Source organism: Adiantum capillus-veneris, chromosome 4, assembly GCF_014529385.1.
Source record: "Adiantum capillus-veneris isolate H3 chromosome 4, ASM1452938v2, whole genome shotgun sequence".
NCBI classification, from domain to species: Eukaryota; Viridiplantae; Streptophyta; class Polypodiopsida; order Polypodiales; family Pteridaceae; genus Adiantum; species Adiantum capillus-veneris.
The window spans coordinates 68,819,501-68,963,679 of record NC_140934.1 but is presented as its reverse complement, the minus strand read 5'-3'; the positions used below and the strand labels follow the sequence as shown (position 1 = coordinate 68,963,679).

Here is a 144,179-nt window from a genome sequence, read left to right as displayed (position 1 = left end):
TTGTGCTAGTCAGTGGAAAGTCCACTTTAGCTTTACCTTTATCTGCAAGATTTGTCTTTGTTTCTTGGGACATTTGCAACTCTAAATCTAGCATTAATGGTATCTGTAATTGTTGCTTGCTATCTCTTGGAAAAGAGATTATTAGCATTGTATCTTCTTTGTAGGCCTTGTGCTGGTCTAACCATTGATGTCCAAGGATGATGTCTACAAGCATGTCCTTTGAATGTTTTACTTGAAAATTTACCTGCTCTTCATTCTTTTGGATGCTAAGAATAGCAACCATTTCTTCTTGACTCGCAACCATACCTAGCATTGCTTTACTGTTCAGTCTACTTGGAGTGATTTGGAGGATCCTTTGGATGTTAGCTGGAACCATATTGCACTTTGCTTCTTTATCCAATAGAGCATTGCATCTGACACTCGCTCCATTTGTAATGTTGAGAACTATAGATATGTTCTCTTGAAGATTTTTGTCTTGCTTTTGCTATGGTCTCCTCTTGATCTAATTGTGTCTCTATGGAAGGTGACTTGAGACTCTGTTTTCCATTATCACTTCTATCTGTTGGCAATGATTGAGTGACCTTTGGAATTCCTATTGCTTTCTGGTTGTCTACAACCTCGTTCTTCTTTACTTCTGGCTTTGATGGCTTTTTCTACTCAATAGCTTTCGTGGTTGCTATTTGCTATGTTTATCTGCACTTCTTGATGCTTGATCTGCTTTAAGCTCTTCTGAATTTCTATTGGATGGAGATGATTCATCTTCAATAAGCTATGCTTTGGTATCAGTCTCCATTTTAATTGTGCTTGAGGACTTTTTGCTGTCGTGCACTGGTGACCAGTCTTGGTCTTCATTCCTTGTTGTCTGTGATGACTGCACCTTGTTTGAACTCCGTATCTCTAAAACCTTTTGGGCCATTGGTATTCCCACTATGATGTTATCTGGAACATCTTTTTCTGTGATCACATGGAATTGAGAAATGATGATCTGTGACCTATTTGAATAGCGGTGGAAATGATTCCCCAACATTCTGCTCGTTTGTTTCCAGAGATGCTAATGAATTTAGGAGCACCTTCCAGCTGTGGCTGGCCACATTCTTTCCAAGTGTGAAAAGACATGAGATACTTATCTAGCTGAAAGTCCAGCTTTACTTTGCTTGAGAGATTTTCTTCATGTTCACTAGTGATGTTGTACTTAATCTTGTCAAGATTTTTGTGTGAATTACCTAACTTTGTTGTGGTTGTGTCCTTGGGTTGAACTTTTTATGTAACTTTCTTGCTTTGATCTTCTGAGTAACCTTTGATCTTAGAAGATCCGCTGTACTTTTCCATAGAATCTGTCTCTTCAGAGGAGATTTGGTGGTGACTTTTGTGTAGCCTTCTGAACTTTAACTTCGGTTGATTTTGACCTATCTGTCACCTACTTTGGCAGCTTGAGGCTTTGCATCATCGTGAAATAATCTTTGACTTCAGGTTTAATATCTGCAGGGGTTTGTACAAGGTCGTGAACCTGCCGGTATTCATTGCCATATGTATCCATGTATGCATTTGTGAGCTTAATCACATGCAACTGCTTGAGCACTATTGGGTTGCTTGGATTTTTTGTGGAGATCAGTTGAAATAACAACCATATGATCTTTCAATCGTTTCTTCTTTGAAGGGGTCTAGTGGCTAGAGGCTTTAGGGCTTCTAACTGGTGTTGCATTTCCTGGTACAATAGCTGAGCTTATTGGATTTGCAGCTCCCCCCTTTCTAGGGTGATCACTAAAGCTTTCCATTATGAGAGTTCAAAACTGTTTGACTATGGTTTGGTCTGACCTTTTCGGACTGTGGAGGTACACTCTGGGTAGCACTATTGATATTTGGCATCTGTAAACCTTCTGCATATTTTCATATGTACCTTCGTCAAATATAACATATGATTCCCCAAGTCAAGTTGTAGATGGCATTATCTTCGCCCTGATATTGTCTATCCCATGGGTCTCCTATGACATGAGATTTTTTGGTTTCAGGACCCACGACATCATAGATTTTAGACTCTCGTCTATATCTACGGTTGTTTTAATCAAATTAGATGCTCGTCTGGTCACACTATTGAAGCTTGATTTTCGATGGAGAAGAGTGTGGCTCTAAACAGATTTAGGGAGGATGGGCTATGATAAATTCTTTCTTTTGAAATGAACCATCCTTCCTTATCTATTACTGGGCACAATTCTATGAGCTGATATGTGGGCCTTTCAAACACTGGTCGATCCTTTTTGTACAATTTCCCTTTTCGAACATAGTGTGCATATGAATTATGTGTATCATACAATGCTAACGTCATTCGCTTTGATGTGTCTCTTAGACTCGTGAATGATTGCACACTTGTGGCACTGGATGCAGAATCATTTGCAAACCTAATGCTCTTTTCAATCATCGTGATATCTGGACACTTTGACCAAATTCACGTAGAAATTTGTTGTTCAAAGGATCAATTTCAAGCTTTTCAGGTGCCTATGCATCTTTATGTTGATTTTGAACTTGCAATGCTTTTACTAGTGCTTATAATGGCAATGCATGAACTTCTGATTGCATCAAAAGTGACGAGTTAGATGCACTTACATCGAGATTTGTATTTCCAGCTTGCTCCATGCTTTGCTTTATAATCGCCGTGTCCCTTTTGTAAAAGTTTCTTGGACAATCCTCCAGAAAATGTCCACTTTTTCTGCCACAATCTGAGCAATACACCCTGACTGGTGGTATTTCAACTAGCTCATCAATCTCAAGCTCTTGCTGAGAAGTTTCAGCATCTGTGCTTGCCATGTTGTCAGCATTTTTCCTTCAAAACACTGCACATCAAGCTATAAACTGCTCCGACTTGAGCTTTGTACTGTCTTTGACTTGGTTCTCTGATTAGACTTGCGTCTATTGGTGGCTGATCTGTTGGATATTCCAATTCTAGCTCTCAATTATAGATCTGACCACTATAATCCATGTACAATGACCCTAAATATGTGCTTGTAATAGTCTAATCTGTAATCACATTTGAGTGGTGCCCATGGTCATCCAATTCTAGACCCAATTTGCAATGCATTTGCTTGCACTTGCCCGTTTCTGGTCGGTACGATCAATTCTAGCTCCTTGACTGAATTGCAACAACACTTTCAAAAATTGGCTAGAACAATGATATATTTGGTCAGTCCCAGTTCCCAAGGATTTTTCCTGGTTCTAGGTGAAATTTTGGGCTTTGGTGAGACTTTGACTCAAATTTTGTCATTTTTTGTCCAAAATCTATTAATCTCAGTCCCCAATTAGCAATTTTGACGCGTGAACAATGCTCTAATGGCCAAAATTTACTCAAATTTCAGTTTCGGATTGAGTCTTCGTGTGAACGTACCCTGGCCGCAGTCGGCTCTCGATGCAAATACGATTTCTCGGTTTCGCTCGGTTTTGTTTTCTGCTCTTTTTGACAATTTTGAAATTTTTACAGCTCACGACTCTCTTTGTTCTCTTTTTCTCGGTTTTTTCAGGTTGTTCTCCTGCTGCTCTGGTTTGCATCTTCTTTGTTTCTTGCTTGTGAGTTTCTCGACGGCTTTTACTGCTCGTCTAGTCTTTTTTTGCTTGAAATGGGAATTTATGGCGAGGTTGTTTTGCTTCTTTGCCTCTTTTGGAACCCCCGTTCTTTTTTAATAATTTCTTTCTGAAATTTTTAAATTTTCTACATTTTTTAATATTTCTCTAAATTTTTTGATATTTAAAAGATTTTTTTGTAATTTTAATGGTTTTTTTAAAGGTTTTATGAAATTTCTAATTTTTTATTTATTTATCTACGCAATATTGGTTTTTTAATGAATTTTTTGTGAAGTTTTTGATTTTTGAAGCTTTTTAAAAAATTTTAATGAATTTTGGTTGACGTATCTATATTTTTGTGGTTTTTAAAAAATATTTTTTAATTGTTTTTTTCTATTTTCTAGTTTTTTCTAAATTTTGGTGATTTTTAAAATATTTTTTTCCTAATGTTTGTGATTTTTTTTCAAATTTATGTGTGATTTTCTAATTTCTATTTTTGGGTATTTTTATGAGTTTTTTTTCGTTTTCTTTTTTGATCTTTTAATGTTTTAATATTGTTTTTTGGGGGGGTTTATTAAATAAAACCAAATAAAATTAAAAATTAAAAAATTAAACCTAGTTCATTAAACTAACTAAATACTCACCTTTGCTTACTTGGATAGAGTTGGCGTATTGCTATTTGTGATGAAGTCGCACAACAAAGGGTGGTCACTAGTCACTGGTGGTTGGGGCGACAAGCACGCACACAGGCTGTTAGTGGTAGAGAGGGAGAGAGAGGCAGTGAGAGAGAGAGTCTAGCTGGCAGTGACGCGACAGGAGGCAGCGAGAAGGCCTAGCCTGGCATGCAGGAGGTAAGGCACAAAGAGAGAGAGAGAGAGAGAGAGAGAGAGAGAGAGAGAGAGAGAGAGAGAGAGAGAGAGAGAGAGAGAGAGAGAGAGAGAGAGAGAGAGAGAGGCGCTGCACCCACTAGATGTGGTGAATGTATGGGTGGGCAACAAGAGGTGATGGCGGCAAGCAGGCAGTGGTTCGTATGGCGCACAAAGTGAGACGAGAGAGAAGAGAGTGTGGCCGTGGGCGCGGGAGCAGAGAGAGAGAGAGAGAGAGAGAGAGAGAGAGAGAGAGAGAGAGAGAGAGAGAGAGAGAGAGAGAGAGAGAGAGAGAGAGAGAGAGAGAGAGAGAGAGAGTGTACTGCAGCGCTGATTTCGGGGCGAAGGAGTAGGGGGGGATAACGACAAAGGAGAAGGTGGAATGGCATGTGCGCAGTGAGAGAGAGAGAGACAAAGATGTTATGGGCGAGGTCCCACAAACCAGCGAGAGCGAGAGAGAGAGAGAGAGAGAGAGAGAGAGAGAGAGAGAGAGAGAGAGAGAGAGAGAGAGAGAGAGAGAGAGAGAGAGAGAGAGAGAGTATAATGAGCGCTGAGAGAATAGGGAAGAAAGAGAGTGGGGAGGAGAGAGACTATAATGAGCGTTGAGAGAATAGGGAAGAGAGAGAGTATAATGAGCTTTGAGAGAATAGGGAAGAGAGATAGTGGATAGGAGAGAGAGTATAATGAGCGCACCCAAGATGAGCTGGGGAGGTTTTATTATTATTATTATTTTTTAAAACCCCAAGTGATTTAAGCGTAGGTTCTCACTGAAACTTACGTTCGCACTCAATTTTCGCTTAGAGTCCGAAATCTCACCGTCGAGCCTGGAAGTGATCGTTCCAACCTTGCTCAAGCATACATCGACTCGTCGAACTTTGCCGACGTGTGTCGGAATCATTTCTTTTTCTAATTTCAAGTCTTGAAATGTCCAAAAACTCTAAAATTGGCAGAAAATAGCTTAAAAATGTTAAAAAACATCCAGAAATCCAAAAAAAGTCAAAAAATTCTATAAATCTCAGAAAATCATTGGCAATCACAATCAAACACTTTCAACACGCACATAATCACCAAAAATTTATTTTTTGCCAAAAATACTAATTGTGACAAAATCAACAACCCTGTCCCTGAAAATAGCAAAACGCTCAAAACTTGACCAATGAGGGCACAAAAGCGCTGAAAATGATCGTAAATACGCACACAAAACAGCTCATCAAGATCGCAAGATATCAATTTTTAACAAAATTAAGCGGAAATTAATGAAAAAATTAGTAAAAAATTACGAAAAAATATCCAAAAAATACTCATAAAATTTCTAAAAATTATCCACACATAAACTGTTAGTGAATCCAAATCAAATCACAATAATCACATCGATTCAATTGCCAATTAAGTTCACCAATAAAAATGAAAACTAGGTAATTAAATCGACAATTTTAGGTTGAAAATTGACACAAACGGAGTGCATAAATCCATGTTTTGAACACGAAAACACAACAATTAACCATTAAGTACTTCAAATTTGCAATCAAAAATTAAATTAATCATACGCATTAAGCACCTTTTAGGCACACACACACACACACACAAATAATTGACAGTTTTTACCAATTTTTAGGTGCACACAGACAAGGGTTAATCTTGTCGAAATTGCAAAATGAACTCACAAATGTCTTATTGGGCATGACCACTTCAAAAATCAATCATCACAATTGCAAAATCTTTATGCACACATTGATTTTTTAGTGCACACACAAGGGAAAAATAGTGCACACGTACTAAAAATTAAGCATACACACACTCAATTAGAATGCACATGGACACAACTTTAATGACTTGCAATTGACCATTCAAGCATGCAATTAGGCAAATTAACAATGCACATTAGCCATGAAACCATCAATTTGCACATTTAATTCCAAGAAAAATTTGGCATTATAATGGCATGCAAACTTGCAAAATCAAAATTTCCAATTCACAAATTGACAACCGCTAAGCATACTGCACAAATGTCGAGTCCGTAAGCACCTTCCAATTGCCAATTACACAATGTGTAGGCCGATTTTGTCGATGCTCCAAAGCCCTAATCTTGGATTCCAACAGTAGACGAGGGCACTGCCTCCAATTAAGAATTGAAATTGCTGATCAACAACTTGTTGCTCCTGACTGTGGCAATTTGATTTGCCTCTCTCATACACAAATATAAACTTAACCCTCACTTTCCTCCCCACCTGCTCTATTAATAGATGTCTACTAACGTAAAAACCTCAGAACATACACAAGCGATGATGGTGCAAAAGGAGCCATTGTCAACAAGAAGTCATTTCAATGCCCTCAGAAGAGGCAGATCTTTCCTTCTTGGCCTACTAGGGGGTGACAAGGAAACAAGTGGCTGTAAGAAGGGAGGGCCACGTGTGATGGACTAACAGGGCTCTCTACAATGTATGGTTGATACTCCACTGCTCATCAAAGGGCATGTCTACTTAATCTATGAGGTGGATGCAATGCTTTTCTCCCTTGTATGTTTGGCAAGTGTGTTGTGTGTGTGGGTATGCATGCCTGGGTCTATGTGTTGTTTATACAAGCGTATTTTTGTGTGTTTGTATGCTTGCTTGTGTGTGTTTAACTTAGCTGGTATAGAATCTCAGTGGTGCCAAGGTTCACATCCACTAACTCTTCTCCTTTGACTAGCTTAGAGAACTTCCTTTTCCCGAAAAAGGTTTCTCTTCATCAAGTATCTCATCCCACTCTGGTATCTTTGCTACAAAGATACTCGAGAGATCTTCTTTTTTCTCTGCTATGACAGGCTATGGTTTAGCTGTTGTCACCCACTTTCGGTTAGACTAACCTGGACTCAGCCCAATTCTTAGGTCTTGAGTTCAACTCCCCACGTTTGCGGATAGGTCTTTAAGTCTCTTGGGATAGTTTCCTACGACGTTAGAATTCTCTTTTTCGTCTCTTCTTCTAGCTTCTTCTTATCTTTGGACAGCTTTGAATCGGCACTACTGTCATCTTTGGTTATGCCATCTTTGATGACCTCCCTTGGTGCCGCCACATGATCCTTGGCACCTTGTGTTCTCTTATCCTTTTCTAATAATTAGGTGACTTCAATTTTAAACAAGGTCATCTACAGTAGATGAGGCCAATGCCTCCAATTAAGAAGGGAAGGTCTGCCTCTTTTGAGGGCATTGAAATGACTTCTCCTTGACATTGGCTCCTTTTGCACCAGCATCCCTTGTGTATGTTCCGAGGTTTTTATGTTAGTCAACATCTGTTAATAGAGCAGGTGGGGAGGAAAGTGAAACCAGGCTAGGAATTCTGAAGGATATTATGTAGGTTGTAAAACTACATGATATGAATTACATAGAATCACAACGGCGGTAATTTACAACTCAAATCGAAGTAGAAGTTTTTCCCGCTTTGGTACCTTTGAGTACTGACCCAATGATCGCCAAAACCTCCTCACATGTAGCAATACTAGGTCTGTCTTTTCAGCTATAAAAGATGTAACATTTAATGGCCTAATAACTTCTGTGTAGCGGAAATCAGCATGAACATAGTGGGCATTTCATTAGAATAGCTTCCTAATGAGAATTACAAGAGTGCTTGGGTGGAGAGAGCAACAAAAATCATAACACCTAGTTAGATAGCATCGACAATACTTTCAAAAGAGAGAGAAATTAAGCTATTGACAACAGTTGAGGACCGGATTTTCATGGAGCCGGTCCCCCCTCCAAAAGGCTTTGTATTATAGTTTCTCCCATCAAGAGAGACATTGTACAATACAATTCTTTGTGTTCCTTCAAGACTAGCTAGTGCAATGAAGATGGAAGCTTCATACACTAAGCAAAACACTTAATCAAACACAACTTGAATTATCCCCGTTCTCAGACCCAAGACCTCACACACCTTCGAAGATGGTGAGAGCTAGCAGGGTATGAGAGTAGATTGAGAGGAAGAAGGAGTATCTTACGAGAAAGATGTACATCTCCTCACATAATCACTCATATTAGCATAGCTTAGCTTAGTAATTAGCTTGGTAGAGGAGATGAGCATGCATTGAAGCTTGGCTCTTGGTTGGATTTGCATCCACATGCCAAGAGAGTGTTGATGTAGGCTTCTATCTCACAAGCTTGGAGTAGGTGATGAGCTCTCCATTAAAGCTTGGAAGGAGATAGAGTATTCTTCCTTCACACATGGTCAAGTGTGTGTGTGTGTGTGTCAATGCCAAGCAAAAATCAGCCCTCTCTCTCTCTTGGGCGAGCCCTAGCTGCTAATTAAGTCTGGCTTTTGCCTCATTGGACCTCCCAGGTCAAGCCAATAGGAATTAAGCAGCATAAGTGATAGCCTTCTGACATGTGTCCCCCTTTCCCCTTTTGTGAGAGCTTTAGGTAATTAAATAATTAAACAAAACTCTCATTGGACCCCTTTGTCTCCTGGCCAATAGGAATCAGGCAAGCCATGAGGCTTCTGAATGCTCATTGGACCCTTTGGGAGACTGCCCAATAGTCTTCTAGGAGACTTAATTCTCATTGGTTTCTTTTATTAAATGTTTTTAAATTAATTAAACTACATTTACTCTAGCTTAATTCTCATTGGTCCACTTTAAGGGTCTTCCAATAGGAATTGGGCACACCTTGAGGGCATCTGGCCTAGGGAGCTGACATGTGTCCCTCATTCCCTTTGTGTAAAGGGAGCCTGTGTGTGTGTGTGTGTGGCTTTCTCTCTCATCCCCTACCTTTGGGGCTCGCCCCCTCCCATGTAGGGATGTGCAAAGACTTTTAGGGCACACACAAAGCATCCAATTTTCCCTAGGGTTGACCTTTGGACACAACCTTTGAATTTTGGAACCTTAGCATTTTGGAAGTCTTAATGGGCTGAACCTTAGGGTCTTTTTGGCCCATTGTTTCACATGGCTCTTTTGCAGATGGTCCCCCCTTTGGATCCCTATTTTCCCTCCTTTGGATCCATACTGTGGCCGGTCTGCTAGCTTAACCAATATTCTAGCTTTTTCTCCCTTGGCACTTCCCCACATTAAATGATCAATTTAATATGAGAAAATCATTTAGGAGAATTAGATATTGATTATTATGACATTACCTCTCTCTTGAAATCATAGTCGTCCTCGACTATGGTGTAGAGAAGATAAAGCATATGCATGAGTCCTTTTCTTAGCGGGTAGAGGATCCCTATGTTACCCTACGACATCATTCCATAATGGATGACTAGTCCATTTGGCGTTTGAGAGCCTGAGGCTGCCGCAAGCATGTCTGCACATTAGTCCTATCAGTCTTCCATAGTAGAGTGACAAGCTCTACTTGGTGTTTGGGAGACGTCGTCTCCGCAAACTTGATCTAAGCATGCATACTACTTCATTTTTGTGCACAAATAAAGAAAAAGAGAGTCTTATAAGACAAAAATTTTGTTCATTTTTAACCTTTTGTACATTTGCTTACTCTTGGGAAGGATTGTAAGCATTGACAAGGTTTAGGTTATCCTTTAATTGTATGCCTTGCATCCATCTAGCATCTTCAAAAGGATAATTCTTAAACTTAATAAGATATCGTCGGATAGTCTTACCGCCTCTTAATACCTTGTCTTCATGTCGGAGAATGGACTCGGGCTGCAGCACCTCCTCGTGGTCCTCGATCTCCGGTGGGTCTTCAATAGTTGGTTCTTGAGGTGGCTCTCCTTTGTAAGGCTTTAATAGGCTCACATGAAAAGCATTGTGTATGAGCCAATGATTGGGCAACTTAAGTTGATAGGCCATCTCATTGATTGGCCTAAGAATCTGGAAGGGACCATAATACCTTTTTGCTAGTTTAGCATAGTACTTTTGGTGGCCCGTAGGATTCTTGCCCGTCGTGTGCCTTAATCGAGCCTTGGGAAACTTTAACAAGACCCAATCGTTTTCTTTAAAGGCTTGGGCTCTTCTGTGCTTGTCAGCAGCAGCCTTTTGCCTTTGCTGTGAGATAGAGATAGCATCCTTAATCTTTTGGAAAGATTCTTGTAGGTCTCGGCTATACTCATCTGCAGCGAAGATCTTCCCATGTACCTTAAGTAACAAGGGACTTTTTGATCTTCCCTCAATTACCTCGAAAGGTGCTTTTCCTGTGGAAGTATGTACAGTGTTATTGTAAGCATACTCTACTAAGGGTAAGTACTTCTCCCATTGGGATCTTTGATCTACTTCCGTTACATAGGCTTTTAGTAGATCAAGAATGGTTAGGTTAGCTATTTCACTTTGGCCATCAGTTTGTGGATGATAGGCCGAAGAGAAGTTTAGCCTTGTTCCTAAATTCTCAAAGAGACCCTTCCAGAAATTACTGGTCATTCTAGGATCTCTATCAGACACTATGGACATTGGCAAGCCATGGTACTTGAAAATTTGTGAAATGAAGAGGGTTGCCATTTGATGGGCTTTGATAGTCTTTTTGACAGGTATAAAATGAGCTTGTTTACTGAACCTGTCTACTATCGTCCATATTCCCGTATTCCCATGGATAGACTTAGGCAATCCAAAGATAAAATCCATGGATATGCTCTCCCAAGGTGAATTAGGGATTGGCAAGGGTTGAAGCAATCCAAGTTGCTTCCCTCTATCAAATTTTGTCTTTTGACATACCACACATTTGGAAACATACTCGTGTATGTTCACTTTCATGGTAGGCCAATAGAAATATGTTTCAATTCCCTTTAGGGTAGACTGAATCCCTCTATGCCCCGCATATGGGGGAGCATGAGATTCATACATTACTTTCTCACGTAGTGAGTTAGTAACGCATAGTCTATTGCCATAGAGAAGATAACCATCTTGTAAAGTAAATGGTTCTTCTTTCTTCCCTAATGCAAGGGCTGAAATCACATCTCTAAAATCGGGATCAATAGCATACTCATCTATCATTGAAGATAGATCATTGTGAGTTGCTATGGAAACCGCATTCACTCTCGGTCGTCTTGAGAGTGCATCGGCTACTTGATTATGCTTGCCAGCAATGTGAGAATATGAAAATGAAATTGCGAAAGGAAATTTGCCCACCTCATTTGTTTGTCGGAAAGCTTGGTCTGCGTCATGAAGTACTTAAGACTTTGGTGATCCGTTCGCAGAATGAAAGGAGTCCCCAATAAATAGTGCTTCCATGAGTCTAAGGCATGTAGAACTGCAAGGAGTTATTTTTCGTATATGCCTAGAGCTTGCTCAACAGGGTCGAGCCTTCGACTCTCATAGCCTATGGCGTGCCCTTCTTGGAGCAGAACAGCCCCAAGGCAATCACCACAAGCATCACATTGGACCTCAAATGGTTTTGAGAGATCCGGTAGTGTAAGCACAGGTTGAGAGATAAGCTTTTCTTTAAGCTTTTCGAAAGCACTGTTCTCCTTAGTAGACCACGTATACCTAACATTTTTCTTTGTTAGGTCATGTAATGGTCCCGCAATTCGTGAGAACTTTTCTATGAAGCGTCTATAGTATGCACACATACCTATAAAGCTTCTTAGTTCATGAAGATTCCTTGGTTTAGGCCATCCTTTTATTACCTCTAACTTGGATGGATTCATTTGGATTCCATCTTGAGAGATAATGTGACCTAAATATTGAATCTCTTGCAAGAAAAATTCACTTTTCTTTCGATTAACATAAAGTTTATTCTCTCTTAAAACTTGAAATATTACCTGGAGGTGTTGCTTGTGTTCCTCCAATGAATTAGAGTAGATGATAATATCATCAAAGAACACTCCAGTGAAGGTTCGATGAGGCCTGAACAGCTTCTCCATCAAGCGGTTGAATGTGGCTGGTGCATTGGTCAAGCCAAAAGGCATGACAATGTATTCGTAAAGACCAAATGTAGTACGAAATGCGGTCTTTACAATGTCTTGATCAACTATCCTTATTTGATGATAGCCACTTTTTAGGTCAATCCTACTGAAGTAGGTCGATCCTTGTAGCTTATCAAATAGGTCTTCTACCCGTGGAACGGGAAACCTATTCTTGATAGTGATCCTATTTAGTGCTCTATAGTCGACACACATACGATATGTGCCGTCTTTCTTTTGTACTAATAGCACAGGTGAGCAAAATGGAGATGAGCTAGGCCTAACCATGCCCTTCTCAACTAACTCATGCACTTGCTGCATAATCTCCTCTTGTTGAGCTTGAGAAACTCTATAAGGAGGTTTGTTAGGCGGTGAACTTCCTGGAAGAAGTTCAATTGCATGGTCGTCATTACCTCGTTTAGGAGGTAGCTCACAAGGGATGTCGTCAATAAAAACATCTTGAAACCCCTTGAGAAAATTGGATAACTCTAATTCCTTTTGGTTGCTTTTATTTTCTTTTGCTAAAGCATTAGGTTCATTTTGAGAATCTTTAACAAAAATCATGTACACGGAAATAGAGCTCTTTATTGACTTGTTGAAAGCTGGTGTATGTACAAGGGGATGGTGTTACCCATCTCCTTAGCATCTATATACATGTCCTTTTCCCTGAACTTAAAGGAGATTCTCCTTTCAGGAAATTTAACATCGGCAGCCAGGCGGTCAAACCATGGTGCCCCTAGGATTACATCCTCATGCTTGAGAGGAGAGATAAAGAAGTCCTCTTTGTCCACATAGCCTTGGACATGAAGCCTCAATTTCCCGATTAAGGGAGTGACTGAAGCTTCTTGCCCCTTGAAGGCACTGTCTGCGGGTAGGATATCTCCCATCTCGTAGGATTGTATGCCTAGCTTGGTGGCTAACTCCATAGATATGAAATTGTGAGTAGAACCAGGGTCAAAGAGAATAAAAGCATCATGTTCTCTTACCTTTCCCCAAGCATGGCATAGAGGAGATCCTTTGTGGTGAGTTTGGTGAATCTCCTCCTCTTGGATTTCAACCAAAGAAGCTCTAGGAGGATCTTGGCGGTTGTTCTTTTGGGGACAAGCGCGGTACGCATGCCCTTGTTCGCCGCACTTGAAACACCGGTTATCCTTACGATAACGCTCAAGCTCTTCAGGAGAGAGTTTATTCTTTCCTTTGTAAACTCCCTTCTCTTTAGCTTTGTTGGAATTGCCCTTAGGAGACTTTTGGACATTGTCCTTCCCCTTAGGCTCATTGGAACCCTTGTTTTCCGGGGGCTTATTATTTCTTTTACCCCCCGTTTGGAAATTGATTCGCGAGGCCACCATAGTATGGTGTATTACCGCCGATATGGTACGTGGCCTTTGGGAGTTGACATACTCCGCCATTTCTTCGGTTAAGCCCGCACAAAATTGTTGCTTTTGCTCTCCAAAATCCAACTTTTTGAAGACAGTGGCTTTGAGTTGTAGGTCCCAAAACTTGTCTACATATTTGTGGATGGATTCATTGGGAGAGAGCTTTAAGCTTCGCCATTCGGTGAGTACTTTGTCTTTGGCATCGGTGGCCAAAAACTGCTTCATAATGGAAGCTCTTAAAGCCTTCCATGTTCGTGGAGCTTCACCGTTGGCTCGTAGGCTAGACCACCATTGTCTGGCGGACTTTTGAAAGTGCATAGCTACATGGCGTAGCTTAGAGGACTCCGTGAAGCCCTCATCTCCAAACGCCGCATCGAATTGCTGGATAAAGGCCAAAACTTTGTCTGTAGCACCGAAGGTGCCATCATAGGTAAGGAAAGAGATGCTCTTCCCTCCCTCTTTGAATTTCTTCAGCTTGGACGACCTCTTCCATGCGGCATAGGATTTCCTATGGCCTCTTCTTTTTGATGGTTCAAAAGTTGCACCATCACTTTCTTCAGAAGGTGAAGAATTTGAAGAAGGTGGAGAAGAGGGTGACCTCTTTCTCGCCTTTTTCTTGTCTTGATCTTTGTCGTCTTCACCATAGCTTTCATAAGAGGAAGAGGATGAAGAAGATGGAGAAGAGGGTGTCCTCTTTCTCGCCTTTTTCTTCTCTTGCTTTTTATCATCCCTCTTTGTATTATGGCGTGGAGAAGAGTGTGATGGTCTTCTCCGCTTTGGTGGTGATGGAGAGCGTTTAGCCCGCCGTCTTCGTGGAGCCATCTCCGCCGAGGTGGCGGGAGACTCGCTTCTTTCTCGTTCCTTTGGTGGAGGCTCTTGAGTTCTCCTTTGGGAAGGAGATGCATCATCAAGAAGTAAATTCTTGAGCCCTTCATATGGATTCTCTTCTTCTTCCCAAATCGGAGAGAGACCTCTTTTGGTAGTCTCACAAGGAGGCTTCCTAGGTGTTCTCTCGTCATGGTGATGAGCTTGGAGAATCCCGTGAGCATGGAGCTGCCGTTGCACTTCACTTTGGAGAGATGGATTGCCCATGGCTTGTTGAAGCCTAGAAACAAGATAGTTAACAAGCGTTGAAGCATCATTAGTAGCTTGCTCATGAGCAAAATCAAAGTTATCAACATTAATTTCACTCTCTTTACTATTGTCAGCCACTCTAACAACTTTTAGGTGTAAACTTTTTAGGTGTACTTTGGCACTTCAAGCCCTAGTTGCTACTCCTCTTTACCCCTTTAGAAAAAGCACTCAAGCTACTGTACCCGCGGCTCAAATACCATTAATTGCAAGGAATAGAAGAGAGGGTCTTTCGACACCAAGACAACACCGGCTCCTGTCAAGCTTCTAATAGCTCAATAGTGGTTAAGCCGTAGGCAAGCCCCGTAGGACTCCACTATTAAGACCATAGCTCTCGACGGTGATGCCCCGTTAACTGCACAAAGGCAGGCGCACTGCAAGGCTGAAAAATCCCTATTCTACTTACTCACAGGCAATTAATAATACCAACCATTTGTAGCTAGCTTGAGGACCTCCCTTCTTGAGCAAGAAAAGAGAAACCTTGAGCTCTGATACCAATGTAACATTTAATGGCCTAATAACTTCTGTGTAGCAGAAATCAGCATGAACATAGTGGGCATTTCATTAGAATAGCTTCCTAATGAGAATTACAAGAGTGCTTGGGTGGAGAGAGCAACAAAAAGCATAACACCTAGTTAGATAGCATCGACAATACTTTCAAAAGAGAGAGAAATTAAGCTATTGACAACAGTTGAGGACCGGATTTGCATGGAGCCGGTCCCCCCTCCAAAAGGCTTTGTATTATAGTTTCTCCCATCAAGAGAGACATTGTACAATACAATTCTTTGTGTTCCTTCAAGACTAGCTAGTGCAATGAAGATGGAAGCTTCATACACTAAGCAAAACACTTAATCAAACACAACTTGAATTATCCCCGTTCTCAAACCCAAGACCTCACACACCTTCGAAGATGGTGAGAGCTAGCAGGGTATGAGAGTAGATTGAGAGGAAGAAGGAGTATCTTACGAGAAAGATGTACATCTCCTCACATAATCACTCATATTAGCATAGCTTAGCTTAGTAATTAGCTTGGTAGAGGAGATGAGCATGCATTGAAGCTTGGCTCTTGGTTGGATTTGCATCCACATGCCAAGAGAGTGTTGATGTAGGCTTCTATCTCACAAGCTTGGAGTAGGTGATGAGCTCTCCATTAAAGCTTGGAAGGAGATAGAGTATTCTTCCTTCACACATGGTCAAGTGTGTGTGTGTGTGTGTCAATGCCAAGCAAAAATCAGCCCTCTCTCTCTCTTGGGCGAGCCCTAGCTGCTAATTAAGTCTGGCTTTTGCCTCATTGGACCTCCCAGGTCAAGCCAATAGGAATTAAGCAGCATAAGTGATAGCCTTCTGACATGTGTCCCCCTTTCCCCTTTTGTGAGAGCTTTAGGTAATTAAATAATTAAACAAAACTCTCATTGGACCCCTTTGTCTCCTGGCCAATAGGAATCAGGCAAGCCATGAGGCTTCTGAATGCTCATTGGACCCTTTGGGAGACTGCCCAATAGTCTTCTAGGAGACTTAATTCTCATTGGTTTCTTTTATTAAATGTTTTTAAATTAATTAAACTACATTTACTCTAGCTTAATTCTCATTGGTCCACTTCAAGGGTCTTCCAATAGGAATTGGGCACACCTTGAGGGCATCTGGCCTAGGGAGCTGACATGTGTCCCTCATTCCCTTTGTGTAAAGGGAGCCTGTGTGTGTGTGTGTGTGGATTTCTCTCTCATCCCCTACCTTTGGGGCTCGCCCCCTCCCATGTAGGGATGTGCAAAGACTTTTAGGGCACACACAAATCATCCAATTTTCCCTAGGGTTGACCTTTGGACACAACCTTTGAATTTTGGAACCTTAGCATTTTGGAAGTCTTAATGGGCTGAACCTTAGGGTCTTTTTGGCCCATTGTTTCACATGGCTCTTTTGCAGATGGTCCCCCCTTTGGATCCCTATTTTCCCTCCTTTGGATCCCTACTGTGGCTGGTCTGCTAGCTTAACCAATATTCTAGCTTTTTCTCCCTTGGCACTTCCCCACATTAAATGATCAGTTTAATATGAGAAAATCATTTAGGAGAATTAGATATTGATTATTATGACAAAAGACCACCCCCACCCTTACAACCATCCATGATAGTGAAATTCATGGTATAAGCCATTTGAAAGGAGCAAATAACAAACAAAGGACAATAGCTTAAGCCATGAGGTGTAGGCTCAAGGTTGAATCTTTGGCATTGTTTGTATTTGACCCAAAACTGATTTATGTAGCCATAATTAGGTTGAATGTAGCTCTCTATAGAGCCTAGTCAAAGTCTGAGAGCATGTTATGACTATTATGAGCTATTGATTTTGATGGACCATTCTAATTAACACTAGAATGGTAACAGGACACTTTTATGTCCTTGGACAATTTTGTGTCCTGTTAAGTGACCATTTTGCTTGAATTATTTGAAGAGTATGAAAATGAATTTCTAAGTGCTATATATCCACAAAGTTGCCTTATGAGCTGAAAAAAACTTAGCATTTTTTTTGGAGTATCGATCTCACCATTAACCTTACTCTTGCACAACATTTTTGAACCTAAACTGTGTGAAAAAACGGGTCCTGTTTTTGGCTTTTTTTCAATTTTTGGAAACTATACCACTCTAAACTTCATGTTTGTGAGGTTTAAATGGCTAGAGGTTAGTCCTTCATAGTTCTCAACATGTTTTGATGCTTGTAGGGAGAGCTAAGTGTTAAAATTGAAAGTTATGACCAATTTACAAGAATTGCATAATCCTGTTTTTTTGCCAAAATTAGAACTTTTATGATTTTTGTGGTGGCTTTCTTGATATCCAAATTCAATTTTGATTGTGTAAGTGTAATGTATAACATAAAGCTAATCTTCCTTGAGTTTTGGGGGACCTAATATGCTATATAGCATAGTATATGATGATGGTTGAGTTTTTTGATTGCTGAAGAATACGATACATTTTAGAGTAGCAAGTATAACTTTCTCAATATTGCTAGTTTCTTAGGCCAATTGTGTGTATTTTGTAGGTAGTAACCATATCTAATCATAAACTACAAACTTGGCTAGATATTGAGTAGTTTCTATGGGTTTCTAGAGCTCATAATGCTAAACCCAGTTTTTTCATGTTTGCTGTATTTAGCACTTTATGATTGCCCCCAAGGTTCCAATTGTAAGAGATCCATTATCCTTTTGACATGCTGCATGGCTCCTTTTGAATCCAAAGGCCCAAAGGGAACTAAGAAAACATGTATATAGTATCTGTATTGAGTGTGACTATAGAAACTTTGATGATAGGTCCGCAGAATGGCAAAAATGCAACTTTTTTCTACCTATTTTTTTGGCCCAAAACAAAATTAGTGAGGTAAAATCAACCATATGTTTTGGTCACCAACTTATTGAAGTTAACGGGGCATTTTATCTCAGGTCCTACAAAAATCCCCACTCTTATTTATATGCAATCAACCGTAAGAAATTGTTGTTTTGGGAAAAATTCACTGGTCCATCAACTTTGGAGGCTTGTAGTGACCAAGGGATGAGAAAAATTACAAGTTTCTCATTTTTTCCATATGTAGTAGTTATTGAACTATAAGCTCATGAAAGGATTTTTCAAAATGAGTGGATCTACTATGTTTTCCCGAAACCCTGAAAGGACACTTTTGTGTCCTGTTAGGTTACCATTCTAGTGTTAAGAGGCAATAACGGTCCCTACTTGCAATGCACAATATCAATGATTTATCTGCTATGAAAGAATTCAACACTATTTGAAAACATAAGCAACAAGCTATTGAGCTCTTAATTGTATAAACTGCAGAAAAGCTTCGAAGCAAGCAACGTTGCGAAGCTAAGCTAGTCATCTCTTTGAGTAAAGTGCACTACTTGCAGCACGCTATGAGAATGCATGCCATATCAGGATCTGTGTGTAATATACCACTCTACACATTTTTTTAAATCAAAAAGATCCATTTGCACATAACGTGAGGGAGTATAGTAGGCCAAGAAGGGAAGATGTGCCTCTTTTGAGGGCATTGAAATGACTTCTCCTTGACAATGGCTTCATTTGCACCAGCATCCCTTGTGTATGTTTTGACGTTTTTACGTTAGTAGACATCTGTTAATAGAGCACGTGGGAAGTAAAGTGAGGGTTATGTTGATATTTGTGTATGAGAGGCAGATTAAATTTCCACAACACGGAGCAACAAGTTTTTGACCAGCAATTCAATCCTTAATTGGAGGCAGTGCCCTTGTCTATTGTAGACGACCTTGTTTAAAATTGAAGTCGCCTAATCATTAGAAAAGGATAAGAGAACACAAGGTGCCAAGGATCATGTGCCGACACCAAGGGAGGTCATCAAAGATGGCATAACTCAAGATGACAGTAGTGCCAATTCAAAGCTATCCAAAGTTAAGAAGAAGCTAGAAGAAGAGACGAAGAAGAAAATTTTAACGTCGTAGGAAACTATCCCAAGAGTCTTAAAGATCTATCTGCAAACGAGGGGAGTTGAACTCAAGACCTAAGAATTGGGCTGAGTCCAAGTTAGTCTATCTACAAGTGGGTGACAGCAGCTAAACCACAGCCTATCATAGCAGACGAAAAAGAAGATCTCTCGAGTATCTTAGTAGCAAAGATACCAGAGTGGGATGAGATACTTGATGAGGAGAAAACCTTATTCAGGAAAAGAAGGTTCTCTAAGCTCGTCAAAGGAGAAGAGTTAGTGGATTTGAACCTTGGCACCACTGAGATTCTATACCAACTAGTCAAAGGCGCATATGTACTCTCTCTCTCTCTCTATTCTCTCTCTCTCTCTCTCTCTCTCTATCTATATATATATATATATATATATATATATATATATATATATATATCAATATATTTATACTTCTTAATATATAAAAATTATATATTTATATTAAAAAATTAAGAAATTTAAAATTTAAATAAATAAATAAATAAATATATATATATAAATAAATATAAATATAGATGCTTTTCTTTAAATTTGCAACTCAAATACGTCGAAGCACTCTGTATTATGTGGTTTTTCTATTCCAAATTAAAAACCATGTAGAGGAGACGGAGCTGTTCTCTTGCAATGCCAGCCAGATCTTTTGCGATTATTCTTCTTCTGCAGGTGCAGAGAGTAGCGATGAAGAGGATGTGGAGCGCACCCCTATCCCGCGCATTGCAAAATATCACTCTTCTCCCCAACTATGGCCCCGGAGCTACAGGCAAAGCATCTCTCTCTCTCTCTCTCTCTCAGACACACACACACACACACACACACACACACACACACACACACACACACACACACACACACACACAAGACACACTGGGAGACATCACACACACACACACCCCAATACACAAGACATGTACGAGAGAGAGAGAGAGAGAGAGAGAGAGAGAGAGAGAGAGAGAGAGAGAGAGAGAGAGAGAGAGAGAGAGAGAGAGAGAGAGAGAGAGAGAGAGATAGAGAGAGAGAGAGAGAGAGAGAGAGAGAGAGAGAGAGAGAGAGAGAGAGAGAGAGAGAGAGAGAGAGACAGAGAGATGATGCTAGACATCCTAGGCATATACGGTTCGCGTCATTGGTTGCAGGACAACGTCCGAAGTATGGATGGGTCATGGCAGGTCTCGCAGACTTCACGCGAGCAACTGCTCTGCTATCAACCATATACTGTAGAGAGCCCTGTTAGTCCATCACACGTGGCCCTCCCTTCTTACAGCCACTTGTTTCCACTGCTCATGAAAGGGCATGTCTACTTAATCTATGAGGTGGATGGAATGCTTTGCTCCCTTGTACGTTTGGCCAAGTGTGTTGTGTGTGTGGGTATGCATGCCTGGGTCTATGTGTTGTTTATACAAGCGTGTTTGTGTGTGTTTGCACGCTCGCTTATGTGTGTTTAACCTAGCTTGTATAGAATCTCAGTGGTGTCAAGGTTCAAATCCACTAACTCTTCTCCTTTAACTAGCTTAGACAACTTCCTTTTCCTGAAAAAGGTTTTCTCTACATCAAGTATCTCATCCCACTCTCATATCTTTGCTACTAAGATACTCGAGATATCTTCTTTTTCCTCTGCTATGACATGCTGTGGTTTAGTTGTTGCTGTCACGCACTTGTGGTTAGACTAACTTGGACTCAGCCCAATTCTTAGGTCTTGAGTTCAACTCCCCTCATTTGCGGATAGATCATTAAGACTCTTGGGATAGTTTTCTACGCCGTAAAAATTTTCTTCTTCATCTCTTCTTCTAGATTCTTCTTAACTTTGGATAGCTTTGAATCGGCACTACTGTCATCTTCGGTTATGCCATCTTTCATGAACTCCCTTGGTGCCAGCACATGGTCCTTGGCACCTTGTGTTCTCTTATCCTTTTCTAATAATTAGGCGACTTCAATTTTAAACAAGGTCGTCTACAGTAGGACGAGGGCACAACCTCCAATTAAGAATTGAAATTGCTGGTCCACAACTTGTTGCTCTTGACTGTGGCAATTTAATCTGCCTCTCTTATACACAAATATCAACATAACCCTCAGTTTCCTCCCCACCTGCTTTATTAACAGATGTCTACTAACGTGAAAACCTCCGAACATACACAAGGGATGCTGGTGCAAAAGGAGCCATTGTCAAGGAGAAGTCATTTCAATGCCCTCAAAAGAGGCAGACCTTCCCTTCTTGGCCTACTAGGGGGTGACAAGGAAACAAGTGGCTGTAATAAGGGAGGGCCAAGTGTGATGGACTAACAGGGCTCTCTACAGTATATGGTTGATACTCCACTGCTCATCAAAGGGCATGTCTACTTAATCTATGAGGTGGATGCAATGCTTTGCTCCCTTGTATGTTTGTCCAAGTGTGTAGTGTGTGTGGGTATGCATGCCTAGGTCTATGTGTTGTTTATACAAGCGTATTTGTGTGTGTTTGTATGCTTGCTTGTGTGTGTTTAACCTAGTTGGTATAGAATCTCGGTGGTGCCAAGGTTTAAATCTACTAAATCTTGTCCTTTGACTAGCTTAGAGAACTTACTTTTCCCGAAAAAGGTTTTCTCTTCATCAAGTATCTCATCCCACTCTGGTATCTTTGCTACTAAGATACTCGAGAGATCTTCTTTTTCCTCTGCTATGATAGGCTGTGGTTTAGCTGTTGTCACCCACTGTCGGATATACTAACCTGGACTCAGCCCAATTCTTAGGTCTTGAGTTCAACTCCCCTCGGTTGCGGATAGAAATTTAAGTCTCTTGGGATAGTTTCCTACGACGTTAGCATTCTCTTTTTCGTTTCTTCTTCTAGCTTCTTCTTAACTTTGGACAACTTTGAATTGGCACTACTGTCATCTTCGATTATGCCATCTTTGATGACCTCCCTTGGTGCCGGCACATGATCCTTGGCACCTTGTGTTCTCTTATCCTTTTCTAATAATTAGGTGACTTTAATTTTAAACAAGGTTGTCTACAGTAGACGAGGGCACTACCTCCAATTAAAAATTGAAATTTCTAGTCAACAATTTGTTGCTCCTGACTGTGGCAATTTAATATGCCTCTCTCATACACAAATATCAACATAACCCTCACTTTCCTCCCCACCTGCTCTATTAACAGATGTGTACTAACGTAAAAACCTCGGATCATACACAAGGGATGCTGGTGCGAGAGGAGCCATTGTCAAGGATAAGTCATTTCAATGCCCTCAAAAGAGGCAGATATTCCCTTCTTGGCCTACTATATTCCCTCATGCTATGTGAAAATGGCTCTTTTCGATTTAAAATAAAGTGTAGTGTGGTATATTACACATACATCCTGATATGGCATGCATTCTCATAGCGTGCTGCAAGTAGTGCACTTTACTCAAAGAGATGACTAGCTTAGCTTAGCAACGTTGCTTGCTTCAAAGCTTTTCTGCAGTTTATACAATTAAGAGCTCAATAGCTTACTGCTTATGTTTTCAAACAGTGTGGAATTCTTTCATAGCACACAAATCATTGATATTTTGCATTGCGAGTAGGGACCGCTATTGCCTCTTAATTAGAATTGTCCATCAAAGTCAATTGCTCATAATAGTCGTAACATGCTCTCAGACTTTGACTAGGCTCTCTTGAGAGCTACATTCAACCTAATTGTGGCTAGATAAATCGTTTTGGGTCAAATACAAACAATGCCAAAGATTCAAACTTGAGCCTACACCTCGTGGCTTAAGCTACTGTCCTTTGTTTGTTATTTGCTCCTTTCAAATGGCTTATACCATGAATTTCACTATCGTGTTGCTACATGTGAGGAGGTTTTGGCAATCATTGGGTCAGTACTCAAAAGTACTTCAATTTGAGTTGTAAATTACCGTTGTGATTCTGTCTGTTTCATATCAGATAGTTTTACAACCTACATAATATCCTTTGGAATTCCTAGGCTGGTTTCACTTTCCTCCCCACCTGCTCTATTAACATATGTCGACTAACGTAAAACCTCGGAACATACCGAAGGGATGCTGGTGGAAAAGGAGCCATTGTCTAGGAGAAGTAATTTCAATGCCCTCAAAAGACGTAGACCTTCGCTTCCTGGCCTACTAGGGGGTGACAAGGACCCAAGTGGCTGTAAGAACGGAGGGCCATGTGTGATGGACTAACAGGGCTCTCTACAGTATATGGTTGATACTCCAGTGCTCATCAAAGGGCATGTCTACTTAATCTATGAGGTGGATGCAATGCTTTGATCCCTTGTATGTTTGGCCAAGTGTGTTGTGTGTGTGGGTATGCATGCCTGGGTCTATGTGTTGTTTATACAAGCGTATTTATGTGTGTTTGTATGCTCGCTTGTGTTTGTTTAACCTAGCTGGTATAGAATCTCGGTGGTGCCAAGGTTCAAATCCACTAACTCTTCTCCTTTGACTAGCTTACAGAACTTCCTTTTCCTGAAAAAGGTTTTCTCTTCATCAAGTATCTCATCCCACTCTGGTATCTTTGCTACTAAGATACTCGAGAGATCTTCTTTTTCCTCTGCTATGACAAGCTGTGGTTTAGCTGTTGTCACCCACTTTCGGTTAGACTAACTTGTACTCAACCCAATTCTTAGGTCTTGAGTTCAACTCCCGTTGTTTGCGGATAGATCTTTAAGTCTCTTGGGATAGTTTCCTACGATGTTAAAATTGTCTTCTTCCTCTCTTCTTCTAGCTTCTTCTTAACTCTGGACAACTTTGAATCGGCACTACTGTCATCTTTGGTTATGCCATCTTTGATGACCACCCTTGGTGCCGGAACATGATCCTTGGCACCTTGTGTTCTCTTATCCTTTTCTAATAATTAGGTGACTTCCATTTTGAACAAGGTTGTCTACTGTAGACGAGGGCACTGCCTCCAATTAAGAATTGAAATTGTTGGTTAACAACTTGTTGCTACTGACTGTGGAAATTTAATTTTCCTTTTTCATACACAAATATCAACATAACCCTGACTTTGCTCCCCACCTGCTCTATTAACAGATGTCTACTAACGTAAAACCTCGGAACATACCGAAGGGATGCTGGTGGAAAAGGAGCCATTGTCTAGGAGAAGTAATTTCAATGCCCTCAAAAGAGGCAGACCTTCGCTTCCTGGCCTACTAGGGGGTGACAAGGACACAAGTGGCTGTAAGAAGGGAGGGCCATGTGTGATGGACTAACAAGGCTCTCTACAGTATATGGTTGATACTCCACTGCTCATCAAAGGGCATGTCTACTTAATCTATGAGGTGGATGCAATGCTTTGCTTCCTTGTATGTTTGGCCAAGTGTGTTGTGTGTGTGGGTATGCATGCCTGGGTCTATGTGTTGTTTATACAAGCGTATTTATGTGTGTTTGTATGCTCGCTTGTGTTTGTTTAACCTAGCTGGTATAGAATCTCGGTGGTGCCAAGGTTCAAATCCACTAACTCTTCTCCTTTGACTAGCTTACAGAACTTCCTTTTCCTCAAAAAGGTTTTCTCTTCATCAAGTATCTCATCCCACTCTGGTATCTTTGCTACTAAGATACTCGAGAGATCTTCTTTTTCCTCTGCTATGACAAGCTGTGCTTTAGCTGTTGTCACCCACTTTCGGTTAGACTAACTTGGACTCAACCCAATTCTTAGGTCTTGAGTTCAACTCTCGTTGTTTGCGGATAGATCTTTAAGTCTCTTGGGATAGTTTCCTACGATGTTAAAATTCTCTTCTTCCTCTCTTCTTCTAGCTTCTTCTTAACTCTGGACAACTTTGAATCGGCACTACTGTCATCTTTGGTTATGCCATCTTTGATGACCACCCTTGGTGCCGGAACATGATCCTTGGCACCTTGTGTTCTCTTATCCTTTTCTAATAATTAGGTGACTTCCATTTTGAACAAGGTTGTCTACAGTAGATGAGGGCACTGCCTCCAATTAAGAATTGAAATTGTTGGTTAACAACATGTTGCTACTGACTGTGGAAATTTAATTTTCCTTTTTCATACACAAATATCAACATAACCCTGACTTTGCTCCCCACCTGCTTTATTAACAGATGTCTACTAACGTAAAACCTCGGAACATACAGAAGGGATGCTGGTGGAAAAGGAGCCATTGTCTAGGAGAAGTAATTTCAATGCCCTCAAAAGAGGCAGACCTTCGCTTCTTGGCCTACTAGGGGGTGACAAGGACACAAGTGGCTGTAAGAAGGGAGGGCCATGTGTGACGGACTAACAGGGCTCTCTACAATATATGGTTGATACTCCACTGCTCATCAAAGGGCATGTCTACTTAATCTATGAGGTGGATGCAATGCTTTGCTTCCTTGTATGTTTGGACAAGTGTGTTGTGTGTGTGGGTATGCATGCCTAGGTTTATGTGTTGTTTATACAAGCGTATTTGTGTGTGTTTGTATGCTTGCTTGTGTGTGTTTAACCTAGTTGGTATAGAATCTCGGTGGTGCCAAGGTTCAAATCTACTAACTCTTCTCCTTTGACTAGCTTAGAGAACTTCCTTTTCCCGAAAAAGGTTTTCTCTTCATCAAGTATCTCATCCCACTCTGGTATCTTTGCTACTAAGATACTCGAGGGATCTTCTTTTTCCTCTTCTATGACAGGCTGTGGTTTAGCTGTTGTCACCCACTGTCGGATAGACTAACCTGGACTCAGCCCAATTCTTAGGTCTTGAGTTCAACTCCCCTCGGTTGCGGATAGAAATTTAAGTCTCTGGGGATAGTTTCCTACGACGTTAGAATTCTCTTTTTCGTCTCTTCTTCTAGCTTCTTCTTAACTTTGGACAGCTTTGAATTGGCACTACTGTCATCTTCGATTATGCCATCTTTGATGACCTCCCTTGGTGTTGGCACATGATCCTTGGCACCTTGTGTTCTCTTATCCTTTTCTAATAATTAGGTGACTTCAATTTTAAACAAGGTTGTCTACAGTAGACGAGGGCACTGCCTCCAATTAAAAATTGAAATTTCTAGTCAACAACTTGTTGCTCCTGACTGTGCCAATTTAATATGCCTCTCTCATACACAAATATCAACATAACCCTCACTTTCCTCCCCACCTGCTTTATTAACAGATGTGTACTAACGTAAAAACCTTAGATCATACACAAGGGATGCTGGTGCGAAAGGAGCCATTGTCAAGGATAAGTCATTTCAATGCCCTCAAAAGAGGCAGATCTTCCCTTCTTGGCCTACTATATTCCCTCATGCTACGTGAAAATGGCTCTTTTCGATTTAAAATAATGTGTAGTGTGGTATATTACACATACATCCTGATATGGCATGCATTCTCATAGCGTGCTGCAAGTAGTGCACTTTACTCAAAGAGATGACTAGCTTAGCTTAGCAACGTTGCTTGATTCAAAAATTTTCTGCAGTTTATACAATTAAGAGCTCAATAGCTTACTGCTTATGTTTTCAAACAGTGTGGAATTCTTTCATAGCACACAAATCATTGATATTGTGCATTGCGAGTAGGGACCGCTATTGCATCTTAATTAGAATTGTCCATCAAAGTCAATTGCTCATAATAGTCGTAACATGCTCTCAGACTTTGACTAGGCTCTCTCGAGAGCTACATTCAACCTAATTGTGGCTAGATAAATTGTTTTGGGTCAAATACAAACAATGCCAAAGATTCAAACTTGAGCCGACACCTCGTGGCTTAAGCTACTGTCCTTTGTTTGTTATTTGCTCCTTTCAAATGGCTTATACCATGAATTTCACTATCGTGGAATTGGACTGAGTCCAAGTTAGTCTAACTGAAAGTGGGTGACAACAACTAAACCATAGCCTGTCATAGCAGAGGAAAAAGAAGATCTCTCGAGTATTTTAGTAGCAAAGATATCAAAGTGGGATGAGATACTTGATGAAGAGAAAACCTTTTTCAGGAAAAGGAAGTTCTCTAAGCTAGTCAAAGGAGAAGAGTTAGTGGATTTGAACCTTGGCACCACCGAGATTCTATACCAGCTAGTCAAAGACGCATATGTACTCTCTCTCTCTCTCTCTCTATATATATATATATATATTTATTTATTTATGTATAAAAAAATATATATTTATGTAAAATAAATAAATAATAAAAGAATAAAATAAACATATATATATATAAGTTTTATAAATATATATATTTATAGATGCTTTCCTTTAAATTTGAAACTCAAATACTTTGAGGAATTCTGTATTACAGGGTTTTTCTATTCCAAATTAAAAACCACGTAGAGGAGATGGAGCTGCTCTCTTGCAATGCCAGCCAGCTCTTTTGTGATTGTTCTTATTCTGCAGGTTCAGAGAGTAGCGATGAAGAGGATGTGGAGCGCACCCCTATCCCGCGCATTGCAAAATATCACTCTTCTCCCCAACTATGGCCCCGGGGCTACATGCAAAGTATCTCTCTCTCTCTCTCTCTCTCTCTCTCTCTTTCACTCATATATGTCTTGTGTATTGGGGTGTGTGTGTGTGTGTGTGTGTGTGTGTGTGTGTTGTCTCCCACTGTTTCTTGTGTGTGTTTGTGTGTGTGTGTGTGTGTGTGTGTGTGTGTGTGTGTGTGTGTGTGTGTGAGAGAGAGAGAGAGAGAGAGAGAGAGAGAGAGAGAGAGAGTGAGTGAGTGAGAGAGAGAGATGATACTCGCCATCCTAGGAATAGACGGTTCGTGTCATTGGTTGCAGGACAACGTCCCAAGTATGGATGGGTCGTGGCAGGTCTCCCAGACTTCACACGAGCGGCTGCTCTGTTATCAAACACATACTGTAGAGAGCCCTGTTAGTCCATCACACGTGGCCCTGCCTTCGTACAACCACTTGTTTCCTTGTCCCCCCCAGGTGATACTCCACTACTCATCACAGGGCATGTCTACTTAATCTATGAGGTGGATGCAATGCTTTGCTTCCTTGTATGTTTGGCCAAGTGTGTTATGTGTGTGGGTATGCATGCCTGGGTCTATGTGTTGTTTATACAAGCGTATTTGTGTGTGTTTGCATGTTCACTTGTGTGTGTTCAACCTAGCTGGTATAGAATCTCGGTGGTGCGAAGGTTCACATTCACTAACTCTTCTCCTTTGACTAGCTTAGAGAACTTCCTTTTCATGAAAAATGTTTACTCTTCATCAAGTATCTCATCCCACTCTGGTATCTTTGCTACTAAGATACTCGAGAGATTTTCTTTTTCCTCTGCTATGACAGGCTGTGGTTTAGCTGCTGTCACCCACTTTCGGTTACACTAACTTGGACTCAGCCCAACTCTTAGGTCTTGAGTTCAACTCCCCGCGTTTGCGGATGGATCTTTAAGTCTCTTGGGATAGTTTCCTACGACGTTAAAATTCTCTTCTTCGTCTCTTTTTCTAGCTTCTTCTTAACTTTGGACAGCTTTGAATCGGGACTACTGTCATCTTTGATGACCTCCCTTGGTGCCGGCACATGATCCTTGGCACCTTGTGTTCTCTTATCCTTTTCTAATAATTAGGCGACTTCAATTTTAAAAAAGGTCGTCTACAGTAGACGAGGGCACTGCCTCCAGCAATTCTAATTAAGAATTGAAATTGCCGGTGAACAACTTGTTGCTCCTGACTGTGGAAATTTAATCTGCCTCTCTCATACACAAATATCAACATAATCCTCACTTTCCCCCCCACCTTCTCTATTAACAGATGTCGACTAACGTAAAAACCTCGGGACATACACAAGGGATGCTGGTGCAAAAGGATCCATTATCAAGCAGTGCACCCCTCTCCCGCGCATTACAAAATATCACTCTTCTCCCCAACTATGGCCCCGGAGCTACAGGGAAAGCATCTCTCTCTTTCTCTCTCTCTCTCTCTCTCTCTCTCTCTCTCTCTCTCTCTCTCTCTCTCTCTCTCTCTCTCTCTCTCTCTCTCTCTCTCTCACACACACACACACACACACACACACACACACACACACACAAGACACACTGGGAGACAACACATACACACACACACACACACACACACACACCCCAATACACAAGACATGTACGAGAGAGAGAGAGAGAGAGAGAGAGAGAGAGAGAGAGAGAGAGAGAGAGAGAGAGAGAGAGAGAGAGAGAGAGAGAGAGAGAGAGAGATGATGCTCGACATCCTAGGCATAGACGGTTCGTGTCACTCATTGCAGGACAACGTCCCAAGTATGGATGGGTCGTGGCAGGTCTCAAGACTTCACGCGAGCGACTGCTCTACTATCAACCATATACTGTAGAGAGACGTGTTAGTCCATCACACGTGGCCCTCCCTTCTTACAGCCACTTGTTTCTTTGTCCCCCCCCGTGGGATACTCCACTGCTCATCAAAGGGCATTTATACTTAATCTATGAGGTGGATGCAATGCTTTGCTCCCTTGTATGTTTGGGCAAGTGTGTTGCGTGTGTGGGTATGCATGCGTGGGTCTATGTGTTCAAGCATATTTGTGTGTGTTTGCATGCTCGCTTGTGTGTGTTTAACCTAGCTGGTATAGAATCTCGGCGGTGTGAAGGTTCAAATCCACTAGCTCTTCTCCTTTGACTAGCTTAGAGAACTTCCTTTTTTTGAAAAAGGTTTACTCTTCATCAAGTATGTCATCCCACTCTGATATCTTTGCTACTAAGATACTCGAGAGATCTTCTTTTTCCTCTGCTATGATAGGCTGTGGTTTAGTTGTTGTCACCCACTGTCGGATAGACTAACCTGGACTCAGCCCAATTCTTAGGTCTTCAGTTCAAATCCCCTCGTTTACGGATAGATCTTTAAATCTCTTGGGATAGTTTCCTACGACGTTAGAATTCTCTTTTTCGTCTCTTCTTCTAGCTTCTTCTTAACTTTGGACAGCTTTGAATTGGCACTACTGTCATCTTCGATTATGCCATCTTTGATGATCTCCCTTGGTGCCAACACATGATCCTTGGTACCTTCTGTTCTCTTGTCCTTTTCTAATAATAAGGCGACTTCAATTTTAAACAAGGTCGTCTACAGTACACGAGGACACTGCCTCCAATTAAGAATTGAAATTGTTGGTCAACAACTTGTTTCTCCTTACTGTGGCAATTTAATCTGCCTCTCTCATACACAAATATCAACATAACGCTCACTAACCTCCCCACCTACTATATTTAAAGATGTCTACTAAGGTAAAAAACCTCGGAACATACACAAGGGATGTTGGTGCAAAAGGAGCCATTGTCAAGGAGAAGTCATTTCAATGCCCTCAAAAGAGGCAAATATTCCCTTCTTGACCTACTATATTCCCTCATGTTACAAATGGCTCTTTTTGATTTAAGAAAATGTGTAGTGTGATATATTACACAGAGATCCTGATATGGCATGCATTCTCATAGCATGCTGCAAGTAGTGCACTTTAATCAAAGAGATGACTAGCTTAGCTTAGCAACGTTGCTTGCTTCGAAGCTTATCTGCAGTTTATACAATTAAGAGCTCAATAGCTTGTTGCTTATGTTTTCAAACAGTGTGGAATCCTTTCATAGCTGATAAATCATTGATATTGTGCATTGCGAGTAGGGATAACAGTCAGAACATGCTCTCAGACTTTGACTAGGCTCTCTCGAGAGCTACATTCAACCTAATTGTGGCCAGATAAATCGGTTTTGGGTCAAATACAAACAATGCCAAAGATTCAAACTTGAGCCTACACCTCGTGGCTTAAGCTACTGTCCTTTGTTTGTTATTTGCTCCTTTCAAATGGCTTATACCATGAATTTCACTATCGTGGAATTCAAGACCTAAGAATTGGGATGAGTCTAAGTTAGTCTAACCAAAAGTGGGTGACAGCAGCTACTGTCATAGCACAGGAAAAAGAAGATCTCTCGAGTATCTTAGTAGCAAAGATACCAGAGTGGGATGAGATACTTGATGAAGAGAAAACCTTTTTCAGGAAAAGGAAGTTCTCTAAGCTAGTCAAAGGAGAAGAGTTAGTGGATTTGAACCTTGGCACCACCGAGATTCTATACGAGCTAGTCAAAGGCGCATATGTACTCTCTCTCTCTCTCTCTCTCTCTCTCTCTCTCTCTCTATATATATATATATATATATATATATATATATATATATAAATTATATATTTATATAAAAAATAAAAATGAATAAATAAATATATAATTTTTATAAATAAATAAATATAAATATAAATATAAATATATATATATATATGCTTTTATTTAAATTTGCAACTCAAATACGTCGAGGCACTCTGTATTACGTGGTTTTTCTATTCCAAATTAAAAACCACGTAGAGGAGATGGAGCTGCTCTCTTGCGATGCCCGCCAGCTCTTTTGTGATTCTTCTTCTTCTGCAGGTGCAGAGAGTAGCGATGAAGAGGATGTGGAGAGCACCCCAACTATGGCCCCAGAGCTACAGGCAAAGCTTCTCTCTCTCTCTCTCTCTCTCTCTCTCTCTCTCTCACACACACACACACACACACACACACACAAAACACGCTGGGAGACATCACACACACACACACCCCAATACACAAGACATGTACAAGAGAGAGAGAGAGAGAGAGAGAGAGAGAGAGAGAGAGAGAGAGAGAGAGAGAGAGAGAGAGAGAGAGAGAGAGAGAGAGATGCTCGATATCCTAGGCATAGACGGTTCGCATCACTGGTTGCAGGAAACCGTCCCAAGTATGAATGGGTTGTGGCATGTCTCCCAGACTTCAGGCAAGCGACTGCTCTGCTATCAATCATATATTGTAGAGAGCTCTGTTAGCCATCACACATGGCCCTCCCTTCTTACAGCCACTTGTTTCCTTGTCCCCCCCGGGTGATACTCCACTACTCATCAAAGGGCATGTCAATTTAATCTATGAGCTGGATGCAATGCTTTGCTGCCTTGTATGTTTGGCCAAGTGTGTTGTGTGTGTGGGTATGCATGCCCGGGTCTATGAGCTGGATGGAATGCTTTGCTGCCTTGTATGTTTGGCCAAGTGTGTTGTGTGTGTGGCTATGCATGCCCGGGTCTATGTTGTTTATACAAGCGTATTTGTGTGTGGTTGCATGGTCGCTTGTGTGTGTTTAACCTAGCTGGAATAGAATCTCGATGGTGCCAAGGTTCAAATCCACTACCTCTTCTCCTTTGACTAGCTTAGAGAACTTCCTTTTCCTAAAAAACATTTTCTCTTCATCAAGTATCTCATCCCACTCTGGTATCTTTACCACTAAGATACTCGAGAGCTCTTCTTTTTCCTCTGCTTTGGCAGGCTGTGGTTTAGCTGCTATCACCCACTTTCGGTTAGACTAACTTAGACTCAGCCCAATTCTTAGGTCTTGAGTTCAACTCCCCTCATTTGTGGATAGATCTTTAAGTCTCTTGGGATAGTTTCCTACGACGTTAAAATTCTCTTCTTCGTCTCTTCTTCTAGCTTCTCCTTAACTTTGGAGAGCTTTGAATTGGCAGTACTGTCATCTTTGGTTATGCCATCCTTGATGACCTCCCTTGGTGCCGACACATGATCCTTGGCACCTTGTGTTCTATTATCCTTTTATAATAATTAGGCGACTTCAATTTTAAACAAGGTCGTCTACATTAGACGAGGGCACTACCTCCCGATTAAGAATTGAAATTGTTGGTCAACAACTTGTTGCGCCTGACTGTGGCAATTTAATCTGCCTCTCTCATACACAAATATCAACATAACCCTCACTTTCCTCCCCACCTGCTCTATTAACAGATGTCTACTAACGCAAAAGGAGCATTTGTCAAGGAGAAGTCATTTCAAGCGTATTTGCGTGTGTTTGCATGCCGGCTTCTGTGTGTTTAACCTAGCTGGTATCGTGTCTTGGTGCTGCCAAGGTTTAAATCCTATGGCCCCGGAGCTACACGCAAAGCATCTCTCTGTCTCTCTCTCTCTCTCTCTCTCTCTCTCACACACACACACACACACACACACACACACACACACACACACACACACACACACACACACACACACACACACACACACACACATACACACACACACCCCAATACACAAGACATGTACGAGAGAGAGAGAGAGAGAGAGAGAGAGAGAGAGAGAGAGAGAGAGAGAGAGAGAGAGAGAGAGAGAGAGAGAGAGAGATGATGATGCTTGACATCCTAGGCATAGACGGTTCGCGTCACTGGTTGTTGCAGGACAACGTCCCAAGTATGGATGGGTCGTGGCAAGTTTCCCAGACTTCACATGAGCGACTGCTCTGCTATCAACCATATACTGTAGAGATACCTATTAGTCTATCGCACGTGGCCCTTCCTTCTTACAGCCACTTGTTTCCTTGTCCCCCGCGGGTGATACTCAATTGCTCATCAAAGGGCATTTCTACTTAATCTATGAGGTGGATGCAATGCTTTGCTCCCTTCTATGTTTGGCCAAGTGTGTTGTGTGTGCCCCGGAGCTACAGGAAAAGCATCTCTCTCTCTCTCTCTCTCTCTCTCTCTCTCTCTCTCTCTCTCTCTCTCACACACACACACACACACACACACACACACACACACACACACACACACACACACACACACACACACACACACACACACACACACACACACACACACACACAAGACACACTGGGAGATAGCACACACACACACACACACACCCCAATACACAAGACATGTAAGAGAGAGAGAGAGAGAGAGAGAGAGAGAGAGATGAGTGATACTCCACTGCTCATCAAAGGGCATGTCTACTTAATCTATGAGGTGGATGCAATGCTTTTCTCCCTTGTGTGTTTGGCCAAGTGTGTTGTGTGTGTGGGTATGCATGCCTGGGTCTATGTGTTGTTTATACAAGCGTAGTTGTGTGAGTTTGCATGCTCGCTTGTGTGTGTTTAACCTAGCTGGTATAGAATCTTGGTGGTGCCAAGGCTCAAATCGAATAACTCTTCTCCTTTGTCTAGCTTAGAGAACTTCCTTTCCTTAAAAAGGTTTTCTCTTCATCAAGTATCTCATCCCACTCTGCTATCTTTGCTACTAAGATACTCGAGAGATCTTCTTTTTCCTCTGCTATGACAGGCTGTGGTTTAGCTGCTGACACCCACTTTTAGTTAGACTAACTTGGACTCAACCCAATTCTTAGGTCTTGAGTTCAACTCCTCTCCTTTGCGGCGGATAGATCTTTAAGTCTCTTGAAATAGTTTCCTACAACGTTAAAATTCTCTTCTTCGTCTCTTCTTCTAGCTTCTTCTTAACCTTGGAAAGCTTTGAGTCGGCACTACTGTCATCTTTAGTTATGCCATCTTTGATGACCTCCCTTGGTGCCGGCACATGATCCTTGGAACCTTGTGTTCTCTTATCCTTTTCTAATAATTAGGCACTACCTCCAATTAAGAATTGAAATTGCTGGTGAACAACTTGTTGCTCCTAACTGTGGCAATTTAATATGCCTCTCTCATAAAAAAATATCAACATAACCCTCATTTTCCTCCCCACCTGCTTTATTAACAGTTGTCTACTAACATAAAAACCTCGGAACATACACAAGGGATGCTGGTGCAAATGGAGCCATTGTCAAGGAGAAGTCATTTCAATGCCCTCAAAAGAGGTACATCTTCCCTTCTTGGCCTATTATATTCCCTCATGTTATGTGCAAATGGCTCTTTTCGATTTAAGAAAATGTGTAGTTTGTTATATTACACACAGATCCTGATATGGCATGCATTCTCATAGTGTGTTGAAAGTAGTGCACTTTACTCAAAGAGATGACTAGCTTAGCTTAGCAACGTTGCTTGCTTCAAAGATTTTTTGCAATTTATACAATTAAGAGCTCAATAGCTTGTTTCTTATGTTTTCAAACAGTGTTGAATTCTTTCATAGCAGATAAATCATTGATATTGTGCATTGCGAGTAGGGACCACTATTGCCTCTTAACTAGAATTGTCCATCAAAGTCAATAGCTCATAATAGTCATAACATGCTCTCAGACTTTGACTTGGCTCTCTGGAGAGCTACATTCAACCTAATTGTGGCTAGATAAATCGATTTCGGGTCAAATACAAACAATGCCAAAGATTCAACCTTGAGCCTACACCTCGTGGCTTAAGCTACTATCCTTTGTTTGTTATTTGCTCCTTTCAAATGGCTTGTACCATGAATTTCACTATCGTGGATGGTTGTAAGGGTGGGGGTGGGTTTTTGTAGGTGAAAAGAGAGAATTAGTATTGCTACATGTGAGGAGGTTTTGGCGATCATTGGGTCAGTACTCAAAAGTACCAAAGTGGAAAAACTTCTACTTTGATTTGAGTTGTAAATTACCATTGTGATTCTGTGTGTTTCATATCAGGTAGTTTTACAACCTATATAATATCCTTTGGAATTCCTAGGCTGGTTTTACATGGGGGCAAAATATTTGAACTGTGACTATGTCAAATATTATGAGTTTGCGACTATCTTTGACGCAAACTTTCAACCACGGCTAGCCCTTATAGAGGGTACAATCATTCACTTTAAGGTGCCATCTCTTTGATTTCTTTTGGTGCTTATTATGTACTCTATCCAATACACTATGTACAACATTTTAATAGACACGCACATACATAGATGGGTACACATACACATATATAAAAGATTGTTATATTGGTCATAAGTTTGTATGCCATATCTTTGACTATGTTTTGACACTGCTTGGGGTCCCATTTCATTTAATAGCTTATTTTAGGAATTAAGAAATTGTGCTTTTGTCTCTTGTCTGTATTGATGCCAGACTTTAAAGAATCAATTCATTGCCCTCTCATTTCCTTATTTGAATAAATAAAATTATATCAAGAAAAAACAAATCCTCTTACTGTTCCAAACATACAAACACAAATTTCAAGGAAATAAGTTGCAGTCGAAAGTTAATAAAATATGATTAAAAAAAACACACAGTGATACAAAGTTCTTGAGAACAAGACCCTAATACATACCAGAATTTCAAGCCTACAACAATACGCACTACATCATATTCAGTTATTTTTCATGGTCACAATTTATTGTTTTTCTATACCAAATTTTATGTGGTTCATTACTGCTTGTTTTTTGGGAAAATCATAAAAAATATTACATACTTATAATTCACAACTGCGAGCATTCTCTAATCCAATCACCTTGATTGGTTAAAGTTTAGTGTTTCTCCAAACTACAACTTACATTCTTTGTTATTGTACATGCTGTCAAGCATAGATTACATCTATATGATTTCTCGCGCCTCAAGTTTAATAACATTTTAACCACCAATTCCAATTTTAAATTGGAGGCAGTGCCCTCGTCTACTATAGACGACCTTGTTTTATTGACTCGGCAGTTGGTAGCTTTTGATGGCGTAGTTTTTTTAAAAGCTTTTTATCGTAGCCACGTGGGTTAATGAGAGCACACGATTGAGATTTTGGCTCCTACACTAACGAAGTAACCACGTAGAGGAGATGGAGCTGCTCTCTTGCGATGCCAGCCAGCTCTTTTGCGATTCTTCTTCTTCTGTAGGTGCATAGAGTAGGGATGAAGAGGATGTGGAGTGCACCCTTGTCCTGCGCATTGCAAAATATCACTCTTCTCCCCAACTATGGCCCCAGAGCTACAGGCAAAGCATCTCTCTCTCTCTCTCTCTCTCTCTCTCTCTCTCTCTCTCTCTCTCTCTCTCTCTCTCTCTCTCTCTCTCTCTCTCTCACACACACACACACACACACACACACACACACACACACACACACCCCAATACACAAGACATGTACGAGCACACACACACACACACACACACACACACACACACACACACACACACACACACACACACACACACACACACACACACACACACAAAAAGACACGCTGGGAGACAGCACACACACACACACCCCAATACACAAGACATGTACGAGAGAGAGAGAGAGAGAGAGAGAGAGAGAGAGAGAGAGAGAGAGAGAGAGAGAGAGAGAGAGAGAGAGAGAGAGAGAGAGATGCTTAGCCACGCCACCAACTTGTGACAATGTAGTACACTTGTAGCTGTAGTACAATTGTGGCTCTTGAGAGGTTGCCAGGACATATTTGATACGGGTTTTATGTTGCAATCGATGTGTTCAGGTCTTATATCTCTTACCCGAAGGGAGGGGACACCACTTGTTTGAAACAATGGCGACCATCACATTCCTCTCTTCGGTTTATTAGTACTAAACTGCATCCTTTTTTGCTGTGTCCTTTTCTGTTGGACCTTATACACAGTTCTCAGGCAGGTTTTCTTCAAGATCAGAGTATTCTAGACAATTTTTTTTGCTTTCATCAGGCAGTCAAGTGGGCTCGCTCGTCACATATGTTGTTGGCTATCCTCCTTGAATTTGAGAAGGCCTATGACAGAGTTGATTGGAGTTTTCTTGAGGGATCCCTACTTCGGATAGGTTTTCCAGATGCTTGGATCAAAGGAGTCTCAAGTCTATATAGATCAGCTTATAGTGCAGTGACCATTGGAGGATTTGCTGGCTCTCTCATGCAGGGTTGCCTACTGGCAAGTTACTTGTATTTATTTGTGGCAGAGAGAATGTCGGATTTCAGCAGAGCACAACAGCCAGGTATTAAATGTTTGCTCATGTCCCTTAAGGATGAGCTAGATTTGGTAGATCAAGAGTATTCTGATGACACTCTACTGTTTTTACACTATGCCCCGGATGTTTTGGATGCTATTTGTCACTCTTTGGATGTATATTGTTTAGCCAGCGGTGCACACATCTACTGGCACAAGTCTTTTGGCATTCTTGCTGACCTGGGGTATAGTGGATGGTTTACCTGGTTGAGACGTGGTCAGTCTTGTAGATAGCCAAGGTTTTAGGTAGGTCTAGATGTGATTATGGAACAACAGTTTGCACTTGTTATGTAGTTGATGCGTAGGAAGCTTTGCAGCTGGTCCTCGCAGCATCTTTCTTTGGCTAGTCCATCATTGGTGGCCAATCAGGTGTTGTTGCCTTTTGCTTGGTATATTGCATCATGTTGGATGCTCCATAAGAGTGTTATGGCACAGTTGAGGCGCTTGATTTGGAACTTCATTTTTGGGGTATCAGACGGTACTTTAGACACTTGGGCTCGATGGCTCACAGTCATTCTCCCTTGTGCAGAGGGTGGTTTGGGTTTCATTGATCCGGAGTTACAAAGGCGTGCACTCCTTGCCAAGCTCATTGTTAGGTCTTTTTTCCTAGGCAATGAACCTTGAAGATGTCACTTCAGTCCAGCTTAGCTACAATCACTCCTACCCATGGCGTTAGAGACATGCACACATGGGCTGCATGGATATGGTTTTACAGATGCGCTTTTACATTGAGAGCATCTCTCCTTTCGTGCGCTCATTGTTATAAATCCAGAGCTCCTTTAGAGAGTGCTTGGTGTAACAAGCTGCTGACGTGTCAAAGCCTAAAGAATGGAGCCAACTTACAAATGTGGACGAGGAGCCTAAACCCTAAGAAGAACAAGTAACAGAAGAAGTGTCACAAAGTGATGACGTGGTTGCCCGAGAGCAAAAAACCCTAACTCTAATTTCTGCCAGAAACCCTAATTGTTGAAACCCTAATTCTAGAAACCCTAACTCTGAAAACCCTAACCCTAAAACCTGAAAACCCTAATTTTTGAAACCCTAACCCTAAAATTACAAACCCTAATTCTGGAAATCCTAACCCTAAAGCTGCAACAACGTGGCTGATTTCCAAAAATTGCGCTGGCATGATGACGTGGTAGGCTGTACGGATTTCCGTGATTTACGTTGGTAGCTTTTGGCAACGTTGGTAGCTTTCCGTGATTTACGTTGGTAGCTTTTGGCATCGCTTTTTGGACTAGAAGCTTTTGAGTTTGAAAGCTTTTGATGTAAACTGCTTTTTGGACCAGAAGCTTTTGAGTTTGAAAGCTTTTCATGTAAACTGCTTTTTAGGCCAAGGGCCTTTAAATATGAGGCTAGGGCTCATTCTCTGGCATGCTTCCTGGAGAAGGTGCAGAGTCTGGAGTACCAGCTTGTACTTTGAGGATGCAATATAAAGAAATACCGAAAGGGGCACCAAGGTTTGGGGCCAATACTCTCTGGGGTGGAATTCCGCCACTCCGTGTCGCGTGTCGTCTCTCTCTCTTACAGTTCAGTTGTTATTGAAGTGCTAAAAGTCTGTTCAGTCTGTTCTTTTCTATTGGCACGTGGTGCCTGCCTTGTGACAGTGGTATCAGAGTATCAGGCGTGTGCTTTTCTAAAAGCATACCAGTCCTACAAAAGAGCAGACAGGCTTTTGGAATTTTATTTGAGGTATCTTCGCCCTCCAACCTGGACTTATTAGCCATTCCCACCCTTACTTCATCGCGCATCGGGCGTGCTCCCATCTTCACTGCATTGTCTTCCAAGGCACAAGCCAATTAAGATTACTTGCAAGAGAAGGATCCAGATTTGTTTCAAGTCACAGTTTTTCTCAGAAGCAATGCCATGCAGATGTTGATGTCTACAGCTACCAAGCAGCATACTCCAAGTACTTGGCAAGCTTTCAAGAAAATTTTTTCCCGAAATTATATGGTTTCTGACATCTTCCTTCTGAGTGCAACTTCTGGCAGAGTGGGGTATCCTGAAATGCTTGCCATGGAAACCCTAGTAGATTATACTTGAAGTTTCTCGACATCTCCTAGTAGATGTCTCTTCACAAGCAGGAGATCCAGTGTGATTGCTATCTTGGGACTACCATCGCCGCCAAAGAAACACTGTTTGTCCAAGAGTTGATGGACCATGTTGTGCTTGGCTACGACCTTATGGAAGAAACCTAACCCTAATTTTTGCTGCACGTTTCAAGATGGAAAGTCAATCAAATTTTTGAGCTCGACTGATGTCGAGATTGCTTTTTAAGTTTGAGTTCTGTTTGATCTTGTTTGGTGATCCTGTTTGGAATCTGTTTGAAATAGATGGTATCTGTTTTGAACCTGTTTTTGTGCCGATTTGAAATGTTTGACTCTGGTTTCAATACTGGTTTCATTGATTGGTGATTTTTACTCCCGGGTGGAGAAGTGAGAAATATTGTTTTGGTATTGTTTGAACCTCGGAATGACGCAGGCCGATGCCTGGGGAGCGTTTCGTTGTATGCTAGAAAACCTCCGAACGACGCAGGCCGATGCTTGGGGAGCGTTTGGTTGTATGCTTGAACCTCCAAGCGACGCAGACTGCGGTCTAGGGAGCATTTGGTTGTGCATTCCTCTGAGCTCATGGCCCGGAAATTTTTAGGTTATTTGAGGGGGGAGTGATGAGGTAGTCGTTGAGTAGCTTCATACCGCAGACCGTTTGTCTCGGGGGAGTGCTCAGCAGCACTGTTTGTTGTGTCTTGTAACATGCATATGTAAGCATTTGTGTTGCATTGTGATGTGCCAATTACTGAATATTCCTAATTGGATGAGATTGCCTGGGATTGTAATTTTAGTGCATCAAGACACCCGTGGAAGATCAGTACGGTCTGGGTGTGATGGCTAATTTTACTACGCCGGAATATCAAGAGTTCCGATCTGGACGAACGGAGAAGCTAACTCCTTGATCAAAATAGCCGAAAGGAGAAGCTAACTCCTTGATCAAAAGAGCATAAAGGAGAAGCTAACTCCTTGATGAAAACAGCTGAAAGGAGAAGCTAACTCCTTAATAAAAAGAGAAAACCGATTGTCCCTTGGAAATTTTTGAGCTAACATGAGTTGTTTTGCAGATATGCTGTAATCGAGGACGATTACTCTCTTTCAAGAAGGGGAGATGTAACAAATTGCTGACGTGTCAAAGCCTAAAGAATGGAGCCAACTTACAGATGTGGCCGAGGAGCCTAAACCCTAAGAAGAACAAGTAACAGAAGAAGTGTCACAAAGTGATGACGTGGTTGTCCGAGAGCAAAAAACCCTAACCCTTATTTTTGCCAGAAACCCTAACTGTTGAAACCCTAATTCTAAAAACCCTAACCCTAAAACCTACAAACCCTAATTTTTGAAACCCTAACCCTAAAACAGCAACAGCGTGGCTGATTTTTGAAAATTGCACTGGCATGATGACGTGGCAGGCTGTACGGATTTCCGGGATTTACGCTGACAGCTTTTGGCATTGCTTTTTGGACGAGAAGCTTTTGAGTTTGAAAGCTTTTCATGTAAACTGCTTTTTAGGCCAAGGGCCTTTAAATCTGAGGCTAGGGCTTATTCTCTGGCATGCTTCCTAGAGAAGGTGAAGAGTCTGGAGTACCGACTTGTAATTTGAGGATGCAATATAAAGAAATACTGAAAGGGGCGCCGAGGTTTGGGGCCAATACTCTGGGGTGGATTCCGCCAATCCGTGTCGCGTGTCATCTCTCTCTCTCTTACAGTTCAGTTGTTATTGAAGTGCTAAAAGTCTGTTCAGTCTGTTATTTTCTATTGGCACGTGGTGCTTGCTTTGTGACACTTGGTCAGATGTACAACCCGATCTAGAGAGCAGATTGCACGACAGCCTCTTGTATGGATTTGGTGACCATCCCTCTCCACGTAGATTCTGAAGAGAGACCTCCACAGCTCAGGCAACGATTGCACATTGATTGGGCTATTTGGGATGTAGGTCCAGCGAGCTTGATGAGCACTTGGTGTCATGATATATTGTTGCCAGCAAATATCTTTGCAGAAAGGTATCATATTCATAGAGGGATTCGCCCCAAGATTATTGAGATATTCTGCCATTCCAGACTTGTGGGACCAGTTCATAAGAGGAGATACTTCTCTTCCACAGCATTAGGGCTGGTGGGGTTACTTCGATGAGTCTAGCACAACCCTTCTTGTTAATTATCAGGTCCTTTCGTTCATTATTGCTAGAGAGTAATGCTCCTCTGCACACACACACACATACATTTTTACTTCGATGAGAAAGGACCTGTTCTTTCTAGCCTTACTTGACAACCGATCAGAGTCATGGGTTCTTGTGGGAGAAAGCGATTCGTGGATCCTCATCTCACCGCAAAGGATGGTGCCTCTTGGAGTCTTTGGATTTGGGAGGGTCGTCCTTTATCTCAACTCTATCGGGATCCTGGCAAGTGGCAGTGCCATTGGATGTATGTGGACATGCTCTATTTCTAAATGGACTATTTTCTTATTTTTTTGATTAATTTCTATTTTATGAAATTAGGATATTTAAATGTGTACACTTGAACTGTTAAAGTTAGGAACTGTAGATCTACTCGAACTGATAAAAGCCATCAGGAACGGACAAGGCTGATGTGTCATATGATGGGTGACATTAAGCATTGTGAAGGAGTTGTTGTTCCGCAAGTTTGGTGGGAGAGACTAGGGAATGGGTATTCCCGATGCGTCACATGATGGTGTTGGGAGCATCGGATAGGGAATATTCCATTGGTCTAGGATGAAATCCGAACTAGATAAAAGAATACGCGTAAAAACTCAAACACAAGAATAAAGTGGGTTACTGGAAGATTTTTCTTGAAAAAAGCAGGGTATTTTTAAGTGCTTTCTAGGAAAGCAGATGCTGTCCTGTGAGGAAATCTATGTCTGCATTGTATCTATGCATGAGGTTGTATCCAGGGACACCTGGAAAGTGTTGTGTAGCATCAATTTTTTGCTCACTGAGTTTTTGAACAGGTTCACCCTATTTAATAAGTGGTTGACTGCCCACTTAATAAGTGGGCAGTCCATTATTAAAATAAAGCAGGACAACACATTAGGGCCAAAAATGACTCAAAAAGGGTTGTGTAAGGAATTGGTTAAATTACTAATTAGCAGAGCCGTTTGTGGTCAAAAAGGCTCCAAATTTGTCCGTTTTGGTCATTTAAATTATATCTACGCAATCTAAAGCGTATCTAGGTACATATCTCTAAATATTCAAAAAGATATTGTTTTCTTCACACTCCTTTGTGGCTCACCTCGAAATTTTTTTTCATTTACTTCACTTGGCGGCAAATAGTTGTTTCCACTTTTGAATCTCTCTTTTTTCTCTCACCTTTCGCGAGCTTTATCTCTTCTTCTCTGATGCACCTTGTTCTGCTGCTACATTATTTCCATTATACTTTCTGCTCCTTCATTACTTACAATGACTAATACATCTTCCATTAGTGATAACCGCAAGTTTCACTTGAACATTAAGCTAAGCCAGGAATATGCTACTACGCGGTGTCGTGCTGTGACACGTACATAGTGGGAACGCATGCTACAAGATTTATCTTGTAACTTTTTAGATACATAGTTATATTTCCTATAATGTACATATACATATTTAAGTATAATAATATGCTTTCTATCTCATCCTATTATTTATCTCAAGGGTAACCTATTCTTACTTTACCATCAGAAAATACTATGGGAAAAGCGTCAATAGCTCCGCCTCTTTAACTTGGGGCAAAAAACATTGATTCTTTATTTCTACTATCTCATTATCATCTCACACCCTAGCTAGAGCCTATATCTAGGGTAAACTCCAATATATATATATATTCTATGTATTTTTCTTATATTTCTTTTTAAATAGCTACTAGGAGGGAATCAAATCCTAGTGGGACACTAGGTGGCATGATTTCAAAGATACACTTATTTTAATGCATTATTGCAAGCATGATTACAAAACTTTGTCAAGGAGCAATTTCATGCTTTCATATGGCATGAGGTGTCCTTTGGAATCAAATGAAAGTCTAAGCTAAGGGAACCACAGGAAGACTTTTGCTGCCAGAAATGGACCCTATTCTGATGATTTTTTTACACAAAGTTCCAATCTGAATTGAAAAACAATTTTAAAATGAAAATCGTAGCTAATGAGCTGAATTTTCTACCCATATTTTTACTTTTTTATTTGAAGCCACAGTTGAGGAGATATGATCAAAATATTGGACCCCAGTCTGCCCACATCATGCAGGGACAACTCATTTTCAACTTTTCTAGTTTCTGTTCACACTGGCTCTTCTCTTCTTGTGTAAACCCTTGGGGGTTCCCTTCACCTATAAAAGGGGACCTCTTCTTCCTTGAAAAAAAAATCTCAAGCATTCAAGCCATTGATGAGAGGAATTCATGAGGGAGTGAGTAGTAATGCCAAATTGTACTTAGCCATTAACATAAGCCTAAGCCTACACTTTCTCCTAGAAGAAGACTAGCCATTCTTGCAACAAGCTAACCTTGGAAGATCAACTCTAATCAAAGAAGGTCTTGCACTTGGTGTATCAATCAAAGTGGAATTATCCACTCTTCTTCTCTCTCCATCAATAATGGTGCCGAAGGGTTGTCAAGTAAGATGTGTTCTACATTGATGTTTTCTTGATTTCTTGTTGTTTTCTTTTTCATCTCTAATCCAACACATATATATATCTAATATCATCTCCTTAACCAAACCTATCTCTCTCACTCTCAATAATTCATCCTCTCTACAAATTCTAGGTTCTCTTTGCTACAGGTACATCTCTCCCCGCAGTATCTTTATTGCCTACGGGCAAGAATAGGGCTTGGGAGGGAAACTTCTCATCTCTTCACTTCTCTCATATCTACATTTCTCACATACTATCCTAGATGAATAACCCACATGATGATACTTTCTATCGCTTTCACTCTGTATGATCTATTAGAATTAACGTATGGATTAGCCGTAAAATACACTTTCAACAACGTATAGTGTTTCTCTTTGGCCCAGAAAGGCTCAATGAACTACTTCTATCACCGGATCCCATCATACTACCTCTCATAGACTATAACTTTTCTTTTGACGTAAGCGTAGTTATCTTGCTATGAACCAAGAGGATTTGTACACACAATTAATCCCAATCACTAGACAAAATATATATATTATGGTAAGCACAAAACTACAATTCCAAAGAACAATTCGTAGCCTGTTTGGTCAGCCAAGATTGAATTCCATTAACTCATCTATTAACCCTTTCATACTACCCATGATACGATATGACCATAGCCTTGATGTTTTTATCTTTGTGTTGTTTTGACATTCTCTTTTGTGTTCTTTCTTTGTGTGTGTGAGTGCAAGAGAGAAAGAGTGGGTCTTCTTTGATTGCACTTCTTTCCAAACCATAGTCTTCATGGCATCTATGGTTTAACTCCTTCATATATTTTTTGTTGAGTTCTCTCACAAACTCTCACAGAAATAAGCCCGGTGCTTTCCTGGCAAGACCGCAAATTTCTCAACAACGGAGTGTCTATCAAAGACCAGTTACAACTGCAAATGAAGCACAACAACTTCGTAACGAGGGAAAGAAACACATTGATATATGGACAGATGGGAGCTTGTATCCACCGGATCCTAGCACTGGAAGGTATTCATCTTTTCACACACCTCATGATTTGATGAGATTTGTTGGTGATGGGGTTGATGGCTTACTAGGATATAGTTCTAGGTTATCTCATTTACACATTGATCATACGCATTACATTCAATATCTCAAAACTGTTTTGTCTTCAAATGCAACAAGAATTTTAGAACTTGAAAACCAAATAGCATCTCTAAAACAAGAAAATCACCAGCTTCGGAATTTAAAAGAAACTCCAATAGGATTAAGAGCATGAGTAAAACGAATGAGAGATGTAGTAAACCTAACAGAAGGTTCTGAACAAAGAAAAAAAAGATCAAAGATTACTAGAGAACATGTGACTAGTCTTTTAGGATTTGATATGTCCAATGTTCAAGAAAGGGTGAGATTTTTGAATGAGGTAATGAACAAAAGTGATATTCTTAAACTTTTGAAACTTCCTGAAAATCAAACTCAGAAGAAATTGGTATTTCAAAGTTTACTGAAAGATATGGGTTTACTGGTCCAACCTTCTCAAATACAAGAAGTTTGTGACATAGTGGGGGTGAGTAGAAGGGGTTACAGGGCCATCTCTAACTGGTTTCAAGTTTTAAAGTATTACAAGATTAAAGATTTTGGGTTGCTTAGGCCTCACAATGTTGGGAAAGTTAGGACTCTATTAAACGAAGAAATACCCGAACATTTTGGAGAGTACTATCATATAGAAGGAACGATGCCATATGAAAAAAAATCTTTTGAGTATAATGTTTTTAATAACATTTGGATGAGTATAAAAAATGTTCAATCTGTTATGGTGAGATACTATAATATGCAAGAAGTAGATTGTGAAGGAAAACTTATATTTGTTCTGAAATTGGATGAAGCTCAAATTCAAAAATGTCAAAAAATGGAAAGAGTATCCATATCCCTTATGAATAGAGCAGTGGACTATAGCAAGAGTAAGCTTGATTCCCCATACCACAAAACTCAATAAAAAATGGAACTTTGGTGGATCGGAGCAGCTCAAATACCAGTAGAAAATCATGATACATTGAAATGGCTGTTTTTGTAGACCGATATCCTTTCTGTTATACAGGACCAAAATGCAGGTGAAAAAATCTGTGTAGATGGCATGGGTGACTTTTTTGTAGAATAGCACTTGAGTGCCGACCTAAAAGCATTAAAGTGCATGTTTGGTGTATGTGGAGGTGCCAATACCAAGTATCCATGTCTATATTGCATGGCAAGCACTGGAACAAAAGGATGGTTTACAGAACACGAGGTTGGAAAAGCACCATCGAGGAATAGTGTTAACGTCATCGACTACCCATCGTCTTCTATGATTTGGGATCCAATTCTAACAATAGATTTAAAAAATGTACATATATGCACAATGCATGGAGAGATTAGAATCTTGGACAAATTGCTTCGACTCCATCTTGACTATGCATATTCTATTAAGCCAACTAAACTTGCAGACGAGTGCATAGAAAAATGTGAGGCTTTGCTCTCTCAAATGGGTTTTCATGGTGGTCAAGTGCATCTAAAAAAGGATCCCACTCTTTCAAAAGGAACCGGTGATGTTTTGCAAGATGTTTCAATGGGTGGAGCAAAATCCAGAAGATTTTTGAGTAACCATGACAACAAACAAGTTGATGCTATGTGGAACTGTTGGAAGGATCTTTGTGTTATAACAACCAATGTCAAAAGTAGACCAGATGTAGCCAACAAACGCATGGAAGTGTGGAAGAAGCTCGACAATTTTTTGAAAGTTTTGAAACAACAAGTTAGCTCTGCTACTTATGCAGATGACTTTAAAAAGACAATAAAGCTTTTAATAACTACTATTATAGATGCTTGGGGAGCAAAAGACATCACATATTACTTGGTGAGTATTCAATTACTTTCTAAAGTCTGGATAGTATTTTACTTTGCATCCTATTGAGTTCAACTAACTTTCTTTTTATTTTTAGCATATTCTGTACCTGCATGGACCATATTTTGCAAAACAAGGACCCCTTGCAACATGGAATACTCAGGGAATGGAAAAATCTCACTATCAAGGGAGGACTTCTTTTTTCAAATGTACGAGAAAGGGAGGTGGACAAAGAAGGAGCAATGCACTAAAGGAATTATTCAATTGGTTCTATAGGAGGCAATTACAATGGATGTGATCAAACAAGCATGCTGCTCAACCACAGATGGAGATTAATGCTTCACTTTGAAACTTTGTACTGAATCTTTCTAAAGAGATCCAAATTCAAAAAAGATATTTTGGTGCAAAAAATTGTCAAATTTACATCATTTTTTGATTTTTTTAATATCTCTAGGCATGTCACCCCTATATCTCAAAAAATTTCTTCTTTTATAGCCCCCAAGAAGGTTGACATTTGTCTCCTCAGATGCTGCTGCATAGCTAGAGTAGCAAAGAAAGTATCCTGCTCTTGAGGCATTGAATCTTGCAGCATATCCAAACATTCGAAGTGTTGCTGCTCTCTCACGTAGCATGATCTTGTTTGCATTGATTTGAAGGGGAGTGTACCCTAAAAACCGTGATCTTCATAATACTGCATGTGGAAAGCATAGAAGGTGGCACTATCCAATGTAGGCATGTAGTGCATGAGAGAGGAGGCATCCCTTCTTGAAGAGCCCTCTATTGTTTTCCCTCTCGAGCCTTTAGCTCTCCCAAGAAAATTGTCTTTGTCAAGGAGTTCAATCTGCAGAACAAGACAATGAGTAATTACAACAAACTTGAAAAAAAGAAAGATTTCAGAAGGGAGATCACCTTTTGCAACTCATCTTCGGCAATGGCTTTTTCTTGAAGGAGATTGCATGATCCGGTCATCTCTCTTATGGCAACTTCCTTTCTAATTTTTTTCAGCTTAAAGTCTCTGCCAAAAGATTGGATGCCAAGCTCAACAAGCCTCTTCTCAAAATCCTCATCTTTGAGGGAAGGTTTTTCCTCTTCCACTCTTCTCATGCATAGAGCAAGTGCATCAGAAGCAAGCAAAAAATCTTTATTGGATGTCTGAAGATCAAGTGCCAAAAACTCCTCTTTTGACTCTTCTTCTGTGTCAATAAAATCTTTGGCCACCTCAGAAGCTTCAGAAATGGTTGCAATATAGTAGTCCTCCCTCATATCAAGCAGACACTGGATATGATGGAGAGGGATATATTGATATAGAAGTAGGAAAGGTTTGGAATAGTAAGGGAAGCTTCAAATACATGTACCTCATCTGTTGGCTCATCAATGACAGTACTAGCTCTAAATTGAGCCACATCAAAATTTGCACTCTCCTGCTCCTCAGCTGCAACATCAACTTCCTCCTCTTCTAGAATTTCACTTTTCTCAAGCTGCAAAACTGTGGAAACATTTTTATTTGTTGCCTCATCTGTATCTTTCACTTCATCAGCTTTGCCTTGCATGTCAACTTTAAGGAACAAAAAGAAAAGAAAGGCAACTTCTTTTGGAACAAGGTTACAAGGCTTTAAATGTAATTGACAAGAAATGGTAGGTGGAAAAACAAAGGAAGTCTTCTTAGAAAATCTTCCAAACCTCCTTGTTACTTTGCTTTTCTGAATTGAGTTTGTAGTATATTCGTTTAGATGGAAATAAGTCTTTCCATCTAAAACCAAACACCTACCTTCAACTGCCTCTTCAAACTCTTTGAATTCTTCTGCCAAGAAGTCCTTCAAATGGTCTACAAAGCTGCAAGATCAAACACAGGGTTGAATATTTCATATGCTTTGGTGTACACCTCCATGTCACCACCATCCATCACAGCCACCAATAGTTTCTCACTTGGACTCTCCTCCAAAATCTCCTCCCAGCCTTCATTCATGGTAGAGGAAAAGTCGAAAGGTGAAGCTACTAGGTACAAGGTCGGGAAATATGCCAACGCGATATAGAGCGATGAGGGGGAGGGCTAAACTGAGAACAAAGCGCCCGACATTGGGTCTCAGAACCTCAGTAGCAAGAAGTGATAGGGGTGGGTTCCAAGATTGGAAACTTTCTCGGATCACGTCATGTCGGTGCTAATGATAAACTCGAACCACGTGATAGAGGCTGACCCCAACGTTTGCAAATGAGTACCAGTGCCAATGAGAAACCCGATCCAGGCGATATACGTTGGACCCCGGCTGTGCAACTACGTACTTGCGTGTTGTGCGGACGAAGGCACACCAAAGCAGACAACAAGAACCCCGAACGATGCGATAGAGGACGGACCACCGGTGTGCAAATGCGAACAGGCACGTCATGCGGGACGAGAGGAAAAGTAGACAAATACTAGTAATAAATCGTGTCGTATGGGACAAGTAAACGTGCAACATTAATAACATTAGAGACCAAGCTTTATATAGGATCCGAAATATGACCATTATTGACACGTGTTAGCCATGCATACGTGCCATGTGGTCTACGTACAACGATCGTCGTACGGACGGTCGGATGTATATAAAGCCCTTTCACGTGCTCATTCTTTGATTTCTCCCATACTCCACATTCGCGTCGTGTCGTCCTCAACTACCCGCACTTCGACCCATCCGCACTTTCTACATTCTTTCGCGTTGTGCGTTTGTCCACTAAGCCAAGCTTCTTCTCAAACGATGCGACTCGCATGTGTTTGGGCATGTGGGTGGACCTTCTATCACTTTTTGAAGGTCTTATTTCTTGATTTATTGAAAACGTTTAAGCATCCCATACGACGCGATACGGGCATGTTGCAAAGTCTGGGTGAGCCCCTTATTGCGTCGTGCAGGTCTTTTTGCTTGGCTTACTAAAAATTTCCAAAGCTCGCATACGACGCGATACGGTGATGTTCTAGGGTGTGGGTGTGCCCTCTATCGCATCGTATAGGTCATTTTGTTTGTTTTCTTTGGAAGTTCCGATGCTTACATACGACAAGATAAGGACATACTCCAGAGCATGGGTCACCCTTCTATCGCGTCGTGTTGGTTTCTCTCCCCAATACCATTCTCTTCACACACGGCACGATAGGTACATCTTGCAGGTTGTGGGTGACGCGTCTATCGTGTGGTGCTGTGTTTTCTTACCCAAATGGAAAGGACTAAGCACACTGCAAGGAAGGTCTACCAAGCCCCAACTGATCCAGAAATAGATGATGTTGAGAAAGATGCAAAGAAAGCACCCCCTCCACTACCTCGTCAGAGGCCCAATGCTAGAAAAAGATTGAATTATCACGTGAAATCCCTAAGAGAAATAAGAAAAGCTCAAAAGTCTACTTGTCTACTGATTACAAAGCTCTCTTTCATGAGAGTTGTCAAAGAGATATCAGATAGACTTGTAAGCATGATGAATATCAAAACTTTTGTCTCAGTAAGGTGGCAATCTCAAGCTCTGATGTGCCTTCAGGAAGCTGCTGAGGATTTTCTCATAGACTTTATGAATGATAGCTACATTGCAGCTGCATTTGCTCACAGGGTCACACTTATGAGCAAAGATTTTGTGCTTGTGTCAAGGCTATGGTACAACAAGTTTGATAAAGCTCTTGAGCTCATTCCTAGTGAGGATCTTAGAGCGTTCCAAATTTTAAACATCCCTCCTTCTAGGCAGTAGAAAGATTTTGGGGTTGTCATTGAGGATGTTACACATGAGTACGAGACAAGAAAGTCCCAGGATATCAAACCAGGAAAGGAGGTTGAGAGGGAGAAAGACATGATATCAGAGGATGCTATCCTTAAAGAGCAAGATGAAATTTTAAGAGCATCCAACTCTCTTCTTTATGAAAAAGTCACAGGCCAAATGGTGGTGGATGTCTCCTTGTTTGGAGATACTGAAGCGTATTTGGACATATTCCCTCAAGACACAAGTATGCTTGTAAATCCCAACATTGAGCTTGGTGACACTGTGCTCTATATCTGTCTCAGGTATGTGTTGCTCTATATCTTTCTCAGGTATGTGTTGCTCCTTTGCTAATTATTAGTGCATGTGCAAGGCGTCTAGGCACAAGGGGCTCATTGGGGCTTGTGTTTTCTTTTCCAGGTGTCTTATGAGGTATCTTCCATAGGCTCTAGCTACCATAATTGACCCTCTAGTGACACAGTGCCTTTTTAACAAGCAAGAAACCCTTTCAAGTTATTTTGATGATTTTAACATGCTGACCTGCAATTACATATTATACCCCTATGTTGAAGGATAAATCTTAACTCCTTACATGTTATTTTTAACATTTTGTGGTATTCTTAGCTAATGGTTTTTTATTTTGTAGGGGACATTGGAGTCTTATTATCTTCAATATTTTGGAGAAAGATATTATATTTATGAATTCATTGTCAAGTGTCCATGGGAAAAGTAAACTGTAAGTATGAAGCATAATCTATGCTTGATGATGACCCATTGTTTTCTATTAGTAGCTTTTTGATTCAATGTCTTATTGCAGTGTTGACAAACTTATTGTTGGTCACCTGAGTACCACAAATAAGGATTACAATATAGAATCTTTCAAGTACTACAATAAAAAAGTGCCTCTACAGACAGACTCAACATCTTTGTGGATGGAGGGTGCTTGCCAATGCATGAAGATATCTTGAGTCAAGGTGCCGGATGACTACACTCACTGTAAGTGTGTGGCTCATGAAATTTATTTTGATGTTTTATGTATGTATGTACTCATGTTCTTTAGTTCCTTTTTATATTTTTTTCAGTTGCATGACTATCCAGAGTCTGGGTGAGAGAGAAGGTTGTTTCTATGGTTTTGGAAAGATCAATAAATCCAAATGATCTAGAATCTCCTTTGCCACCAAAGAAAGGTAGAGCCACCAAACGTTTGGATGCAAAGAAAATGGATCAGAAGAAGAAAAGTCCTGCAAAGAAGATCCATACAAAGAAAAAGGATCACAAGAAGAGTCCTTCCAAGGGGAAGAGTCCCACGAAGAAGAAGATCCGTGCCAAGGGGAAGAGTCCTACCAAAAAGAAGATCCCTGCCAAGGGGAAGAGTCCCACCAAGAAGACTGCCAAGGGGAAGAGTCCCACTAAGAGCCCTGCAAAAAAAGAGAAGATACAAAGGGCCATCCATTCCACTCACCATTGAATTCAAGGTTCAAAAGCTTTGTACACTTAAGAACAGTTAGGGGGAGGCACCTAGCTCACCTTTCAAGCTACCATTCATGTTGCTAAAGAAGGTTGCCAAATCACCCAAGCCAGCCAGTCCTCAGGAGCCCAAAGCACCAACCCCTGCCAAGTCACCCGTGCCAAGCCCTGAGGGGCCCAAAGCACCAACCCCTGCCAAGTCACCACCACCACCCACTCCTGAATCTTCACCCCCTTCTGAACACAAAAGAAAAAGGGTCTCTGAGGATGCAGAATCCTCTCAGGCAAAAAGAAAAGTGGAATTTCATGATTGATTACTCCACAAAAGATATGTACACTTTTGTTCATTTTGTCCATATGAACATACATATATACCCTTTGGTGATTCATGTCTTGTACTTCAAATACTTCATACCAACTGTCGATTCTTAAATGTGTATCATGATGTCATGCAAGTTTAAAACAACATAAGTAATGTTCACAATAAGGTAGAGAAAAGATAAATATATTTGCAAAATGATTACAATATTGAACTTGTTTTTTCAAGTCCTTGCAAGTGGCTCAAATACAACTCTTTTTGGGGGAAGGCATATGATGCAAGAGGTTGAATTCTCCATCCTTGTGCTCACCACAATTTCATCCACTTTGAATCTATACTCGGGAGATGTTTCATAAAGAAACTCAAGAGATTCTCTAACATCATTTAGTCTCCAATTTGTTGTTACTATCAGGCTTCTATACTCGGTGTGTGGATGGAGTGTGACCTTTAGTTCAAACTCTGGACAATTTTCCTCAGAGTCGAGAGGAACCCAACTACCTAATTTGCTTCTCCATCTCCCATAGTCGTAGCCCAGAACTAATGATTGACGACATAGTTGATATGAGATAGATATAGAATTGGGGCTTACTCTACAACTAATATTGTCACCAATATGGAAAGTTTCTTTGGTGCTCCATCCGTCTCCAAGAACATTATCCAGTTCAGTCATAGAAAGTCTTCTATTAATCCACATCGTCTTTTTCCTCTGCAAGTCCATTGTTTTGAAACATGCCACAAAGATATGTATAGGCAACAACCATTGAACTTTAATCCTTCTTGATATCCTGCCCGGAGACATAGCTTTAAGGATGTCTTCTTTGATCTTGGATTTGAAGCTTGATATAGTACATGCATCAGGAGCTTCCCAGTCGAGTGAACTTATGGTGGGAACGCTTGTCAGCATACATAGCATTTGCAATCCCTTTATGCATTGCTTTGAATGTCCCACTTAGACTCTCCACAGGCTGCCATTCCACAGCTGTTGAAGGAAATATATCTGGAATGGAATCAAAAAATGAGAAAAGCAATGGGATAATGAAAAAAATTCACTGTATCAAATAGTTCTTTTTGTACTTACAGTAAGAATGCAGTGTGGGATGTTCTTCACAGTCCAACACCATATCCTTAGCCATGTACACATGTTGAACCTTAGCTAGCCATCCATTGTCGGTCACTTTGAAAGAAAGAACACGACCTTTCCAATGATTTTTTACTTTATCGCGTTTAGTTCTCTTCACTCTGTGTACACCTTTGCATGAAGGAAGCATTGTTACCCAATCATTCACACGAAAAGATATGGGCTTCCAAAGACCATCCTCTCTAACGTTATGAAAGTCACAAGAAGTTATGTTATGTGAAGGGCGATGTGCAAAAGACGCCATGGAAACTCAGAGATTAGAGAAGAAGAAAGAAAGTATAGACGGATGAAAGACTTAAAACCTCTCACAAACTAGAGAGAGCGAGAAAGGTATACGTTTGAAAAAAGTAGGTGATTTGTCATTAATGCCCTTGTTTTGAGAGCCTTCTGACATAGATTTCGTATCTTTTGACAACGCTTTTGTCAAATATAAAATAGAATAAAAGATGAGACTTCATTACTAATGAGCTCTCTCGCCGAAAGCACCCAAATATAGCAGTTTCAGCCTTATGATCAAGACATTTAGCGGTTCTCCATCAAAATAGGACCACCAAAACCCACAATAGAGGAGACAAGAGTGCCATACTTTTGTATACGTGTCAAATAACTATTGGAATATTCCTTAATCCTTAGATTAACAAACAGCCCTTTTTGAGTCGTTTTTGGCCCTAATGGGAGGGCGCCCCCAAAATCTGCCAAAATCAACAAATAGGGCGGTGATCTCTCTCTCTCTCTCTCTCTCTCTCTCTCTCTCTCTCTCTCTCTCTCTCTCTCTCTCTCTCTCTCTCTCTCTCTCTCTCTCTCTCTCTCTCTCTCTCTCAACTCCTCGTCGGCTAGATCTTTAAGGTCTCTTGGGATAGTTTCCTACGATGTTAAAACTCTCTTCTTCTTCTTCTTCTTCTTCTCTCTCTCTCTCTCTCTCTCTCTCTCTCTCTTTCTTCTTCTCTCTCTCTCTCTAGAACCTACCGCCAATCTTCTCTCTCCTCTCCGTGCGATCCCAGCACCCCTATCCATTGCTATTGTTACGGGAGAGCTGCCGGCTATTCCTCCTGCCCTCCGGAGCCAGCCCAACTTTTGAGAGTCGGGCCCAGTTTGGCTTTCTTATGTGGGGAGGAGCAGTCTTGTGGTTAATGCATTGTGTTGGCACTCATTAGTGTTGTGAGGTTGTTGCCACAGATTTGGTTTTTATGGTGACGGTGTTAGGGTATCTCATTGAGTCATTGGTACCTTTGAGTATGATACCCAGAGGGGCCAGCATAATGCTCCTCGATCCCAAGATAAGGTTTTGCATACTAGTTGTCATTACATTAGGAACGTTTGGCAAACTCGTTGTTGTCAAGTACTCAGTGTTGCACCATCCTCTACTATGGACATCCTTGCAGACATTTGAACATATATTTATCTACACTCCATTTAGCCAATGGGATTCGGCAATGGGTTCCTCAAGGGCAGCTGAGGAGCGCAGGTTTGGTTTTTTGAGATGATGAGATCACTCCCACATGTTTCTTAGTTTTTCAAGGTCGATGTAGTGGCACAACTCCCCACCATAGTGGTTCATCCTGCACTTCGCCATCCGTGTCTCGTGTGGATTCTCTTTGTCTCTTTTTGTCCCGGAATGCGTCCCGTGTGACTATGGCCTATATGGCTCGTAAAGAACCAAAACTCAAGATTAAAGCTAGGAAAATCCCGACAAGAGAAAACTACCTCACTTTGACACATTGAGGGCAACTCGCCTTGGTTTATTCATCTGTCTCTCTTCTCGATTAGTCTAGCTCCCATGAAGAGGTGCATTGTGTTCTCTTAGGGTTCTTGGGGCTTGTTGCTAATCTTGAGGCCAAGTCAGTGGTCTCATGTGTAGGAACAAATGGCATCAGTAGTAGCATATGTGTGTACAAGGGATCTATCCATCAAGGGCATGTCATATCTATGCCAGACCACCCTTGGTCACTTGTACATGTAGCTTTCTATGAGCATGGAGTGCCTTTCCCGGATCTCTCTCTCTCTCTTAGAGATTGTCTTGTCTCTTTTTAACTTAGTGATCTATCTTCTCCACAGTTGCTTGTATATGTTTGTGGAATTTCACATGTTCTCTAGTGTCAGAGGATCTTTTTAGAGTCAAGCGAGATTTGAGTCGAGGTGGCCATCGGATTGGAGGTCAGTCGGCGTCCTCATTGCATCTTTTGCTACCTATTTCTATAGTGTATCGGAGCCTTGGTGTCTTGAATGTCTTGGATGCTCAATGTAGGTTGATCCGGTGCTTTATTGGACTTGATTGAGAGAGAGAAGAAGCTTGTAACACGACAGGCACCACGTGCCAACTGAAAAGAATAGACTGAGATAGATAGTTAGCACTTCAAACAACTGAATAGAAAGACAAAGAGAATCCACACGAGACTCAGATGGCGGAGTTCCACTCCCAGATTGCAATGGCCCCATACGATGGCGCCCCTTTCGGTATTTTATATTTCTTCAACAAGGTACAACTCTATGGCTCTACTCTGCTTCTCCATGTGGTAGAATCCAGGAGAGAGAGCCCACAACATGTATTTAAAGGCCCTTGGTCTTTACAAAAGCAGTTACACACCCAAACAAGTTCAAAACAGTTCATTTGTATTTCAAACAATATTGTCAAACAAAGTTCAAAGAGTATCTTAATACAATTCAATCTTAAGATCATTTGGGTTGGTTTGTGTGTGGCTTATCGTTTTGCTACAAAGTGATGGTGTGGTTATGAATCTGGATGGTCGCATTGTTCTTGTTGTGCCAAGGCATGCCCAAAAGAGCATCACAATTTCCCAACTTCATGATGTGAAAATCTCCATGAGTTGATTGTACTCAATATCCATATGTTTTAGGAATTCGGGATGGATGAAATTTTCGGTGGCTCCTGAGTCAAAGAAGATAAGTGCCTTGAAGACATTTATCTTTCCATAGGCTTTGCATAGTTGATTGGAACCTTCTAGAGTGATGCCGTAAATGTCAGAGACAAGTCCCACCACAGTTTTGGTTCTCTTTGCAGATGGTTGTTCTGGAGACGTATCCCCTTTAGTAGGACAATTGTTGTAAGTGTGTCCCGCCTAGAAGCATTCAAAGCATCCGCCTTCTTGGAGTAGGGCGTCTTGTTGACATTGAGTTAAATGAAGCTTGACCACTTGAGTCGATTTGTCACAAGAACCCCGAGAAGTGGTTCGTTGGGGACGAGAATTCTTAGTGTTGGTCGGTTGCACTTCCGTAGAAAATTCCAATTTTTCTTTCATAAGTTAGTAACCAACCGCAACATAGTCCATGAGCTCTTGCATAGTAGATACTTGTTTAGAGAGACAATATTCATGTGATGGTGATGGCAATCCAATTGTAGAGCTGTCGCATTGGTCCTTCAAGGAAATCAGCTTGAAGAAAGACATTGGAAGGTAAACATCAAGGAGCCTTTGGTTGTAGTATTCCATGGTTTCCGATTTTCTAGGGAGGTCATGCAGCTTCATGCAAAAATATTCTTGAAAGCCTACCAAGTCCTTGGAGCATGCAGCTATGTAGCAATTGAACTCCACCATTGCATAACATTATCTTTGAGAAATTATACAGCTTGAGAGATCTTTGATTCTTTTGTGTAGCTCCCCAAGGCATAGATGTTGTCAAACTATTGCGGAAACTGCAAGGCTTTCTTTCTATCTTTCACTTCAGAATTTTACTGTAGTTCCCCCATCCTCGAAATATTTTGGTTGAATTGGTACACAACCGGAGTACGTGGATAGTAATAGGGAAAACCATACGCATTGTATCCTGGTGGAGGTGGGGGAGATGGTGGCAACCGTGGTGGAGGAGGCGGTTGCAGTGGGTACACTTTAGGAGATTGAACCATATTTCGGAAAACTCCCCCAATAGGAATCGAAGACTAATTAGATTTTCGATTAGAATCCCTTGTGCTTTCTAGTGCCGGAGGAGAAGGAACAGCCTAAGGCAACAGAGGCGGCAACATGTAATTCAAGTATTGTTGAAAGATTTGCAGAACTGGGAGATTCTACTGAGGATACCAATGTAACAAGGAACGAGTGAAACGCAGCCAAACGTTCCGAAAAAGCCCCAAATGATGGCGCCAATTTTGGTATTTCTTTATATTGCTTCAACAGGGTACAACTCTATGGCTATGCTCTGCTTCTCCAAGCGGTAGAATCCTAGAGAGAGAGCCCACAACACGTATTTTAAGGCCCTTAGCCTGCACAAAAGTAGTTACATGGAATGCAGTAGTTCTAAAAGCATCTGGTCCAAAAGCAAGCACTCAGAGGGTTGTTTGTATAACGCTACCACATCATCAGCAGCCAGCGCAATTCGTGGAATGTCTGTATAGCTGCCACATCATCAGCTTTTATGCAAGTTAGGGTAGTGTGTGTGTGTGTGGGCACGCTTTATTTTTAAGGATTTAGGTCCCTCGGTCAGTTCCATAAGTTGTTGGGGGTTAGGATTTTCAATCCTTACTCAATTTATTATTTGGGCCACTCGGCGATGATCTACAAGTTGGTAAATCCGTCTAGGGCTTAGGCCCCTTGGCCGGGATCTACAGGTTGGCTAGGGTTAGGCTCAGGGAGTCCTTACCCTCTAGATCTTCAGTGGCCTGACATGTCAACAATTTGTGACAAAGCTTGCTGTTTTTTCCTACGTTTTCTCCTGTTTGGGCTGATTTGGGTATGTGTAGGCTATGCATTGTCTACGACTTCCCCGTCTTCTACGCTTGTTTACCCCGACCCCTCTTCACCGAGGGGAACCCCGTAGAGGATTAAGGACACGAAGCATTGCTGGATTGCTTTGGTTTTCCCAGATGGAGTTCTGCCATGGTTTCTCGCAAGGGGAGCCAGCCTGCGGCTTTTGGATTCAAAGGAGGAAACATATTTTTCGTCCTTCTTTAGAGATAGAATTGTTTGGACAACAGTGGGATCTTCTTCAACACTTGGGAAGCGGTTTCCTATGGCTGTGTTTCTTCAAGGAGAGGGATTGACTGATTGTTGGATCTTTTGCAAAGCACGTTTTTTCTTGGAGTTGTTGATAGAGTTATCCCTATGTAGGACTTTATGTAGGCTGATATGGAGTTCCAGCCTTCTCTTGCACATGCAAATGTGGATTTTCAGCCCGTCCTGAAAGAGGGGTAGCAAGTTGATGACTCAGTTGCTCCTTTGTACCAAGTTGTGAATTTTGGATGACAAGGGTGGATTACTTTCTTCCTAGAGAGAGTAGAACCTGCAAGGCAAGGTAGTCGGACTGCTTGTGAGCGGAGCTTGCAAGATCAATTGCCTTGCTTGTACAGCCTGTGTGTCCACATGCCTTACAAAGAGCGCATGTGTGTCCACCTGTCGGGCATGTATTTCTACCTCATGTTAGCAAGTCAGCAAGCACCTCTCCACCTCGACCAACAACCGAAGCTCCTTGCCACATCATCAAGCTAATTCAGCTCCTCAAGGATAGTTTTCTTAGCCAAAAATTGGTGACAACATGCCTACTTGTATAGGTGCAAATATATGCCTAGCATTTGTGAAGGTTGACTTTGGCTTCTTTTGGCATATAAGAAATAAGGTGAGTAGAGGCCATCACTAAAATGAAACTTGGTGCATTAGGTGGTTAAAATGGTTTTGTAGTAGCTTAAAGTATCTCCTTGCTTGGACTTGGCAATAGTGTACTCACAGTTTCAACCTTTTTCAAGTAGTTATTTACACATCCCCCTCACCTAGTTATCAGACATGCACGATATTAAGCTATTGTGGCAAGATCAAGTTAATGTATTCTTCTAGCTTAAATAACCACGTAGAAAGGCTAAGAATGTGTAACAGTCAGTTGAGAGATCTATTTCTTTCAACTTATTTCTTGTGAATGTATATGTTTATATTATATTTATTTAATTTAGTAAGCTGATCTTGTTAAAGAGCATTGGATAGTAAAGTGTCTTAATTTTCTCAGGCAATCGACCGATGCATATAGCCTTGGAGCATCACCAAAGACAAGTCCGTTCTCATGGGGCAGCAAATCATCTCCACAAAGAACCAACAAGAGGCGGCACAAATTTCCATCTACAGAGACTTTATGTGATAAAGAGGGTGGTGATGGACAGTACTGGTCGCGAATGAGTACTTCTCCTAAGACTATCCAACACCATTTTAGATAATTTGGGAAAATCCCGTTTCCCAAATTCTAAATGTGTATGTTAGGATTGTGTTATTTAATGATTTCCAAGCTCTAGTTGCCTTTAATTTAGATAAATTATCGTGATTGTATGAGTCTATTTTAATTTCTCTACTATAAAATTTAAGAATAAACCTCCAATATAGTTTTTGGAAAGAGGATTTGTATGACATCAATGCTTTTCAAAATTCAACAAATGCTTCTAGAAGTAGCTTCTCAAAAAATGAGGTGTCAAAAAAACCAATTGATATGATTTTAAAGCAGCATATAGATTGATTACAGCAATTAAAAAAGATAATATGTAAAGGCAAATACTATTAAACACTCTTGTCATAATTTGGTGACCTTAATCCATGTATAACAAAATAATTGGTCATGGTTTTGTAGCATGCTATCAAGTTTTAAATACACGATAATTTAAACAACATTCAAACTAATATTTCACACTTAAAAGTCAAAACAATACTATATAGTATCCTATGGCTATAAGACCATGAGATGCCATCTATTGCACCTATGGCCTCAAGGCCATATGGTGCTCTTTGTAGACATGTCTATGACTTTAATATGTCTCTTTATGACCTCAAGGCCATAGGGTTAGGATTGTTAGCTGGTCCCAATGTATAAAGAGGTCCAGTCCTTCAAAGCCATATGGGACTTTATTTATGTGCCACCCTATGTCCCTAAGGCTGTAGATTGTCTTAGGGCCACAAGATGTTGTTTATGCCAATAAGAAACCCTTATATGATCTATGTTGGCACACTATGTCCCCAAGTGCACAAGGTGTGCCTCGTATGCTAGTTAGAAACCCTTTATTCTATATGTTGTCACCATATGGCCTTAGACCATAGGATGCCCTCTGTGCTAGTAAGAAATCCTCTATACTCTGTGTTTGCACCCTATGGACCTAGGGCCACAAGGTACCCTCTATGCTAGTAAGAAATCCTCTAAGCTCAATATTGAGACCATGTGGACCCAAAGCCATAGGATATCCTCTATGGTAGTGAGAAAAACCCTCTATGATCTATGTTCACAAACAATTAAAAAATCTAAACAATACTATAGAGTATCCTATGGCCCTAAGACCATAAGATGTCATCTATTGCACCTATAATTCCATTTGGTATTTTATTTAACTATACAAAGTTAGATGAGGCACTTACTTAGATAAACTATCATAATTCTAACTTTGAAATTATTTCTTAACACTAGGTTGGTAACCTAACAGGACATAAAAGTTTCATTTCAGGGTTTTGAAAAAAACCTCCAAAACCATAGTAGATCCACTCATTTTGTAAATTCCTTTCATGAGGTTATAGTTCAAGACATACTACACATGGAAAAAATAAGAAACTTGTCAAATTTCTCATCTTTTGGTCACACCAAGCCTCCAAAGTTGATGGACCAGTACATTTTCATCAAAACAGTCATTTCTTACATTTTGTTGCATAAAAATAAGATTAGGGATTTTTGTAGGACTTGAGATAAATTCCCTATTAACTTCAATGGGTTGGTGATCAGAACATATGATTGCTTCGCACTCACTATTTTTTGTTTTGCCAAAAGAAATAGGTACAAAAAAGTTGAATTTTTACCATTCTGCAAACCTATCATCAAAGTTTCTATAGCCACGCTCAATACAAATAATATATGCATGTTTTCTTAGTTCCCTATTGTCCTTTAGGTTCATAAGGAGCCATGGAGCATGTCAAAATAATAATACATCTCTGACCAAGGGGAATCTTGGGGACAAAGATGAAGTGCTAAATACAGCAAACATGAAAAAACTGGGTTCAACATTATGAGTTGTAGAATCCATAGAAACTATTCAATATCTAGCCAAATTTGATCCTTATGACTAGATATGGTTACTACCTACAAAATGCATGTAGTTGTCACAAGAAACTAACAATATTGAAAAAGTTATACTTGATATACTAGAATGTTTCGTTTTCTTCTATAATTGAAAAAATCAACCATCGTTGTCTACTATGCAAAATAGGGTATTAGGTGCCCCAAAACTCAAAGAATATTAGCTTTATGTTACAATATGTGACATAGAAAATCAAAACCGCATTTGGATATCATGAAAGCCACCAAAAAAGTCATAGAAGAGCTAAAATTGGCTAAAAAACAGGATTTGACAATTTTTGTAATTTGGTCATAACTTACAACTTTAACATTTATTTCTCCCTAGAAGCATCAAGACATGTTGAGGACTACTAACGATAGCTCTCTAGCATTATAGACCTCACAAACATGAATTGTAGAGTGGTATAGCTGCAAAAAGTTGAAAAAAGCCAAAAACAAGACCCGTTTTTTCACACAGTTTAGGTTGTGAAATGTTTTGCAAGGACAAGGTTAAAGATGGAATTGATATTCGAAAAAAATGTCGAGTTTTTTTCAGCTCATGAGACAACTTTCTAGACAGATAGCACCTCAAAATCCATTTTGAAACTCTTGACATAATTCAAGGAAAATGGTCACTTAACAAGACATAAAAGTGTCCCGGGACATAAAAGTGTCCCATTACCAACCTAGTGTTAACATAAAACTACAATATAAAAACTCCTAATATAAGTTTGTTCCAAAGAATCAATGTTAAGATGAAGATTTTTTACATCAAGTACATGCTTTAAAACTTCACTCAAAGGTTTTAGAGATGGTGTCTCAAAAAAAGGAGGTGTTTAAAAACACCATTTGATGTGAATAATACGAATTGTATACATTGATTATGTCAAAATAGTATAAAGTATAAACATAACGATTACCACCAACTTGACAGTTTCATAAAAATGATGGTCTTCATCGCATGTATAATAAAAGACTAGCTAGAAAGAGTATGATATCTCCAAGATTGAGGGTGTTCAAATAACACCGTTTTGTAACACTACCAAATGTAAAGAAATTCTGATTGTTTGGATCACTTAATAAAGACAATTAATAAGAAGAAAAAGTTAACAATACCATAGAAGCATCAAACAATGAAACCAAAGAACTTGAATGAGAGAAGTCTCCTGACAATAGGAATATGCACTTCATTAAAAAAATAGTTTAAAGATGTTTTAAGATATCCCACAACATTCCATCAAGTTTAAATTTTGAAAAGTACACATTTCCAAATACTTGGTAGATGCTATTTAGAATACTTAACTAGTACACTTAAAATGGCCTCCTTCTCTTGAGATTTTGAGTCCTTTGAGACATATAACATTGCATTACATAGTGAGTCTCAAGATCAAGATGGAACATTACAAAATTTCTTATGGTATAGTCTCTCTTGTCTTTAGCATACAACCATCCACATAACCATGGAACAATTTCATCTTTTAAAAAACTTTAAAGCAATTGAGTAGGTTGGTTCCAAAACTTTGGAAAAATCATCTAAGTTCCTTGCATATTCCACATCACTTGATATGGACTATCATCAAATATTATAGTGTTGCCCCCATCTAAATAATCAAATAGATTCCATATGGTCGAAATATTTTTGTGATAGGCTCTTTTGTAACCGATCATGAAATTTGAATTTTGGCAGCACGGGTTATCCATAATCATCTTGAATTTGTGACTTTGTGTAGGAAAATAGGTCTTGATTATGTGTTGAGCTTTTTGTAAATGATGGCATCTCCAAATCCAAAACTCAAAGAACTCAAAGCAAAATCTTAAGAAATACTCTGCATCTGGACGCACCACATACACCTCATTGTTATCTTCTACAATGCACATGTACTTGGTCCAAGTTGGCCTTCATTGAAGCTCAAATGTTGAAAGAAGCACACCCTCTAAATCCAAGATAAGCGTTCTTTTGTCCTGTTTGAAAGATGTTAGTAGATAATGAAACCATTGCTCTTGGTTTGAATGTGATATTTGATGTAATATGAAAGGGAGCTCCTCTATTTTGTGATGGTCTAATAGCAAAACATTTTTTCTTAGAAGCCCTGAAATGATTTTAAAAAAAAAGTTAATATAGAGATCTTAAGTGTGTTGAAGACCTTAGGGACATAGGGTGCTAATTTGTGGTTACACTTAGTAAGTCCTATGCAAGAACACATGCCAAACTATGACCCTATGGCCTTATATTCATAGGGTGTTGAGACCATAAAGTGAAATTCCCCCAAGGTTATAGAGCAAGATTTGACCTTATGAGCATGTAGATTGTCCTTGATGGCACAGTGAACTCAAAACCTCTATGCTCAATATTGAAACCCTATGGCCCCAAGGCCATAGGATGTCCTCTATGCTAGTAAGAAAAACCCTCTACGCTCTATGTTGGCACCCTATGGAGACTTGAGGGCCACAAGGTACCCTTTATAATGCTACTAAGAAACCTTGTATGCTCTAGGGGAGCACCAGATAGCCCGTAGGCCACAAGGTTCCCTCTATGCTAGAAAGAAAACCTCTACGGTCTACATTGGCAACCTACATCCCTCGGGCCATAGGGTGCATCAAATGGCTCCTAGGCCACATGGTGCCCTCTATGCTAGAAAGGAAACCTCTGCGCTCTACATTGACACTCTATGGCCCCAAGGCCATAGGGTGCCCCTTACGCCTAGTATGAAACCATTGAAACTCTATATTAGCATCTAAAGACCGTAGGCCGCAAGGTGAGCTCTATGTTAGTAAGAAACCATCTAAACTCTATGTTGGTAGCCTATGGCCCAAAGGCCATAGGATAGCCAAGGAACCCTTTAGGAGAATTCCCCACAAAGACCACCTTATGGCCCCATGGTGATTTAGTGTCCTAGGTGCCCTTCTTAAGACTCTTTTATTTTTGCATCATATGGCCCCAGGGAAATAAGTTATCCTCTATGCTATCAAAAAACCATTTATGCTCTTTGTTGGAATCATATGGCCCCAAGACCATAGGGTGCTCTCTATGCTAGCAAGAAACCCTCCATGCTATATGTTTGAACCCTATGTCACCAAGGACATAGGGTGTCCTCCATGATAGTAAGAAACCCTCTATGCTCTAAGTTTACACCCCATTTGACTATGTTGACACCCTATGGCCCTGGGGCCATAGGGTGCTCCCTAGGGCCACAAGGTGCCCTTCAACCTAGAAAGAGACCCTTTATGCCCTAAATTGGTACTCTTTGGCCTCAGGGTCATAGGGTGCCTTCTATGCTAGTAGGATACATTATATGGTCTAGGTTTCCACTCTATTGCGTAGGGCTAAAAGGTTTGCTCTATGAAGAAACCATGTATACTATATGTTGGCAGTGATTGGCCCTAGGGATAGAAGGAAACCCTAGGGCTATAGGGTGTCCTCTATGCTACTATCATATTGTCCAAGGGCCAGATAGTGACCAAGGTATCATGTGTGTCCCAAGGGTAACAAGGTGCTAATAAAAAGCCCTCTATGCTCTATGTTGGCACCCTATGGCCCCAAGGCCATAGGGCGATCTTTATGCTAGTAAAATTCCCTCTATGGACTATGTTTACGTGTATACTTATAAGAAGGCATTTATGCACTATGCTGGCATCTTATGACCCTAGATCCATAAGATGTCCTCTATGGTAAAAGAGAAATTGTACATGGGATATGATGGAATCCTATGGTCCTAGGGCCATATGGTGTCCTCTATGCTAGCAAAATGTGTAAGTTATACTTATAAGAAGCCATTTATGCACTATGCTGGCATCTTATGACCCTAGATCCATAAGATGTATTCTATGGTAAAAGAGAAATTGTACATGGGATATGATGGCATCCTATGGTCCTAGGGCCATAGGGTGTCCTCTATGCTAGCAAAATGTGTAAGTTATACTTATAAGAAGCCATTTATGCACTATGCTGGCATCTTATGACCCTAGATCCATAAGATGTCCTCTATGGTAAAAGAGAAATTGTACATGGGATATGATGGCATCCTATGGTCCTAGGGCCATAGGGTGTCCTCTATGCTAGCAAAATGTGTAAGTTAATACTGTGAAATTGAAAGAGCTTTTCAGGGAAAAAAAACCTTCTACTTCCGTTGTGGTGTTATGCAATCCAATTCCCAACTCTTGGGCTACTAGAATATTTTCATGATTCTTCTTCTTCCCTTGCACATGTTCTGGAACTTTCACTGTCTTCTTCCATTAGATTACTCTTTAAATTTATCTCTAGTCGTTGTAGCAGTTGACCTTCAAAGACTTGTAGATTCTTGTCATCTTCGTCAGAAACTCTTTGGTTGACATGGAGATTGATAGAATCTTTCTCAGTAGGGTCAATGGCATTAGCATCCTCTATACCAGCAATCTCGAGTAAAACTTTGTCAGCCGCAATATCTTGTTGAAGGACTACAAGTTTAAAGAACACCTAATTTTAGATTCCAAAGTATCTACATTTTGATAACTCTTTTTTGTCACACTCTTAGAAAAAACTAATCGCAAATAGCAAATTTACTAACTGACAACACATCTACAATGAATTTATTTTTATGCTCCTTATTGTCTAGAGATTCCTAATCTTTATCTAGCTACATTAGTTCTTTTTCCATGATGGTGGCGCCTAGAAGTATAATTGGAGAAACATTTATGCCTTTAAGCTCTAGAGCAGAAGTCTCATTTTCTATTGCCATGATCTTCTTGCATTGGATGATTTCCTTGACTAAGTTTCTTATGGCCTTCAGGCCATACAATTCTCTTTGTAGATATCTCTATGACTTTAAGATAATCCAAAATATGTCTCTTTATGGCCTCAAGGCCATAGGGTTAGGATTGTTGGGAGGTCTCAACATATAAATAGATATATGGCTTCAAAGCCATATGGTACTTTATTTATGTGTCACCCTATGGCCCTAAGGCCATGGGTTGTCATAGGGCCACAAGATGCCCTCTATGAGCACTAGTAAGAAACCATATATGCTTTATGTTGGCACCCTATGACCCGAGGGCGACAAGGTATGCCTCTTATGCTAGTAAGAAACCCTTTCTGATACATGTTGTCACTCTATGGCCTTTGGGCCATAGGGTTCCCTCTGTGCTAGTAAAAAATCCTCTATGCTCTATGTTTGCACCCGATGGACCTAGGGTCACAAGGTACCCTATATGATAGTAAGAAATCCTCTATTCTCTATGTTTGCACCCTATGGACCTAGGGCCACAACGTAGCCTCTATGATAGTAAGAAAGCCTCTATGCTCAATATTGAAACCCTATGGCCCCAAGGCCATAGGATGTCCTCTATGCTAGTAAGAAAAAACCTCTACGCTCTATGTTGGCACCCTATGGAGATTTGAGGGCCACAAGGTACCCTTTATAGTGCTACTAAGAAACCTTGTCTACATTGGCAACCTACAGCCCTCGGGCCATAGGGTGCATCAAATGGCTCCTAGGCCACATGGTGCCCTCTATGCTAGAAAGGAAACCTCTGCGCTCTACATTGACACTCTATGGACCCAAGGCCATAGGGTGCCCCTTACGCCTAGTATGAAACCATTGAAACTCTATATTAGAATCTAAAGACCGTAGGCCACAAGGTGAGCTCTATGTTAGTAAAAAACCATCTAAACTCTATGTTGGTAGCCTATGGCCCAAAGGCCATAGGATAGCCAAGGAACCCTTTAGGAGCATTCTCCACAAAGACCACCTTATGGCCCCATGGTGATTTAGTGGCATAGGTTCCCTTCTTAAGACTCTTTTATTTTTGCATCATATGGCCCCAGGGAAATAAGCTATCCTCTATGCTATCAAAAAATCATTTATGCTCTTTGTTGGAATCATATGGCCCCAAGGCCATAGGGTGCTCTCTATGCTAGCAAGAAACCCTCCATGCTATATGTTTGCACCCTATGTCACCAAGGACACAGGGTGTCCTCCATGATAGTAAGAAACCCTCTATGCTCTAAGTTTACACCCCATTTGACTATGTTGACACCCTATGGCCCTAGGGCCATAGGGTGCTCCCTAGGGCCACAAGGTGCCATTCAACTTAGGAAGAGACCCTTTATGCCCTAAATTGGTACTCTTTGGCCTCAGGGTCATAGGGTGCCTTCTATGCTAGTAGGATACATTATATGGTCTAGGTTTCCACTCTATAGTGTAGGGCTAAAAGGTTTGCTCTATGAAGAAACCATGTATACTATATGTTGGCAGTGTATGGCCCTAGGGATAGAAGGAGACCCTAGGGCTATAGGGTGTCCTCTATTCTACTGTCATATGGTCCAAGGGCTAGATAGTGACCAAGGTATCATGTGTGTGAGAATTCTCTACTATGGCGTCCCAAGGGCAACAAGGTGCTAATAAAAAGCCCTCTATGCTCTATGTTGGCACCCTATGGTCCCAAGGCCATAGGGCGGTCTTTATGATAGTAAAATTCCGTCTATGCACTATGTTTATGTGTATACTTATAAGAAGCCATTTATGCACTATGTTGGCGTCTTATGACCCTAGATCCATAAGATTTCCTCTATGGTAAAAGAGAAATTGTACATGGGATCCTATGGTCCTAGGGCCATAGGGTGTCCTCTATGCTAGCAAAATGTGTAAGTTAATACTGCGATAAATATGCAACACGATATACAAAATTGAATCATTATCATACATCATACATTTGTTGGCTTTGCCACACAGTTGAAGGGGTCTTTGCCTTCAAATATCATCATAACATTCAAACATTTAAATCAAATTTGCAAGTACTTCAATTCACAAATGCATTGATCTGTTGGTGGATAGAAGGAGACCCTAGGGCTATAGGGTGTCCTCTATTCTACTGTCATATGGTCCAAGGGCTAGATAGTGACCAAGGTATCATGTGTGTGAGAATTCTCTACTATGGCGTCCCAAGGGCAACAAGGTGCTAATAAAAAGCCCTCTATGCTCTATGTTGGCACCCTATGGTCCCAAGGCCATAGGGCGGTCTTTATGATAGTAAAATTCCGTCTATGCACTATGTTTATGTGTATACTTATAAGAAGCCATTTATGCACTATGTTGGCGTCTTATGACCCTAGATCCATAAGATTTCCTCTATGGTAAAAGAGAAATTGTACATGGGATCCTATGGTCCTAGGGCCATAGGGTGTCCTCTATGCTAGCAAAATGTGTAAGTTAATACTGCGATAAATATGCAACACGATATACAAAATTGAATCATTATCATACATCATACATTTGTTGGCTTTGCCACACAGTTGAAGGGGTCTTTGCCTTCAAATATCATCATAACATTCAAACATTTAAATCAAATTTGCAAGTACTTCAATTCACAAATGCATTGATATGTTGGTGGATGGAAGGTTCGGCTCACTAGGAACTTTGATTTACAAATCCTGAGGGGCAAAAGTATTTGTGTTGGATTCTCCTTATGGCATTGCATATGTTTTGGAACTTGCATTGCCTTCTACTTCCAATTTACAAACTTAAACAATGTTTATACATTATACAATCATTTCTTTGCAAAAAACCTTGATATAATGTTCCGATTGCTACATGACAAGCTAAAAAATTCTACTAGTCCTAGCTTCCCTCTATTGAAAAAAATTCAAGATATAAATTCCAATTCTCTGCATCATCTGGAAGAGAAACAAAATCATAGTTTGGAACAAAATACTCGCACTTTATATCTTTGAATAAAATTTTGTTACAATCAAAGAACTAGATCTTCACATAATCCAAAGGACAAATGCTTCAATAACCATTTATACTCGATGTTTACTATCTAAGCAAATAATTGGCATTTACAAAAAATGTTGAATATATGTTTAATCTAGTTAGTTGCAATACAAAGATAATTATTTCAAAGCGAATATGTTTAATCTAGCTAGTTTCAATACAAAGATAATTATTTCAAACGCTTACACCATCAATTCACAATAGAAGAACTTACACCCAACAAAAAATGATCATATATCAATTGTTCAAACTCTCATTTTGGAATTTTGAGGACTAAATACTTTTTAGTTTTTTCTAGCTTATTTCATTCTCAATAGAATATTAAACCTTAATCACAAGATAAGAAATATATGTCCCTAATGTATATGGACACAAGATATAAGGCCAACGAAAAATGTTCTTGAAACACTTAAAGAGTCTTTAGGTGACCTAGAATAACCAACCTATGGTCTAAAGGCCATAGGGTTTCATGTGATGTTTTATAAGATGTGTCCATAAAAGCTAGGTGATTTGCATCCATGGGGTGATTTAAGTGCCCCTGTGGAGATTCTATGTCACCACCCTATGGCCCTAAGGCCTTAGGGTATCTCAAATGCTCTTGGATAACTTATGTTTCCTTCTAGAATAGCCCAAATACTCATGTGCCCGTTTAGAGACTTTATGTAATCTCTCTATATACATAAGATTGTAGGATAGTTGTGTTGACACCCTATGGCCTTAAGGCTGTAGACCATCCCAAATGCTTTGTGCCCTTTTAAAGACTCTATGTAATCACCCTATATCCGTAAGATTGTAGGGTAGCCAAATGCTTTTGGGGGATTCTATGTTGACACCCTATGGGCCTAAGGCTATAGAGTAACCCAGATGCTTATGTGCCCTTTTAGAGACTCGGTGTAATCACCCTACATTTGTAAGGTTGTAGGGTATCCCATTTTCTTTTGGGGGATTCTATGGCCCTAGGGCCATAGGGTGTCATGTCTACAAAGAACTCTATGATCCTCAAGTCATAGTGTATTCTTTCCAAACCTCGTATGATCAATTAACTTTAAAGTATTACATAATATATATCTTATGACCATATATAAATGTAGAATTCTATTTACCAAAACGTGTCCATATAATATCATACACTTAAGTCTAATTCATTTATTGTGAAAAAACTCAAACTCACAAGTTCACATTTTTTCAGAGAAAATAAATTGAGAAAAATAACGAGCCAAACATCAATGTTTTTAACATCATGGGCAGATTTGAGATGGGAAAAATAAAATAAAATGACAACAATAATAATCTAAATATCAGTAATGTAATATCATGGGTGGCTAGCTTAACCTGTTTCCCGTAGACTTTCTAGAATGGCCTCAGCACTTGCATCCAATGGTTCTTCAATTTCTTCTTCCTCTGAATCCTTGGCATTGACTTCCTCTGTGTTATCCACACCTACCCACCTTCTAAGATCAAGGTCTTCTTCCACTATGGAATGGCAAAGAGATTCCAATTGTGTCATTTGATAACTACTACATGCAACTGATATCACCTTTCTCTGTTGTTGTAGTGCCTCTTTAGTCCCATAGCTTAATGAGAAGATGTCTATCACTTGATCATCTTCTTTGAGACAGATGCATTTGATTGCATGGCGTACAAAAAAGGATTTGGACGTGGTCACAGCATCATACTCGTCGTCATTGATGCAGAGAGTATGCATTGGCTCCAACAATGACTCTTTAACACTAGAGTAGTTGGTGTACTGCTCTCCTTGACTGAAAAATGCCCAAACCCCAAAAATTACTTCTTGAAGAGCACATGTTTGGATGGTCTCTGATCCCATTAAGGAGCTCAAAGGTAGAACGTGCATTTCATACCATTTAGCTTTTTCAGAAATTGCCTTCTCTAGGGAAGCAGCATGCTGATACTTGACTAAGCCGGCAACTAAAAACTCTGATGGTTGATGTGCTACCCCACATACTCCATCAATTACTTTACCAAATTGGGCAGCACTCCAACCACTAGATGTAAGACTTTTGTGTGTTGTGTCTATGATGCAAACACCAACACGAATTTTAGAGCTATTTTCACTGCAGAGAAACTCAATGCCTTCCAAATTCTTTCCAACACACTTGATTGTCCATGGTAAAATGAATTGCAAACTAGAAGTGCCATTATTTTGTGCAATGATCCACTGCACATATCCCTAGTGATCTCAAGAATTGGCTCTTTCTCCTTTCCTTTTTGTAGTAGGAGATTTAGCCATTGTGTACAACTCGTGAAGAGAGATTTGTAAATCTCATCTGTGATGTTATAATGAGACTTATATTTATCCCATGAAGTAACTGCTATTGCTGATGGATCTATCTCTTTAAATGCCATCAACATTTGAGGCTCAAAAACCCTGGTCTTCTTTAAGACCGTTGCACGTGTAGTGAGGTCGAGCATGCCCGCTTGACGTGGTTGCTTCACTAAGCAGATCTTCTCATCTGCCAGCTCTTGTTGTAGTAGCTTGACATCATTATCTTCCAAACTAGCTAGGCATCTAAAGGTTGTTATGCTTGGTTGTCTCCCATGAGCAGTTGATGTCTGATGCTTCTCCAAGATGCGTATCCAATGATCATAGATTTCATCATCGTACATGAACATGTGTGCTTCTTTGTTGGCAAATGATTTATGGTTGAACACGATGTTCGCCACATTTACAAAGGCCTTCAAAATAAAGAAAAGAAAATTAACTTTATTTCAAGACATATTTGTTTCAAAAACAAGCATAGGGAAGTGGAACTTACATCCCAACCTGCTCGACTCGGATGACCGACAGGAACACCTGCCTTGGGTTTTGTTGGTTTAGAATATGCAAGCCATTGACTACGGCCATGCTTCAAGACCTCCACATAAGGCTGGTGTTTCATTGCTGTTATTCTCTCCATGTTCTCCATTTTGGAAATTCGAATAGCAACCTCTTTCGGAGCGTCTACCACTATCCTTGCAGTTCTAAACTTGTAGAACTCTTTTCTCAAAGCATACTTAGTGCTGTTGTTACGCAAAAAATCTCTAGCCACTATGATGGAATACTGACCTGCAAGAATCCAGTAGTAGTGGTATGTTGATAGCTTGTCTCCATGTACTTCAGCTGTTTGTAAAGGAATTTTTGTAATTGGGTTATACGGCATCAAGTCTGCTGCACTGGAGACTGGCCTAGAGTGCCCTGCAAATTGCTTCAAGAGATATTTCTTATATACATCTGACAATGGTTTGCATCTATAGCCATCTGGTGCAAGGCTGCATTGCTCAACTGGGATCAATTGGGTAAATTGTACACCAAATTTAAAATAGTGGTCAATTCCAACGTATCCATCTAGCCCACTCTTAGAAGTTTTGGCAACTTCTTTATCAAGATTTTTTTCTTTGGGCTGTATAATAGAGTCCAACACAGCTAAGGATGCTGAGTCCACAACCACTGCCACTAAGGGGGTTCCAATTGTTAGGGTTTCAAGTCCGCTAGAATCTCCTGCTTCTTGATTATGTAAGGGTATAACTGAAAGATTTTCTTCGGCCACATTTCCACTATTTTCTCCAAGTGAGGGACTCTGACTCTCCTTGAGCGTCTTAGATTGATTTGCTATATGTGTGTCTTCATTCTTTCGCTTCTTATTCTTCTTTGTGCTTCTCAAATTACCTAAATATTGATTGACTTTCTTAAAGCCCTCAATATATAAGTCTATAAAGTTCTCACTTGGAGTGTTGTCTTGAAGCTCCACCCACCATGCTTTTGTCATTGTCACTCCTTCATAATCAACCTTCACCAATTTTTGAGCAAAGGCCACAGGCTCCAATAAGTAGGAGTCACCATTGAGTAGTTTTACTCCAAGGCATGGAGACATTTCAAGATCTGAACAATCTTTCTTTATATCCTTGAAAATACCACAGTCCTTGAAGGGCAATTGCTCTTTATCTTGAAAGAACAAGTGGAATTTCTCATCACTTCCACCATTTGGTAAGTGAAAATCTAGATACCAAGAACTTGGTGTTGAGCCTATTGCATCAACTGACTTTCACTTTCTCTTCTGAGATATTTTCTGTAAAAAGAATGACATATATTTAGACAAGATGGATATTATTACATCCATATGGACCTAGGGCCATAGAGTCACCTCTATGTTAAACCATGTGGTCCTAGGTCCAAAGGGTGCCAACAAAATGGTTCTACAAGTGTACCTAGGCCACTCTATGGTAGTGTGATCACATGTTCTCTTATGACATTAGAGGACCCTCAAAGAAGTATCCCTTGAATGGCCTAAATACCCCTTTAGAGCCTCTACACCAACACCATATGGCATCATGTGGCCTGAAGGCCATAGGGTCCCCTACATGCTAGTAAGAACCTCTCTATGCTCTACATTGGCATCCTATGGCCCCAAGGCCACAAGGTGGCCACAATGTTTTAAAGAAACGCTTCATGAGGGTTTTCTGGTAACCTATGACCCCAGGGCCATATGGTGCTCTCCATGCAAGTAAAAACCACTATTTGCTCTATATTGAGGATACCTTGTGGGATGAAGTCCATAAGGTCCCCTCTATGCTAGTAAGAACCTCTGTTTACTCTATAATGGCACCCTGTGGCCTGAAGGTCATAGGGTTCCCTCTATGCTACTAAGAATCTCTTTGTGCTCTATGCTCTATCGTCTATGCTCTATGATCTATATTGACTTCCTATGGCCCCAAGACCACAAGGTGCCCTCATCGTTTCCAAAAACACCTCATTGTTTTGCTATGGCCCTAGGGCCATAGCTCTCTATGCTGATATAAATCACCATGCTCTATATTAGCTCCCTAATTCCTGAAGGCCATAGGGTTGGCCTCAAGGGCCCCAAGGGTGCTCTATATGCCAATGAAAAATACTATTCGCTCTATATTGAGAATACCTTGTGGGCTGAAGGCCATAGGAACCCTTCTATGATGGATTTTTGACAACCAATCTCCCTAGGTCAGGATGTTCTATATGCTAGTAAAAACACTATTTTCTCTATATTGGCACCATGTGGCTTGAAATCCATATGGTCCCCTATATTCTAGTAAGAGCCTCTCCATGCTCTATATTGGCACCCTTTGGCCTGAAGGCTATAGCGTCCGATCTTTGCTAGTAAGAACCGATCTATGCTCTATATTGGCACCCTATGGCCTGAAGGCCATAGGGTCCCCTGTATGCTAGTAATAACCTCTCTATGCTCTACACATCCGATGACCCCAAGGCCACAAGTTGCCCTCTATGTTTTGAAGAAACCCTTCAGGAGGGTTTTTTGGCAACCTATGGACCCAGGGCCATAGGGTGCTCTCTATGCCATTGAACAACCCTCATTGTTTTGGTACCCTATGGCCCCAGGTATAAAGCACTATTTGGTCTCTCTATGCTAGTAAGAATTGATCTTTGTTCTATATTGGCACCCTTTGGCCTGAAGGCCATAGGGTCCGCTCTGTGCTAGTAAGAACCGATCTATTCTCTATATTGGCACCCTAATTCAGGCCATAGGGTCCCTTGTATGTGAGCAAGAACCTCTCTATGCTCTACACATACTATGACCGCAAGGGCACAAGGTGCCCTCTATGTTTTGAAGAAACCCTTTATGATGGTTTTTTGGCAACCTATGGACCCAGGGCCATAGGGTGCTCTCTATGCTAGTAAAAACACTATTTGCTCTACATTGAGGAGACTTTGTGGGCTGAAGGCCATAGGTTCCCCTCTATGCTAGTGAGAACCTCTGTTTTCTTTACGTTGACACCCTATGGCCTAAAGGCCCTAGGGTTCCTTGTATGCTAGTAAGAAGCTCTCTATGCTCTATGCTCTATGCTCTATATTCACATCCTATGGCCCCAAGGCCACAAGGTGCCCTCATTGTTTCGAAAAAACCCTCAATGTTGTTTTGGCACCCTATGGCCATATGTATAAAGCACTATTTGGTCTCTCTATGTTATTAAGAATCGATCTATGCTCTATATTGGCACCCTATGGCCTGAAGGCCATAGGGTCCCCCCTATGCTAGTAAGTAACTCTCTATGTTCTACACATCCTATATGTTTTGAAGAAACCCTTCATGAGGGTTTTTTGGCAACCTATGGACCCAGGGCCATAGGGTTCTCTCTATGCCATTGAGGAGACCTTGTGGGCTGAAGGGCATAGGGTCCCCTCTACGCTATTAAGAACCTCTATTTTCTCTATGTTGACACCCTGTGGCCTGAAGGCCATAGGGTTCCCTCTATGATAGTAAGAAGCTCTCTATGCTCTATGCTCTATATTGACATCCTATGGCCCCAAGGCCACAAGGTGCCCTCATAGTTTTGTAAAAACCCTCATTGTTTTGGCACATTATGCTCCCAGGTATAAAGCACTATTTGGTCTCTCTATGCTAGAAAGAACCGATCTATGCTCTATATTGGGACCCGATGGCGTTCAGGCCATAGGGTTCTATGTATGCTAGTAAGAACCTCTCTATGCTCTACACATCTTATGACCCTAAGGGCACAAGGTGCCTTGTATGTTTTAAAGAAACCCTTCATGAGGGTTTTTTTGGCAACCTATGGACCCAGGGCCATAGGGTGCTCTCTATGCTAGTAAAAAACACTATTGCTCTATATTGATGAGACCTTGTGGGCTGAAGGCCATAGGGTCCCCTCTATGCTAGAACCTCTATTTTCTCTATATTGACACCCTGTGGCTTGAAGGCCATAGGGTTCCCTCTATGGTAGTAAGAAGCTCTCTATGCTCTATGCTCTATGCTCTAAATTGACATCCTATGGCCCCAAGGCCACAAGGTGCCCTCATTATTTTGGCACCTTAAGGCCCCATGTATAAAGCACTATTTGGTCTCTCTATGCTAGTAAGAACCGATCTATGCTCCATATTCACACCCTGTGGCCTGAAGGCCATAGAGTCCTCTGTATTCTAGTAAGAACCTATCTATGCTCTACACATATTATGACCCTAAGGGCACAAGGTGCCCTGTATGTTTTAAAGAAACCATTCATGACAACTTTTTGGCAACCTATGGACCGAGGTCCATAGGGTGCTCTCTATGCCAGTAAAAAACACTATTTTCTCTATATTGAGGAGACCTTGTGGGCTGAAGGCCATAGGGTCCCCTCTATGCTAGTAAGAACCTCTATTATCTCTATATTAGCACCCCTGTGGCCTGAAGGCCATAGAGTCCCGTGTATTCTAGTAAGAACCTCTCTATGCTCTACACATCTTATGACCCTAAGGGCACAAGGTGCCCTGTATGTTTTAAAGAAACCATTCATGACAGTTTTTTGGCAACCTATGGACCCAGGTCCATAGGGTGCTCTCTATGCTAGTAAAAAACACTATTTTCTCTATATTGAGGAGACCTTGTGGGATGAAGGCCATATGGTCCCCTCTATGCTAGTAAGAACCTCTATTATCTCTATATTGACACCCTGTGGCGTGAAGGCCATAGGGTTCCTTCTATGGTAGTAAGAAGCTCTCTATGCTCTACATAGAGATCCTATGGCCCGAAGGCCACAAGGTGCCCTCATTGTTTCAGATGGAAAGTAGGGCACCTTGTGACCCTAGGGAACATAGGGAATCCTATGGCCCTTGAGATTGTAGATTTTCATCCTATGGCCCTTGGACGACAAGGTCTTTAGATGGGACAAAGGGCATCCAAGGGCCCGAGGGTGGCCTACATACATAGGGTACACCATGGTGCATATTAACGGGCACCATGGCAGCCCCATGAACCTAGGGCTCTAGGGCCATAGGATCTCCAAAAGTAACATAGGGAATCATATGGACCTTGCGATTGTACATTGCCACCCTATGGCACTTGGGCCATAGGGTCTTCAGATGGAATGTAGGGCACCTTGTGACCCTAGGGAACATAGGGAATCCTATGGCCCTTCAGAATGTAGATTGTCACCCTATGGCCCTTGGGCCACAAGGTCTCTAGATGGGACGTAGGGCACCCTATAATCCTATGGATATAGAGCCATAGGATCTCCAAAAAAAACATATGGAACCCTATGGCCCTTGAGATTGTACAAATACACCCTATGGCCCTTGGGCCACAAGGTCTCAAGATGTAACAGAGGGCACCTTTTGATCCTATGGCCATAGGTTTCTTATGTTCCTTTTGGAGATTCTATGGCTTTAGGGCCATAGGATCTTCAGAAGGAACATAGGGAACCATATGGCCCTTGAGATTGTACATTGCCATTCTATGGCCCTTGGGCCACAGTGTCTCTTGATGGGACATTGGGCACCCTGTGATCCTATGTCCGTAGGGCCATATGTTCATTTTGGAGATCCTATGGCCCGAGGACCATAGGATCTCCAAAAGGAACATAGGGAACCCTGTGATCCTATGTCCGTAGGGCAATATGTTCATTTTGGAGATCCTATGGCTCGAGGACCATAGGATCTCCAAAGGAACATAGGGAACCCTATGGCCCTTGAGATTGTACATTCCCACACTATGGCCCTTGGGCCACAAGGTCTCCAATAGGTCACCCTTTGATCCTATGGCCCTAGGTTCTTTATGTTGCTTTTGGAGATTCTATGGCCCTAGTGTCACCCTATCTCCAAAAGGAACATAGGGAACCCTATGGCCCTTGAGATTGTACACTGCCACCCTAAGGCCCTTGGTCCACAAGGTCTCTAGATCGGACAGAGAGCACCATGTGATCCTATGGCCATAGTGCCATATATATGTTTTGGAGATCCTATGGCCCTATGGCTATAGGATCTTCAATAGGAACATAGGGAACACTATGACCCTTGAGATTGTACATTGGCACCCTATGGCCAGATGGGACATTGGTCACCCTATAGTACGATGTGAGACCACCCTATGGCCTTATGGTCATAGGGTGCCTTAGGGCCATATGTTACTCTTTAGTATGAGGTGAAACCCTATGTAGCCACACCCTGTCTGCCCTTCTAAAGATTCGATGTCTAGTTTTATTATAGTGACTACAAATGAATTTAAAGAAACTATATTACACCATATCTTACAAACACATATAGTGTACACTTTCTTTCATACCTTTTTGCCTCTTTTTTTTTCCCATCCTCCTGCAACTGAACAACAGCGCGCTCTACTCGTCCTCTTACAACGTGTGCCCAACACCCCACAACCCAATTACAGGTATCCATAGTTTCAGCATATTCTGTAGTTATTGTATTTGTATTTGCAGGTTTATGATTTTTTTTTGTAATTAGAGATTTTTGCAGTTAGAGTTTTACAATTTTACAGTTTAGGTCACTTATAAAGATTTTTCTGTTTTACAGATTTAGGTCCCTAATAAGAGTTTTTCATTTTACAACTTTAGGTCCCTAATTAGTGTCTTCTGTTTTATATTTTTAGGTCTCTAAATTAGAGTATTCTGTATTACAGTTTTAGATCTCTAATGAGAGATTTTTCTGTTTTATAGTTCTACAGTCTACAGTTTTACAATTTTAGAGATGTAAGTAATGATTTTTGTTTATTGTTTTAGAGAGAGGTGATTCACAACTTAGCTAAAACGTAATTAGATTAAGAATAGTTAAAACCGAATTAAGCAAAAAGATTAGGGTTTCTACAGGTTACCTCTGAGTAAATCTGTGTTTCATGAAAACCGGCTGCAGCAGTAGCAAGCAGTCACTTAGGTGTGTTGATGCCGCGACGATGATGGTAACAGATCTGTGTTTGGGAGGTCGCGACAACAGTCCTTCTGTTGAAGGTTGTGGCGATGGCTTCGCGTAGATCTGTGTGCGCATCGCAACGATGACGTAGAACGGTATGCGTAGGGAGAGAGGGAGAGAGACACAGAGAAAGACAAGCTCTGTGCAGGTTTTTGTGTAGGTTTCGAGCAAGAAACGAGAGAGAGAGAGAGAAAGAGAGCGACAATGCAGAAAAAATTGTGGTAGAGAGAGAAAGAGAGAGATAAGGTTAGTTAGGTTAGGTTAGAAATTCAAAATTCGAATTTTGAATGTAGGGGTTGTTCTCACGGGTTTGCAGTCGAGATTACTAGAGTTCTAGGCTTTGTGCGAAAATGAGACATAGCGAGTCGGCTCCGAAATTGAAAGAGCTTTTCAGAAAAAAAAAAGAGTATGGAAAAAAAAAGTTGGTGCAAGGCTTTGTCAATGTCCATATCTTTGTAGTACGAGTGGAACGACACCCATGAAGCAAAATTTGACTCCAGAATCAAAATCTGCATCGTAAAAAATACACTAAAAATAGCTAAATTTTTAAAAAATTATCCCAAAAATTGTGCGCTATTTTTTTGTCCGATATCAATAAGTGTATTTGAAAACCCATTATGACAAAGTTTGTCGTAGCATAAATTTTTTTTTAATTTTTTTTAAAATTTATGCCACTTGCGGATATCCCTTGAATGGCCGAAATTATTATGAAGACACCTCATCCACCCCTGGGCTCACACCATAGGACGACAATGTTGGAGGTCAAGGATCAAAGCGTGCACTCAGTTCCATTTGAAAATCCTATGTCCTAGGGTTTTCTTCTTCTATCTTGTGAGATCCTTGTGGCCCTATGGTGGCAATGTGAAAGCTTGTGGACCTAGGGCCATAGGGTGGCAATGTATAAGCTCAAGAGCCATAAGTTGCCCTATATTCCATTTGGAAATCCTATGGCCCTAGGGTTTAGGGGTGACAATGGATAAGCTCCAATACATAGCCCTATGTTCTAGTTGGAGATCCTATGGCCCTAGGTCCACGACAATGTATAAGCTCAAGAGCCATATGTTGCCCTACTTTCTAGTTGGAGATCCTATGGCCCTAGGGTCATGGGGTGGAAATATGTAAGCTCAAGGGCCATAGGGTGCCACATGTCCCATATGGAGATCCTACGGCCCTAGGGCCATGGGGTGGCAATGTATAAGCTCAATGGCCATACATTTCCTATGTTCCATTCGGAAATCCTATGGCCCTAGGGTAATGGGGTGGCAATGTATAAGCTCAAGGGCCATACATTGCCTATGTTCCATTTGGAAATCCTATGGCCCTAAGGTAATGGGGTGGCAATGTATAAGCTCAAGGTCCATAGGGTGCCACATGTCCTATATAGAGATCCTATGCCCTAGGGCCATGGGGCTGCATTGATATCTTGGCCACCCTTGAACCTGCACCCTTGAGATTAGGGGCCTTAGGTTCTCTTATTGTATGTTGTGAGATCTTGTGGCCCTAGGGCCATATGGTGGCAATGTATAAGCTCAAGGGCCATACATTGCCTATGTTCCATTTGGAAATCCTATGGCCCTAGGGTCATGGGGTGGCAATGTATAAGCTCAAGGGCCATAGGGTGCCACATGTTCCATATATAGATCCTATGGCCCTAGGGCCATAGGGCTACATTGATATCTTGGCCACCTTTGACATCTTGGCCATAGGTTGTCTTTTTGTATGTTTTGAAGTCTTGTGGCCCTAGGGCCATAGGGTGTCAATGCTCACACCCTTGGGCTTAGGGCCATAGGTTGTCTTTTTGTATGTTTTAAAGTTTTGTGGCCCTAGGGCCATAGGGTGTCAATGCTCACACCCTTGGGCTTAGGGCCATAGGTTGTCTTTTTGTATGTTTTGAAGTTTTGTGGCCCTAGGGCCATAGGGTGTCAATGTATAAGCTCAAGGGCCATACATTGCCCTATGTTCCATTTGGAAATCCTATAGCCCTAGGGTCATGGGGTTGCAATGTATAAGCTCAAGGGCCATACATTGTCGTATGTTTCATATGCCGATCCTATGGCCCTAGTAGGGTCATGGGGTTGCAATGTATAAGCTCAAGGGCCATACATTGCCGTATGTTTCATTTGGAGATCTTATGGACCTAGGGTCATGGGGTGCCATAGGATGTATATATACTTGACATGAAACTCCCTATGTCCCTAAGGCCATAGAATATATATATACTTGATATGAAACTCCGTGAGGTGATCTTGAGGACAACCCTATGGCCTTCAGGCCTTAGGGAGCTAATATAGAGCAAATATGCTTTATACTGGCATAGAGAGCTATGGCCCTGGGGCCATAGCAAAACAATGAGGGTTTTTTGGAAACAATGAGGGCGCCTTGTGGTCTAGGGGCCATAGGAAGTCAATATAGATCATAGAGCATAGACGATAGAGCATAGAGCACAAAGAGATTCTTAGTAGCATAGAGGGAACCCTATGACCTTCAGGCCACAGGGTGCTTCTCATGAAACACCCACATACATACTTGTTATGATTTATGCTACGTAAATCAATATACTCTTCAAGCGGTTTGTTTAACAATTATTCTTGCAAATCTTCTTGCAGGTATGGCTAATTTCAATCATGGTGATAGAGAGTGCATGTTTGTAGCGACACAAAAGGTTGCCATTGGGACTGTATTTGAAATAAATCCAAGTGCATATTGTTCTGGCATGCTTATTGGGGAAGGCAATGTATCAGTGTCAATTGATTTGTGTTTTGAAAAGAAAGCACTCATCCCTTTTCCAACAATGGATGCATTGAGAGTGGGAGATGCTTTTCATAGTATTGTGAAATGGAGTAGTGGTTTGTTGCAACATATAAATGAGATGTAGTACAAAGGGGCTTCTATGCATGAGGCTGACAAAGAAGAAGGAGCATTGGATGCACAATGTAATGGAATGAGCTACAGAGAGGTTTAGAAGGATAAGAGGGTTCAACTTCGGGATGAAAGAAAAACACGTGTAGTAGCCGAAGGGGTTGTCATGTATGTGTGTCCGTTTGACTCTGTAAACTTTGGTGAGCTAGGTGAAGATAACATTGGTATTGGTATCGAAACATCCTATGCAGATGAGGCTACTATTTCTGCGGAAGCTAGTGTATGCAACATTAATCTAGTTTGTTGGCCTATCAAGAGAGTGACAACTATGGATGGAAAAGAATTGTTATGCTATGAGGATCTACATGCTATGCATGCATTACAAGACACATGCATTGAATTAGCTTCTTTGGTAGAGCCTATTTCAAAAAAGCAGAAATATTGCTTTGTAAATAGGAAGCCAAAAATGCCAGTGAAAGCTTCTAAGAGATCCAATCAAGCATCTCTAGCATCTGTCCAGCTTGTTTCAACCATAGATTGTTGTTCCAAAAGGTGTTGTCAATATGCCAATCGAGATAAGGTCATGGCTATGCGCAATGAATTTTGGGGACAGAGTTTGCAAAATAGAACAAACTATGTGTATGATACAATGTTGATTGCATGGCATGAGAACAAAACAACTACAAAGACATGCTATGTGTTTTCTTTTAATGGCAGTGAGGTTTGCAGTAGAGCTTGGTACGAAATTCATGGCATTCCAAAAACTTCATTTTATCATTACCGTGAAAATTTTGAGAATGGGGTTAGATGCTCAATGCATGGTAATGATGGTGTCATGAGAAAAGGAGGAGACCATACAGAAATGGTAAGGGCATTGATGCGCTCTTTTGTTGATGAAAACTCGGAGAGAATGCCACATAAGAGTAGAACCATGGAAGATGGTACTAGGGAAACTTTGCTTGCAATACCAAACACGTACAAGCAAGTAGACATTTCACATGATGTCAATAAAACACTTGACAATATGAGTCTCAAGCCAATGTCTAGCACGACATTCAATAGGATTTGGAATACAGAGTTTGCTAATGTGACATTGTCAAAAACAAGTGAGTTCTCCAATGTGTTGTGTGTAGTCGGATAAAGTCTCAACTAGAGTCAACAAAGGATGACGAGATGATTGCACGTTTGAAGGATGAACGTCGAATTCACATGTTGCAACAACAAAGTTGTAGGAATGTGTACTACACCTGGCGTAAGTTCTCCCAATTGCAAAAGGATAAGTATTTATGCATTATACATGATACAATGTATAAAAAGAAGACAACAATACCTAGGTTGCGTGTGAACTCAAAAGATTATGCGAATGCATATCAATTGCAAGTATCATTAACAGGTATGATAACACATGGACATGGTCATGGAATGTATGGTCACTTCTCACTTAATGGCCTATGGCCTTGAGATCCCAATGCTACAATTGGTTCCCTTGCATTATGCTTACAGAATCTGGAAAGAACAGAAAACCATGGACTAGGAGATTTATGCCATGACGGTATGCCACGCAGCAATGTAACGTTATTCAATGCATTGAACTCAAGGAGAGCTCTAGACCTCCAAAACAAAATGAAGCAAGAGCGTGAGAGGAATGCATCAACAATGACACCACTGTTGGCTATCCAAGAATGTAATGAAGAGATTGTACACATACAATCAACTTCCTCTCAATGTGTTGTGGATACCATATCCACTCCTGTATTTCAAAAATTGCATGATAATCTTTTGCTACAGCTAGATAATTGTGCAAGAGAGAATAAAAATCGATATTTGTTTGCATACTTATCCTTGTTAGTAGCAAAAGGAGTTTTCAAAATCGTGCATTTGGGATTCTTAATGGTGGGTCATACACATGAGGACATAGATGCAATGTTTAGTAGGTTCTCAGAAAGATTGCGAACAGGAATGATATTCACTTTTCCACATCTGATGGAACATTTTCAAAAATGTGAAAGCTCAACTCCAGCACCATTTTTGATGACACAAGTTCCCAACTTTAAATCCTTTGTGCAAGGGTACATGTGTGACGGACAAGATGCTCTAGTCGGACACTCTAAGCCACTTCAATTTCGTTTCTATATGCAAGGTGAAGTTCCAGTAATGCAGTACAAAATTCATCCCAAATCACCCGATTGGATGCCAAAGGAGTCGGGAATTGAGTTGTGGAAAAAATATGACCAAGGAAAACCAAAATTACCAACAGGCTGTCCAGATGTGGTACCTATAGCAGACTATGTGAGAGATAGTCCGCTTGTTATACAAGGGATTAAGTCATATCTTGAATTTTGGAAAAGATGTTCTCTATTAAAGGGAAAGGACCATGACTCCACAAAATACATGGAGCCTGTTATCACTTATTGGCAAAACATAATCAATGAGCTTGAACAACCAACCAATAAACACATTGGTGAATATACAACATTTTGGCCAAAGACTATAGGGAGTCATCGAATGCAAGAAATAGACGAAGACAAAGATGAGTTTCAAGGATATGAAGAATTGAATGATCACTATGTTGGTCCTCAAAGTGCAAGGCCACAAGAGGCCTTTAGGCCTCAAATTGATGTAAAAAAAGGGGATCTTGTTCTTGTGAGACCCACAGATTCTGAATATCCGATATGGCTAGGAGTGGCAGAGTCAAACATTGATGTAGACAAATCATCTCCTAACTACAAGAAAGTTCTGATTCAGTATTGGGCACCAAAACATCGAAAACGAAATCCCACAATCCAAGAATAGTATGAGGATTGTTGGAAAAAGAGTTGATATTGCAATCTTGCTGACCCAAAGCGTTGGGACTCTGTTGATACAATTGTATGGTCATGGACTCCAAGGGGTGGAAGAATTGTGGAAACAATCAAGATCCCATCAAATGTCATGGAGAAGGCACAGGCTAGCTTAATAGGAGAAATTGAATAGCATTTCATATCTTGCTCATTGTTTTATTTCCCCTGCTTATATATGATTTTATGAAGTATTTTTAAACACCCACATAAAAATAAAAATTCTAAAAGGTGTTTCTCATTTTCTTGGGAATCTATCTCTTTTATGAAGTGTTTTGAAACACCCACATAAAAATAAAAATTTTAAAAGGTGTTTCTCAACACCACCATTTTCTTGAGAATCTATCTCTTTTCTGAAGTGTTTTGAAACACCCGCATAAAAATAAAAATTTTAAAAGGTGTTTCTCAATACCACCATTTTCTTGAGAATCTATCTCTTTGTCACATTCCCAAATTAAATGAAATTTTTCCAAATTTAATGGGAAATAGGAATCCATAGGCGTTGAAATTAGTCCCAAAGTTGTGGGATTTTCCCATTTCATCTAAAATGGTGTTATCCTACCTTCATCAAACCACCATCTCTCCATTGATGGCATAATTGAGGAGCCCTATTTAGGCAATGAATCTGAAGACATGTCGTCGCATATCATTCCTCTCCTTCCTTCAAGAGAAGAAGAGAAGACTCAAATCAGTACAGAGACTTCTAGACAGTGCAGCTGGATGCAAGCAACATTCAATGGTACGAATTGTAATCAATTGATCTTTTGAAGAAGTTAAACTCAAGACTTGGAAAATTAATATAGAACTTTGGAACTTCAGGTGTCAATGTGATGGCTGGAGTGGGACTGCTATCATGCCCATATGCGGTGAAGGAGGGTGGGTGGGGGGGAATGGTAGTGTTGGTGCTATTTGCTCTTATATGTTGCTACACAGTCACCTTTTGCCCAAATGCATGGACAGTCAAACCATCGACATACTTACCACGTACCCAGACATTGGACAACTTGCACTTGGCAAGATGGGTCGCACAATTGTGTCGGCATGTTTAATTTTATTTGATTGCAATCTCCATATTTGGTAAAAATAATGACACAAACTACTAATGGTGTTTTGTTGTTTGCAGATGGTTCTCTATGCCGAGCTCTATGTAAGTTCCCAACCCATTGTTAAAGGTCAATTCTTGATAATTGAAAAAGTACATAATTATCCCACTTATATTATGATGATTATTGCAAACGATAATGCAGGCGTATGGTGTGGAGTTTCTCATACTAGAGGGAGACAACTTATCCAAGCTTTTTCCAAACTATCGGTTTACAATGGATGGAATGAACATTGGCTCATATGCGATCTTTTCTATTTATGCTACAATGGTGATCCTGCCTACTGTGTGGTTGGAAAACCTCAATTGGCTCTCTGCTCTTTCGTATGAGTATCCAAGAAATAAATGCATAGATAGATTTTCCTGCGCATTGTCAATGCTGTTGTTGCGTGTGTGCAAAGTTGTGTACGTCTGCGCGCTCAACATGAGTGGTGTAGGTGTGTGTGTGAGTCTATAATTATTTTTAATTTTGTGGCTGGTAGGCATGGGAGTCGTAACAACAAGCCTGGTGATGGTCCTCATGGTTTGGGAGGGAGCTATTGATAGATTTGGTTTCACCAAAACAACCAGCATCGTGAATCGGCGAGACCTTCCCTTGGCAGTGGGTGTTTATTGTTTTTGCTACTCAGGACATGCTATTTTCCCAAACATCTACTACTCCTTGAGGGACAAGAGTCGATATACCACGGTCCTCTTGATAAGGTGTCTCCCTCTTTCTCTCTCTCTCTCTCTCTCTCTCTCTCTCTCTCTCTCTCTCTCTCTAATTGTGTGTATATGTAAGTATGTAGGTATATATATATATATATATATATATATATGTATGTATGTATGTATGTATGTATGTGTGTAGGTGTACATTGTATGTGCTTTAATTATAGTCTTCAGTTGAAAACATATCAGGAACCACCAAAAAGATATTAACACCACCGTCTGATAGTACTTCTTAGAGAGAAACAATAATTATTCATGACAAAATGTTAAGCTCAATCAAATAATAGCATGAGACTTTAATCAATGCATGAGTTCTTGATTGTGAATAGCTAGTAAGAGTACACACTCTTACATATACATACATACATAAGCGTGAGTGTGCGCTTACGCTATAACATGGTGGTGTTAATATCTTTTTGTTGCTGTTAATATATTTCCATTTGAAGACTATAATTAAAGCACATACAATGTTAAGGAAAGTTGTGTTTTTCTTTACCTTTGGTTGATTCTGTCCCTGTTTTTGTAGCTTTACCTTGTGCTTCCTCTCCTATTTTACAATGTCAGTGGTGGGATTTCGCATGTTTGGAGATGAGACACTATCCCAAATAACATTGAATCTACCGAAGACCAACAAAGTAACCTACTTCGCCCTATTCCTAACAGTAAGTAGCTCCTCATACTGGCAAAGAGCATTAATTGAGCTTTATAGTACATCACTTATACACTTATATCCTCACCTTTTCTCCTGGTTTTGTTTCTAAACTTTGGAAATAAGGCAATGATGACTTTAAGTGATTATCTTTAAAAGCACTTCACTCATTCCTTCAACACCTCTCTCTCTCTCTCTCTCTCTCTCTCTCTCTCTCTCTCTCTCTCGCACACACTATGTGACAAACATACTCCTTAGGTAGATACACAATTAAGTGTTTACTTCTCTTCCTGAGCTTATACATTAAAGGCAGGCCATTTAAAATGATTTAACATTTCTTATACTTGTTTGTTTTGTATATACAAATTTTGAACCCGTTGACAAAATATCCTTTAAATCTGAGCATTTTTCTTTGCTTCTTACCTTAAGTTTGTACAATTATTGAATTGAATGTATCCCTTGACCTTAGCACACATTTGCTCTTATTATAACCCCAATTGCAGATGGGATAGAAGAGCTCATACCTACGAAGAGTCTTGGACCTTGCCAAAAAAAAGCATTAAAGATGACACTGCGAACACTCCTTGTCATTTCCAATTTGTGTGTAGCAACTTTGGTGCCTTTTTTGGTGAGTATATGTTTGTGCAATTTTAGTTACTTTCTTCCTCTACGTTTGAGTAATTTTATTCATTGTTTTTGGCAGGATATATGATGTCGTTCATTGGTTCACTCCTTACTAGCCTTGTGGTGAGTTTTTTTGCTATCAAACCTTTAGCATGGTTGATTTGGAATAATGTGTATACCCGCGTGCTTGTTTCAATTTTGTTTTTATACTTTAGACTTACATCAACATCAAATAGTGCTTGATTTAGGTTAATGTGTATGAAAGTGTGTGGTTTTAAGGTCCTCTAGAATTGCTCGCTGCCCCCCCCCCTCCCCCCCTTACTTTTGTGTTTCTCCCCTCTCCCCTTGCCTAGCGCTGCTCCCCCCTCGCACCCCAGCCCTCGCCTTGCTTCGGCCCCGCCTCTTCCTTCCCCCGTCCAAACTTGTGCCCTACCTCTGCATGCACCCCATCGCGCCCAGTAACCCTCGCAGCATCTGCACCCCAACCCCCCCCCCCCCCCCTTCCCCCCCAAACTCTCTCCTCCCTCACCAGTAGCCGGTAGGCTACCTTCAACACTTCGGTGGCCCTCATCATCGTTTTCGCCTTCCGTTTTCCAGTAGCAGACACATAATGACGGCCTCTGCTCCACCTCATAGGGACTCTACAAAAGCCCCCTCGTCCGACACTGGGGAGCCGACCCTTTGACTTGGTGTAAGGTGTAGCGGAATGAATGTTGAACTTTGCTCTCGATGGCAAGAGTGGTCTACTTATGATTGCACAAATCTCTACAATGCTTGGATCTGCCGACGATGTCGACGACCATGAGGACGACGACGAGACGGGCTGAAATCTGAAAATGCTAAAGGCTGAAATCTGCAAATCTTTGCTGAATTCTGACTCTATGTCGGTGATGATGTCGATGACGACGATGCAACGATGACGAGCTGAAAATGCAGATGCTGAAATCTGCGTTTTTCGGGCTGAATCTGCAAACTTCGCGGGATTTGACTGTGCGGCGAGGATTTGCTACAGAAAGGTGAGATCTGCGAGGTTCGGGGGTTCTACTACGGAGTCTGACTGCTGAAAACTGAAAACGCTGATGCTAACTGAGGTTCTGTTGCGATGAATCTACAAAACATTGAGTTGCTTTGCTGATACAAAAACGCTAGGGCTGATTTCTACTGCTAGGGAAAATCTACTAAGCTAGGGCTGATCTGCTATCGTGAAGTGGTTCTGCTATGTCTACTCTAATGCCGAAGCTGCTCTGCAATGCAAAAACGCCAAGGCTGATCTGTCTTGCAAAAAACGCTAGATTTGATGCTATGTTGCAAAAACGCTAGGCCAGCTGGAGGGTCCTGCTGAAAAGGTGCCTATTGAGCAAGGTAATCCTGCCGCCTCTTCTTCCAGAAAGTGGTAGCTCTGGTTTGCTTATATATTATCTTAGCAAAATTGCCCGACCTAGTTCCCAACAAAATTCACTTATTTGGAAAATTCCCCTGATGGATTCTGATGGGAATGTTGATGGTCATGCTGCGTGCAACCGGAGGATATGCATCTACTCTACGTGACTGGTCATGCACGGTCTGCGAACAGACTCACAAAAGTGCCAGATCACTTCCTACTCTAGACTGACTTGACTGAACTGAACCCTGGTCATGCTGTAGCTTGTCCACGAACACATAGGGTTGGATGTGTCATGTGACACTTGGTCTATCGCCAAAAGACCAAGTGAGCTTGATGGCCGAGGTGGAAAGGGTCCGAGCCACCTCTGTCATTTGCAAGATTGTTGGTATGAGACCCAGTAGAGGTGAGGTTTGGGACCTGCTACAATCCTGACTCCTCACCGAAGTAGGCAAGATCGTGTATGTGTAGATTCTGGGGAGAGGCTACTACCAAGTAGAGTTCTAGTCTCCAGATATGGCAGCTAAAGTGATCTCGTTGAGTCCACTAGCGGCTCAAGCTTACTTCAGACAGTGGCACCACGGCTTCGACCCGGATGTGCTTGAGGAGGAGGAAAATCTTCTCATCTCAGTTTCTTTCTAGGACTGAGGCGAGAGTATCTTTCCTTACTCTCGAGGATTGGCTCTATGTTTGAGATGTTCTTGGAGACCCCGTGCACCTCCGCTTTAGTTGTGGCCAAGGCCACAAGGTTACCTACTGTGCGGGTTCTTGTTAGTCAAACGTACACTCTCGAAGGTGGTTCTGCTGCCTTGAGTGAGTGGTGGTTGAGTATGGAGTATTCGAGCCTCCCGAGCCAGTGCTTTATTTGCAAATAGATGGGCCATCTTGCCAAGACTTGTCCATCAAGGAGGCCCCGATCTATGCCACATACCCATCCTACTGAGGCTGGCCATGCTTGGCAGGTAGAGACATAGGGAGCACAGGCGGGTACCTCATCTAAGACAAGTACCTAGGCAAAGGAGGGCTGTGAGCAGGATTGCGGTCATCGTCGTTGCCAGGGATCAACACGTCAGTTTAGCGCCCCTGGTGGTCGGCCTACATCAGGCCAGCAGTAGTGGGTTCCCACAGGGAACCATTTTGACCCTTTATAGCAGGATGAGCCGGCGGATACCCCCTCGACCTCAGTTTTTCCATCGACAACCCCTCCCCCCCCCGCCCCACGTGCGATTCATTGCCTATTCCCTCCCATACCCCGCCTCCGGCCCAAGGGATTGATCACTTCGCGGTGGCAGCTCTCTCTTCGCAGTGCATTTTCCACAGGCCGTCTGCTAGTGCAAGCACTGCCCTTTGTGGCAGTCCCTTGTGGGCTGACCATTTTTTATCTATCGCGGCTGGGACTTCTTCGACTTTGACTTTACACGTTTTCTTGGCGACTCTTCTCTCGACCTTCAGGTGGCTTGCTTTAGAGTCCATGTACTATTTCTAGCAACTAGAAGGGCAAAGGCCCTAAACACAGTGGTTGGGTTCTCTTTCCCAGTGTGTGGCAGGGATCAGATTGAGTGGACTATGCATAGAGTGCTGAATTGTCTTCATGTTCAAGCTCTCGAGTTCTCTCACCACACCGGAGACCTGGGGGTGATAGATTTTATATAAACACTGTGGCCATTGGCCAAGTTCTGTGTGACACCACTAGATAGAGCAGTATGTAGACACATTGTGGTACACTCTTTTGCAGACACACAAAGTGCACGTTGCTATGTATGTTGTCATGAGGATTCTTGAATAGAGAATGTAGCTCTACGGACTGCACGCCTAGCTTGGGTGTGGGTCTCCCATAGGCACTCCAAACACAACTTTCTCGAGGTCGCTCGGATGCGGATTACTCCCCATCCAAGCCTCCCTCGAAGATTGCAAGATTGGCTGTAGTAGCAGCATCGGCCTTCTCTCATTGACCCCATGAGTATCGTCTCATGAAATGTGCAGGGGTTAGGTGGACCTCAGTTTCTACGCAAGAGAGGTCGACTCAGACAGGAGCTTTAGAGATGCCTTGTGGGTGGAGCAATTGATAGGCTTATGCTTGAGGAGCATCACTCGTGTGAGAGCCACGTCAAGTGCTGTGGACGGATCTTGTTTCGTCGCTATGAAACCTTTTTTGGTCAGTTTTTTTTAGGCCTAGTGGAATTCACGGAGGTGTATATATGCATCATGGGCAGAGGCATCAGTGTGCCATGCAAGGCCCATTGGATGACTATGCAGATGCATGGCTGCCTTATTGGTTTTCTGAACATTTATGTGCCCAACCATGCAAGGACACGGGTTGAGTTTTGGTCTTATTTAGTGGAGAGCAGTGGTGCATTGAAGAGATTTCAACATGCTTGAGGACCTCTCAGATAGGATTAAGGGCTGTCATGCTACTGTACATGGGGCTGAGCTGGCTGTTTGGGAATGGCTATGTATGACCTTGCGGATTTTGGATGTATGGCAACATGCTGGCTTTGCACATCCCTTAGACAACCTCTTTCTCTCCAGATTTGACTACAAAGTAGGTGGAGTGAATCTATCCAGGATAGATTGCTTCTATGCTAGTGAGCATTTTTGTGACTTGGGTGGGTCAGTTTGCATTTTGGCAGGGACTACCTTCTGTGATCACACGCTAGTGATCCTTACTCTAGCCGACAGACAGAGGAGTGGTAGTTGTCACAGACTTTGGCACCCCAAGTCGAGAATCCAATACGACACACGAGAGAATCACCAAAAATATTTCACAACCTGAAAAATAGAGTCGACACAGACCGGCATAGTTTCGTGCCCAGAGGTATTGGCCCCAAAATCTGGCGCCCCTTTCGGTATTTGTTTTTATATTAATGCTTGAGCAAAGTAAAACTCCCGGGGGTCCTTTTCTCTCAGACTTTGCATCCGGATGCTTTGTAGAGTGAGGCCCCAAGGATCTATTTATTCTTACAAGGGATGCCCCAAAATCTTGTAACTCAAAAGCAAGTAGTCCCAAAAGCACTTGTTCCAAAAACTGCCAGAAAAGCAGCCAGCGCACTTTGCGGAAATCCGTATAGTACATACAGTCTACCACGACATCAGTTGCCAGCACGAATTGCGAAAATCCGTATTGTTCGCCACGTCAACATGTCAGCGTGAATTCCACCATGTCTTGCTGCCATGTCAACATTCTGTACAGTCTACCACATCATTTGTTGTTATGTGTGTGTGTGTGTGGCCGAGCAGCACTGCTACATCATCATTGTGTGACATACTCCCCTCTTGAAAGAATTGTAATCGCCCTCCATTATGCCTGCAAAATCAGACATAATCCATAAACCAGTTCAGTAGACACTAATACCGATGCACTTGATGACACAAATCTAGTACTTATACAAAGACGACAGTCACATCACATCACATTTAGATCATATCACATAGAGTCTAGGACCATGATTCCTGGCAACGTATTTAGCAATCGCATCTAGATTTGCACTGGACCTCACTAATGTTGGATTGACTAATCCCATATTGCGATCACGTCCATAGATTTCATTTTGATCTTGGAAAATGATTTTTGGCAACGTATTTAGTAATCGCATCTAGATCCATCCCGGATCTCACTGATGTCCGATTAACTAATTCCATATTGCGATCATGTCCATAGATTTCTCTAGAACGAAATGCTGCAATCATTTGGTCAATCATTCCATCTGCAATCAAGCACTTTCGTGTGCGAGTAATCATTTTTGGGGATCCCAATCCATCAATCACACACTAAGTTCATGCTGAACAGAGTGGTTCAATCATTCAGTTCTAGGTGTGTGGCCATCTCATCCCGCAAGAACTCTGGATGCACTCATGACAGCTCCATTGAATCATTCATGATTCAAAATTCATTATAAGGTTGATTCGGGAGCTTTCATTGCTCCAAAATCATCTCATTCTCGTTTTTGTTATCTATTCACAAATAGCAGGATCTTCCATAAAACATTAGTTTCATACTTAAATCAGATTCATCTTTGGAAATTCCTATTTCCAAGCTCTTCATTCACACACTTGGTTCATATTGAACAAAGTGTTTCAATCATCTAGTCATCTCATCCATTCAAAATTCTTGATGCATCTAGATCCCTGTGTAGTCATGTCATCCCGTAGGAACTCTTGATGCGCTCACAACAGTATCTAGTCATCTCATTCATATGGGAATCTTGATGCACTAGAATCATCATCATTCATTCAAAGTTCATGATTCTTGTCTTGAATCGTGATCGGGTTCATTCCAGAGCTGTCGTCACTCCCAACTGTTCATCATCTTATTCTCGATTTCACCTACAAAACAGGCAAAATTTCAAGCAATGGTACGTAGGGTGTGTTGGTGAGATTTGGGAGTGGACACCGGAGTAGTATTAGGCATTGAAAATGCCGATCAAAATGATGGCGCCGCCGTCTTCGTCGTTGCCGCATTACTATCACCACCAACCGATGAAGAAGGTGTAGAAGAGGGAAAAACCAAGTCGTTGGGGTCGTTGCGGGACGCTTCGGCCTTGCCGCATCTTTCTCTTATTTGTTGGCTTTGATGGCGGCATCCTTGGTTTAAAATGCCTTCAACAATTGCTCGTTGACTTCCTTGCATATTGCTACTTGTTGTTCCTCTAGCTTAAGGAGGTGAGCACGGACTTTGGTTGTTCTGGATTGCCGCTCAGAGCCACATAGTTTGCACTTCCATGCACGCGCACCACCGGCCTTTCCCAACACTCGGGAATGCACTTTCTCCCACCATGAAGCTTCATCCTTCTTTTTCTTTGCGCCCAAGGACACACGTTCACTTGATGCAGAAGCTTGGTCCATGAGACTCATCATTCGAAAGAGGGAGGGAGCTTGTGTGCGCGAGAGAGAGAGAGAGAGAGAGAGAGAGAGAGAGAGAGAGAGAGAGAGAGAGAGAGAGAGAGAGAGAGAGAGAGAGAGAGAGGGTTGCGGCGTGGAGCTTGAAACTTGAGCCTTGAGGGTTGAGCAAAAGAGGGAGAGACTTGAAGCTTGAGGGCTTGACTCTTGAGCCTTGAGGCTAAAGCCCTGAGGCCCAAGTGGCAAGAGAGAGCAGGAGAGACCGTAGATGAGACTCGAGAGAGGGAGAATGAATGGAGAGATCTCCGAGCTTCAATCTTGAGCCCTGAAGGCTTGAGGCCCAAGGGATGCGGAGAGACTTGAGAGAGGCTCGAGGGAGAGGCTAGAGCATGTGAGGCTTGAGGCTTGAGGCTTGAGCGATGGTGCGGAGAGCCTTGAGGCTTGAGGTTGATTCTTGAGAGCTTGAAGGCTTGAGGGAGGGATGAGCCATTATATAGGAAAGCCCTCCCCCCCCCCCCCCCCCCCCAAAAAAAAAAAAAACATTAAAAAACGCTGCCCAAGAACGACTCCTTTTTTTTTAATGGTCAAAAAATTCAAACTGTTGTTCGGGACAGTTTGCTCTTCTGCCGTTCCGAAGCCTGTTCCGGCCCCGTTCTGGTTACACATTTGGGCGGAATGTCCGTTCCCGTTTCGGGTACGTGGCTCAGGTGGGAATGCGTTTCGGGAAGGGCAAGGGCCTCTTTCGGCCGTTCCCTGTTACTCTGGGAGGAGGGTCTCACAACTGTGTTCGTGACAGATTTTTGGGAGCGCTTGTGGGGCAACAGAAAGCCGAGGAAAGTCACCATGTTCTAGTAACTCATCACCCATCGAGCTACCGTAGTGGGTGGCCATTCGGTGGGTTGTGCCATGTGTGGCCACCCACTTGAGTCGTTGTCTATGGGACTGCCCCATGGCGCAGTAGGTTTGGCTTCGGATTCTATGGCTGATGCCAACCCTGTCGTCAGCTAGTCAGGGGTGCTGTTGCTTGGTCCACCCTCATGAGCCCAGCACTTCGTTGTGAGCTGTCCTCAGCTAGCAGGATGATTGTGATAGAGAAGGGTTGACCCACTCTCCAACCTATCACAGAGCTTACGCCCTAGGAGTGGAGCAGTGATAGAGAGCTTTGCTGGAAGCTTATCTATAGCCTGACTCTCTGGTTCATATGGAGAGCCCAGTGCTTCCGCATCTTTGAGGCCTGGCCCACCCCACCAGTGGAGACTGTACCAGATATATGGGTGGAGCTGATCCACACACTTCGAGGTCAGTTCGAGAGGCTGCAAGGCAGCTCCGACCGTATGCAAGAGCGTCGCGAGGCATTTCTATGAATTTGGCGTCCAGATCCCTTTCTACACCATGGTCCATGGGGCTCCTAGATTGCATTCTCGGCCACCTATGTTGTTCCCATATCTTGATTTAGATGTCATTGTACATATCTCATTTTTTCATTGGGAGAGTCTCCCCTCATGCTGATGTACCCCACCCCCACCCCCCCTCCCCCTTCCCCTTTTGTTGGGTAGTTTTATTAACTAATAGAAGGGATCTTTTTCTTGGGAAAAGAAAGTATGTGGTTTTAATTTTGCTTTTTTTTTCTCTAGGCTTACATCAACAGTGATTGTTTGTGTGCAGACCTTGATTTTTCCATGTGTATGCTTCTTGAAGATCTACAAGAATAACACGACTAGACTACAGGTAAGATGTGTCTCTCAAAACACGCTTCGAAGCGCAATTCTCGAAGCATAGATGCCTAACTTCATAAATGTCTTTTGTGCCCATGCGGTTTTGTGAAAAATAATCATTGTGATTGGCATGATTGCAAGTGCGGTTGGAATGTACGCATCTGTGATCAAAATTGCTAGCAAGTATTGAGTGTAGCTAACTTCTTCTAGAGTCAAGGAAGCACACTAACCATCAAACTAACCAATTTTTTGAAGAGGTAATATTTTCGACGGCTCTAATCAAACAAAATTCTTCAATTTTCACCATAGTAATATACTAACAATAGTTATACCCCACCAACAAATAGTGAGTGATGACTACATTGTGGTGACTAATGACCAAGTCTTTGATAAACATGATCAAAAGGGAACTTACATTTCACCAATGATTACAAAACTTTCTCAACCACACCGTGTTTCAGTCCATAATGAAGTAGTTATGTCAATACAATGCACATCTCTCTCTCTCTCTCTCTCTCTCTCTCTCTCTCTCTCTCTCTCTCTCTCTCTCTCTCTCTCTCTCTCACACACACACACACACACACACATTTTATGAAATACTAGAAACCACCATGTAACTCCTAAAATATCCAAAAAAGGTAGTCTAATGAAAAAAAAAGTCCATAAATGGTAATGACCAAGGTTCAACTTAATCAAATTTAAACACATTCCCATTGACCAAGGTCACCTATCAATTTGAAGAAGTCGAGAATATCATTAATCTTGTTACTTGTAGGCACATACCCTTCCTTCCTCGATTGCGGCTTTTGATTGATGCTCTCTCTCTCTCTCTCTCTCTCTCTCTCTCTCTCTCTCTCTCTCTCTCTCTCTCTCTCTCTCTCTCTCTCTCTCTCTCTCTCTCTGTGAGCAGAGTGAATGTAATGGAGTCAATGGTGCAAAAGAGATTGGATTATCAGCTTGCTACTTTTGATTTGTGGAAATCGAAAACAAAAAAGTGCATAGCGGTAAAAGATGCTTTCATTGAAGATATTGAGGGCAAACTTGCAACTCAAAAGTAGTACAATGAGTCTGCATTTACAAGAAAAGATAAAAGAGCCGAAGTCATATCGTGAATAGATTGAAGGTTTGGACTGATGTGGTCAAACAACATGAGGAAAACACAATGGATAGAAATTGTGGAAAACAGAAGTTAGCTCCTCACCTACTTCTCCTATTATCTCATCAACAATAGATTGGAGGAGGAGAAGCTAAGGGAAATGTGAGCATTGAATGTACGAGTTATGGGATGGAAGGAGGAAAAAAATCCAAAAGATAATGCATTGGCTTATGTATAAAAAACGGGGCAAAGAAAAGTTTCCCATAGATGCATGGAGAGTAAAAAATAATAATGAAATTTTTTGATGTTCAAAAGGAGAAAAATATTTCTAGTATCAATGTGCCTTAACGGGTAAAAAACATATTTTTGGAGGAAGATCTCACATGCTCAAGTAGCACATCAGAAAAAATGCACTCCGCATGTTCTTGATGCGAGAAAGAAAGGAAAGTGGACTATTTATAGAGATGGGAGAGTGATCAATGTGGAGAAATGGAGTGCATGATGGTGCATGACCTATAGGGCCATGCTAAGATTTTGCAGTATGGGATTATCATGGATCTTAGCATGACTTTTGAGAAGACTTTTAGAGGACGGGATATTGTTCTATATTCCATCCTCTTAGGACAAGGAACTTACCCACAAATTGAGGGTATATATGGGAATTGGAAAGACACCCAATAAGGGGTCATAAGGAGTTGCCTTGCTTTATAGGGAGGAGTTACATCCCATCGTGCGAATAGTACAAAGGGACTAGCATGCTTGCTAAATGTTTATAAGAGTTCATCTAGAGAATTTACCTCCTCATATGCTATTTTTCAGTTTCTGCCTCTCAATGTGCTAGCACAAATGGGTGATTGCCAAATGAGGTCATGGATGATGATATAGCCGAAAATGAGAGATATCATGTTGGTTGGGGGCTTTAATGCAAGGACAACTTCTTGTCAAGTTGCCTTCTTTGAAACAGCAGAGGAGAGGATTTTTGTGAGTATGAATATGCAAATCTTGCATTGAGAGAGTTTTTGATGATTTTATGCAGAGAAAAGTATGATAAATATCTCCTAAGATGGGAGCTATGCATGGGTTAGCCATAATAATCGGCATCGCTAAATGGCCATCATCAAGAGGACTAACATACTACCCACACTGGCATGGTGCCAGCACAGTGGGATTATGTATATGCTCAACTTGCTCTTATACCATATTACCCACACTAGCATGGTGCCATCACCATTCCATTGGATGAAGCATATGCTCAGCTTGCTCTTGTACCATATTACTCCCACTGGCATGGTTCCAGCACAGTGGGATCATGTATATGTTCATCTTTCATAAGTTACATGTCTCAACAAGATGGATTGGAGTTTGCATACCTAACTTTCATACTACATTGCTATACTACACAACCATGGACATCCACGACTGACATCCTTATCATAGAAACAATTTCTCTAAGGAGACCAATCATGTCCATACTTATGAGATCTTTAGATTCCTAGTAACTATGGACCGATTTTGGACCCCTGTGCACCTTTGACAAAGCTTACATACCACCTTAGAGATGTTATTCATGTGGTAGGAGCTACAATATTTCCCCAATCTAGAAATATAGCTAGACATGGTAGTCACACTATGCCTTGAATAGCGAGTATCATAATGAGTGAGGAGAAACTAGAAGCTGATTACAAAGAGAGGTAGTGATAGGGGACACCACACGTCAAAAAAAACATTACGAGATAGTGACATGATGTAAAGATTTCCACCCTTTAGTACCCCTTGGATGAATATTACTCACATTTACACATTCAGAGATCAAAAGGATGATTAGACTGGATCTCCTGAAAATTCATTCTTCACATTATCGAGTATTGATTTATTTTGTGTAGGAAATGGTCGTGCAGTGACCATTCCATGAAGTAACAGGCGACCACATGGTGACTGACGGAGGTCGAGAACCATGGTGGGAGCATGTTTTTTAGGAAATGGTCACTGCATGAACATTCCTGACTGTCAATGTTTGTGGGGAGGGGGGCCAGGTTACACACTCCTATGCAGTTGACAGTCGTCACGGGAAGACTATTTGCACGCCATTGCAGCATAAATTTTGAGCGCTAAGATGGCAACTGTTGGTTCAAAGTCCAGGTGTTGATCTGGCTTTTGTTGGTTCGCTAGGCAAGTAAAATTTTCCTGCTGGTAATGTGACCTTAACCTGTCGGTTGTCTGCATGGATTTTGTTGTAGAAGGGTGAGCAGATGGACAACTCAGAGAGCTCGCCCCCCTCCCCACGACCAAGTATATACACTTCAGTTCCCCAGGAGCAGCAGATAGACTTAGATCCAAAGACAAAGGAGCATTATAGATGTTGGTGTACAATATATCATGAAATACAAGGAGGATCTCATTGTGTCTTGAGAGATGGATTCAAGTGCCTCTTCTAGATGATGGATAATTGTCACCACATAGGCCTTGGGCTATTCTTGCTGGAGCTTCATAGGAACATACATGATTTATTACACCGTTCTATGTGCCCTAGCAAAGGATCCACTAAAAGGCTGGTGGCAGACTCTTTCAGAGCACTAGCTCCCAACAAGATTGATGACACTCCCAAAATTTGACTCTTCAAATAGTGCTATAAACACCATATTAGTGAATTTGGGAACTTCCCAATTCCCACTTTCAAAACACTCTTAAGATTTGACCACATGGGCTCGGAAGAGCTTTTTAAGTACTACCTTGTGGATGCCTTTGGCCTTGAAAAGTAATTTGAGATTTGACCATATAGCCAAATCTTCAATACATAGGTGACTCCTAAATTGGCTGTAAAGTCTCAAACTATCTAATATGGTTTTTTTATAGCGATTTTCTTATCGCTGTAAACACCATATTAGATGCCTAGATGTGGCAATGATAAATAGCGACTTCGTTGGCTAGGGCTACGAGAGCGTTAATATTTTCTTATTGCTATAAACACCATATTAGACTCTCTCATTGGCCGTTGCATCATGGCGTTAATTTCCTCCTATGTTAGAACCTTGTACGAGCCACTCTATGTCTCTCAATAATCGCCTAGATGTGGCAATAATAATTAGCGACTTTGTTGGCTAGGGCTACGAGATCGTTAAGATTTTCCTAAATCGTATGGTGTTTATAGCGATAAGAAAATCTTAGGGCTACGAGAGCGTTAAGATTTTCTTAAATCGTATGGTGTTTATAGCAATAAGAAAATCTTAACGCTCTCGTAGCCCTAGCCAACGAAGTCGATATTTATCATTGCCACATGTAGGCAATTATTGAGAGACATAGAGTGCTCGTACAAGGTTCTAACATAGGAGGAAATTGACGCCATGATGCAGTGGCCGATGAGAGAGTTCATGCAGTGGTACTTACAAGGGCACCTCACTAAGGAGATCAAGCATTGGAAGGTAGGTATGAGTTGCCCTAGTGACCCATTCATTTGTTCACATTTCAACGTTTGTTACTTTAGGCTTGTGTATTTTCTATACTAGACATTTGGATGCATTTGTTGCTTTAGTATTTTATATTTTCTATGTTGAACATTTGGATGTGTTGGTATTCACTCTTCAAAAGATCCTAGCTTCTTGTATAATTTGTAGTCTCATAGGTTCTAGGCCTTTTGCAAACGTAAATAAACAGTTTATGCCATAAAGGATAGGAGAGTTCTCTTTGGCCTCTTCAAGATGTCATTAAAATCTCTCTCTCTCTCTCTCTCTTCTTGACTATGAGGTCTCTTGGGATTGTTTTTATGACATAACAACTATCTTCATTGGTGTTGGGGTGTGTGGGTGTGTGTGTGTGTGTGTGTGCGTGTGTGTGTGTTCAAGTTACCTTATATAGACAATATCACAAATGAACATTACATGTTCAAAGACCAACAAACATGAGTAATACATGGGTCATGTACAAATACCACTTATTGTTTAAATAATATTGTACAACCAAATCTCAGTAAAAGCAGGTTATAGAGACCCGCCTTATGACAACCAATAATGTCCTTGCATCAAACCCTTTGAAAAGCAACAATCCATTTCAACACATGTCAAGGAAGGTAGACCTCACCTGCATCCATAGCCATGTTGTAGACCTTGGTTGACTGTCTTCACCTGACTTTTGACTTGAATCATTGGAAGACTTAGGAATCCAAATCTCTTCATGAACTTTGTAACTCCTTTGTTGACTTTGCTTAACTCTAGGTCTTTTTCAAATCTTGAGATTTTCATGCATGTCTGTCTCAATTGTAGTTGGTCTTTTGTTGACTAGTTTCCAAATCTTCGTATAGCCTGTGTAAAATCATTGTGCAAGAGGAAGATTAGTTGTAATCCATCTTTGTTCTATCCTCTTGAGAGAAGTGGTAGATGTTAGCAGCTTTTGATGTTGTTCTATTGTACACCTGCTTCATACGTATCTTGGGATGATTTTGAGATTGATACCTAGTGGGCCTTCTTTCTTGGTAGGTTCTTTATTGCACTTCATATGCCCTAACCTTCACTTTTGGTACTTATATCTGTATGTTATCTATATAGTACTCCTATTATTTTAAGCTCCATTGTGATGCTATCCATCCCATGTGTTTTGTCTTAGTGTTCTGATCTTTTGTCTTCAATCTACACTAGATCATTGACTTTTACAAGACTGCTCGGAACAAACACTTGCTTGACTTTCCTTTTCTTTCTTGAGTACTTGAGCTGAAATATCTTTGTTTTTCTGGGTTTCTCCCTAGAGGTTTCAGATGGGTCAGCAATTGACTTGAAGTTTTGAAAGCCCGACTTGCTTGAAGAAGCTGATCCATGAGGGTTCTTTGATGTAGAGGCATATGATGTCACACCTTTTGTGCTAGTCAGTGGAAGGTCCACTTTAGCTTTACTTTTATCTACAAGATTTGTCTTTGTTTCTTGGGACATTTGCAACTCTAAATTTAGCATTAATGGTATCTGTAATTGTTGCTTGCTATCTCTTGGAAACGAGAGTATTAGCATTGTATCTTCTTTGTAGGCCTTGTGCTGGTCTAACCATTGATGTCCAAGGATGATGTCTACAAGCATGTCCTTTGAATGTTTTACTTTAAACTTTACCTGCTCTTCATTCTTTTGGATGCTAAGAATAGCAACCATTTCTTCTTGACTCGCAACCATACCTAGCATTGCTTTACAGTTCTGTCTACTTAGAGTGATTTGGAGGATCCTTTGTATGTTAGCTGGAACCATATTGCACTTTGATTCTTTATCCAATAGAGCATTGCATCTGACACTCGCTCCATTTGTACTGTTGTGAACTATAGCTATCCTCATTGGTTCTCTTGAATATTTTTGTCCTGCTTTTGCTATGGTCTCTTCTTGATCTAATTGTGTCTGTATGGAAGGTGACTTGAGACTCTGTTTTCCATTATCACTTCTATCTGTTGGCAATGATTGAGTGACCTTTGGAGTTCCTATTGCTTTATGGTGGTCTGCAACCTCATTCTTCTTTACTTCTGGCTTTGATGGCTTTGATGGCTTTTTCTGCTCAATAGCTTTCGTGGTTGCTATTTGCTATGTTTATCTGCACTTCTTGATGCTTGATCTGCTTTAAGCTCTTTTGAAGTTCTATTGGATGGAGATGATTCATCTTCAATAAGCTATGCTTTGGTATGAGTCTCCATTTTAATTGTGCTTGAGGACTTTGGGCTGTCGTGCACGGGTGACCAGTCTTGGTCTTCATTCCTTGTTGTCTGTGATGACTGCATCTTGTTTGAACTCCGTATCTCTAAAACCTTTCGGGCCATTGGTATTCCCACTATGCTGTTATCTGGAACATCTTTTGTTGTGATCACATGGAATTGAGAAATGATGATCTGTGAACCTATTTGAATAGCGGTTGAAATGATTCCCCAACATCCTGCTCGTTTGTTTCTAGAGATGCTAATAAATTTAGCAGCACCTTCCAGCTGTGGTTGGCCACATTTTTTCCACGTGTGAAAAGACATGAGATACTTATCTAGCTGAAATTCCAGCTTTACTTTGCTTGAGAGCTTTTATTCATGTTCACCAGTGATGTTGTACTTGATCTTCTCACTATTTCTGTGTGAAATTTACTAACTTTGTTGTGGTTGTGTCCTTGGTTTGCACTTTGTTGTGGTTGTGTCCTTAGGTTTAACATGTAACTTTCTTGCTTTGATCAGCTACCTCAGTTGATGTTGGCTCATTTGGCTATGATATTGTACCTTTTGATTGCAACTGTTGAGTATTGTCTACCTGCATCTGAGTAACCTTTGATCTTAGAAGATCCACTGTACTTTTTGACAGAATCTGTCTCTTCAGAGGAGATTTGGTGGTGACTTTTGTGTAGCCTTCTGAACTTTAACTTCGCCTGAGGCTTTGCATCATCTTGAAATAATCTTTGACTTCAGGTTTAATACCCACAGGGGTTTGTACAAGGTCATGAACCTGTTGGTATTCATTGCCATTTGTATCCATGTATGCATTTGTGAGGTTTCAATGGTTGCTTCTTTGAAGGGGTCTAGTGGCTAGAGGATTTAGGGCTTCTAATTGTTGTTGCATTTCCCGGTACAATAGTTGAGCTTACTAGATTTGAAGCTCCCCCCTTTCTAGGGTGATCACTAAAGCTTTCTCCATTATGAGAGTTCAAAACTGTTTGACTATGGTTTGGTCTCACCTTTTGGGACTGTGGAGGTACACTGTGGGTAGCACTATTGATGTTTGGCATCTGTAAACCTTCTGCATATTTTCATATGTACCTTCATCAAACATAACATATGATTCCCCAATTCAAGTTGTAGATGGCATTATCTTCGCCCTGATATTGTCTATCCCATGGGTCTCCTATGACATGAGATTTTGTGGTTTCAAGACCCACAACATCGTAGATTGTAGACTCTCGTCTATATCTACGGTTGTTTTAATCAAAGTAGATGCTCGTCTGGTCACAACATCGAAGCTTGATTTTTGATGAGGAGAGTGTGGCTCTAAACAGTTTTAGGGAGGATGGGCTATAATAAATTCTTTCTTTTGAAATGACCATCCTTCCTTATCTATTACTGGGCACAATTCTATGAGCTGGTATGTGGGCCTTTCAAACACTGGTCGATCCTTTTTGTACAATTGCCCTTTTCGAACATTGTGTGCATATGAATTATGTGTATCATACAATGCTAACATCATTCACTTTGATGTGTCTCTTAGACTCGTGAATGATTGCACACTTGTGGCACTGGATGCAGAATCATTTGCAAACCTAATTCTCTTTTTAATCGTTGTGATATCTGGACGCTTTGACCAAATTCACGTAGAAATTTGTTGTTCAAAGGATCAATTTTAAGCTTTTCAAATGCCTATGCATCTTTATGTTGATTTTGAACTTGCAATGCTTTTACTGGTGCTTCTAATGGTAATGTATGAACATTTGATTGCATCAAAAGTGACTCCATGCTTTGCTTTACAATCGCCGTGTCCCTTTTGTAAAAGTTTCTTGGACAATCCTCCAGAAAATTTCCACCTTTTTTGCCACAACCTGAGCAATACACCATGACTGGTGGTATTTCAACTAGCTCGTCAATCTCAAGCTCTTGTTGAGAACTTTCAGCTTTTGTGCTTGCCAAGTTGTCAACATCTTCTTTCAGAACATTGAGCATCAAGTTGTAGACTGCTCCGACTTGAGCTTTGTATTGTCTTTGACTTGGTTCTCTGATTAGACTTGCTTCTATTGGTGCTGATCTGTTGGATATTCCAATTTTGGCTCTCGACTATAGATCTGAACACTATAATCCATGTACAATGACCCTAAATATGTGCTTGTAATAGTCTCATTTGTAATCACATTTGAGTGGTGCCCATGGTCATCCAATTCTAGACCCAATTTTCAATGCATTTGCTTGCACTTGCCCGTTTCTGGTCGGTACGATCAATTCTAGCTCCTTGATTGAATTGCAACAACACTTTCAAAAATTGGCTAGAACAATGATATATTTGGTCAGTCCCAGTTCCCAAGGATTTTTCCTGATTCTAGGTCAAATTTTGGGCTTTGGTGAGACTTTGACTCAAATTTTGTCAATTTTGTCCAAAATCTGTTAATCTCAGTCCCTAATTAGAAATTTTGATGCGTGAACAATGCTCTAATGGCCAGAATTTAGTCAAATTTCAGTTTCGGATTGAGTCTTCATGTGAACATACCTTGGCCACGGTCGGCTCTCGATGCAAATACGATTTCTCGGTTTTGCTCGGTTTTGTTTTGTGCTCTTTTTTGACAATTTTGAAATTTTTACAGCTCACGACTCTCTTCATTCTCCTTTTCTCGGGTTTTTCAGGTTGTTCTCCTGCTACTCTGGTTTGCTTCTTCTCGGTTTCTTCCTTGTAATTTTCTCGACGGCTTTTTCTGCTCGTCTTGTCTTTTTTTGCTTGCAATGTGAATTTATGGCGAGGCTGTTTTGCTTCTTTGCCTCTTTTGGAACGTCCCTTCTTTTTTAATAATTTCTTTGTGAAATTTTTAAATTTTCTAGATTTTTTAATATTTCTCTAAATTCTTTATTTTTTAAAGATTTTTTTGTGAATTTTGTAATTTTAATGATTTTTTTAAAGGTTTTATGAAATTTCTAAATTTTATTTATTTATCTATGCAAAATTAAATTTTTAATTATTTTTTTGTGAAGTTTTTGATTTTTTGTGATTTTTGAAGATTTTTAAAAACTTTTAATGAATTTTAGTTGACTTATCTATATTTTGGTGATTTTTAAAACATATTTTTTAATTATTTTTTTTCTATTTTCTAGTTTTTAAAAAAATTTAGTTATTTTGAAAAGATTTTTTTCCTAATGTTTGTGATTTTTTCCAAATTTATGTGTGATTTTAATTTAAATTTTTCGGTATTTTTATGAGTTTTTTTTTCGTTTTCTTTTTTGATTCTTTAATGTTTTAATATTGTTTTTTGGGGGGGTTTATTAAATAAAACCAAATTTTTTTTAAAAAAAGTAAACCTAGTTCATTAAACTAACTAAATACTCACCTCTGCTTACCTGGTTAGAGTTGGCGTACTGCTATTCGTGACGAAGGCGCACAACAAAGGGTGGTCACTGGTCACTGGTGGTTGGGGCGACAAGCACGCACGAAGGCTGTCAGTGGTAGAGAGGGAGAGAGAGGTAGTGTGAGAGAGAGTCCAGCTGGTAGTGGCGCAGCAAGAGGCAGCGAGAAGGCCTAGCCTGGCACGCAGGAGGTAAGGCACAGAGAGAGAGAGAGAGAGAGAGAGAGAGAGAGAGAGAGAGAGAGAGAGAGAGAGAGAGGCACTGCACCCATTGGATGTGGTGAATGTGTGGGTGGGCAGAAAGAGGTGATGGCAGCAAGCAGGCAGTGGTTCGTATGGCGCACAAAGTGAGACGAGAGAGAAGAGAGTGTGGCGGTGGGCTCAGGAGCAGAGAGAGAGAGAGAGAGAGAGAGAGAGAGAGAGAGAGAGAGAGAGAGAGAGAGAGAGAGAGAGAGAGAGAGAGAGAGAGAGAGTACTGCAGCGCTGATCTCGGGGCGCAGGAGTAGGGGGGGATAACGACAAAGGAGAAGGTGGAATGGCATATGCGCAGTGAGAGAGAGACACAGAGAGAGAGAGAGAGAGAGAGAGAGAGAGGGGGGGGGGGGGGGGGGGAGAAGAGAGAGTATAATGAGCGCTGAGAGAATAGGGAAGAAAAAGAGTGGGGAGGAGAGAGACTATAATGAGAGTATAATGAGCGCTGAGAGAATAGGGAAGAAAGAGACTGGGGAGGAGAGAGACTATAATGAGCGTTGAGAGAATAGGGAAGAGAGAGAGTATAATGAGCGTTGAGAGAATAGGGAAGAGAGAGAGTATAATGAACTTTGAGAGAATAGGGAAGAGAGAGAGTGGATAGGAGAGAGATTATAATGAGCGCACCCGAGATGAGCTGGGGAGGATTTATTATTATTATTATTTTTTAAACCCCAAGTGATTTAAGCGTAGGTTCTCACTGAAACTTACGTTCGCACTCGATTTTCGCTCAGAGTCCGAAATCTCACCGTCGAGCCTAGAAGTGATCATTGCAACCTTGCTCAAGCGCACATCGACTCGTCGAACTTTGCCAACGCGCGTTGGAATCAATTTCTTTTCTAATTTCAAGTCTTGAAATGTCTGAAAACGCTAAAATTGGCAGAAAATGGCTTGAAAATGTTTAAAAACATCCAAAAAACAAAAAAAAAGTCAAAAATTTCTATAAATCTCAGAAAATCATCGGCAATCACAATCAAACACTTTCAACACGCACATTAATCACCAAAAACTGCATTTTTTGCCAAAAATACTGATGCGACAAAATCAACAACCCTGTCCTTGAAAATAGCACAACGCTCAAAACTTGAACAATGAGGGCACAAAAGCGCTCAAAATGATCGTAAATACGCACACAAAACAGCTCATCAAGATCGCAAGATATCAATTTTTAACAAAATTAAGCAAAAATTAATAAAAATTACGAAACAATATCCAGAAAATACTCAAAAAAATTCTCCACACATAAACTGTTAGTGAATCCAAATTAAACCACAATAATCACATTGATTCAATTGCCAATTAATTTTACCAATAAAAATAAAAACTAGGTAATTAAATCGGCAATTTTAGGTTGAAAATTGACACAAATGGAGTGTATAAATCCCTGTTTTGAACTCGAAAACGCAACAATTAAGCATTAAGTACTTCAAATTTGCAATCAAAAATTGAATTAATCATACACATTAAGCACCTTTTAGGCACACACACACACACACACACAAATAATTGACAGTTTTTACCAATTTTTAGGTGCACACAGACAAGGGTTAATCTTGTTGAAATTGCAAATTGAACTCACAAATGTCTTAGTAGGCATGACCGCTTCACAAATCAATCATCACAATTGCAAAATCTTTATGCACACATTGATTTTTTAGTGCACACATAAGGGAAAAGTAGTGCACAGACACTCAAAATTAAGCATACACACACTCAATTAGAATGCACACACTTGCAATTGACCATTTAAGCATGCAATTAGGCAAATTAACAATGCACATTGGCCATGAAACCATCAATCTACACATTTAATTTCAAGAAAAATTTCGCATTATAACGGCATGCAAACTTGCAAAATCAAAATTTCCAATTCACAAATTGTCAACCGCTAAGCATACCGCACAAATGTTGAGCCCGTAAGCACCTTTCAATTGCCAATTACAAAATGTGTAGGCCGATTTTGTCGATGCTCCAAAGCCCTAATCTTGCATTCCAAAATCAACAAATTGTTAAGAAGCAATTAGCACAAACCGGCAATGTTACAATGCAATCCAAGCCTCTAATTAGGCAAATATCAATGCATAAGCACAAAATGTTAGTCCAATTAGTAGAAACTTAGTGTGAAAGCTAGCAAAAATTAGTGAAATTGGCATAGGGTTAGTGTGAAATTAGAGTGTGTAGGCACACAATTAGCAAGATTTGGTAACAAATTAGGAGAAATTGAACACATTGCTTCATGCACACACATTCAATATCCACAAAACCATAAACACACAAGTGAAATTAGCCAAGAAACCATTTGATTATGCTATAGTTACACTACTGTAGGCCATCGATCCCCGACAACGGCATCAAATGTTGGGGGTACCATCGTAGCATAGCTCCAATGATCAACAATAATTGTCAATCCGGAGGGACGAGCTACCCGGCTAGGGTATGGGTACACCCACCAATTAGTGAGCTAATCATGAAAACACGAATAGAAACTCTATGAAGTGGGCTTCTCAGCCTATGGAGGAGCTAAGCCATGATGTCTAGCAATCTCCACATCCACTCCTCTTCACCTCCAATCAACCCAATCACACACATTAATGATTGCAAGACGCACACATCACTAATCCTATCATGCAACACACTAATCACAAGCGCACACACATAGATCCATTGAGAATCTACACTCCATTCACACCTACATACACACACAAAGAATAGAGGGCAATCACACAAGATTAGCGAGGGATTAACCACTAATTAGTTACAATCTAGCTAATAAAAGCATCATTAACAATCATAAGAAGTATGAGAGAGGCATAGTGAAAGATAATTAATCCTTGATTAGTGTTAATCAAGTCACATGAGCAAGGAGAATCTCAAGGACTCCATGGTCACACAGCTCATGAGCTCTCACCAAAGAGTGGTCTCAACAAATGAGGCTGAGAACCCTAATTTCTTTAACACGCTGCCTTATGTACCTAGGGTAAAAATATGCAATGTCCGAGCACCCATGGCCTTTAGGGCTCCACAACTCACTGAATCTGCAACCTAGGCACACTAATTGACCTATTCTTCACAGCTTGGAACTCTTATTGAGCCCGTAACACGTTACAATTATTACAATGGCTTGAAATAAATCAAGAATTTACATTACATGGCCATTTTGGGAAATTGTAAAAAATATTTAACTCCAAGCTTTACTGCTTTTTTGTATTGATCTTTAATGTGCATCCATAAGGCTTGGGAATTTAGTAGCTTCTGCTAACTGATGCCGGCTTAGTTAACACAAAGAGCATTCACATTGAGGATAGTTTATTGGAATTCACTATTTGTGGTGCTTCCTTAGGGTTTGACATATAATTGAGGTTTTCAGTTCTTGCAATTATGTCTGTGATTTTTGTTCCACAAATATGTGTTTATTAAAGCCATTTTATTTTATGAGACTAAATATGTGATCTTTGACACCTTCAATGTTGAATGGAGATGTGTTTGAGCATTCGCAAGCACATGTCTAATCATCTCAACAAAAAAGACTCAAAATGCTTTCATTATTCATACTACGTTCAAATGATTCCATTGAAATATAACTTTTTTCATGTTGGTTTTGTTGTGCAAAGATGCACATTGTTAGTAGCAGTTTGCCATAATGTTGCATCGCCACGATCAAACTCTAAGAACGACTCTCCAATTCACATCATGATTTGGAAACCAATCATCCCTCAATTGTGCTACCCTCTAGACATGCCCTTTGATGCATAAATCCCTTCAATGTCTTCATAGAACACTCTAGAATTAATAGCCATCGAGAACGCACTCCCTCAATTTCCACTCTATCACCTATATGCACAAGGAGTGCACTTTGATGGAACATTTTCATGGAAAAACTCGAATGGTCTATCTTATATAGTGGAGTTTCTTTCACAGAAAAGCATTGGAACTCTAAAAACATATGGAATAAAAGATTTTATATTTTCTATGCATGTAGGAGTCACAATCAATGTTGTACATTTGTAATAATTATCCTTTGCTGAGGTTTGGTAAACCCTTTTTTTTCATGTATTCTGGTTGTGGCATTACAACACACCACTCAAATATCGGTGCTCGGAGTTAAAATTCTTGATTGTTGTCCCGATGCAAAGACGGGTTTAAAAACTCACATGCATCAATCCAAATGGGTTGGGTCTAGTCCATCAATCTCCATGCCAAGATGGAGACAAAGGGGCTCTTTCTCAAATCATGGACATCTTTCTTATATGTGTTTCATGAAAGTGAGTTGGGAGGCACACCCACACAACACTATTTGTGGATCTATTTGGTTGAATCCATATCATCAAGCTATATATTTTCACCTTGATATGCTCTTTATTTCTGGCATCCAAAGTCCTATTACCTTCTCCTTCTCTGGAGTGATACTTTCCACTACTTTTGTGAGATAGCCATTGAGAAGATCAGCTCATGTAGCAACAACTTCATCAAAATGAGGGAGGAACATAGGTATGATGAAAGAGAGTGTGTGCCATCTCCTTCACTGTCCTTTTCTTCCTCACCACAATGTTAGGGAAGTGTCATGGTACCTTTGCAAGGATAGCTTGTCCTTTTGTGCCCTCTCTATACCTTTTTGAGCCATATTTGGGGAGCTTCTCTAACTTCCCATCCCTATTGTGGAAGATGATACAATTTTTGAAACATGCATGATTTTTTTGGTGATCCATGACCATGGAGGTTAAAAGCTTCTTGGCACTTGTTCCATCAGGCGTGCATCTAGTTGGCATTTGGTAGAATTTTCTCCTTAAGTAGCCCGTCGACCTTACTTTAATAAGAGCTCATACATGAGGAACAATTCAAACATCTTACAACCTATCCTAAAACTTCAAATGTAGTCACATGCCCCCCCTCTGATAGAGTCCTGTTACATGGTTAGCTCCCAGAGATGTATGGTGTTTCTCCTACCTTCTCTGCGGTCCACTTTAGCACAGGGATCGAGAAAAGATAGGTTCGCTTTATCCAAAGCCTGTTCAAAATGAAAAATGGCCGGCTCAAGTTTGGGCAAGAAGATTCTCAAGCCGGTTCAAATTATGAAATTTTTAGTTATAATATGAGATTTTTAATGTGATTATCCCTCTCAAATTTAGAGTTAGCCTGTTCATATGCTTGTGAAAAGGTTTCAAAGCCAGGTTTTAAAAAAATGTTTCCCGAGCCCTGCAAGTTTAGTAGGTCAAAATGTATGTTTTTTTGTGTGATAAACTGAAAAAGTGATTTCTTCAGTTTCACTTTCATATTCTCTAACCGTAGATCTTAATCCTACCTAGCTACATACATGAATGCAAGTCACAGTGTAAGGCATAGTTATGTCAATGAGGCTTCCATATTGAAACCACTTCGTTGCTTTCTACAAAATATAACCCAAAGTCTATGTTCATCAATACGCTAATGAAGATACATACCAAGTAAACCATGTGGCATCTAATGCACCAATCTCTACAATATGTTTATTGTGGGTTTGTTGATCAACGATGGCATGCTTGAATTGCTCATACTAATAGGAAAGGTTGTGATGGGGAGGATATAAAGAATTATTGGGATGGTTGGTTAGCATAAGGGTAGGGATCCCTAGACCATATCCACGGGCCGAGCATTCGGTGCTGAAAATTTAAGGGTAGTAGTCAAGGGGTAGGGAATGGTCATTTAATGACCATTCTCCATAATATTGACGACTACATGGCGATCGAAAGAGGCCGGGAGCCATGGTGGGAGTCAATATTATGGGAGTGGTCATTTAATGACCATTCCCGGCCGTCATGGTTGCTGGGAGGGGGGCCAGGTACACTGCAGAGATTGTGCAGCCCACAAAGTACTGTATCACTAGTTCACGTGCAAAGATTCACACTGATGTCGCCGCTTTTCCCATTGCTTACTTATAATTATGTGTGTTGAGGTGTCAAGTGCAGGTGTGATTCCCACTGCTGATTATTGGTCTGCATGCATTGATTTTTTGTCTACTTAGCTGCCATCAATCCGTCAGGTGTTGCAATAGGGATTCTGCTCAAGAAAGGGCAGCAGATGAAGGGTCAAGATCCTCTGCCCCCCGACCAGAAACCTTGGCGGTTAGGAGAGGGTCCACCATCATATTCTTATTCCTCTTTAGAAAATTTCCAGGGTTGAGAGTGTCCCACAAGGATATATGTACTATGTGGATCTCTAAGTATAATATGGCTTGGATGGCATGCCATTGAATGTGACACACACGCCAAGTTGGGATGTAATTGTCACTCTAAATGTGGTGAATTATTTTCTAATAAAAATCTTGAAAATCTTGGCATGGCAGAGGGTGGGCAAGATAAAGTCAACTCGGATAAAGATGTGGAGAAACAAGATCATGGCAATCGGGGTAAGGGCAAGACCACCCAAAGCTACCGCTTTTCATCCACCGCTCATCAAAGAATGGCCACCCCAGTAATGCAGAAGATTGTGATGTCTCGAACTCTTAGATCAAAAGATGAGGGCTGGCAACAAGTATCTCATATTCATGTAAAAGGTTTAAAGCAAAGGCTAGGGCCTTGGGACAATTCAAAGATCTTCCGCCGGATTTCCCAAAGCCTCTTGTCATATATGACAACATATTCCACGTGTTGGAAAAGACAAATCAAGAGGATCTTCTCACTTCCAAGCTATATACCTGTGCGTGTATGTTGCACGTGTCAATACAAGGAACTTGCCGATACACTGTGTCCGAGCCACAAATGGCTCCAAGCACACAACAAGCCTAAACTAGTAAGCTCAAAGATGGCGATGGTGTGTCACTCACCGCTCTACGCTTGCTGTTGTGGAGGATTCCTCGCCGCGAAGAAGAGGGAGACGCCGCTATGCCGCGCTCAACCGCTTCTCCGCCGTCATGCCACCGCAATGCTCGATCGCACTCTCTCTCTCTCTCTCTCTCTCTCTCTCTCTCTCTCTCTCTCTCTCTCTCTCTCTCTCTCTCTCTCTCTCTCTCTCTCTCTCTCTCTCTCGCATACACACACACAAGGAGATGAAGAAGAAGAAGATGGAGATGGAGCAAAAGCACTCTTCAATTGCACAAATGAGAGAATGAGTGAATTTTAGGTTTAGTTGACTTTTATATAAGCTCGCCCCATTCACACTTGGGTGCCCATGCTTAGCCAATTAATCCCTTGATTGTTCTAGTTAGAGTGCGCCTCTCATTGGCGATCACTCTTACCCTTTTCCTATTGGACCGACAAGCCCGATACCTGACTGTACCAAATAAATAATACAACGTCCGTTGTAGGTGATAGGAATGTGCGTGAGGGTTAACATGCCCCCCTTCCTGATGTAGATTCCGTCCTCGGAAGCTATTGAGTTGAAACTCGTTCGTCGAGGTGGAAGAGCATATGAGATGAATGTCCTTAGCCTCCTTCAGCTGCAAAATCAAACAACATTGGCACAATAATTGCATTCTCATGAGTAATTAAAAAGCATATGCAGTTGTAGGCAGACAAATTGATTGTTAACAAAATTTTAAACCTTTTGTCAACAATAAACATTAAATTGCAATATAATCAAACGCATAAAGAGTTGTAAAGGTAAAAAATTAAACAAGTCTGGGGTCGCTAATTTAACGATTGAAAGGCACTAAAGATCGACTACTAATACCATGGGTAAGCTTCTCAATTTTCTTTGGTCAATTAAGTTGTTTAATCGGGAGAGCCAAGCATTTCATGTCCAAGGACTGACTAGAGGCTATACCTAGAAGACCTTGTAGTTAAGCTACGATAAAAGGAATTTCTCATGAAATCATCGCTTGACTAACTACCTTTTCTTTGACCCCCAAAGTTTTTTTACAGTGATTCAATTTTGATATGTGTGCTTATTTTGTATTCCTTGGGTTTTTTGCTTTTCAAGGAAAAGCGCCCACACTGGGAACCTCTAGGACTCTAGTACCATAGGTGATACTTGTGAGTGGAGTACCAAATCAAGCTGAGGTTTCTCTTCCAGCTTAAAATTTTACATTATGGCACTTTGATTTTTTGTTTGTTCATTTTCAGTATTTTAATGTTGTAACTTTGGGGGGCCATATAACATTGTTACCCTCCCCAGGATCATCACACTAGTAAACTCCCTTTATAATACTTAAGCTAAAAATCAATAGGGATTAAGCCCACTAGAAAGCCCTAGTACATTGCACACAATGCTGCCTAAATCGGATTAAGAACCTAAGTAACCATAGATTATTAGGAAGGAGGCATTCCCCATGGTATTAAGAGAAAATCTCTAATGCCTAGCTTGGTCAAACTAGCTTAGTCAGACTGCTTGATTTTTAAACCTAGCAAGTGATTATGACAAAAAATTACATTGAATTTAATGTTTGATACTAAGCAAATGTGATGAATATTATGCTATTAATCCCAATTAAAGCAAACAAACATGGATGCATAAAGATAAGGGGAAATGCTAATGGACAAGAAACACCTGTTTGTGTTGACAATCAAGCTTGATTTGAAGAGTGAACGATAGAAAGATCCCATGAAGGTCCAAATCCTAACCACAGCAACACGTTCTTGTACACACTAGGAAACACAAAGAGTACCTCTAGGAGGCACATCAGTGGGAAAAGGTACCAACGTTAATTAAACACAACTAAAAAAAACATAAAGAACCCTAACCTAATTTTTTGAACTCCCCCTAGAGAGTCAAGGGAATAGGGTATTGTAGAGATTGGGGGGAAACCCTAAGGCTAAACCCCTATCCTCGCCGTCGAAATAAACAAAGTCATCATCCATGAGACCATATGTACCATCCGTGTAGTCATGTAAATATTCTTCTTCATCATAGGTACCCATGTTTACTAAGAAGGTCACTAGACGCCTACAGTCATCTTGGTCAAAAGGGTAGGCTTGTACAATGGGAGAAACGATCTCTACTAAGTATGGATCAGTCGTGGTCAAGAGACGTATCAGCCACTCTAACTCCTCGAAATTCCTCTCACATGCTTGCATACCTACCAAATCCCATTCACATGCAAGCACCGGAAAGACCATGTGAAACATTTGTGAAAAGTAACGAGGGTACCTCTCACCCAAGGCAGGAGTGGATGACTCTAGCATACTATCCATATCTGTACACGCAAATAGATTATGTTTAGAGTGCAAATATTACAAGGGTCGTGTTCTTGTGCATAATGTGTTTTTATGATTTTGTGTTATGTCTCTTGCTCTTTTACTTTTTTACCTTGTTTTTGTGAGTATAAGGATTTATATATACATTCCCTAAGATTGGAGATTAAGAATTCAGGGAGGAAGGTTGAGAGGGAAGCAAGTGAATGATGGATGTCAGCAAACACTCCCCCCTTCCTTGGGTAGATCATACCTTTTGAAATGATGTCGTCACCTTTTGAAACCAATTGTTCCAAGTTATTATGGGTGAAGGCTTTAACCAATAGTTTTTGACCGCCCTATGCGTTTCATCTAGTTGCAAGGGTGGTAAGGTACTCTCCCATGATTTTATTTGCAACATTGTTTTAGGTGGTGAACTTACAACGGGAGGTGCAAACTCTTTCTTGCTTGTATGGATATGTACAATGATAGGTAGACATTGTGTTGAAGCTTCTATTTCTGTATAGGAACTACACGAAGAGCAAGAAGCTTCATTTGATTTTGTTGTTCCTGAGCTAGGTGGAACAAATCGTTCTTTCTTTGGTACCCAAACTAGCTCTGGAGCAGGTGTGTAGCATTTCGTGATTTTTCCTTTCCACGATCTTCAATTTGTTTTGGAGCCACAGGATTGAGCTCACATGGGCCCGGTGACAAGTGAGAGCACAATTTACGTTTTGGCACCCACATTTGATCATTTCCTTTATAGTAGCCTTGGGCTTTCAATCGTTTTTTAAGAATCCAACGCAACGTTTCTTTACATTTCTTGGGGCGTATGGGACGTATCTTACCAGGCTCCTGTCTTTTAGCACTGGCTATGGTTGCTAAGGAAGCTTTAGGGACCCAATTTTATGTTTTCTTTGTTATATGAGGATGAGTCTTGTCAAAAGCTATATGCATTTCTTGTAGCATATTTAAGGGTACGGGCATTTCATCCCCCTTAGGTGCTACCCAGGTCATCCCCCTTATTTCCCCAAGTGTCTATGGTTATTGCTAGGTGGACCCAATCCACATTGTACGACTCAGTCATCCCAGGTATTACATCCATATAAGGAGAATCTTCCCCAACATCAGTGTCCGCTTTACACGTGTAACAACACTGCAATGGGGCCGAGTGAATCGTGGTGTCAGATCTATGATCAATTATAAACCTGTTTCCTAGAGGATGTGCTCGACCAGTCACAAGATCCACTCGAATGACAGAATCTTGGAACTGCAAGTAGACATGGTTTTTAGACCAATCGTGCACCATTTTTGCTTCCCACATGAAAGGACGTCCTAAGATCATCTCAGATGCCATAGTGTGCTTCGAGAAATCCATAACAATGAAGGTAACTCTTATTTTATGTCCAAAGACCTTGATCTTGATATCTTCTAGCATCCCAATAGGTTTAACAATAGACCCATTGGTCATCTTCACTACTATGGTTGTGGTCGCAAGGTGAGGTCTTTCCATAGTTTCCTAGCAATTTTTAGTCACAATGCTAACCCCAACGCCACCGTCAAGGATTCCCTTCACAGTTGATCCCTTAGTAGTGATTGGTATGGTTGCATTGGATTCATCACCCTCAAAGTATTGTCCCAACTTGTTAACAAGTATTTCTATAACAAGGTTCTCATCTAGGTTGGGTTGTGGATCTAAGTGTTCCTCCTCTATTGGCATTTCCCCAGCTCCATCCATCTGTGCAAATCGTGGTAGCCCAAACTTCAGATCTCCATTGAGGAAGGCTCGAAGAGGTGAGACTAGCTCAGGGTCTTTATATAGTTTGGACATGATGGTGGGTCTAACTTCTGAAGACATGAAATCCATCAGTTTGGCAATGTTTAACGACACCTTTTGGACTTCAGTCCCTTGACGTGGGGAAGATGGGATCTTCATTTCTTCGATAGGATCAGGTAGTCCCTCTGTAAATATTCTTTCCATCAAGAAGTGAGTACCCCCACTTTCCCATGACTTTAAGTCACTTTCTTCTTGGATGAAACTAGGTATGGCTCAGGGTCTATGGACTTGGTGAGCTTGTTGTTGCGTAGGAACATTATGTCTGTAATCTGGATCTGCCTAGGTGCTGGTTCTAGATCCCTTTGGGTATCTTCTACCAAACTCCTTAATTGCTTGACTCGCTCGATCTCCTCTGTAGGGTTTGGATAAGTTCCTATCTTCTTCTTGGATCCTGGCCATTGTGGAATCTTAGTGGACGTTTTGCCACTTCATGGTTTCACCTAAAATCAGAATCCTCTTTAGTGTCGTTCATATATGCAGGGTCGTCACCAGTCCCTACGTTGGTCTTTGAGTTGGGGTCTGACTTCGCTACTTTTTGTGATCTCTTCCTTCGTGTTTTCTTCTTTTTCTGAGATTGGGCAATTGATGCCGTGTCTCTTTCTTCAAGAATATTTTTTTTTGGAGCATCGATCATGTGAGTACGTTTACTGGTACCACAGGTGTACTTTGTGATGGCTCCTCAGTAACTTCAATCAAGTTTAATGGCATGATCTTCGGTGCATTTGGATTATTTGGACATTGGGCAATCAAATGATCTATGCCACATCGATTACACATGAGTATCGGCATTGTAGACGTGCTCGCTTGATTAGTTTGCATTAGTGTGGCGTTCTTTTGTAGCCTAATAGGACACTCGGCTACACGATGTGGACCTCCACACTCATAGCATTGAAGAGGTGGTCTCTAAGCAGTGTCATTGATATTTTGGTCTCTTGCCGCAAGAGCAGCTACTTGATAGACAGGTTTGACTTGTCCCCAATAGTCCTCCATGTAGTATTGTGGACTTTCTTCAAGCACATCCATCCCATAGGCAATATTAGGATCTATATCTTCCTCACAGCCTTCCAACAAGCAATAGATGACTCACAACCCACTTGATTCATAGAAGTGATTCTAGGATGTGGTGGTTGCGATCCTAGCATTGGAGGTGGTATGGGTGTTGTTTGAACAACATTTTGGGCCCTAGGGACCATGTGTTGTGCTGTTTGTTCAAGAGGTGGGGCTCGGCATCAATGCAGGCACTCGAGGTGTGTTTGTCTATGCTAAGGTTGGTCTATTGTCCATCGCGCACTTAAATACTATGCAATCCTTAGCTTGATGACCATACCTCCCATAGGCATTGCAGTTCCCATTGAATTTTACTCTAAAAGTAGGGTATTCACTGGTACTATGTAGTGCATAGCATATTGAGCACCATTATTGCTCCCTTCTTGGATACCTATGATTGTTTTGCGGAGCACGATTGTCTCTAAGATTCTCTTGATAGCCTTGGTGAGATCTGCTAAAGTCATCTCAGATATCTTTGGCTCCTTAGCAATAGGCTTTAGGGTCATTTGCTGATGCCCTGATGCTTGCGAGCTAATAGATTTAGGCTCAACAGACACTCTTTCTCCTTGAATCATTAAATTATCCTCCAATTGGATTGCATTGGTGGTGACTGCTTCCCAAGTGGTGATACCTCTAAACTGGGCCATTGTAGATATCCTCATGTCATAATCCCCTAATAAATCTATCAAGCAATTGATTATTATTGAAGCGCTTATTTGGATTACAACAAGAATTCAAATGCTTCAAGCGACTAATATAGTCTCTCACTGACTCTCCTTCCTCTCGTTGGGCTTTCTAGAGCAGAGAGGCTACACCCCAAAGTTCTCCCTCTCGTATGTATTCTTTCAATTTGACTTTCAAACTATGTACCCAATCAGGCTGCACTCTGGCTACTCGTCCGATTCTGACCCATCCAAAGTTGGTGTAAATCAACCCTTGACCTTCTCCAAATGAGCCATTATCTATGACCGGCTTGATGCAAAATTTTATATGTGACCTTATAAAAAACTTCCTCTAAACTCATCCGAGTTCTAGTGCACATCATTGACCAGTTGTTAGAAGTAATCAACCCGAGTGAGTCCCCCCCCTCCCCCCACCCCCAATATGATACCCCCCTCCCTTATTTTTAAGCTTGATAGATAAATTATTGGGGGTCTGCCCCTAACTTATACGCTTATGTAACTTGTAAAAAAAAACCCCTCCCCTGCACTTACGTGGTGCGGTAAGTTTATCATGGTGAATCCCCCGGGGTGAGAATCAAATGTGGATTTTGTGTAACAAAAATGAAAAAAAGAGGCCGGGTTCATCGTCGCTAGCAGGCCGAAGGGGTGCGAGCCCGGTGTCTGAAGCATGCACAACCATGCCCTGCAACAACAACAGAAGGCATCGCATGGTCATTTCTTTTTTTAATGTTGCAAGCAACATTGTTGGACATCGTTAGTGCCTTGGTGTGATGGATAGTGGGGATGGCCAAAGCCGAATCGACTGACGTCCACAGTTCAAATCCAACTAGCTAAAAGTTTTATTCTACATTGTGAACACTCCAAGGAATTTGGAAGGCATCCACAAGATGCGCAGGAATTGAATTATAAAGCTTTAGTATCACCTATACTATAATCTATCTATACTAGTATAAAAGGGGGAGGGATTCAAGCCCCCCCTGCCACGCGGCGCGACCTCATGTATCCAGTTGGAGCTCCGCCTGAGGAAATCCGAAAATCTATAGCAATTTGAATGGCAGAGGTGACCTTGGAAAGCCGCTGGCATTCATGTCGTGCGAGGTGCTTGAATGAACTCGGTACCAGCTGTGTGTGTGTGTGTGTGTGTGTGTGTGTGTGTGTGTGTGTGTGTGTGTGTGTGTGTGTGTGTGTGTGTGTGTGTGTGAGAGAGAGAGAGAGAGAGAGAGAGAGAGAGAGAGAGAGAGAGAGAGAGAGAGAGAGAGAGAGACTCGGCCTACTTCTTGACGTGCGAGAGAGAGAGAGAGAGAGAGAGAGAGAGAGAGAGAGAGAGAGAGAGAGAGAGAGAGAGAGAGAGAGAGAGAGAGAGAGAGAGAGATAGAGAATCTGTCAGGTTCGTCTACCACCTGCGAGAGCAGGAGAGAGAGAGAGAGACTGCGAGAGCCACGTTCGTCTTGGTCAACTGGTGGTGGTGGTGGTGGTGGTGGTGGTGGTGCTTCGACTGCTTCTACTGTTGCTGCTCAGAGGCTTCATCGACTGCTGCTTCTTCGCCTTCGTCTAGTATGTACGTCCAGCTCTGTTTTGTGTCCAGCTTTGTTGCGTGCATCTCAAGCCGCTACCCACCCGCAAAAGTCGACCACCGTGCCGCTCCAGTTGCCCGCCCCTGACCACCCTCGACCTCTGTTGCATACAGTCAACCACCTTCCCACTCGCTGCAGTTGACCAGCCCGCTACCCGCCCGCTGCAGTCACCCTCCTCTGTCCGCCAGCAAAAGTCGACCACCGTGCCGCTACAGTTGCCCGCCCCTGACCACCCACGACCTCTATTGTATGCAGTCGACCACCTTCTCACCCGCTGTAGTTGACCAGCCGCTACTTGCCCATTGCAGTCACGCTCCTCTGTCCAGTTGTGCCGCTGCAGTGGTGTCCTTTGTCAACGCACAGCCGCAGCCACTGACCAGAGAGAGAGAGAGAGAGAGAGAGAGAGAGAGAGAGAGAGAGAGAGAGAGAGAGAGAGAGAGAGAGAGAGAGAGAGAGAGAGAGAGAGAGAGAGAGAGAGAGAGAGAGAGAGAGAGAGAGAGAGAGAGAGAGAGAGAGAGAGAGAGAGAGAACAGGGAGAGAAAAAGAGATGAAATGATATATTGACATTTTTTTAAATGTGTGTGTGTGTGTGTGTGAGAGAGAGAGAGAGAGAGAGAGAGAGAGAGAGATGTAATGAAATGAACGGTGGGATGGCGCGGATAGGGATAGGGAGAGAAAGAGGGAAATCACGAGATAGGTATAGAGGAAAAAGAAAGAGGTATAGAGAGAGAAATGGAGAGAAAGAGGGATAGAGAGAGAATTAGTCAGCGCGGATATTTATAGGGATAGAGAGAGAAAGAAATATTTAGAGAGAGAGAGAGAGAGGAAAATATTTAGAGAGCGGTGGTGAAAAAAATCGAGAGATAGGTGGAGAGAAAAGGAGGGATAGGGGATAGAGAGAGAGAAGTAGCCGGCGGGGATAGGGAGAGAAATGGAGAGAAAGAGGGAAATTGAGAGGTAGGTGTGTGTGTGTGTGCGTGTATGTGTGTGTGAGAGAGAGTGTGACAGAGAGATAGGTGTGTGTGTGTGTGTGTGTGTGTGTGTGTGAGAGAGAGAGAGAGAGAGAGAGAGAGAGAGAGAGATGGATGTAATGAAATGAAATATTGCTTCAAAAGGTCAAAATGAACGGTGGGATGGCACGGATAGGGATAGGGAGAGAAAGAGGGAAATCGAGAGATAGGTAGAGAGGAAAAAGAGTGATAGGGATAGAGAGAGAAATGGAGAGAAAGAGGGATAGAGAGAGAAGTAGTCGGCGAGGAGATTTCTAGGGATAGAGAGAGAGGAGATATTTAGAGAGAGAGAGGGAGGAAAATATTTAGAGAGCGGTGGTGAAAAAAATGAGAGATAGGTGGACAGAAAAGGAGGGATAGGGGATAGAGAGAGAAGTAGCCGGCGCCAATAAGGATAGGGAGAGAAATGGAGAGAAAGAGGGAATTGAGAGATAGGCACAAAGAAAAAAGAGCGATAGGGATAGGGAGAGAAATGGAGAGAAAGAGGGATAGAGAGCGAAGTAGCGACGTGGAGATTTATAGGGATAGAGAGAGGAGGAGGAGGGAATTATAGAGAGAGAGAGAGAGAGAGAGAGAGAGAGAGAGAGAGAGAGAGAGAGAGAGAGAGAGAGAGAGAGAGAGAGAGATGAAATGAAATGAAACGATATATTAACGTCTTCAAAAGGTCAATATGACCTATGAGACCAAACCAGAGAGAGAAGTAGGGAATCAGAGATTGATAGGGAAAATTTTAGGCGGTGTTCAAATTTAGTTTTCCACAGAGAGAGACAGAGAGATGTTACCATATACATGTGTTAGTGATGTGTGTGAACACACATCACTAGGACCCCCGGCTGTCCTACTGTGTGAACACACTAGGACCGCCGAGGCATTTTTCTCTCTTTAGGAGGTTTTTTTCCCCGAGCATTGTATATATGCCCATCACTCTAGGGCTATCTATCTTTCCATTGCACACTAAGTAACACACTCTCTATTGTGTACCTTGAGCTTCCTTCGTCTTCTCCAAGCTGTGTGCGTTTCTCTGCAACCCTAATTCCAACAATTGGTATCAAAGCAAGTTATGTCCTCCCGGGCTTAGTCTCCATCTGCTCCAGCACACGCCTGCTCACTTTCTACGATTACAGTGAGATTTGGCAAGCCGCTCGCAGGTCGGCCTCCGTTTCCACTACAGGCAGTACTGCACAGGCATTTCATCATTTTGTGCAGAATTTTTGTCAGTGCCGTTTTCTGCATAACAGGTGCCTTATAGTCTTCTATGGTTTGTGCTATATAGCACGTGTTGTTCCCGCTCCGTTTCTCCTATTTTCGGGCAGTTTTCACATCAGGTACAGCATTTACGATGGCTGACAACAACAACATAGATGTGTTCAAGATGTTTGCTGCTGAGGACAGGTTGGATGGGGACAACTACCCTATGTGGGCTTATATGATGCAACATGTTCTTGTGTCAAAGGGCGTCTGGAACATTGTGCAGGGCATTGATGTACGTCCTCGTTCTGAGGATGTAGGGGATGTTGAGGATGTTGCAGGTCTTGCTGCAAGGATTGCTGCTGTTAGAGTTGTTTTGCCTACGGCAAAACAAGCTCGTTGGGATGTAAAGGATGTGCACGCTCATGCATTGATTGTGTTGTCTGTGAAGTGCACCATTGTTCCTCACATCCATTCAGCAAAATCTGCAAAACAAGCTTGGGATATTTTGGCTGGTCTTTATGCAAGACGCAATGAGGCTAAAATTGCTTTGCTACATAAAGAGCTGGAGTCGAAGATTATGCATGAGGAAGATGATATGGACACTTTACTTTCTAGTGTCAAGGATATCAATGAGAAACTTATTTCTGCAAGAGAAGTCTTTTCAGACAGTTCCCTTGTGCAGACTGTTCTTGATGCCTTACCAGATTCTTACCAGACTTTTGCTAGTACTTGGAGACTTATGACCCAAGGAAATCCAAAAGTTGTCAAGTATTATTGCACATTGTTGTTGCAAGGGTCACTTTCCAGAAAAACCAGGACTAGACAGTGTGCAATTGAACAGGCTTTTATTGCTTCTCAAAGAAAGGGTGGTAACAACAATGCAACCACTTCTTATGGTTCTACTGCGAGTGGAAAAACTTCTGTTCCTAATGCTTCTACTGGCAGCACTTCGTCTGGCAATTCTGGTGATAAGGGCATAAAGAATATGCGTTGCCATTATTATAAAGCTAATGATCACTTGATCAAGTCGTGTCCTAAGTTGAAGGCCAAAGAGGCTAAGAAGAAAGAGGGTGATTCCACTGCAAATGCTAGCTCCACTACAAATGCAGCCATTGTTGAGTCTTCTGTGAAAGGAGACTGTAATGGTGATGTTGATGCAGAATGGGCTTTTAGTGCAGAGTGCACTTACAATCCTGCTGTCCATGATGCATGCTTGTTAGTTGCTGCAAATTCACATGTGTGGTATTTCGACAGTGGTGCTACAAAGCACATTACCTCACATCGTGAATTGTTTGCCTCTCTCAACTCTGTCCCTCATGGGAATTCAGTCACTCGTGCCAACAATGCCTCTTATCCAGTTCAGGGAGTTGGAAAGATTGTGCTTATTCCTACTAATGGCAGTTTTTTCACACTTGTTGATGCACTTTATGTACCTGGGATCAAGAAGAAATCTTGTCTGTATCCGCACTTGCTAGACTTGGACTTGTAGTCAAATTTGTGGATGACAGATGTACAGTTCATGATCTCAGTTTTGGTGATGAAATTGTTGCATCTGTTCTTTTGTGCCGTGGGCTGTATAAGCTCACTTTGTATGACAAGTGTGGAAAAAATTTTGCAAATGCTGTTGCAGATTCAAGGGCTATTTCAGATGCAAAACTTTGGCATGCACGTTTTGGTCATCTGAATTTTGCCAGTTTGCTGCGTTTGTAGAAATCTGATATGGTTGCTTCTTTGCCACCTCTTGAAGCACGTGTCAAACATGTTTCTGATGGCTGTATTTTGGGTAAGATGCAGCGTTCTAAGTTTCCAAAGGATGGTTCAGTTAGGGCCACATGCAGGTTGCAGCTTGTGCATAGTGATGTTTGTGGGCCCATGCAAACTCCGTCCTTGGGCAATTACCTTTACTTCGTGAATTTCGTTGATGATTACTCCAGGCATGCATTGGGTATTTCCGCTTAAAGCGAAGTCCGAAGTTTTTATGTTCTTCAAACAATTTCTGGCTATGGCTAAAAATGTCTCAAAATGTACTATGGGCACCCTACGTTCCGATCGAGGGGAGGAGTATATGTCTCATGAATTTAATGCATTTCTGGCTAGTCATGGGATAAAACACCAATATACCGTGCCTTATACACCTCAGCAAAATGGTGTTGCTGGGAGGAAAAACAGGTCACTTACGGAAATGGCACAATGTATGGTCAAAAGTCAAAGCTTTGCCGCATTATTTTTGGCTCGAGGCCATCATGTGTGCCACTTATGTACTTAACAGGTGTCCTACGAAAGCTTTGCAGTCTATTACTCCATATGAAGCATGGCATGATAGAAAGCCTTCTATTGAGCACATGCGTGTTTTTGGCTATTTGGCATATGCTTTGGTGCCACAAACACAGCGCAGAAAATTGGATGATAAGGCTGTTAAATGTATTTTTGTTTGTTATGTGATTTGCCTCCTGGAAAAAAGTCCATTGGTACGAAGTGGGTTTACAAGTTGAAACGCGAGCCGAATGGTGAGATCGATCGCCATAAGGCTCGACTTGTTGCAAAGGGTTATGCACAGCAAAAAGGCATAGATTATGAAGAGACTTTTGCTCCCACTTGTCGTATGACTACTGTGCATTTTCTATGTGCATTGGCATCTCATTTTGGTTGGGATATACATCAATCAGACATTGTTACTGCTTTCTTGAATGGTGACATATTTGAGGAAGTTTATGTAACGCAGCCTCGCAGTTTTGTCATAAAAGTACAAGAGGACAAAGTGTGCAAATGTAAGAAGGCTTTGTATGGGTTGAAGCAATCTCCTCGTGCTTGGTATGCCAGAAAGCTGACACTCATTTGGTTAAACGAGGATTTCGTAACAGTCCAACAGAAAGCACATTATATGTTGAAGCGGTCCGGGGCGGGCAACAAGAAGAGCAACCTCTAGACACCCTTCAAGGCTCCCGTGCTGCTCAATGGGGCTCGGGCACAACACAACACAAACCAAAACAACAAACCCCCAGCCAAATCCCAGCTACACAAGGGGCACCACCTAGTTTAAGAGCGAACTAGGACGCAAAAGAGGAGAATCGTTAGAGCAACCCACAAACAAGCAAGGAATTTACACTAACCCTAACACCAATGGAATACTCTCACACACTAAAACACGAGAGAGAGAGAGAGAGAGAGATGGTGCTCGGGCTGCTTTGAAGTGTATCGTTAATGATCAAGCAAACATAAATATATATATGTAAGAACGAGAGAAAAAGGGGGAGAGGGTGCTTGTTGCATTAATACCTTCTTACAAATCTGTCATGACAAATCAAAGTGAGATTAGTATTTGTTCAACATAGCTTGCGTAAATTTCACCACAACGCATCACAAGAAAAAACCACCCCAATCACTGTCTTAAGGCCAGGGGAGTCCTCTCCACCCTGTCGCCCTCTTACAGTATGTGGGATTTATGGCTAGATTGATGACAACACCAGAGACAAGCTATCAAGAACTTAACAAAAAACACCAAGACACTTACGCATCATTGTTGTCCATTACTTCACGTCGGAAGGGAGACAAAGTATCCAAGCTTAGTCCAAATCCACCCTCCTTGATTCAGCAAATGTTGGGCTTACACTAGTAGGAGAAATGATAGATTTCCTACTCTCAATTGAATGAACACTCTCTCTCTTACAAATGGCATAGAGTTCCCTTGCTAATCCCCTATTACAACACATGCACATACATAAGACAATGAGCTTCCACTCAAGAGCTCCTTCTAGAGAGGTTGATCTTGGCTTCTCAAGCTATAGCATAGTGCTCTTGCTTATGGCTCCCCCTTTTGTGCTAGCCACACCCTCCTTTTATAGCAATTTTGAAGGCTAGGGTTACTCCTCTAACCATGGTTGGGTTAGATTTTCAGCCATTTATCTAATTTCTTTTGCTTGGAATTATCAAGAAGTTGGTGGGGAAAGAGAGAGGAGAGAAATGGAGGTGATAGGACTTTTCATAGTGGGTTAGTGTTAGTAGAGTTAGTATTAATTTACAAATGGAATTGGATATTTACAATGGGAGTATCCATGTAGGATACAAATAAGGAAGAAAAACTCTTAAGAGGTAAGAAAAGGTGAATTTCTTACAAGGTTGATGCTCCAAGTGTCTTGAGTAGGGCCAATTTTGACGCTTGTTGACGGTCCACTAGCTTTGACGGTACATTTTTTCTCCACTCTTGACCTTCCTTGAGAGACAAAGTAATTGAAGCTGAGTAATCAACCACCATGATGCTATCTTTTAAGAGAAGAGGCTGAATTTTATGGTTTTTTTTATAGATATGGGTAAATTGGAGAAGGAAAAATGAGACTAGGTGGTCAATTTTGGAATGGAATTGTGTGTGGGAGGTATGAGTTCACCATGGTTTCTCTTATTCTTCAAGGTTGAGGAGAAGGTGAGTAGGGTGTAGAGAGGAGTGGTGAGAGAGGTGGGGATGATGAGTGGAGAAGTGTGTGTGAAAGAGGAAAATGATAAAGTGGAAGAGAGAGTGTGGCTACATAGCATGGGAAAACTGGGGTCCACTAATAAAATCATAGCTCACATCTCGTAGCTCAAAAAAATATGAAAAAATTTGAGGCAAAAGTTCAGCCCACGAGCTACAACTTTTGTTTGTATCACCTTTTCAAATTCGGAGAGCAAGTGAACTTTAAAAATTCAGCAAAACCGACCGTTTTTTTCCACTGCACAAGGTCCTTGTGGGGTCCTTCTTTGGATGATTCTTTTGAATACCTCCAAGAGTGAGCCCTCCATAGTGCATGTATGCATGCCACCTACCCTTGACCTTATTTGGTAGGTCTATAATTGAAGATATTGTTGAGATTATGATATAAGTGAATAGTACAACTAAGAAAATCAAATATTGAAGGGTCTAAAAAATATGTACATGTCAAATATAAATAATATAAGTGGAAAAAAATATAAAGGGGTCAAAAGAAATCTCTCTCATTATGAGGCTACCATAAAAAGATAAATATTTTTGGTGTTCTAATTTTTTAGAAAAAAAAACAAAATAGATGTAGGAAGGGAAAAATCACAATAGTGAAAAAATATACACATAAATAAAAGTAGTTTTTTTGGATTTTTGTTGGGGTGGAGTTACACCAAATATAAGAGAAGCTTACATGAAAATATTTCTATATGGAATAAAGAGTATTAAAAATGGTAAGAAAAAATTGTGGTAATGGTGAGGCAATGTACAGAGCATAAATAGCACACACCTAGGTAGAAATATTTAAATAAATACCAAAATAATTATGAAAAAATCTTTTATTTAGGCCCTATATACAAAGAAATATTTACATACGCATGGGCCATAATATACTTATATTTTTTATTATTTATTATTTTTTTGGCTCAACTAGCCCAATGACTAGCTAATTGAGGGTTTTTTAAGAAGATATGGGAAAAGTCCCGTGACTCACGCACGCCTATGTACAGTGAAATGGTAGGGATAGCCACAGTGTTTGGGTGATTTTGGTAGGGTGAGGTAACTCACTGTGGCAATTACAAAGAGCCGAAAAAACGGCTATCATTAGCCCTCCCCCTGGATGATGGTATATTCATGTACCATCATAGAGCATCTTTTCCAAAGAGAGTGCTTCAGAGTCCTTGACGAGATTTTTATTGTTTGGCCCCTCAGAATTTTGGCTAGAGTTACACTCATGCTTCATGTAACAATACTTACATGAGACAGTGGCCTTTTGACAGATCTTTGGTAGATCCTTTGGTAGAAGGTGACTCAAATAGGGCTTCAAGCGATACCCGTTTACTTTCCTAGAGTGCTCTTTACCATCCAAGTCCATAAGCTGATAGTAACTTGAATTGAAAGCCTTCTTGACTATGTATGGCCCTTGCCATCTTGTTTCAAATTTGGCATCAAAACGATTATCGAGTCGATTGTCATACCTTAGCACAAGATCTCCTTCATTGATGCCTTTGTCCTTCAGTTTCTTGTCAAGCTTCTCCTTTGTCTGTGTGGCTTTCCTCTTATAGCACTCGTATGCTGCTTCTCTTTTCCACTCAAGCTCAGCTAAGGTAAGAAGTCGATCCATCCATGCTTCTTGATCATCTTGTGCTGATTTGCCATGAAGTCGCATTGTTGGAATGTTTAGCTCAATTGGCTGTAAAGCCTCTTGACCATAGACCAAGTGAAATGGTGTGAACTCCGTGGCTTCCCTATATGTGGTTCGATACGCCCACAAGGCACCATCCAAGAAGTCATCCCACAACTTTGTCTTGTTTTTCACCATCTTTCTAATGATGCCTGCAATGACACCATTAGCTTTTTCTACCAAACCATTTGATTGGGGATAGTAGGGTGTACTGTGACGATGTAGAATGTGAAGTTCTTCACAGACTTCTGTGAGCAATCCCTTTCTAAACCCTGGACCATTATCAAAAACAATCTCCAAAGGTGTGCCAAATCTACAACAAATGTGAGTGTAGACGAATTTGCTCACTGTCCTCTCATTTACCTTTGCCACACTTTGTGCTTCCACCCACCTAGTCATATAGTCTACAGCCACTAGAATGTAGAGTTTACCATTTTTTGTCCTAGGCAGAGGACCCATAGCATCAATGCCCCACTTTTCAAAGGGTCCATTTGCAAGCACGATTTGCCTTGGACCATAAATCAATCTTCTATTCCCATTTACCTGACAATTGTGACAACTTTTACACCAATGTTGGACATCCACATGCAGACTTGGCCAAACATACCCCGCAAGCAAAATCTTCTTCACAGTTAATTCTTGGGAAAAATGACCACCACATGCCTCTTCATGCAAACCTTTTAGAATGGCTGGAATTTCCGTGATAGTTGGTACTCTTCTGCACACTTTATCCTTCCCTCTTTGATAGAGGGAGCCTTCTAGGAAGAGATATGCGCTTGCCTTCTTCATGAGTCTCCTCTTCTGAGCCTTCGTGAAGTCTTGTGGAAACTCGCCCTCCAAAATGTAGCTAATAATGGGAGTCAATGACTCCAATCCCTGGTATCTCGGTTGCTTGACAGTTGCTGCCACCATGATGACCTGCACTTCTTTCTCAACACATGTAACTACTTGCTGTGCAAGTAAATCGGCATCTTCATTCTGTTTCCTAGGAATATGATATAGTTGCACTTCTTCAAATTGATTAAACAATCTACGAATGGCATGAACTTTTGTCCGTAAGCTTTCATTCTTGCATGTCCAAATGCCTAAAATCTGTTTAACAATGAGAAGTGCATCTCCCTTTACCATGAGGCGTTGTATCCCTTGGCCAATGCACATCTTCAAACCATGAATTAGTGTGTCGTATTCTGCTTCATTGTTGCTAGCTGAACTTGGTAGATTGAACTTCTCTTTCATGACCACCTCTCCACTTGGGTTGAGCAGTAGCCCTCCCCCTGCTTTTCCTGTGGCTCGACGAAAAGCTCCATCAAAGAACAAGGTAAAAGCATTAGGAATACTTTTTGGTGGTGGTAATGGTAGGGTCTTTACTTCATGCACCTTAATCTCCTTTTCATGCACCCTATAAGTGAGAATCCTTGCCAATCGTGCACGCACACTATCTTCTACCTTGAAAGAGTATTGAAACTCTTGCAACTCCATAATCCAGTTTGAGATCCTAGTACTAAGATTCATTTGAGATGACACCCAAGGGAACAAATTTTCTGCAGTGAGAATTACAAAAGGTTTTGGTAGCAGGTAGGATCTAAACTTTCTCACCGCAAACATGAGAGAAAGCATCATGAGTTCTGCTTCTGCGTAATCTCTCTCCAAAGCATTCATGACCCTACTAGCAAAGTAGATGGGTCGCATCCTTGTACTGTGGGGATCTTGTTGTAGCAACACAGCACCAATTGTTTCCCTTCCAACACTAGAGCTAACAAAGAATGTGTACTCCCAACAAGGAGGCATGAGTGTTGGTAGCTCTGACAAAATGACTTTAATGTTACAAAAATACTCTTCAAGCTCATCAGACCAAGCAAATTCTACTTGTTGTGTCAACTTTTGCAAAGGATGAAGCAACTCCGAAGCTAAGTGAATAAAGCGTGACATATACTTCACTTTTTGAATGAATGATATGACCTCTTTGAGATTCTTGGGTGAGGGGAGCTCAATAAGAGCCTTTGCCTTTGAAGGATCCACCTCAATGCCTTTATAGGAAACCTTGTGACCAAGCAAGATCACTTCATCCTCAGCTATGTGACATTTGTTGGGGTTGAGTTGACCTCCCATGTCATAGAGCTTCTTTAAACCTTCTTCTACCCTTTGTAGATGCAATGATTTTGAGCTATAAATGCAAAAAACATCAATAAAAACCCTAATGGACTTTCCAAAGAATGCTTGAAACACCATGTTCATGAAGCGTTGGAAAGTTGCAGGAGCATTTGTCAGGCCAAATGGCATGACTCTAAAAGCATAACAACCCCAAGGAGTGATAAAGGTTGTTTTCAATTGATCCTCCAATGTGATACCTATTTGAAAGTAACCCGAGTAGCCATCACACACAGTGTACTTCTCATGACCAGCTACTTCATTTAGTATCTCATCCTGAAATGGGAGGGGAAAGTGATCTCTTTTTGTTGCCTCATTAAGGGGACGGTAATCCACACACACCCTCCACTTGCCATTTTTCTTAGGGGTGAAAACAACAGGAGAGACCCACTCTGAATTCTCCACTGGATAAATGAAACCTGCTGCTAGAAGCTTTCTTACCTCCTTGAGTAGAGCCTGCTCCTTAATGACTCCTAGCCTTCGTAGCTTTTGAGCCTTAGGTGTGGCCTCTGGCTTCAACTCAATCTTGTGTTGAACAACATCTACTCCACGCACATCGGTGTAGTCTTTAGCAAAAATCCTTGGAAATTTCCTTAGCACACATTTGAACTCCTCTCTTTCATCCTTTGTAAGTGTTGTAGACAACATACCTTCTAACATTCCTTCATCTTCCACCTTTTGGTTCTCTTGGGAACCTACCTCTTCCAAACCTCGAGAAGAGGTCTCCTGGTTGTTTGGCTTAAACCTTACCCCCATGACTTCAATGGAGGACTCCTCTTCGGTAATGCTGCCGCTACTTTCTTCTTCTGAAGTGTTTTCAGTCCAATCATCTTCCGTCTCACTTCGATATGATTCTTCATGGAGCTCCTCTTGGCGTTGCTCCTTCATGTCAAAGACAACCTTCTTGTGATTGTCATTCCTGCAAATTAGCTTTCCACTCTCCCAATCCTGCAAAGCTTGCATTTTCATTAGCCATGGTCTTCCTAGGATAAATGGGTAACCATTTCCCTTGGTAGACATGACATAGAAATCCACTGCCTTCTTAATGCCAAAGGCCTCCACAAAAACATTTTTACAAATGCCTACGCACCTAGCCTTGCTATTGTTTGCCATTTTCACTTTGATTTCAGGTGTCTCATGGATGTGCATGCCTAGTCTTTGCATGAGCCCTTCTGTCATGATGCAAATTTGTGCACCCCCATCCACTAGACCTTTCCTAACCAATCTTCCTTTTATGTAACAATCTAGCACAGGTGTAATATCCTCGTTCATTTCAGCATGTGCAATTTTTACAACAGGAAAACTCTCTTTTACCTTTCTCCTAGTGCTAACTGCCTTTGTTAAATCCCTCCTAACTTGTGGGCATAATGCAAGAAACTGAGGCCATGAGATATCAGGACCCTTACCTCGCATGTCTTCCAACAGGTTGTATGGAGCCATACCATGTCCAAGAGGGAAGTCTTGGAGATTGATACGACGTCGAGTCCTCTTAGCTTCCTTGGTCTCCTTTGCCTTCTTGCCTTGTCCATGGTCACTCTGTGATGGGACACCCTCTTTCTCTTTACCTTTTCCTCGGCCACGCTTAATGCCATTTGCTTCCATGTCAACCTCATTTGAGTTTGTCACCTCTACCACATGCACATTTGGATCTGGCAAAGGTGGAACTCCTTCTACCCCTTGTGGAGGTGGTCTTGGTCCATTTGGTCTTTGTAGAAGCCTTGGTTGTTGACCAGTTCCTTCACCTGCATTCATCACTGGGTAATTCAAGTTAGGTCTCCCTGGCTCCCCACGGGGCCAAGGACAATTATACATCCCATGTCCAGACTCTCCGCAATTCCAACATTGCAAGACTCTCCTAGGTCGTGGATCTCGCTCTTCAGACTTCTTTGCTTGTCCCTTTGGACCTACAGCTTGTGCAAGGTGAATTGACAGGCTGCTTAAAGATTCGTTTAACTTCTCAATTACTTCCGCCGTTACCTCAGGAAGCTCCCTCGATGTTGATGCTTGTGACTTACCTTTGGGTCTAAGACCTTCTATTGGAACCTCTCCCCTTAAGCACTTGAGTTTCCTATATTTCTCAGCAGCCCTAGTTTCAGCTGCATCAAAGGTAGCAGGTGCACCCGCCTCAACTTTTACCTTAAGGTCAGGAAAGAGTCCGGCTATGAACCTCTCCTTCTTTAAAAATTCTGCACCATCACCAGGGTTAGCAACATTTCGTATCCATAGAGCCCAAAGACGTAGAAACTCTTGCTTGTACAAGTAGTAGTCATCTAAGTCTTTTTGCTTATGAGAAACAATGTCTTGCCATAGTTTTTGAGTGTTTTGGGGATCAAAGAAGTATTTCTTGAAACGATTCAAAACTTCTGTGTAATTCCCCTTAACTTCCTCAGGCAAAGAGTCAAACCAAGTGCTAGCATCTTTCCTAAGGACCACCTCAAACATTTCTACACGTTCTTGATCAGTTATTATCCTCTTGATACGGCAAGACATCTTGAAATTCGCTAAAAATAATTCTGCATCCTCTCCAGGCTCTCCAAAGAAAAGAGGATACCCAGACATTTGGCGTTGGCTTTCCATTGAATTGATTTCAAAGTGACACCCGTTTTTTTTTTCTTTCTTAAAAAGATTTACACAATAATGTTTTCTAGCTTGCAATCTATTCTACAACAAAATAAAGATATTCACATCAAACGACCTATGATAATCAATAAGAGGTAGGATGACAGGGTTTGGTGATGCGAGAATTTCTCCTACTCTTTGGGCACCAAACATGAACACCATACGTTGTTGAAAATGGATTTTCCTACTAATTGCAATGTTTATTCTAATGTGTGGAGTGAAATGGAAAAGGGAAAACCTCTATTCCTGGGCCATTATCCATGGTCTATGCATGACCTAATGCTTAAAACAAAACAAAAATATAGACGTCCAAACTAAGGTCGTACCTAATGAGAGGCAAAATAAAAGGATTTACTGAAGCGTTTATCTCGGCCAACCTAAGAGGACCTAAAATTCTACGAATGACACGTTGAAATTGCAACTTAGTACTAACAATTATGTGTACCTTTTGCCTTGCAATGGGAATGAAGGGATCATACAAATTTTCGTGATTCATGCAAACTACTTGACTATGCTAAAGGTTGATTCTACACAAAAATACACAAGCCGTCCTCAGTGGGGGCACCAATTTGAGGCGGTCCGGGGCGGGCAACAAGAAGAGCAACCTCTAGACACCCTTCAAGGCTCCCGTGCTGCTCAATGGGGCTGGGGCACAACACAACACAAACCAAAACAACAAACCCCCAGCCAAATCCCAACTACACAAGGGGCACCACCTAGTTTAAGAGCGAACTAGGACGCAAAAGAGGAGAATCGTTAGAGCAACCCACAAACAAGCAAGGAATTTACACTAACCCTAACACCAATGGAACACTCTCACACACTAAAACACGAGAGAGAGAGAGAGAGAGAGAGAGAGAGATGGTGCTCGGGCTGCTTTGAAGTGTATCGTTAATGATCAAGCAAACACAAATATATATATTAAGAAAGAGAGAAAAAGGGAGAGGGTGCTTGTTGCATTAATACCTTCTTACAAATCTGTCATGACAAATCAAAGTGAGATTAGTATTTGTTCAACATAGCTTGCGTAAATTTCACCACAACACATCACAAGAAAAAACCACCCCAATCACTGTCTTAAGGCCAGGGGAGTCCTCTCCACCCTGTCGCCCTCTTACAGTATGTGGGATTTATGGCTAGATTGATGACAACACCAGAGACAAGCTATCAAGAACTTAACAAAAAACACCAAGACACTTACGCATCATTGTTGTCCATTACTTCACGTTGGAAGGGAGACAAAGTATCCAAGCTTAGTCCAAATCCACCCTCCTTGATTCAGCAAATGTTGGGCTTACACTAGTAGGAGAAATGATAGATTTCCTACTCTCAATTGAATGAACACTCTCTCTCTTACAATGGCATAGAGTTCCCTTGCTAATCCCCTATTACAACACATGCACATGCATAAGACAATGAGCTTCCACTCAAGAGCTCCTTCTAGAGAGGTTGAGCTTGGCTTCTCAAGCTATAGCATAGTGCTCTTGCTTATGGCTCCCCCTTTTGTGCTAGCCACACCTCTTTTTATAGCAATTTTGAAGGCTAGGGTTACTCATCTAACCATGGTTGGGTTGATTTTCAGCAATTTATCTAATTTTTTGCTTGGAATTTCAAGAAGTTGGTGGGGAAAGAGAGAGGAGAGAAATGGAGGTGATAGACTTTTCATAGTGGGTTAGTGTTAGTAGAGTTAGTATTAATTTACAAATGGAATTGGATATTTACAATGGGAGTATCCATGTAGGATACAAATAAGGAAGAAAAACTCTTAGAGGTAAGAAAAGGTGGATTTCTTACAAGGTTGATGCTCCAAGTGTCTTGAGTAGGGCCAATTTTGACGCTTGTTGACGGTCCACTAGCTTTGACGGTAATTTTTTTCTCCACTCTTGACCTTCCTTGAGAGACAAGGTAATTGAAGCTGAGTAATCAACCACCATGATGCTGTCTTTTAAGAGAAGAGGCTGAATTTTGTGGTTTTTTTTGATAGATATGGGTAATTTGGAGGAGGAAAAATGAGACTAGGTGGTCAATTTTGGAATGGAATTGTGTGTGGGAGGTATGAGTTCACCATGGTTTCTCTTATTCTTCAAGGTTGAGGAGAAGGTGAGTAGGGTGCAGAGAGGAGTGGTGAGAGAGGTGGGGATGATGAGTGGAGAAGTGTGTGTGAAAGAGGAAAATGATAAAGTGGAAGAGAGAGTGTGGCTGCATAGCATGGGAAAACTGGGGTCCACTAATAAAATCATAGCTCACAGCTGTAGCTCAAAAAATATGAAAAAATTTGAGGCAAAAGTTCAGCCCACGAGCTACAACTTTTGTTTGTATCACCTTTTCAAATTCGGAGAGCAAGTGAACTTTAAAAATTCAGCAAAACCGACCGTTTTTTTCCACTGCACAAGGTCCTTGTGGGGTCCTTCTTTGGATGATTCTTTTGAATACCTCCAAGAGTGAGCCCTCCATAGTGCATGTATGCATGCCACCTACCCTTGACCTTATTTGGTAGGTCTATAATTGAAGATATTGTTGAGATTATGATATAAGTGAATAGTACAACTAAGAAAATCAAATATTGAGGGGTCTAAAAATATGTACATGTCAAATATAAATAATATAAGTGGGAAAAAAATAAAAGGGGGTCAAAAGAAATCTCTCTCATTATGAGGCTACCATAAAAAGATAAATATTTTTGGTGTTCTAATTTTTTAGAAAAAAAAACAAAATAGATGTAGGAAGGGAAAAATCACAATAGTGAAAAAATACACATAAATAAAACTAGTTTTTTTGGATTTTTGTTGGGGTGGAGTTACACCAAATATAAGAGAAGCTTACATGAAAATATTTCTATATGGAATAAAGAGTATTAAAAATGGTAAGAAAAAATTGTGGTAATGGTGAGGCAATGTACAGAGCATAAATAGCACACACCTAGGTAGAAATATTTAAATAAATACCAAAATAATTATGAAAAAATCTTTTATTTAGGCCCTATATACAAAGAAATATTTACATACGCATGGGCCATAATATACTTATATTTTTTATTATTTATTATTTTTTTGGCTCAACTAGCCCAATGACTAGCTAGTTGAGGGTTTTTTAAGAAGATATGGGAAAAGTCCCGTGACTCACGCACGCCTATGTACAGTGAAATGGTAGGGATAGCCACAGTGTTTGGGTGATTTTGGTAGGGTGAGGTAACTCACTGTGGCAATTACAAAGAGCCGAAAAAATGGCTATCAATGTAAAGCGTGAGGGTGATGTACTTCTCATTGTGGTTCTTTATGTTGATGATTTTCTGATCACTGGACCAAATGAGAGACATATTGCTGAATTTAAGGCTGATTTGAATGCTACTTTCAAGATGAAAGATTTGGGGCTTTTGCATCATTACTTGGGTATACAGTGTAAGCAGTGTGATGGTGGTATTGCCTTGTGTCAGCAAAGTTACATAGAGACATTGCTATGTAAGTTTGGACTTGAGGATTACAAACCTATTGCCACTCCCATGGAAACAGGTTTGAAGTTGAGTCTATATGATGCTGGCAATCCTGTTGATGTCACTCTTTACCAAACTGCTGTTGGCTGCCTCATTTATGTATGCAACACGAGGCCGGATATTCAGTTTGCACACTCACAGGTCAGCAGATTTATGCATAGCCCAGGGTCTAAGCATTGGCAGGCTATCAAGAGGATTTTTTGCTACCTTAGCGAAACTTTACATCTTGGCTTGTTTTATCCCAAGGGGGGATCATTGCCGCCAGAATTACATGCTTTTTCGGACCTCAGATTGGGCTGGTTGTTTTGACACGAGAGTGTCCACAAGTGGTTTTTGTTTCATGCTTGGCAGTTCATGTATATCATGGTTGAGCAAGAAGAAACCTACTGTTGCCACTTCGAGTTGTGAGGCTGAGTACAGGGCAATCTTCACAGCTACGGTTGAGTGTGTATGGCTCAAACGCCTTATGGCTAATTTGAGTGTTGGACAGGACACTGCCAACACTATCTACACTGACAGTCAGAGTGCATTGGCAGTTCCGAGGAACCCAGTTTTTCATGCTCGCACAAAGCACATTGAGGTGCATTACCAGTATGTCAGGGAGAGGCTCTCAGCAGAAGAGATCAGCTTGGCTCATGTGCCAACACAGGACAACCTTGCAGATCTTTTCACAAAGGCATTGTCTCGTGAGAAGCTTGAAGCTTTCCGCAAAGCTTTGGGATTACTCCCCTTTGTGGATTGATCATGTCCTCAGGGCATGGCACTTCCCTTTACTCATGTGCCAGCTCTCGTTCACCGCATCACTCGAGGGGGGATTTCTTACCATATACATGTGGTAGTGATGTGTGTGAACAAACTAGGACCACCGGGGCATTTTTTCCCTCTTTAGGAGGTTTTTTCACCCGAGCATTGTATATATGCCCATCACTCTAGGGCTATCTTTCTTTCCATTGCACACTAAGTAACACACTCTCTATTGTGTACCTTGAGCTTCCTTCGTCTTCTCCAAGCTGTGTCGTTTCTCTACAACCCTAATTTCGACAAGAGAGAGAGAGAGAGAGAGAAGAGAGAGAGAGAGAGAGATGTAATGAAATGAATGGTGAGATGGCGCGGATACGATAGGGAGAGAAAGAGGGAAATCAAGAGATAGGTATAGAGGAAAAAGAAAGAGGGATAGACTCGAGAAATGGAGAGAAAGAGGGATAGAGAGAGAATTAGTCGGCGTGGATATTTATAGGGATAGAGAGAGAAAGAAATATTTAGAGAGAGAGAGAGAGAGAAGAAAATATTTAGAGAGCGGTGGTGAAAAAAAATCGAGAGATGGGTGGAGAGAAAAGGAGAGATAGGGGATAGAGAGAGAAGTAGCCGGCGCGGATAGGGATAGGGAGAGCAATGGAAAGAAAGAGGGAAATTGAGAGATAGGTGTGTGTGTGTGTGTGTGTGTGTGTGTGTGTGTGTGTGTGTGTGTGTGTGTGTGTGTGTGTGTGAGAGAGAGAGAGAGAGAGAGATGTAATGAAATGAAATATTGACATCCGTCTTCAAAAGGTCAAAATGAACGGTGGGATGGCATGGATAGGGATAGGGAGAGAAAAAGGGAAATCGAGAGATAGGTAGAGAGGAAAAAGAGCAATAGGGATAGAGAGAGAAATGGAGAGAAAGAGGGATAGAGAGAGAAGTAGTCGGCACGGAGATTTTGTAGGGATAGAGAGAGAGAAGGAAGAAAATATTTAGAGAGAGAGGGAGGAAAATATTTAGAGAGAGGTGGTAAAAAAAAGTGATATAGGTGGAGAGAAAAGGAAGGATAGGGGATAGAGAGAGAAGTAGCCAGCGCCAATAGGGATAGGGAGAGGAATGGAGAGAAAGAGGGAAATTGAGAGATAGGCAGAGAGAAAAAAGAGCGATAGGGATTGGGAGAGAAATGGAGAGAAAGAGGGATAGAGAGCGAAGTAGCCGACGCAGAGATTTATAGGGATGGAGAGAGAGGAGGAGTTAAATATTTAGAGAGAGAGAGAGAGAGATATGAAATGAAATGAAACGATATATTAATGTCTTCAAAAGGTCAATATGACCTATGAGACCAAATCAGAGAGATAAGTAGGGGATCAGAGATTGATAGGGAAAATTTTAGGCGGTGTCCGTATTTAGTTTGCCATAGAGAGAGAGAGAGAGAGAGAGAGAGAGAGAGAGAGAGAGAGAGAGAGAGAGAGAGAGAGAGAGAGAGAGAGAGAGAGAGTATCGAGCCAATCCTGCTCCATGCTCTGTCCTAACTTATCCTAAATCACCTATCATAACTTCTCAGAGTAATGGAGCAAGCCCTTACCTCTGGAGGAGATTCATTGGAGGTGGTCTTTTCTACCCCAGAGAGACACCAAATCAACAATGTGTGAAGTGCTAAGCGTGTTCCCTGAGGGGGGGATGGACCTTCAAAGTGGAAAATTGCAGAGGGATCATTAGAGAGGCAGATTGCAGATGGGCTAGGTGCCATCCGCACAATATACTCAACATTCAAGCCTCATGTGAGAGAGTGGAGGCAGCACATGTTTCCTACAAAGAGAGCATTCATGGGTTGCACGATTTACAACATGATCAAGGGGTTTATCTTCACCGCTTAGAGGTGCAGATGCAAGTACAAATCAATGATGTTTTGCAGCAACAAAACTCAGTGCGAGTACAACTTTCTGACATAAAAAGAAACCAGGACAAAATCATGAGTCTCTTGGAGATGTCTCTTCTTGAGAACAAACCTCACAAGGATGGCATTGATTTAAAAGGCATTGTGTCTGAATTGCGAAGCACTAGCAACAAATTCACTGCCGTAGCAATACAACATAATACAGGTGTATCTGAAGTCAAGTCTATCACAAACAAGCTCAATGCATTGGTGTCGACCCATGGGCCCAAGAAGGGGCTTAATGTGATTGGAGATATTCCATCGAGTTCAAAGCAGGGGGCCCCTCACAGGAAGTGAATTATGTAGTGGATGATAATACTCATGTCTTCCTCATTTATAGGCTTTGCAGATCTACATGTTCTTCTCTCTCATTTATAGGCTATTATGGAGATCTACGTATTGGGGGTCTATCTTATGTATGTAGTGGATGGACGATGAGATCTCTTTTCTAAGTTTTGCCATTATGTCTCTTGAGTCACACACCCTCTCTCTCTCTCTCTCTCTCTCTCTCTCTCTCTCTCTCTCTCTCTCTCTCTCTCTCTCTCTCTCTCTCTCTCTCTCTCTCTCTCTCTCTCTCTCTCTCTCTCTCTCTCTCTCTCTCTCTCTCTCTAATTGTGGCCATAACATGTTGAAATAAGTGATCTCCAAAGTTGTGTTATGCACCAACTCTCTCTGTTTCTATTAGATCCTCTCTCCCTCTCTCTCCCTCTCTCTCTCTCTCTCTCAACTACTTTCCAAAGTGGTCTTCCTCAAAGAAGTATCCCCAGACCTCTGTGTGTGTGTGTGTGTAAAATTGTGTCCATAACATGTTGAAAGAAGTGATCTCCAAAGTTTTGTTATGCACCAACTCTCTCTCTTTCTATTAGATCCTCTCTCCCTCTCTCTCTCTCTCTCTCTCTCTCTCTCTCTCTCTCTCTCTCTAAGTGGTCATGCTAATTTGGTGCACAAACTCCCCCCCCCCCTTCTCAACTCTTGCCTCTTTCAAGGTGTATAGATTTGCCTCTTTCAAGAGCTCTCTCTCTCTCTCTCTCTCTCTCTCTCTCTCTCTCTCTACTACTACTACTACTTTCCGGAGTGGTCTTTGTGAGAGAAGTATCGCCCTCCCTCTCTCTCTCTCTAAGATTGTGGCGATAACATGTTGAATGAAGTGTTGAATGAACGATGGGATGGTGTGGATGGGGATAGGGAGAGAAACAGGGAAATCAAGAGATAGGTAGAGAGGAAAAAGAGCGATAGGGACAGAGAGAGACATGGAGAGAAAGTGGGATAGAGAGAGAAGTAGACGGGGCGGAGATTTCTAGGGATAGAGAGAGAGAGAGAGAGAGAGAGAGAAGGGGAGGAAAATACTTAGAGAGTGGTGGTGAAAAAAAATCGAGAGATAGGTGGAGAGAGAAGGAGGGATAAGGAATAGAGAGAGAAGGGGAGAATCTCTCTGTCAAAGAAAAGGAATCTATATACCAGGACAAAATCATGACTCTTAGTAAAGATGTCTGTTCTTGAGAACAAACGTGACAAGGATGGCATTGATTTAATAAGCATTGTGTCTGAATTGCAAAGTAGCAAGAACAAATTGACTGCCGTAGCAATACAACATAATACAAGTGTATCTAAAGTCAGGTCTATCACAAACAAGCTCAATGTATTGGTGTCGACCCATTGGCCCAAGAAGGGGCTTAATGTGACTAGAGATATTCCATCACGTCTTCCTCATTTATAGGCTTTGCGGATCTACATGTTCTTCTCTCTCATTTATAGGCTACTATGGAGATCTACGTTTTGGGGTCTCTCTCTCTCTCTCACAGCTACTTTCTGGAGTGGTCTTTGTGAAAAAAGTATCCCCCTCCCTCTCTCTCTATAAAATTTTTGCCATAACATGTTGAATGAAGTGCTCTCCAAAGTTGTGTTATGCACCGACTCTCTCTCTCTCTCTCTCTCTCTCTCTCTCTCTCTCTCTCTCTCTCTCTCTCTCTCTCTCTCTCTCTCTCTCTCTCTCTCTCTCTCTCTCTCTCTCTCTCTCTCTCTCTCTCTCTCTCTCTCCCCCCTATCCCTATCCCTACCATCCCACCGTTCATTGATTGCTGTAGCTGTACAACATAATACAGGTGTATCTGAAGTCAGGTCTATCACAAACAAGCTCAATGCATTGGTGTCGACCCATTGTCCCAAGAAGGGGCTTAATGTGACTGGAGATATTCCATTGAGTTCAAAGCAGGGGGACCCTCATAGGAAGTGAATTATGTAGTGGATGATAATACTCACGTCTTCCTCATTTATAGGCTTTGCGGATCTATCCTATGTATGTAGTGGATGGACGATGAGCTCTCTTTTCTAAGTGTTTTTGCCATTATGTTTCTTGAATCACACACCCTCTCTCTCTCTCTCTCTCTCTCTCTCTCTCTCTCTCTCTCTCTCTCTCTCTCTCTCTCTCTCTCTCTCTCTCTCTCTCTCTCTCTCTCTCTCTCTCTCCAAAATTGTGGCTATAACATGTTGAAAGAAGTGCTCTCCAAAGTTGTGTTATGCACCAGCTCTCTCTATTTCTATTAGATCCTCTCTCCCTCTCTTCTCTCTCCCTCCCTCTCTCTCTCTCTCTCTCTCTCTCTAAGTGGTCATGCTAATTTGGTGCACAAACTCCTCTCCCTTTCTCTCTCTTGCCTCTTTCAAGGTGTATAGATTTGCCTATTTCAACATCTCTCTCTCTCTCTCTCTCTCTCTTCTCTCTCTCTCTCTCTCTCTCTCTCTCTCTCTCTCTCTCTCTCTCTCTCTCTCTCTCTCTCTCTCTCTCTCTCTCTCTCAGGTACTTTTCGGAGTGGTCTTTGTGAGAGAAGTATCCCCCTCCCCCCCCCCCCCCCCTCTCTCTCTATAAAATTGTGGCTATAACATGTTGAATGAAGTGTTGAATGAATGGTGGGATGGTGTGGATAGGGATAGGGAGAGAAAGACGGAAATCAAGAAATAGGTAGAGAGGAAAAAGAGCGATAGGGATAGAGAGAGAAATGGAGAGAAAGTGGGATAGAGAGAGAAGAAGACGGGGGAGGAGATTTATAGGGATAGAGAGAGAGGATGAGGAAAATATTTAGAGAGAGAGAGAGAGGGAGGAAAATATTTAGAGAACGGTGGTGAAAAAAATCGAGAGATAGGTGGAGAGAAAAGGAGGGATAAGGGATAGAGGGAGAAGGAGACAATCTCTCTGTCAAAGAAAAGGAATCTATATACCAGGACAAAATCATGAGTCTCTTGGAGATGTCTGTTCTTGAGAACAAACGTGACAAGGATGGCATTGATTTAGAAAGCATTGTTTCTGAATTGCGAAGCACCAACAGCAAATTGACTACTGTAGCAATACAACATAATACAGGTGTATCTGAAGTCAGGTCTATCACAAACGAGGCTTTCTAATCAACAAGCAAAGAAAATCGAGCGAAGCCAATTTCCGAGCAAATATGAGCAACACCCTTGACAAATTCATGAGAGCACAAGGTATATTGAAGAAACGTGTGGTTGTCCTCCTCCAATATCTCCATAGCATTCACTAATATTGGTCTAGATCTTCGAACACTTTTACCCGGCACCAGACCTTTAAATAAGTCACCACTTCCAATATCTCCTCATCAGTCACTAATATTGGTCTAGATCTTCGAACATGATCAAGAGCATAAACATGCTCTCCTATATTATTTTTTCTACGCTCAAGCTTAACATGATCTTCGTCATCAATGTCAAATGATTCTTAATAGTGTCAACTTTGATCTCATGCACGTGACTATGAAGGTAGTCGCCTTCTGGCCAAGAGTAAGAAAAGAAAAGCATCACAATCACTAGATGTAGACCGCTAGGTTGGCGCGGGAGGAATGAATGGGGTTGGAGAGGGTGTTGGTGGAAAGCAAGAGGATAGTGATGGTGCCGCAGATGTTTAGAAGGAGGTGGAAGAGGTTAGCAAGGGAGGTGGAGATATTGGATCAGAGGTTAAAAAGGACGTGGAGTTGGAGATGGTGTTAGAAAGGCTACCAAGTAGATGGGATCAATATCTGAGGTCGAGGTGGCACACACCGTCCATCTATTCTCGGTGGCTAGAACTCAACATCTACGGTCCGTAGCGTTGCAATTGTAGCTGTACCATGGGAAAATAGAGCAGCTATTTTAGCAATATGGGAAAATGAGGAAAGGGCCACTTGCAAGTTGGCAGGCTCCATGGCCATGGATTACCTCAACTTGTGAGTATTTATCGAAGCTAATGTAGGAAAACTTACATTACATGTTAAAGATCAACGAGCATTGCCAATTTTGATTAATAATCTC

The 144,179-nt window shown here is 41.3% G+C and overlaps 2 pseudogenes; both read left to right on the top strand.

The window, feature by feature from the left end:
- Nucleotides 1-27,408: 27,408 nt before the first annotated feature.
- Nucleotides 27,409-96,238, top strand: LOC147459356 (amino acid transporter AVT1G-like; annotated as a pseudogene).
- Nucleotides 96,239-139,515: 43,277 nt separating this feature from the next.
- On the top strand, nucleotides 139,516-140,196 carry LOC147459355 (uncharacterized; annotated as a pseudogene).
- The last annotated feature ends 3,983 nt before the right edge of the window (nucleotides 140,197-144,179 follow it).